General features: G+C 41.8%; 3 protein-coding genes and 1 pseudogene across 3 annotated transcripts in view; 2 read left to right on the top strand and 2 right to left on the bottom strand.

The window, feature by feature from the left end:
* The first annotated feature begins 53,012 nt into the window (after window positions 1-53,012).
* LOC137639025 (UDP-glycosyltransferase UGT5-like) lies at window positions 53,013-55,021 on the top strand. Its single transcript, XM_068371343.1, has 2 exons — window positions 53,013-53,701; window positions 53,871-55,021. The coding sequence occupies exons 1-2, from the start codon at window positions 53,097-53,099 to the stop codon at window positions 54,853-54,855; spliced, it is 1,590 nt and encodes a 529-aa protein (XP_068227444.1). The 5' UTR covers window positions 53,013-53,096; the 3' UTR covers window positions 54,856-55,021.
* A 9,084-nt stretch (window positions 55,022-64,105) lies between these two features.
* Window positions 64,106-64,224, bottom strand: LOC137640365 (5S ribosomal RNA; annotated as a pseudogene).
* A 5,055-nt stretch (window positions 64,225-69,279) lies between these two features.
* LOC137639361 (fap1 adhesin-like) lies at window positions 69,280-121,365 on the bottom strand. The gene is made up of 6 exons (XM_068371636.1): window positions 116,658-121,365; window positions 105,500-107,140; window positions 104,705-105,044; window positions 96,577-96,685; window positions 86,282-86,611; window positions 69,280-72,981 (listed from the first exon to the last, which is right to left on the bottom strand). The coding sequence occupies exons 1-6, from the start codon at window positions 121,363-121,365 to the stop codon at window positions 72,919-72,921; spliced, it is 7,191 nt and encodes a 2,396-aa protein (XP_068227737.1). The 3' UTR covers window positions 69,280-72,918.
* A 14,544-nt stretch (window positions 121,366-135,909) lies between these two features.
* The window catches only part of LOC137639362 (serine-rich adhesin for platelets-like), an 81,516-nt gene continuing 74,616 nt past the window's right edge, over window positions 135,910-142,809 (top strand). The window contains exon 1 of the mRNA XM_068371637.1: window positions 135,910-136,068. Within this exon, the coding sequence (XP_068227738.1) occupies window positions 135,910-136,068 (159 nt within the window). The remainder of the gene's footprint in view (window positions 136,069-142,809) is intronic.

The raw sequence follows: 142,809 nt of genomic DNA on the forward strand, positions 1-142,809 counted from the left end.
CCGTGAGGTAGTTTCTCCAGTATGGCTTGAGAAGGCTATAGGGATCGCATATTTTTATGCGTTCACTAGATGTGACATTGTGTCTGCCTTCCATGGAAAGGAAGGATATCTGGATGGCAGACTTAGAACGAATTTGATGATGTTTCTGAAACATTCACTAAGCTCCGCCAACATCCAACATTCATTTATGATCTTGACCCACAGAGACTGGAGAGATTTCTTATCCTCATGTATGATAGATCAAACGTAGCTACTAGCATCCATCAAATAAGACTAGATCTCTTTACCTTACCCCAATATAGGCAGGCCTCAAAGAACACAGAAAGCATGTGGCTTATAAGGTTGGGATTATCTGGGCGAGGCAACCATCTCAAATCTACTTCAGTAGGCTTAAGTACATGGGAATTCATATCTAGATCATGTAAATTGTACAGCTACAAATACTTCCAAGCAAAACATCAACTTCTGGCAACTAATTTGGTGGTCACCTTCTTTGATTCTCAATTAGCTAATCAGCCAGACTTGATTAGTATCACTTGTAGAACAAGAGAGTCAAATTTTATGCTTTTATCCTCATTTGCCTGATTCTTCTAAAAAACTGTTGTTGTTTCCTGTAGTATTATTACCACTGTTCTTCCTTCAGATGTGTTTGTTGAAGAACATCACAGCATGGTTAAGTTTTAAGATTCAAAGGTGTATGTCATATTGAGCTCTTAAAATATGTAGTTGAATATGTTAGTTATTCTAATAGATAATCCTATAAGAAGTCTCTATGTATCAAATTGATTATCAAGAGTCAGTTTATGACTTAAAGATGAAGAACATTTAGAGTAAAGATATTATTCTTTTATTTCAGGAGTGTGTACAGTATTTAGTTGCACATTTGAAATACAAAAGCCAGTCAGTTAACGAAAACCTTACGAGTGTGCAAACCAAATCGCTTAATAATTTTGGAAGGAGATGGAAGTTGAAGAATCTTTGATGATACAAGATCAAAATAATCATATCTCTTGGAAAACTGATAACAGGGATGGATGCATGCTGTAAGATTCAACTGATATCAGCTTAAAGATAAGTTTAAATTTCCATTATTTAAGTTTTTATTTAGAAATTTGCATTTCAGTTGGGTTACATAGTATGTATTGAATGTCTATGGGAGGTAATTTAACATATGTACAGTGTACAATATATTGTCGAACATTCTGGAAAAGTCCAATATCGCATATATTCTCTAGAAAGTGAGATTGTTCTCAAATTAATTTTTGGTGAGATGATCATGGATTTTGTCATTACTATACATCATTAGTTTTATGTCAATACCGGGTAATTCTAGATAGTGTATACAAATATTTCTCAAAATTCTCAAAAAGTTCTATCAGTGATGCAGTAGCTAATGTAAGATTAGATGATATATTTTCATGAGTCATTTAAACACTCGGCCTTAGAGCCATAGAACGTCATATTACTTGAACATGTAGTATAATACTGTCGAATAATTGATAGTTGTAATATTGCCTTGGAATTCATAACATATTATCCAAAAAGCATAAAATCAATCATTTGTAGGTATAGTATTTCACTTCCCATGCACCCAAAACTTGAATTATTCATAAACTAATTTGACCTGGGACCCCTTGTTTGATGTTTGAGCGAGTCCAGCGGCTTGATTACCTTGCTGTTGTTGGGGTATTAAAGCCAACACTTGTTGTTGGCACGGGCCTTTCCCTTGGTTGGCCCGTATATACTATATGATAACTTTTGACTGAGAAATTAGCGTTGCTTCTTTTTGTGGTGAAAGGGTATAACTAATTCTCAATCATCACAAGAAGTTTCTTTTGAAGTCATTTTCTTAAAGTCATGTGCAAGAATTTCAATATGGAACCAATCATCTTTATACTTGAGTTTTGTCCTTATAAGAGAAGAATATATCAAATAAAAATGGTAATTGAGTAATGTTGTTAGATTTTTCTAAAATAGTCTTAATAGCAGATGTTTAAGAAAAGTACTTAAGACTGCTACCTATACCTATAGTTTATATTGAGGGGAATATGTTTAGATTAAGTCTGATAACTTAAACTTTGTTGGTATTTGGTTTGAGTAGGTAGGTGTCATGTATGCTGTATGGAATTGTGCAAATTAAATGTATATAATGCATAGTAAATTAAATTTTCCACGGGCTCTTCCTGTTCAGATTTTTTTATATAAAAAGTAAAGGTCGGAATTGATCTTCCAAATTCGTCTACAATTAGTAATCATAATACCTATTCGTAAGTATGTGCTTGAGTTCAGCTTTACTGACAAGAATGTACTAAGCTTGTAATTCTCGAGATAGGTAAATCAAAACATCCTCTTGAAATAGAATAAGCACTAAAGGTATTTTAGAATAGAATCATCCTTAATGGAAGAAATTCAGTACTTTTTATTAAATCTGTATTTTGTAGGCTTTTTTTAGGTTTCCTTGCTGAATATTTTGAAGATTCATTCATAGGCGCGATTAGAATATCACCTATAGAATTACCTGGTAATCTCTCGAAATATCTCCTGGAGTGATGAATGACAAACTGTTTAGGAATTGTTGAAAATCTGTAATGTTAGTCGAAAGAGGAAATATTTAGAGAAACTATGAAACAGTTATATGTATACATTATATGTATGTAATAACTGAAAATATCATAATAAGATTATATAATAAATGTACTATATTTCGGGCTTTAGTAATTTAGCTACGCGTTGTACATACGAAATAAGACAAATATTTATACGTGTTGTAGACAAGTTTCTCTAAAATTTGATTGTAGAAGTAAACAACCGTTCTAGATAAGACGTATATTCATTCATGGACTATTTTCTAAGACTTTGAAATGGACATAAATGAGATTAACTTCAAAGAAAATCTTGCAAGTAATTATGAATTATGAAGTTTGAAAGTTTTAATTATGTATATAAAAGTTACATAAACAAAACAGTAGAATATTAAAATTTAACATTTGTACAACTTTGATAATTTATAAATGGAACATTTTACTAATTTATGTTGGTCAATTAAAAAAAATAATAGGAGATATAATAATTAATTGATATTGATAAATCAGTTACTTCCATATTGAGAAATCTTGAGTTTTCTAATATTCTAAATGTTACTCCTTCAATTACTTTAAACGTTCCACAAAACTTCTAGACAATTTAGTGCCCACAAGTTGATATCCTAATTTGCATTTGTTAAAGTTAGTTTCCATCTGGAAATAAAATTTTTTTAGAAAACTCCGGAATCAAAACTGTTTTGTTTATGTAAAATCTAAATTATTAAGATAATTTAAAACATTTTTCTAAACTTAATCTATTGAATGCATGTTTTTTTTTTTTTGGGGGGGGGGGAGTTTAAATCCAACCCTCCACTAAAGTCGAGTGAAACTACTTTTTGGGCGGGTCCATTTTTCAATATTTAACTTAGCCGGTGATTATATAAGCTGCAACTCTGTTGCTCGACAGAAAACTCTACGTTAAAAATCCGCCAGCGATCGCTATGCAGGTAGGGGGTGTACTTCAACAGCGCCATCTGTCGTGCAGGTACTCAGTACTCAATGTAAACAAAGAACTCAATTTTCTCTCTGTCGGGCTACCGGCAAGACCTACTAATCCGCTGTTGCTAACTGGATTTGTTTTCACAACTATTGGTGAAGTACACTATTCTAGTTTTGAGCTTTCGCTATGCAGGTGTTTTATCTTCTTCTCAAAACTTGAACTCGTTTTGGATAGATTTAATTATGGTGACAAAGAGAGTATGGAATTTCTTTCACTTTTAAATGGCCGACCCTTCCCTTAGACGGAAGTGTGTTTAGGCTTTTAGTAATTATCTTATCATGTTATAGATTTTCCTCTATATATTTTATATCTCTCCGCCTTTATTAGGCCTCTTCGATTAACTTTCCATTTTTTATAAACATATAAAATAAATTTCAATGCTTTGTTTATATAGACCTTTCCTGAGAGTAGGCGGTCCTAACTTGGAAATCGAAGTTAATCAACATTGAGCCCTTTATATCGTCTTTAGCTTTTAAAGGATTTAAAACTTTTTAAATGTAATATTTTATGAAAGAATTTCTTTGATAGTCTTCGTACTGTTTTCAAAGATGAACTAACGTTTAGTTTTTTATGCTACGCAGTTGTTGACGTTCAGGACGTTCAACATGCGCTCTATCGTTACGATAGAGAGAGAGTGTATCACGGTTTCACTTTGCAGTAAGAGTAAATCGATTCTGACGTTTTGTTCATTCTTTCTTAGCTTAAATGTTTTAAATTCTAATTTAAAGGAACTTTTTATTTGAAAAACCTTTCAGTTTTTTCCTTTAGTCAAATAACATGTTTTTTTTTTGACGATATATAATTGGGCTCTTCTCTTAGGTGCGAAATCAAGAGAGAAAGAGAGAGAGAGATAGAGACGGAGGGAGAGAGAGGAGAGAAAACGTTCCGTTCAAGCGGGTAACGTTGTTCTCGTGTTACTCTCGTCCCTAGTCTCTGTACGGGGAGGAAGGATAAAACGTTTTTAGGTTTTTATTCTCGTCCCCAGGCTATGTGCGGTGAGAGATTGAAAACGTAGTTATATGAACTAGTGTTTAGTCTCTTTCCCAGCCACTGATTTTTCTTTTTATCTTAAAATATGTTTTCTGTTTTTTGCTGGTATTATGAGCTTGCATTATACGACTAATTTCGCAATTACTACCTTTTAATGAAGGGTAGAATTGCGTGTTTCAGGTAGAAATAGTGCAAAACAGAAAATCGAAGTGATAAAGTGATATGCGCAAAGTGTTACAGTGTTGCGTCCGAGGCGCAAAGTGTTACAGTGTTGCGTCCGAGGGTTCGTCTGTTCGTGCCTGTCGTTCACCTAGTCCGGGACCTCTTGCAAGCTCCCAAGCCCAGGGGAAAAGTAATGTCAAAAGACTTATGGGTTCGAGAGGCCTTGACCAACGAACAGACGTTTTCCCTCTATGGTATCGGGTGTTTCTTACCAAGATCTCCCCTACCATAAGACGAGAGAGACGTTGTTTCTCCTCGCCATCCGTAGGCTTTTCGCATAAGAAACCTGTCACAAGGTTTTGAAGCCCTTAAGCGAAAGTCAGTCCTTTCAGGACAGGTCCAGCATCCTGGTTACAGCCATTAGGACAGCTCTGACCCTATGCAGTCATCGGATAACTGCTCGCCGCCTAACAAAAGCGTAACACAGACTCCGAAAGTCTTTTTTTGTAGGCAAAGTGTTGCGGTCACAGACGTTACCCTCGTCTATTACCACAACCATTTCCGTTGATCCTTAAGGGGTTGTATGGCAAAACATGCAGTATATGCTTGCCTCCCTTATGGAAGACTATTCTGTCGATTAGTCCGTTGAGTCTAGCCGTTTATCTCATCGATATCCTGGCTTTCAGCCAACCTAACGTTCCTTTGTGCTTACTGTTGACGTTGGCGTAGCTTAGTCATGTCAGTCAGGTTGTTTAGAACCACACTCGATGCGGTCTCGTGTGGTTTTTCAGCCGCATTTGGACGTTAGGCCACTGGCTGATGCTCCTGTTGACGTTCTAGACGTTCACTAACAATCGGAGTTGACTTGTTTTGACGCTGTGCGTCAACCTCCGCATTCTAGAGTTGTTTTGACTGCTCAGTCTAGGCAGTCAAAGCAGTCTCGAGTGGACGCTGTACGTCCTCACGCACCTGTTGTGGTTGACAGTTCAGTTGTTGACAGTTCACAGACTGTCAAGCAGTTACATGACGTTGCGTTCTGGTCCGCTACTAATGCACCAGTGAGAGACTCAGCTTTTATCGGACAAGGTTCCTGTAGATGAGGAAGTTGCTGTTCTCCCTCCTACTGATATTCCCTTGAGGACTCTGTCAGATGGAGAGGAGCCTTAAGCTGCTTAGCCTCCTATGGACTTTAATTAAATCATGATGATTTTTTTAAGGATCTTCGTCCGGATCTTGTTACTGCTGCTCCTCGTTCGCCTAAACGTCAGAACTTACACTAGGCCTAGCTACTTCGAAGCCGTTGTTTTTAAGCTAGTGCTCTCTCGCTCTCCTAGAGAGCGTTACGTTGGCTAGGCGACTGGTTTTTCACCAGGAGGAGTTTGGGGGATACAGCCTTTGCTTTCCCTTCTTTTAAACTGGTTTATAGAGCGAGAGTCTGATATGACACGAGAGAAGTTCTCGGCTTGGGAGTTCATGCCTCTGCCCAGATAGACTTCTCAATTCTGGTAGACTCTCCCTGGCGCCTAGCCAGGAGACGCTCCAAGTTGTTTACAGGTCAACTTCTCAGCTGTTGTCGAGCCTTTGAAGTTTTGCTGTACTATTATGTCACGCATAACAAGGCTTTCAGGGATGGTAAACGGTTCCGCCTCAGTCGCTAACCCCGTCTGTTGCCACACCTGCTCCCGTAGACCCTAAATGGGCTTTGCTGCAAGACATGCAGTCCAAGCTTGCGTCCTTGATAGAGGACTTAAATGCGGAGAAGAACCTTCTGGCCAACAACCTTCCAACCGGTCGGTTGTGCGCCCTGTTGACGCTGAGGTAACCTATTCGCGTCTGCCAGTTGAGGTGGTTCCTCCACCGATGCGACCCAGTGTGGGTTGCCAGCTGCACGTTGACGTTAAGCGACGCTCGGAGGTGGTTGTTGACGTTCAGGACGTTCAACAACCAGCAGAGGTGACTTGTTGTGACGCAGTGCGTCAACCTCAGCAACCCGGTAGGGTGTTGACTGCACAACCCAGACGGTCTAGACAGTTTCGGGTTGACGCTGTGCTTCCTCGCGCACCCATGGTTGTTGACAGTTCACAGACTGTGCAGCAGTTCCATGATATTGCGTCCGGCTCCGTCACGCATCCACCAGTGCGACCGGATTCAGCGAGTCAGACGTTGCCCACTCCGTTGCCGTTTCCTCATCAGTTTCGGATGAGGAACCCTCTGATGAGGACGTTGCTGAACAAGACGATCAGCCCCCAGCCCTGCTATCCATCCAGAAGATGCTGAAGAAGGACCGCTGCTCAGTCAGGCTGTGGATGAGTCTGGTAGGGACGCTGTCATCCGTGGATCAATTTGTGTCACTAGGAAGACTACACCTCCGTCCTCTTCTATACCATCTAGCTTTTCACTGGAAAAAGGACAAGACGCTAGAAGCGGTCTTGATCCCGGTTTCCGAAAAGATAAAGTCTTGTCTGACTTGGTGAAAGGACTATATCAACCTAAGAGAGGGTCTTCCCCTGACTGTTCAGACTCCCAACCACGTTCTCTTCTCGGACGCATCGGACGTAGGCTGGGGTGCGACATTAGACGGACGGGAATGCTCGGGATTATGGAACTCGAGTCAAAGGACAATGCATTTCAACTGCAAGGAGCTACTGGCAGTACATCTGGCCTGGAAAAGCTTCAGGTCTCTCCTTCAAGGCAAAGTGGTGGAGGTGAACTCGGACAACACCACGGCTTTGGCGTACATCTCCAAGCAAGGAGGGACCTACTCTCTGACGTTGTACGAGATCGCAAGGGACCTCCTCACCTGGTCAAAAGGTCTAGACATATCACTAGTAACGAGGTTCATCCAAGGCAACTTGAATGTCATGGCAGATTGTCTCAGTCGGAAGGGACAAATAATTCCAACAGAATGGACCCTCCACAAGGATGTATGCAAGAGACTTTGGGCCACCTGGGGCCAGCCAACCATAGATCTCTTCGCAACCTCGATGACCAAGAGGCTCCCAATATTTTGCTCACCAATCCCGGACCCAGCAGCAGTTCATATAGATGCCTTTCTCCTAGATTGGTCACATCTAGATATATATGCATTCCCTCCGTTCAAGATTGTCAACAAGGTACTGCAGAAGTTCGCCTCTCACGAAGGGACAAGGTTGACGCTAGTTGCTTCCCTCTGGCCCGCGAGAGAATGGTTCACCGAGGTACTTCGATGGCTAGTAGACGTTCCCAGAACACTTCCCCTAAGGGTGGACCTTCTACGTCAGCCACACGTAAAGAAGGTACACCAAGGCCTCCACGCTCTTCGTCTGACTGCCTTCAGACTATCGAAAGACTCTCGAGAGCTAGAGGCTTTTCGAAGGAGGCAGCCAGAGTGATTGCTAGAGCAAGGAGAACATCCACCCTTAGAGTCTACCAATCGAAGTGGGAAATCTTCCGAAACTGGTGCAAGTCAGTATCCGTATCCTCGACCAGTACCTCTGTAACTCAAATAGCTGACTTCCTCTTATATCTGAGGAAGAACGATCTCTTTCAGCTCCCACTATCAAGGGTTACAGAAGCATGTTGGCATCAGTCTTCCGTCACAGAGGCTTAGATCTTTCCAACAATAAAGATCTACAGGACCTCCTTAAGTCTTTTGAGACCACGAAGGAGCGTCGTTTGGTTACACCTGGTTGGAATTTAGACGTGGTACTAAGATTCCTTATGTCAGACAGGTTCGAACCGCTACAATCAGCCTCCCTGAAAGATCTCACCTTAGACTCTTTTCCTGGTATGCTTAGCCACAGCTAAAAGAGTCAGTGAGATTCATGCCTTCAGCAAGAACATCGGATTCTCATCCGAAACGGCTACATGTTCTACAACTTGGTTTTCTAGCCAAAAACGAGCTGCCTTCTCGGCCTTGGCCAATATCGTTCGATATTCCAAACTTATCGTATGGTTGGAAATGAACTAGAAAGAGTCTTATGCCATGTAAGAGCTCTTAAGTTCTATTTAAAACGAACTAAACCTTTACGAGGCCCGTCTGAAGCTTTATGGTGTTCAGTTAAAAAACCATCTTTGCCTATGTCAAAGAATGCTTTATCCTATTTTATCAGACTGTTAATACGAGAAGCTCATTCCCATCTGAATGAGGAAGACCAAGCTTTGCTGAAGGTAAGGACACACGAAGTTAGAGCTGTCGCAACTTCCGTGGCCTTTAAACAAAATAGATCTCTGCAAAGTATAATCGACGCAACCTATTGGAAAAGCAAGTCAGTGTTCGCGTCTTTTTATCTTAAGAATGTCCAGTCTCTTTACGAGAACTGCTACACTCTGGGACCATTCGTAGCAACGAGTGCAGTAGTGGGTAAGGGCTCAACCACTACAATTCCCTAATTCCATAACCTTTTTAATCTTTCTCTTGAAATGTTTTATTATTGTTTTTGGGTTGTCCGGAAGGCTAAGAAGCCTTTCGCATCCTACTTGATTTGGCGGGTGGTCAAAGTCATTTCTTGAGAAGCGCCTAGATTAGAGGTTTTGATGAGGTCCTGTTGTATGGGTTGCAACCCTTCATACTTCAGCTCCTAGGGGTCGCTCAGCATCCTAAGAGGATCGCGAGGCTCCGTAAGGAAGACGTACTTAAAAAGGCAGAGTAATTGTTCAAGTCGACTTCCTTACCAGGTACTTATTTATTTTAAGTTTGTTATTTTGATAACTGCTAAAATGAAATAAAAAAATCCTTAGCTCATAATAATGTAAACATTTATTGCTGGTCTCTACCCACCCCCCTGGGTGTGAATCAGCTTATATAATCACCGGCTAAGTTAAATATTGAAAAATGTTATTTTTATAATAAAATAAATTTTTGAATATACTTACCCGGTGATTATATATTAAAGGACCCTCCCTTCCTCCCCAATAGAGACGCAGTGGACCGAGGAGAAAATTGAGTTCTTTGTTTACATTGAGTACTGAGTACCTGCACGACAGATGGCGCTGTTGAAGTACACCCCCTACCTGCATAGCGATCGCTGGCGGATTTTTAACGTAGAGTTTTCTGTCGAGCAACAGAGTTGCAGCTTATATAATCACCGGGTAAGTATATTCAAAAATTTATTTTATTATAAAAATAACATATTAATCATCTAACGAAACATTTTCATTATAACTTATACAATTCTTTGATTGTAGCATCTTCCAAATGTGTGCTTGTTTCTATTGATTTCCATAAACAAATATGAAAAGTAAATTGATTTCTTGCTATAATATCATCTAATAGGAGTTTTTATGATATTTTTATTATGTGTTTTAGTGTGCCTACCAAGGTGTCTCATGAATTGTAAGAGAAGTAATTCATAAAATATTTTTTTTCAGAATGAATTTAGTCGCTTGAGGTTAACAAAGGACTGACGGTAGATATAATGGTTATGTCCATTAGCCCCAAGAAAACTTTTCTCCTCCTGTGCAAGTGGAATTTTGCATCTGTGACTTCAAGAAAATAAAATACACACCTTGGTTTTAGGAGTGGGGAGAAATGATAATAATTTTCAAAATTCTTGAGTAGATCTGTTTACAGTGAGGCTTTAGTTACTTTGATATTACTTAATTATCCGTTAAAGATAGCTCTTAAAATTTAACTGCAAAACTAATATTTTTCTAGAAATCCTGAAATCTGTTGTTGTCTGTACAGTTTTCTTTTTCACATAACATTATACTGATTAAGTTTTAACTGTCGTAAAGGCTAATGTCAGTTTATTATTTGAAAATTTCAACAAAGAACAAATCGTAAAATTAAGTTATACTTCATTCACAACTTGAAATATCATTTCTACAACTTATCATCACCTCAGTCTTTTGCTATCTTATGCCATACTAAATTTACTTTAAGCCTCAAAATTAAACCTCACTGTCACTAATTGTCAACAATTGAAAAATTTTACTTACAATTTTTTTTGTATTGATATGAAGTATAGGAAATTTAGTAATACCTTGTTTTATCAGGGCTGTAGAAAAGGTTATATAATTTTTAGTTGTGTGATAATTCTAATTTGATTTGACCACACCGCTTGTAAGTTTGCCATTCTTCTAAGCACTTGTGGGAATTTGTACTTCCGGATAATTATTAGCTATAATTTCTGTATAGAATTTGAAGTGACACAAACACTTGATCTTAGTACTATTATAAATCAGAGAATATATTCGCTAAATTGTTGGTATTAATATTAAATACAGTGGTTAGTTTTTCACATACAAGCATTGTGGTATCTTCAGGTAATTTTTCTCTTGAAAAAATTTCATAGAAAATCTAATTATATCATATATTGTATGCTTTAAAGGGATAATTACCACAAGTCAAGATATTTGGTCTTAACTTTACTTAATATATTCTTGTGACCTTAAGTTCAACTAATCACCAGTTTCTCAATCAGGTGAGGTCCTCCTGGAAGATGGTCTTTGTTATACAGTTATTTCTATTCTTCATCGTATTTCTATGATACCATGCTCTTGGAAAGCTACTTAATAATTCCGGGGTTTTTACCTGGTGTTGATTTTTTCTTTTCTTGATTTCCATAAGGCATTCTTATTCTGTTGGTCATTAAGCTTTGCCTTTAACTAGAGCACATCATATGAACTTTGATGACATGCTTTTTTCAGAGTTCTCTGCTTGCAATAGATGCTGACTTTTTGTGAATAACCACGTTTCAGCAGCTTTAATTTAGTTCCTTTTCTCTCGCTCTGATTTGAAGCCTGCTTATGGTGGTGAATAATCTGAAGAATTGCACATGGTATATATTATCTGGTTAGATCATAGTTCTTATGTTGATTGACTGTTTACACATATGATGGTAAACTTTGCCTAAGCTACCAAGTCTACGATTTTAGGTAACATTATGTATGAATGTTCTGTCCAGAAAGTTATTCTCTCTGAAAATTTATTTTCAGATATTTCAACCAAAACTTTGGTAGTCTCTGTATGGGTCTTGCTGAAGGCTGATATTTTATCATTGGTTAATTGTTGATGGATTGATAATATATTCCTAATCAAGTTCTGAACCATGATAAGTTTGACTTGTTAAAATCTATTCCTCTTTTCATGATAGATTCATTGTGTTATTTTTTCTTGGAAAATATGGATCTCACTCGGGAGGTGTGTTGATAATTTCTTAGCTCGGTTTTCTTTAGATCTCAGTTTTTCTGAAGGTTTCCTGTTGTCTCTTCTTTAAAGAATATTTAGAATAATTCTGCTCTAGTGGTTACTGGAGGAAAATATTGAAATTGAATGTAACTTCAAACTATTTCTAGATATCTGGAGAATAAATTGCTTTGATAAAATCAAATGCAACCAATAACTAGTTCTTAATGATGTTAATAATTTCTTATGTTGGTTTCCTGGGATATTCACGCCAAGGACACCAGTGCATCTATGCTTCTCTTCTTTGGGACTCTCATTATTAGTTGTAAACAGTTTTAAGAAAATTATGTAAACGGTTATAGTCGTCATATATCAATTCAAAATATTTGCTAAGTTTTACAGGGTTTTCTAAGTTTCAGGATTATTCCTGACAAGGACACTTTTAGGCCACTCTAGTTGACGCTTATGAAAGGACTAGATTGAATTCAAGATCATTTAAAAATTTTCTTGACTTGCTTTTATTGAGGGGTTGACATTGCCTGATTTAAAGTATCTCCTAGAGTAAATTCTGATACCTTGTGTGTTTGCTCTTGGGTCTGTTGACTTACTTTGTGTATTCCTTGCTCTATAAAGTAGTTTGTGATCAATCCTTGTTTACAGATTTTTTCAGATAATTCTGTTTTAAAGATAAAATGTTCAGTCATTTCGGGGTTTACAGGACACTTTTGTACGGAAGCATTTTGGACACTTTCTACTAAAAGCCACGCAGAGTTCCCTTTGATTTATGAATTTTCTGTGAGAAAAGATTTGTCGGTGGCTTGTGGTTGCCTATCGAAAACATCCCTGCCTGGTGATCTGCCAGACTGGTCCTACTCAAGCTCAATAGTTTTTTTTTTTTTTAGTGTCTGCAACCTCAGCATCCGTGTGAGCTAAGGATGGGGGTGTTGGGGAACATTTAGGTCTATGCTGAGTCCTCAGCAGCCAATGCCTGGCCCTCCTTGGTCCTGACTTGGGTAGTCAGACTTCAGGGCATTGTCCAGCTAGCTAGGGCATTGTCGCTTTTCTTTTGCCGCTGCCATTCATGAGTGGCCTTTGAACCTTTAATACCTTGATTTACCAAGCTTTCATGATTATACTCTTTAGTCCCGATTTCCTTAAAATTTATTTCATAGCAGTCCTTTGTTCTGTGGAGTTATTTGAAGAACCCTTTAGCCATGGATTGTGGAGAAATTCAGACTCTACATGGCTGTCTTAGGTTATTTGGAATGCTCATAAGTCTAGGCAATAATCTGGGAATCATTAATCTATGGAGTTATTTGAAGTGTTTCCTTATTCAATAAGCAATTTGGGACACTTATTTGATTTACATGTTTTTAGTATTCCTCTTTTTTAAGATTTTTGTAGAACATAATGGTTTATTCAGGGCACCACTTTTTCTATGGAGTTTTTTACCCTTATTTCTTGGCCCATTCAGTTATTCATGACTCTTCTTGGTCTTGGATGTTATGCTGGGCACTTTCGTTTTTAGTGTTATTTAGAACACTTCTATGGGTTGTCTTGGGTACTCAGTGGATAATGAAGTTACCTGGGACATTCCTTGATCCTAAGTTATTGCCTATGGTATTATTTAGAGCAATCCCTTATATATGGAGTTATCCGCTACACACCTTGGTCTAAGAAGCTATTTTCTGCACTAATTGGGTTGGTTATATCAAGTCTCTCGTTATTTTCTTGTTTCTTTTCAATTTCTGTCATTTTTTCCATCACTCTTGTTTTCAAGAGTTCCAGTTTTCTTGTCAATCTTTAGGCTCCAGAGGTATCTTTTTTTGTTCTGTGAATTAAGATTTTATTGGCAAAATCTTTTCAATTAATAGATTTAATATTTATACATATTGCTAATAATATTACTTTTATTTTTGGGGGATATTTAAAAGAGAACTTCTATAGCAATGGAATTCAAGGTATGTTGTTCACATGTAGCACCTTGATATTTTCTTCCTGTGTTAACTTCCAAACGATCATAAATAAGAAAACATTAAAAGCATAACATTCTGTAAATTCTTGTATAATGCTAAGATAGTGTGCGTACAATAATTAGCTTTTTCTTTCCTTTTATGAAAGAATAATTCATTCCCCTTTTACAATTCTGTTTTCTAAGGATAAAAACGAACTAGAGTACTGTACTTCTTTTGATTTATATGTTACAGATAAAGAGTAGTATGGCAATTTCTTATTTCCTATTTTTTAATGTGTAAATAATTCTTAAATGTTAGTCAAAGTTCATCCCAATACCCATCCTCCCTTAGACCTTTTGTACAGTATTGCTTTGCAATTGTTGGCTGGCTCTCTCTCTCTCTCTCTCTCTCTCTCTCTCTCTCTCTCTCTCTCTCTCTCTCTCTCTCTCTCTCTCTCTCTCTCTCTCCCATATATCTACGTTCCTTTTGCAAGAAATTAAGGAACTTAACGTAGGTGAGAATTAATGGAGAGGGTAGCTGATGTAGCTTAATAGATTAAATGTTGAAGAAATTAATGAAATATAGGTCATTGAATGTTTATTGAACGAAAGTATTATTGAGAGACAAAGGGTATTAGAAATTAAGTCATTGAAGGTTATACTGTATTATCTCCATAGGGGCGTAGTGCCATCAGTGTACTTCCAGATGTGCATTTTTCTTTTCAATCTCTTATCTCTTACAGTATAACTGCAGGGGTATCCCCCAGTTGCAGTTAGCCATGGAATGGTCCCTGAGAGCCTAACGCTGAGTTTTATAGTAGAAATTTATAAATGTAATCCAATCCTAAATATATTCGGAACTAAGAATGATTGGCAGGGTAAAAGGATGTTGGTAAATGAAAGAATAAGCTAGGGTATATCAGTTAATAGAAGTATAAAATACTAAATATGTAAGCATAAGAGAAATAAATGTAATGAAATGAAGTACAGTCCACCTCATGAGATAATTGTGAATGGAAGTTCAAAGTGAAGATTAATGATATTAAAGATAAGTTTAGACTGATATTATGGATTTAACAGAAACAAGTATTTTTTGATAAATTGTTCATAATGTTTTGGTAAATAGAAATAGGATATGGCAAGTATAGTATATGCATCACAAACGGGAGCTTTATTGCGTGGAATAAAAGAATATAAATGGTGTGACCTTTTGATTAATATTAGAAAGGATCTTTAATTGATAAGGGGTTTCAAAAGGTGACCTCAGCAAGCAGCTGATTACTAAAAACCTTGTTCTGTGAATTGCATAGTTAGATGAAAATTTTAATTTTGGGGGCAGTAAAATCTTAGTGTAAAGTGTTTTTTTTTTTCAGCTAAAGGGAGGGAGAAGTGTCTGAAATCAAATGGTTATGTAAATAAAAGAGTATTTGTGATTATGTATAAATGTAGATGGAATATAAACTAGATGCATTTTAATGCCCTCTCCAATTTAAGGAAGCTCCTTTAATTATAGGTTCTATAAGAAATCTAGTAATAGCTCGCTCTCTCTCTCTCTCTCTCTCTCTCTCTCTCTCTCTCTCTCTCTCTCTCTCTCTCTCTCTCTCTCTCTCTCTCTCTCTCTCTTCTGGGGCTACATGCTACATGAATATACCTTGAAGACTAACATGCTAATTGTTAAAGGTAATGGAAGATTTTATACACATTATCCAATAATGTTGAATTATGAAGAAGTTCTCTTTTATTTCAACCTGATGCTCACTGCCAATTTCAGATCTCCCACTCCCCCATCCTTGATCCTTCCCTATCCCAAAATTGGAAATGTTATGAAAATTAATACTCGCCTCGTATGGCTGAGTCTCCCACTGCCCCCCTCCTCTTTGAGCATCAGCATTTGCCATTTTATTCCTCACTATAAAAAGGGCTAAAGGGTCCATGAGGTAGATCCTGATCTTAACTAGAGTAATCACTTGTTCTTTTGGACTGTTATTTTATTCCCCATGTACAGAACTTGTTCATTCTTTTACTGGTGTCTTGAGAGCTGTAGCTCAATGTGTTTACTTGAATGTATTGTCCTTGTCAAAGGCCAACACTCTGTGTCTGTATTGGTAAACATGTTGGATTTAAGTCTGCTTATTTATCAAGCTGTCTTGTCAGCGCAGGTTTTCTCCTGACAGCTAAAGTCATGAAAAATTATGTCTGTGTTATGTCATTATTATTAACTTGCTCAAAAGCCTTAAATTCTTTATATTTGTAATGGTTTATTAGATTTCAGAATTTGGTTTAAATTATCTTTAAATCAATTGCATAAGAATGTTTAAGAATCTTGCATTGTAGGAGGTTATAATGTCAAATGTACAGGTTTTGGTACGATCATTTTCATTTCTTGCAAAGTCATATTCACTTGTATCAATGACAAAAACATCAAATTTGTTATGAACTGTGTAATGTAAGTGGTGGAAAGTCTATATAATGTAAAAGGATTGTGATTCAATGTGCCTCAGATACGTTTATAATCTTTTTGAAGTTAATGTGTAATCCATGGTAACTGTTATTTACAAATTTTTCATAAAAACTTCAAGTTCAAGTATAATTGAATGTTAAAGATTAATGATAAGTATAATTAACGTAAGTATTTCAAGGAATTTGGTAAGAGGGTCATTTTGAAGTCTTGCATTTCAGAGCTTTCTATTATGGCGAGATACCTGGGCTCTCTGAAAAGGTGCACAGCTCGGTTCAGAAATTCCATTTTGTTTCTTGGCTCGTGTCATTAGTGCCTATGACATAAAGGAGGGATAAATAACACTTTTAATCATCTTAGACGAATTGTGTAATAAGTTCTTGAATATCCCATCGTTGACGGGAACGCTGTCTAGATGTGTGTGTGTTTGTATGGTCTGAAAACTGATTTGGTATAAAGAATAGGTTTATAAATCGTTGACAAAGAATTTTACCAGGTTTTAGTATTTCAAGTGCCAGGTTTCCTGGATTTATGGTAAAGATAATTTTTTCCTTACATTGGTCAGGAAATGAAAGTTCCATTTCCATAAAAAAAAATTTTGTTTACGTATCCTTAGAACCCGTTTTTTGAAGATTCATTAATCTATAGATAGCTTTTTCCTTGGTTAATGCAATACTGATGTGCAGAAATATTCCTGTTTTTAAACATTACCCTTTCTTGAGGAAACTTCGTAATACTGTAAAAGACGTATAGGTGTTTACACCTGCAAAGTTCACAGTAATTGAAATATCATATTCAAAAGTTGATTAATACCAGATAATTCATAATCCGCTTTACTCTTTTTTTAATTCATTGATTATCTTTTATGTTTACATATTTGACAATATAGAAATTATAAGATTATTAGATTATACACTGGATCGTGGACAGATTCAAACCTGACATTTTTTTGTAGCTATTTTAGCTTTTGTTTGTTTGCTAGGTTGCCTGACCTTATTGCCCAGCTTTTCTTTTAATTCATTAGGTAACTGGCATCAATCTATCCTATATGAAATAAGTGCAAACTTTAAATCGAATTGAAATGATTAAAATACCTCTCTCACTCAGAACATGGATAGTTATCAAAGTAATAACTAACCGTACTTATTTTTTGTATTATCTTATAAAAAAAAAAAGAAATTAAATACTTATGGATATATCTAATGAAACTAATGAAATGATAAAGAAGTGTCACATTGAAATTGGGTATAATTTAAACTGTTCAGTACAATATCAAAGGTTATGTCTTTCGATGCATCTTAAGGTTTTATTCTCGCCAAACACGAAGTACCCACGACTGACCTTGTAAGTAGTAATTTCTGTGCCCACATCCTTCGAAGATAGCATTGATATATTATATTTATTTTTCCTTAAGGAATCATGAGAGCTCACAAAGGCTAGAGTAGTATGAGTAATAAAAGGAGAATTATAAGATTAGATTAAGAATGATTGATGGAAAGGCTAAAGTAATGTGAATGAAATTTGGGCAATTATTGGATACGTCGTAACCAAGCTAAGTCTCTCTCTCTCTCTCTCTCTCTCTCTCTCTCTCTCTCTCTCTCTCTCTCTCTCTCTCATATATATGTATGTATATATATATATATATATATATATATATATATATATATATATATATATATATATATATATATATATATATAGACACACACACACACACTTTCCTTCCTTCATTCTTCCATCTTGCAGTCCAAGTTCCTTTAACTTTTACTTTGAAATGTACCTTCAGGGTTTTCCCTTGGTTGCACTTAGTTGTTGAATGGCCTCACAGACCCAAACACTGCACATTATTCCTAAATTCAATCCAATCTCCCTCTAAAAAAAATCTAATTACAGGATTCCCCGTCGGATGGTTTATTTTTATTCATTATTGGTAACGAACTCAATTGTTGTTTAAGTTACTTTTACTCTTCATGATGGATGTTTATCGCACATCAGTATAGCAAAAAGGATTAAAATCCAATATATTTTCATCCTTAGTATCAGTATTGGATTTCATTGTGATGAGAATTTGCAAATATCAAATGTTGGGACTGTGCTATGGAAGTCTTATGAATTCCACTGCCTGGAATGAGGGGTTGCTGTGCTAGTACTGAATGATTGGTGTGAGATTCTTATGGAGAAATTAGGTGTTGTTTTGCCTATTTCCCTTCAATAGATCATGACCCAAGGGGGAAGAGGGAAATAGGTTTTTTTTTTAATGTTTCCTTAAAGAAGTCAGACAAAGGATTTTAGTTAAAACTTGTATTTAGATAGGTACGAATTAGAATTACAGGTTTTTGTGTAGAATTAGGGTGGGTTTAAATATTGTTAATTAGGTAGCATAGCTTCTGAATTTTCATTAATCTATGTGATAGTGAAAGTTTTCTTTATAAATTTGATATGAAAAACACCCAGTCAGTCAGCCCATTGGCAAGGTTCAAACTTGAGTTTCTTTAAAAAAATCTAAGAGTGTAGAATCCTCAGCTTCAGTAATCAGAGGAAATAAAAAAAATACATTTTAAGTTTTTTGAAGTAGCGCTTGTTATAATGTTGAAAGGATATTAGAGTAAAAACACTTGAATGATTAATACATGCCTAAATATTATATATTTTCTGAGATAATTATGTTTTTAACTTAAAATTTTAGATTTTTAAAGAGCAAATTCTTTATTCAATTGTAGAGTTTGAGGTATTAATTATGTGGTTTGCTGATCAATCTAAGAAGAAACGTTCAGTCTTCATAAAGTTTCTGTGATATAAATGGCAGAAGATTATAATTTGTATTTTTGTTCATAGAGATTTGAGTTCGATGCTTTGCTCTTTATTAGTAGATACTTTCCAAACAATAATTAACTTGAATAGAAGTTATAATTACTGGTCCTGTGTTTCGCTATTACGAAAACTTTTCAAGTTCTTTTTTTTATTCCGAATGAAAATGCGTAATGAATTCGTCCTTATTAAATGTCATTACAGTATCTTAATGAACTGCTGGATATTATAGATAATTAAGTATTAAATATGTATTTGCCTTCGTTAGTATTTGTTTTAACTATCTTACATTGAAAGGTATTTATGAGCCCAGAGCCATAAATGTTCTGAACAATACTAAGATTGTCAGTTTTTTTTTTTATATCATACTTGTGCTGTTTTTTTCGTAGAGAATGTCATACTCCGCTAACGTTATCTCCGTTTGCCTGTCCCTTGTTCTGAGCTCATTTTGGTAACTTTAAAAAGGCATTTTAAAGTTAGTTTTAAGTTTTCTTAATCTAAAGTATGTAAAGGACAAAAATCTAGAAATTATCAAATGATTTTAATTATTAAAGATAGCTTGATCATAACTATTTTGACCTCTAATTGTAGTTATATATTAAGCTACACAGGACCTGCTTAAGATATACAGTATAATGAAGTATCGTCTCCTTTGATTACTGGCCAAGGATACCTTAGTAAGAGAACATATACTCTTTATTGTATAATAAGAAATTATAAGCAGAAGATAGTGCAGTAAGAGATCATAAGATGAGGATAGTATTATGAATAGTTGTGAGATGATATAGTATATTAAAGGGCTTATATGCTAAAGGTAGCATAATGTAGAGGGTACTTTAAGCTGAAGATAGTATATCCAAGAATTATAAGCTGAGGATAGTATGAATTGGGTTTGACTTTATTTAATTCTCGAGGTGTATTTAACATAATCATATTTCTAGGAGTATTGTATATTTCTGGGGTATTGGTTGTAGGCCTATGTTTGTTATTAGTAATTACATTAGTTTAACCTACCTTAATCAAGTAGGTAGATATTCAATTAGAATCATATGTTTCATAACTTTATCTGCGTATAAGAATAAGCCATTTTATCATGGTATTTTTTGTCATGGTTATATAAAATCTATATTGTTTTCTTAGAATGTTGCTTTTAGCTTTATAAAGTATTAGGTTCAGCTTGCTTCCCTTAGTTGCTTTATCTAGGGTTTGCATTTGAGAACTTTATTACACAGCTAAAGTGATTTGTGTGTCCATGTGTAAGATGAATGCGTACTTCGGTCCGATCTGACTGTCTGCTGGGAGGAGTAGCAAGGATGGTCAGGGCAGTAGCCTTGCACGGCTCTTCTCTTTTACCTGACTCAATCATGTGCATGAGATGGGGCGAAACCAGGAGGCACCTTGGCATTTGTGAATCTTGTCTGCTTTTCATTGAGCTTCAGGTGTCTGTAGTAATGGATCCTTCTGAAATTGCACAAAAGCCTAAAAATAACTCTCTTGCTGTTTTATATTTTTAATTTTTCCATTCTAGGGTTATAAATTTTTAGTTATCTAAGTGTAGCCTATAATATTGTTTCATTAAAGAATTAACGTAGCTCTGTAATAACTTGAATCTACCCTAAAGGAATGTAAATAATGATATAAATGTTTTACCATTTAACTCTAAACTATTCCTGAAGTCTTTGAATTACAATCCTGATGTCATTGTTTGTAAGATCAATAAAATATTAAAAAAAAAAAAAAAAAAAAGGAAAAGGAAAGCATTCAAGGGCCTAGTAACATTGCTTCCTCAAAAGAAAATTTTGCATTAAGTTTCTGGTTACTAGGTGGGATAGGGGATGGCCTTGGTGGGCTTTCCATTTCCTCCTTTTTTTAATTAATTTTATCGGTCTATTAGATAAAGCACTACTTACTTACACAATCATGCAATATGTAACCTCACTTGCTGAGCTTTAAACGCACTTACAGACTGAGGTGTCCATAAAAGAAAATGGACACTGTCTGGAAACCAAGGAAAACGGGTATTTTGTCATTCAGTGAATCATATTGGATGAAGGATGACTCACCTAAGAGTCTTTCTTGGTCAAATTGTGAGTTTAGTGTTTGACAAATTTTAAGTTTTCTTTTGAGTCGAGGGTGTTTAAAGCTTTCAGAAAATAGGGTTTCATTTATTTGATATATGTCATTGACTAAAGTGTTTAAATGATTAGTTATGTAAAATGAATACACTGAAACCTGTCTCATGTTTGGCATTCAATCGTCTACAATAAAAGTCTTTAACAAATTTCCAAGTTTTCCTTCAACCATATTGTGAATTGGAAGTTTTAAGTAGGCCTACATATTTAGGTATACTTTTTTATATTAATAACTATCTTAAAGATGGAATAAGAGGCTTTTGTGGCATATAAATTAATGAAAATAATAAGGCCATTTAATATCATGACTTTAGTCAGGGGGAAAAAATGCGACAGACAGCTAGATAAGGTGTGTGAACTTAGGTCCAAAATGAAAATAATAGTAGGCACAGCTCAGCCATTTTGACTTGGTACTTTATATTCATTAAACACTGGTACTGCTGCTCTCATCCACCTCCATGAAAGGGGAGGTTTGAACAAACTCTGTATATGGGGAAACGATAACTGTCCAAATAGACAAGTGACTAGTTAAGAGAGAGGACTATTTCATGAGCCTTTTGGCCCTTTTGTGTGCGGAATAAGGCATTTGCTGGCGCTAGAAGAGGCAGGGGGGCGTTTAAGGAGAACACTCGGCCACACGAGGTTTAATATAGGGAGAATACTAGAGTTGCTTAATTTTATTTTATATTTTTTATTTTTATAATTTTCATTTCAGGTTTTCTTTATGTATACAAGGGAAACTAAATTAAAGAATAAATATCTTTTATATGTATTTTATTTCGGAATTTATAAGATGTTAAAAGTATCTTGAACAGTTTGATAAAGCTCAATGATGATGAGTTCACTACAATCATGTGACATGTCATATGGAACAGCAGAAATGCTAACTGAACATTTCAAGATAAAAGTTATTCACTTTTAAATAATAGATGCTACGTGATAAACTTCATAACATAAGAAAATTTGTTTTAGACGAAAATACTTTTAGATACCAGAGCTACGGTCCTGAATAATAATTTATGGCATATAAGTAACATACCTCTGCTATGCTAATAGTATAACTTACGTGTATCAATTAAGTAAATTCAGATGGTCTAGCATTTTAAAGTCAGTGGTTAGTAATATTGACATTACTGACAACTTAAGTCATTGCTTAGATTCATTATGTATAAGAGATCTGGGAAAGCTTTAAGCATGATCTTTGGGGCAAGATATCAGAATGTCTAATTAGAAACACCTTCATCCATAATGGAAATGATACTTCTAAAGTTGAGCAACCTTTGGGGGTATTATTTCTTAATATTCCCCCATAAGAAATTGTATAGCCTAAGATTTTGCTCATTTTCAAAAGTGAAATTGCCAGGCAAGACCCATCTTATATGGTAAAGCATTAACTTGGTAAAGTCTCTCTAGAAATGCTTCATTTAACCTTTACATACACTCAAAGTATGTCTTTTGTTGTTTTTAGTATCAGCATGTACAAAACAAATACGGCTTTTCAGGAAATCGTTTACAGAACAAAGGTTGTTCAGAAAGCCGGTCGCTTTCATGCAAGACTAGCCTTACCTTTCTATCTCAGTTTTGAGATCTGAACAAAATCTTAGTTTTACCAATCTTATGGGGATATTAGGAAGTAATCCTTGCTAAACCCGTGGATTGCTCAGCTTGAAAAGTCTTTTTCTTTTTGAATAAGATTTATTCTGATTAGGTAATCAGATATCTTGTACCCAACATCATGAATGAATCCTTCCAAGATCTCTCAACTATAAATGAACCTAGGCCATGACTAAAGTAGTCAGCAATGCCAATATTACTAACCACTAACTTTCAAATGCTGGTCCATCTACCTTTACTTAATACTGTACATGTACTTAAACTATTAGCACTAGTATTTAACTTATATGCCATAAACTATCATTCAGAACCGTAGCTCTTGTATCTTCAAGTATTTTCGTCTACACAAATTATTCTTATGCAATTGACATTATTGAGTAGCGTCTATTATTTACAGCAAAATACTTGAAATAATAATTTTTAAACAATGTACAGTTATGAGTTAAACAAGCATATCATCTCAATTTCTTATTAATGTTTGTATCTAATAGAATAAAACAAAAATGACAAAAAAGTATTTTATTGAATATAAAAAGCAGCTGGTTTTAAGCATTTGCTATCTGCCTTGCTACCTAATTCTGAAATAATTCACATCCTGCTGATATGAAATTATCTTTATTAGATATACAAATTTATTATAAAAATCACTTTTGATAGGTTTAAGATACGATCTATATTTCAATTATAATTGAAAATTCCAACCACAGCACTACTGTACTCTCTTATGTAAATGTTATTCCTTTAAAAGTACTAACCTTTAAAGTACTTCTAAACGCTACATAGAAAGGAATCTCAAGCATTCACCAAATTGCTTCCAATACCATTTTTTAGCTTCCCTATAGTCGTAAATCATTAATCAAGACCTGATTATTATTTTTTCCTCCGAAGTAACGCCTTAAGTGCAATTCCTCCCTTTCTATATCCCTTAACATTTAGCATATACTGTATATCTAGAACCAATGTGTCTGAGCACTCTCTTTACAAAATATTAATCTCAACCTTTTCATTTGGTATAACTACTCGAGAATAATCTTGAAGTTTGACAATAAAACAACTCTTATAAGATCCACTTTAAGCAATATACAGTTAATACTGATTAAAAATTACGCTACTGTCAGTTTCCTTCTCTAAGGACTATCATGGAAAAACTTTCTTCCCTGGAACTAAAATTAAATAACTATTCCTTGCATAAGATCTATTGATATAATTTAATTTTTAACGTGCTCTCAACTAATTAACTACAAAGGCTATATTCTAGACTAGAGTGCTAGGTAGCTAAATACATTTTTTAAAAGAATCTGCAAAGCTTAAAACCAGTAGACGAGATTTTATCCTTATAAGAACAATTTTGTCATTTTGATGTTTTCACAAATGCCTGCTCACTAAGACAGAAAAAAATGAATAAAATTTGCTACTGAAAACAAGCATTAGAAATGTTACATGCGACTAGAAAATTAAAATATTGATATTTTGGGAAAATTATTAATTTAATGAAAATTACTAACACACATTTGATATAAAGTTTGGAGATTAAAGTTATAAACACTTTGGGAAAAAGTTTCCAAACAATGGAAACTTATTTTCAAACAGGTACGGTATATCTTTACTGAGGATATAATTAATTCCAATATATATATATATATATATATATATATATATATATATATATATATATATATATATATATATATATATATATATATATATATATATATATATATATATGAGAGAGAGAGAGAGAGAGAGAGAGAGAGAGAGAGAGAGAGAGAGAGAGAGAGAGAGAGAGAGAGAGAGATCTGCCTTCTAATAGAGGAAGTGAGGAGAGCACTAGATGAAACGAGAGTAGGAAAAGCATCGGGTATGGATGGTGTGAAAGCTGAGATGTTGAAGGAAGGGGGTGTGACTGTACTTGAATGGTTGGTGAGATTGTTTAATGTGTGTTTTGTGTTGTCAATGGTACCAGTAGATTGGGTCTGTGCATGTATTGTACCACTATATAAGGGTAAGGGAGATGTGCATGAGTGTTGTAATTCAAGAGGTATTAGTTTGTTGAGTGTAGTTGGAAAAGTGTATGGTAGAATACTGATTAATAGGATTAAGGATAAAACAGAGAATGCAATCTTGGAAGTACAGGGTGGTTTTAGAAGAGGTAGGGGTTGTATGAATCAGATTTTTACAGTTAGGCAGATATGCGAGAAATATTTAGCAAAAGGTAAGGAGGTGTATGTTGCGTTTATGGATCTGGAGAAAGCATATGATAGAGTTGATAGGGAAGCAATGTGGAATGTGATGAGGTTATATGGAGTTGGTGGAAGGTTGTTGCAAGCAGTGAAAAGTTTCTACACAGGTAGTAAAGCATGTGTTAGAATAGGAAATGAGGTGAGCGATTGGTTTCCGGTGAGAGTGGGGCTGAGACAGGGATGTGTGATGTCGCCGTGGTTGTTTAACTTGTATGTTGATGGAGTGGTGAGAGAGGTGAATGCTAGAGTGCTTGGACGAGGATTAAAACTGGTAGGCGAGAATGATCATGAATGGGAGGTAAATCAGTTGTTGTTTGCGGATGATACTGTACTGGTAGCAGACACAGAAGAGAAGCTTGACCGACTAGTGACAGAATTTGGAAGGGTGTGTGAGAGAAGGAAGTTGAGAGTTAATGTGGGTAAGAGTAAGGTTATGAGATGTACGAGAAGGGAAGGTGGTGCAAGGTTGAATGTCATGTTGAATGGAGAGTTACTTGAGGAGGTGGATCAGTTTAAGTACTTGGGGTCTGTTGTTGCAGCAAATGGTGGAGTGGAAGCAGATGTACGTCAGAGAGTGAATGAAGGTTGCAAAATGTTGGGGGCAGTTAAGGGAGTAGTAAAAAATAGAGGATTGGGCATGAATGTAAAGAGAGTTCTATATGAGAAAGTGATTGTACCAACTGTGATGTATGGATCGGAGTTGTGGGGGATGAAAGTGATGGAGAGACAGAAATTGAATGTGTTTGAGATGAAGTGTCTGAGGAGTATGGCTGGTGTATCTCGAGTAGATAGGGTTAGGAACGAAGTGGTGAGGGTGAGAACGGGTGTAAGAAATGAGTTAGCGGCTAGAGTGGATATGAATGTGTTGAGGTGGTTTGGCCATGTTGAGAGAATGGAAAATGGCTGTCTGCTAAAGAAGGTGATGAATGCAAGAGTTGATGGGAGAATTACAAGAGGAAGGCCAAGGTTTGGGTGGATGGATGGTGTGAAGAAAGCTCTGGGTGATAGGAGGATAGATGTGAGAGAGGCAAGAGAGCGTGCTAGAAATAGGAATGAATGGCGAGCGATTGTGACGCAGTTCCGGTAGGCCCTGCTGCTTCCTCCGGTGCCTTAGATGACCGCGGAGGTAGCAGCAGTAGGGGACTCAGCAGTATGAAGCTTCATCTGTGGTGGAAATGTGGGAGGTTGGGCTGTGGCACCCTAGCAGTACCAGCTGAACTCGGCTGAGTCCCTGGTTAGGCTGGAGGAACGTAGAGAGTAGAGGTCCCCTTTTTGTTTTGTTTCTTGTTGTTGTCGGCTACCCCCCAAACTTGGGGGAAGTGCCTTTGGTATATGTATGTATGTATGTATTTAAGACCTGAAATGCAGTTTAATTCCCTTGATAAATATTCAAAATTATCATATTAATGGTTTTCTTTGTCTCCCATTAGGCCTACACAAAATAAATGAATTAGTTGCTCGCACAATATTTAAACCTATTCAGTCAATAAAAATAAAAATCTTTATAGAGCATACTTGGTTTCTCATTGGTTGACTAAAATACATTGTTTAAAATAATTCTAGTACTGAGGCTTTATCTAAAATGTTAATTTAAGCAGAATGTAAGTCAATTTCAGCCAAAATCATCAATTTGCATTTTTTTTAATTCTCAAGTATACTTATAATATTGATACTTATATACGTGTTGATTGGTAGAATGTAAGTTATTTGTCTCCTCCCCTCCCCCAAACTAAATAAGATAAGCTATTTGTCTCCGCCTCCCAACTGAAAAGGTAAGCTATTCGTCTCCTCCCCCAAACTCAAAAAGGGAAGCTATTTGCCTCCTCCCCTACCCCAAACTTAGCTATTTGTCTCCACCTCTTCCCCCAAACTTAAAGAGGTGAGCTATTTGTCTCCTCCCGTACCTCAACCTAAAAAAAACTATGCTATTTGTCCCCTTCCCCCCAACTTAAAAAGATAACCTATTTGACTCCTCCCCTCCTCCAAACTAATTAAGGTAAGCTATTTGTCTCCGCCTCCCAACTGAAAAGGTAAGCTATTTGTCTCCTCCCCTTCCCCTAGAATAAAATACTTAAGCCGGTTGTCTCCTCCTCCCAACTGAAAAAGATAAGCTCTTTGCCTCCTCCCCCCCTCTCAGACTAAAAAGGGAAAGCTATTTGCCTCCTCCCCCTCCACCAAACTAAAAAAGTAAGCTATTTGTCTCCTCCCCTTCCCACAGGCTAAAAAAATTTAAGCTGTTTGTCTCCTCCCAACTGAAAAAGATGAGCTATTTGTCTCCTCCCCTTCCCAAACTAAAAGAGGTAAGCTATTTGTCTCCTGCCCCTCCGCCAAACTAAAAAAAGTTAGCTATTTGTCTCCTCCCCTCCCCAAAACTAATAAAGGTAAGCTATTTGTCTCCTCCCCCTCCACCAAACTAAAAAAAGGTAAGCTATTTGTCTCCTCCTCCCAACTGAAAAAGATAAGCTCTTGTCTCCTCCCCCTCCCCCAGACTAAAAAAGGTAAGCTACTTGTCTCCTCCCCTTCCCCCAGACTAAAAAATTTAAGCTGTTTTTTTTTTCCTCATCCCAACTGAAAAAGATAAGCTATTTGTCTCCTCCTCCCTACTGAAAAAGATAAGTTTCTCTCATCCTCCCCACTGAAAAAGATAAGCTATTTGTCTCATTCTCCAAACTGAAAAAGATAAGCTATTAGTCTCCTCCCCCTCCCTCAAACTGAAAAGGTAAGCTATTTTTCTCATCCCAACTGAAAAACATAAGCTATTTGTCTCCTCTCCTCCCCCAAACTAAAAAAGGTAAGCTATTTGTCTCCTCTCCTCCCCCAAACTAAAAAAGGTAAGCTATTTGTCTCCTCCCCTTCCCCCGGGGTAAAAAAAATTTAAGCTGTTTGTCTCCTCCCAACTGAAAAATATAAGCTATTTGTCTCCTCCCCTCCCCAAACAAAAAAAGGTAAGCTATTTGTCTCCTCCACCCAACTGAAAAAAACATAAGCTATTTGTCTCCTCCCCTCCCCCAAAAACTAAAAAAGGTAAGCTGTTTGTCTCCTCCCAACTGAAAAATATAAGCTGTTTGTCTCCTCCCAACTGAAAAATATAAGCTGTTTGTCTCCTTCCAACTGAAAAATATAAGCTGTTTGGCTCCTCCCAACTCAAAAATATAAGCTATTTGTCTCCTCCCCTCCCCAAACTAAAAAAGGTAAGCTATTTGTCTCCTCCACCCAACTGAAAAAAAGATGAGCTATTTGTCTCCTCCCCTCCCCAAAAAAACTAAAAAAGGTAAGCTGTTTGTCTCCTCCCAACTGAAAAATATAAGCTATTTGTTTCCTGCCAACTGAAAAAGATAAGCTATTTGTCTCCTCCCCTCCCCAAACTAAAAAAGGTAAGCTATTTGTCTCCTCCACCAAATGAAAAAAGATAAGCTATTTGTCTCCTCCCCTCCCCAAAAACTAAAAAAGATAAGCTATTTGTTTCCTGCCAACTGAAAAAGATAAGCTATTTGTTTCCTGCCAACTGAAAAAGATAAGCTATTTGTCTCCTCCCCTCCCCAAACTAAAAAAGGTAAGCTATTTGTCTCCTCCACCAAATGAAAAAAGATAAGCTATTTGTCTCCTCCCCTCCCCAAAAACTAAAAAAGGTAAGCTATTTGTTTCCTGCCAACTGAAAAAGATAAGCTATTTGCCTCCTCCTCCCAACCAAAAAAGGTAAGCTATTTATCTCCTCCTATCCCCCCAACCTCAAAATAAAAAAAAATAAAAAATAAGCCATTTGTCTCCTCCCCTTCCTCAGACTAAAAAAGGTAAGCTATTTGTCTCCACCTAACTGAAGATGATTTGTCTCCTCCTCCCAACTGGGAAAGATAAGCTATTTGTCTCCCCCCCCCCCCATCACTCAAACTAAAAAATGTAAGTTATTTGTTTCCTCCCCCCAACTGAAAAAGATAAGCTATTAGTCTCCTCTCCCTCCCTCAAATTAAAAACTATGAGCTATTCGTGTCGTCCCCTGAAACTGAAAAGATAAGCTATTGGTTCCTACTGTAAACTAAAATAGATAAGCTATTCGATTCCTCCCCAAAACGGAGAAAGATAAGATGTTCTACTCCTCCCCAAACTAAAAAAGATAAGCTATTTGTCTCCCCCAATAACACCCCCCCCCCCCTCCCAAAGTAACTAAACAGCACTGGCAAGATGTGGCTAACTGGAGAGCAAGACTTTTTTTTTTTTTCTTGTCCAATAGCTACTATCTCAAGTAAATCTGCTTATACCTATTTAGAGAACATAGGCCTACATTCAACATTTTGTGAAACAAATTAAATGACGGATGCTAATAATTAGATGGCAGTCCTAAAAGACAGAGAGGAAATGGCATACAAAGACAAAGATGAAATGTTATTCAGATAGAATAATTATTTGAAGACTATATTCACATGCAATCAATGCACTTCAATATACAGATAGTAGAATGAACTTGAATTAATTGCTAAAAAAATGTTGAATATCAGTTACCCTTCATTAATACATTTAGATAACTTGTTTACAGTACTTTACAAAGTTCTAAAAACAATACGACCTAGAAGTACGTTAAGAGGCCCAAAAAATAACATTAAATTTCACAAATACTTAATAAAAATTGAAAACATGAGGAGCAAATTTCTAGGGAAGAAGTCCTTCCTCATTTATATTTGTTAATCTTAATTGGTTGTTAATGTTCAATTTCCTTATTTTTCTACATTGACAATAATACGTATGATACCAATCCCTAACATATTTCCAATAATAATTCCTGCTCATTATTTTATGGCTAATAGGAATCCATAGCAATCTGTATATTCATATTCGGAAACTAAACGAATGATTGTGCTTCTTTAATATCAAATATTAATTAAGAAATAGAAATTGGAATTTTAATTAGAAAGTTAACCACATAGGTTGATCTAGGACTAATTTTCAAATTAAATTTTGGGTGTTCAGAATTTACTATAGAAAACATCATGTGTAAATTTTATCGTTGAATTGCAGAGATTTAAAAATAACTAAAATGGCTTAATAAACTAAATTAGCTTAATAAACTGACTTTATAAAGATTAAGAGTGAATAAAATACTTGCTACTAGACTGAGTAAAACATAATAGCTTTAATAATTAAATTCTAGGATTCCAGAAATAGAAACTTAAAAACTTGGAATAATCTGGCAATGAAGTTGTTGTAAATATTTCTATTAGTTATTTACTGTAAATTTACTAGCTTTTTTTATCAATAGTTTTTGATTGCTATTGAACCTATGGGTATATACATAGAATGACCATCGTAACATACAACCCCCAACCCCCCAAAAAACTGACCAATTTAGCATTTCAAAATAATTTTAGTACTTTAATATTCCTCATAAGGGTAATTTAGTCCTCCAGAATGTTTGATGAAAGATTGGCCGCTTCAGTAGAGTGGATTTGGTGCTCCTCTTGAAATCCATTCTTTTGTTTTTGGAAACTTTATGGAATTTTTTCAGTAGTCAATCCCAGATTATTCGCTGAAGAACTTCCATCTTGATGTCATTAGAATTATTCCATAATACTTCTGAACAGGAGGCTGTGAATAATTTCCTTCTCTTTCAATTATTCTAGTCTGAAAAATAAACAAACAATTTTGAATTGTAGATATATTGGTCTTATTCAAATATTTCATTGAACACTTCAAAAGTAAAATGTTCTGCATCAAACTATAAGGAACATATAATATTCTAATGTATCAAATATAACAAATGAGTGATTGATTGATTTGAGTTCTCTGGCATCCTTGCATTGAAGGTCATGGACGCTGATATTAGTTACTAAAAAAGAATGAAAGGAAATCAAATTTAAAACCATAAGAGCAAAAATGTTCTTGTATATGTTGAATAGCTTTGAGATCTGTTTTCAGACATAAATCTAAAAATACCACTAGCATAGCACAACATATCCTAAGCATCTTAGCAAGGATAAACCTACCTTCCTCACCTCGAGCCTCAAACAGTTCTCTATTTTTCGAGGTGCTAAAACTGGGGCATTCGGTCAACAAATGCCTCAGTCAGGAGTACCAAACAGTCAAGTAATATGGCTGGTGTTGGCCAGCCATCAGAAACTCGTGTGTCAACCGAGTGTGACCAATGCAAGGACGACAAAGAGTAGGTTTCCACTTTTGGGGTATCATGGTATACCTCCCAAGATCATCAATCATTTGTTATTTCTCTCATCTTACTTCCATCTAAATGATCTAAATGCTGTTGCCAATTATCATAGAACAAACACTAAAAAAATAAAAACATTACAGAGGATAGGATACCTTTTTGGTAACTACTCAGCTGCAGCCTTCAATTGCAGTTAGTATGCCATATAGTTCAGCAGTAAATATTAAAGATAGTGAAGGAAGTGCACCTCTACAATCAAAAGCACTACTATATACTCCAAATCCCACACTAGCATCAGATCTGGAGCCATCAGTATAATATGAAAGTTGATTCTTCAACATGTTCCATAAAAAGAGACCGGTCTTCTAAAGTGGTCATGTTCCTTTTTATACTTAGAAAGATATCTCGGGTAATTTTCATAGAGGGGTTGACAATATCCTAAATGGAAGTGCTTCATTTCTAGCTATATCAAGACTGTTTATTAATTGTTACACCTGAAAACCATTAGGTTTATGAGATTCTGAGTGCAACTCAAAATATCTCCAATGCCTTACAAGGTTTGCTGTCTGAAAGGCTAAAGAATCAGGAAGTCTTTGCAAATTAAACAATCTCAAACAATAGAAGACTTTCAGTAAAGGATTAAGGGGACTGTCCACTATGGTGTGTGACAGAACAACTTCAATTGTTTCTATGTATGCAGAAACATATCGTACATGCTCTCCAGAAATTTCAGCCAATTAATTTTACAAATAATGAAGATGAAGCGGTCTTTGAATGATGATGTCATCTTTACTGCATCATCTGCTTGACTAAGTGTGACAGAATTGTCTTTGCCTGTTTATTTTTGCAGGTATATAGCGATTTTTTTCATTTATATTTCGAAATCTCGTACGTCTAGCTGAGATGGAAGACATAATAGAGGGTAGGCGAACTCAACTACGATCTACGAGAAGAACAGCCAGAGTGTGTTTGTTTTTTTGTAGTTTGTATGTACATTGTGTTTTCACAACGTCCTCGTGAACTTTATAGCAATGCAAATTTTGCCTAAGGGCAAAGAAAGAACAAAAAGTAAGCAGAGAGCTACAAAAAAAGAACCAAAAGGAGAGGGAAACATGAAAAAGAGAAAAACCTGCAACATTCTAACTGAAACTCTGGCAACAATGAGAGGCTGCTGGGAACTCGTGACACTCTTACAATAAGTGTATTAGTAAACATAGGGTTTAAATACCTTATTTAGGGAGCCTTCGTGTAGGAATAAACAATATAAGTACAAAGTAAGGTTATCATAGTAATGTTACCTTGATTTTTTAAGAAAAGAGCAAAAATTTATACCAAATCTTTGGGAGCTCATAACTCAAAAGCATACTTATTCTCATTTAGGTACATTTTTCTCACTTATTTATTGTTTGATTTTAGAGAGAAAGATATCATTGAAAAGAGGAATAAAAATTCCACAATTTTGTGTAACGAAATTTTTATTTTCCCTTTTCTCTTTTTTCATGATTATTTTACGTCTAGAGAGAAATATTAAGAAAATAATTCATTACAAAAAAGAGAAAAAGGAAAATCGAAAATCTGTCACACAGAATCATTCGATTTATAAAAGAAGTTTTGATGGTATGATTTTCAATACAATTGGTGTCATATTAGTGGAGAAAAATGTACCATACCTTTTATAAAAATCATGATTTTTGCTAATAAATAAAAACGATTTTGATCAAATTACTTGAAATTTGTATATGAGGAAGGTATTATATATCTCTAAAACTTATATAGAAATTGTATATTTTGGATCATTTGAAAGAAAAATGGCGGACATAGCAGACGGTCCCCTTAAATGTAATTCTCCAGTATCAGCATGGAAGCTTGGAATAGGTAAAGTTGTAAAGGCTCTTATGGCCAATATGATACCAGTATGGTGTATAGAATTTAAAAATCTTTAATCAGCTTTGGGTGGCTGAGGATTATATTTCACAACTATAACAAATTTGAAAAAATAAGACTTTCAACAACTTTAAAACAGTTTTGCGGTCTGGCCCCCATAATGTATGGGACAGAACTTTTGAAAGATTCATAGCTATATATTTTACTATTAAGGCTTTTAAATGAGGAACCCATATCAGCCTGCTATCAAATAACACTAAAATGATATTTTGATTATAAAATAAATTTTTGAATATACTTACCCGGTGAATATATAATAGCTGACGTCTCCGACGGCTCGACAGAATTCAAAAACTCGCGAGCGATCGCCATGAAGGTAGCGGGTGTGCCCACCAGCGCCGACTATCGGCCAGATACCGCATATACATGTAAACAGCTCCAGTTCTTCTCATCCCGCTGGGTCTCTATCAGGGAGGAAGGGGGGGCCTTTAATTTATATATTCACCGGGTAAGTATATTCAAAAATTTATTTTATAATCAAAATATTTTTAAATATTAAACTTAGCCGGTGAATATATAATAGCTGATTCACACCCATGGTGGTGGGTAGAGACCAGTATTAATACAGTTTACGGCGTATATGCTTAGAGTTTTTGACAGTTATATCATAACAAAACCCAAATAAATATAGGTACCTGGTAAGGAAGCTGACTCTAACGATTACTCTGCCTTGTTAGTCCGCTTTCCTCACGAAGCCCAGCCATCCTCTTAGGATGCTGAAAGACTCCCAGGAGCTGAAGTATCCAGGGCGACAACCCATACAACAGGACCTCATCAAAACCCTTAATCTGAGCGCTCTCAAGAAATGACATTTGACCACCCGCCAAATCAAAAAGGATGCGAAAGGCTTCTTAGCCTTCCGTACAACCCAATTAAAAACATTTCAAGAGAAGATTAAAAGGATATTGGAATTAAGGGAATGTAGTGGTAGAACCCTTACCCACTACTGCACTCGCTGCAACGAATGGACCCAGTGTGTAGCAGTCCTCATAAAGAGTCTGGACATCTTTTAAGTAAAATGACGCGAATACCGACTTGCTTCTCCAAACGGTCGCGTCCATAATACTTTGCAGAGATCTGTTTTGCTTAAAGGCCACGGAAGTTGCTATAGCTCTTACTTCGTGCGTCTTAACCTTAAGCAAGCAACGATCTTTTTCACTCGAGAGAATGAGCCTCTAGGATTAAAAATCTAATAAAATATGACAAAGCATTCTTTGACATAGGCAATGAAGGCTTCTTAACTGAGCACCACAAGGCCTCAGATCCACCTCGTAAGGATTTAGTCCGAGCTAAATAAAACTTCAGAGCTCTAACTGGACACAGCACTCTTTCAAGCTCGTTGCCTACGATCTCTGACAGGCAAGGTATATCAAATGACTTAGGCCAAGGATGAGAAGGCAGTTCATTTTTGGCCAAGAAAACCAAGCTGAAGTGAACATGTGGCTTTATCTGTAGAAAAGCCGATGTTCCTACTGAAGGCATGGATCTCACTGACCCTTTTAGCCAAAGCCAAGCACACTAAGAAAAGCGTCTTGAGGGTGAGATCCTTCAGGGAGGCTGAATGTAATGGCTCAAACCTGTCGGACATTAGGAACCTTAGGGCCACGTCTAAGTTCCATCCAGGAGTTGCCATACGACGCTCCTTAGAGGTCTCGAAGGACTTAAGGAGATCTTGGAGATCTTTATTATTGGACAGATCTAAGCCTCTATGTCTGAACACAGACGCCAACATGCTCCTGTAGCCCTTAATAGTGGGCGCTGAGAGGGAGCGAACATTTCTCAGATGTAGGAGAAAGTCTGCAATTTGGGTTACAGAGGTACTGGAACAGGAAATGGATGATGACTTGCACCAGTCTCTAAAGACTTCCCACTTCGACTGATAGACCTTGATGGTAGATGCTCTCCTAGCTCTCGCAATCGCTCTGGCTGCCTCCTTCGAAAATCCTCGAGCTCTTGAGAGTCTTTCGATAGTCTGAAGGCAGTCAGACGAAGCGCGGGGAGGCTTTGATGAAGACTCCTTACGTGGGGCTGCCGTAAGAGATCCATCCTTAAAGGTAGACTCCTTGGAGCATCTACCAGCCATTGAAGTACCTCTGTGAACCACTCTCTCGCGGGCCAGAGTGGAGCAACCAATGTCAACCTGGTCCCTTCGTGAGAGGTGAACTTCTGCAGCACCTTGTCTAGGATCTTGAAAGGTGGAAAGGCATAGACGTCCAGGTGAGACCAGTCCAGCAGGAAAGCGTCTATGTGGGCTGCCTCTGGATCTGGAACTGGAAAGCAGTAAGTCGAGAGCCTCTTTGTCAGAGAGAGTAGCAAAAAGATCTATGGTGGGTTGACCCCATGTCATCCATAGCTTCTCGCACACAGTCTTATGCAACGTCCACTCCATTGAGATGACTTGTCCTCTTCTGCTGAGGCCGTCTGCCAAGACATTCATTTCTGCACAAATCTCGCCAAAGGAGAGATGTTACTGCCTTAAATGGAGTTCCTTCTGATCCGTGGATCAAAGACCCGAGCCTTCCAGACTGTCCAGTGGAGCTCCCTAACCCAAATCCGCTGCATCTGAAAACAACACATGGTTTGGGTTCTTGATCGCAAGAGAAAGACCTTCCCGAAGTCTGATGTTGCTGTCCCACCAAGTCAGACATGTCTAGACTGAGTTGGAGACTGGGAAAGAGATACTTACTAAGCCCTTCTCCTTGTTCCAATGTTTTAGGTGAAATCGGAAAGGGCATAGGTTGAGTCTCCCCAGAGAGATAAACTATTCCAGCGATGAAAGAGTTCCCACGAGGCTAGTTCAAACTCTTACAGAGCAACTGTTTTCCTCTTGCAAGTGAAGGACTTTTAACAGAGCTTGTTCCATTCTTGCGGGAGACGAAAAGGGCCGAAAAATCCGACACTGTATTTCCATTCCCAAAAAAAGAATAGTCTGGGATGGGGTACTGTAAGTGACGACTTCTCTACGTTCACTATGAGACCTAGCTCCTTGGTTAGGTCTAATGTCCATTAGAGGCTCTCCAGACAGCGATATAATGACGACGCCCTGATTAGCCAGTCGTCAAAATAAAGGGAGGCTCTGAATCTTCAAAAAATGTAGAAAGCTTGCTACATTTTGCAAGGGCCTTGTAAAAACAAGAGGAGCAGGAATGAGGTCGGAGTACAGTGCTCGACAGTGGTACATTACTTTCCCGTCCACAAACCTCAGATGTAGTTGAAAGTTTGGATGAATCGGGATGTGGAAGTATGCATCCTGAAGGTCGAGAGAGACCATCCAGTCGCCTTCCCTTAATGCTGTCAAGACAGCTTGGTAGTCTTCATCGTGAAGTTTGTCTTGACAATGAACACATTGAGCGCACTTACATCTTAAGTACTCCTGCAGTGAAAGTGGCTGCCAGATCATTGGAGCCATCCCTGATAGTCTTGTTCCTGCAGAGAACGTGGCTGTCAGATCATTGGAGCCATCCCTGATAGCCTTGTTCATGCATGACATAATTGTACAGCAAAACTTCAAACGCTCGAAAAACTCCTAACAGGAGATGGTCTAGCTCTGAAGCCGACCATAAAATCTTGGAGCGTCTCATGGCCAGGCGCCGGGGAGAGTCTATGAGGCTTGAGAAGTCTCTCTGGGCAGAGGCAGGAACTCCCAAGCCGAGAACTTCTCCCGTGTCATACCAGACGCTCGCTCTATAAGCCAGTTTAAAAGGAGGGAAAGCAAAGGCTGTCTCCCCCAAACTCCTCCTGGTGATCAACCAGTTGCCTAGCAAACGTAAAGCTCTCTTAGAAGAGCGAGAGAGCACTAGCTTAGAAAACAACGGCTTCGAAGTAGCTAGGCCTAGTGTAAACTCTGACGTTTAGGCGAACGAGGAGCAGCAGTTACAAAATGGTCCGGACAAAGATCCTTAAAAATCAGCATGATTTATTTAAAGTCCATAGAGGGCTGAGCAGCTTTAGGCTCCTCTCCGTCTGACAAAGTCCCCAAGGGAATATCAGTAGGAGGGGGATCAGCAACTTCCTCATCTGAAGGAACCTCGTCCGACAATTGCCGAGTCTCAAGCAAGGGAGAGACCTGCCGTGGTGGCAATGCTTGACAAGCAGAGTCCACACGCAAAGGAGCATCAGTAGCAGTCAAGGACGCTACGTCATGTAACTGCATAAAGGACTGACCAGCAACAACAACAGGTGCGGGAGGACGCTCGACGTCAAGTCGAGACTGCCTTGACTGCCTAGATTGAGCAGTTAAAACAACTCTTGACTGCGGTGCTTGACGTTCAATGTCAAAACAAGGCAACTGAGCTGGTTGGCGAACGTCCTGAACGTCAACACGAGACTGCGGCAGCGGCTGAACGTCAACACGAGGCTGCGGCCGCGGCTGAAAGTCAACACGGGACTGCAGCGAGTGAGGATCCAAGTCACGTGACTGACGTGACAAACTACCGACATCACGTTTCATAACGTCAAAAGGACGAGGAAATGCTCATTTGGGCGGCTGACGGCCAGAGTCTCGTTTAGTGTAACGGCGACTCGAAAGCGAAGGTTCATCGTGAACCTGCTCAACGTCATACTTCTCCATAAGGGAGGCAAGCTTAGTCTGCATGTCCTGCAGGACAACCCATTTAGGATCAACGGGAGTCGGAACGGGCCGAGACGACGGTAACGTCTGTGTTGGCAAAACATTGCCTTTACCGCGACCCTCGGACCCCGTGTTACGCTTGCGTTTAATAGGCGAACCGTCTTCCGACGACTGCAAAGGGTCAGAGCTGTCCCCATGGCTACAGTCAGGATGCTGGACCTGTCCTGAAGGGACTGACTTCCGCTTTAAGGGTCTAGAAACTTTGCTCCAAGGTTTCTTTTGCGAGAAGCCTTCGGATGACGAGGAGAAAAACAGCCTCGCTCGTCTTATGGTAGGGGCGATCTTGCTAGACACGCCCGATACCATAGAGGGAACGTTTGTTCGTTGGTTAAAGCCTCTCGTCCCCATAAGTCCTACGACATTACTTCTCCCTGGTAGCATGGGAGCCTGAAAGAGGTCTCGGACTAGGTGAACGACAAGCACGAACAGACGAACCCTCGGTCGCAACACTAAAAAACACTTTGCGCAATTATCACTTTATCACTACGATTTTCTATTTTTGCACTTACTTCACTGATATCGTATTTTTCAATAATTTCACATTAGGCATGAATAAAACTGATTTCTACCTGAAGCACGCAATTCTCCCTTACATCAAAAGGTTATAATTGCGAAATGAGTCGTATAATGTAAGCACATTAGTACAAGCAAAAATCAGTAAACATATATATCGAATAAAACGGAAATATATAAAGTTAAAAGGATCAGTGACTGGGGAGGAGACTAAACACTAGTTCATTAAAGACTATGTTTTGAATCTCTCACCGTACAGTGCCTTGGGACGAGAATAAAAACTAAAAACGTTTTATCCTTTCTCCCCGTACAGAGACTTGGGACGAGAGTAAAAAACTGAATCGAGAACAACGTTACTCGCTTGGGACGAGAATAAAGATCGGAACGTTTTCTCTTCCTCTCTCTCTCTCCGTCTCTCTCTCTCTCTCTCTCTTGATTTCACACAGAAGAGAAATGCCCACTCACCCTTCGTCAATAAACAGGTTATTTGACCAAAGGAAAAAACTGAAAGGACTAAGAAAATGAAAATTAACAAGTTCCTTTAAATTAGTATTTAAAACACTTCAGTTTGAAAGAAGAATGAACAAAACGTCAAAATCGATTTACTCTTTCTACAAAGTGAAACCGTGATTCTCACTTTCTCTATCGTAACGATAGAGCGCAAACTGCGTAGCATAAATAAACCAAACGTTAGTTCATCTTTGAAACAGCACGAAGACTATTCAAAGAAAATCTTTCATAAAATATCTACTAAAAAATATTCATTTCATAACTCTTACAGAGCAAATGATTTAAACTTAACGAAAATAAAAGTTGAATGGGCTCAACGTTGTTTAACTTCGGTTTCCAAGTTAGGACCGCCTACTCTCGGACTAGGGGAGGAATAGGTAAGGCCGCATATAAACAAAACATAAAATTTATCTTGATGTTTAGTATAAATGGAAAGCTAATCGAAGAGGCCTAATAAAGGCGGGTGAGATATAAAATATATAGAGGAAAATCTATAATTAACAACAACAATTTATAACGTGATAAGATAATTGCTAAAAGCCTAAAACACACTTCCGTACACTAAGGGAAGGGTCGGCCATCTTTACTCTATGGAAAAAACCAGAGATAAAAGAGCAAGGGCAAAACACTTTTACTCTCCTTTCAAAAGCATTTCTTTTGAGGATAGTATTGAATAATCCAACACGGCGAAAGCAATAAAACCAAAACCAAGTACTTCACCAATTCGGTAGAAAACTCGAGGTCATAATAGCGAGTGGAATCGACTTGTCGATGAAACCGACAGAGAAGAACTGGAGCTGTTTACATGTATATGCGGTATCTGGCCGATAGTCGGCGCTGGTGGGCACACCCGCTACCTTCATGGCGATCGCTCGCGAGTTTTTGAATTCTGTCGAGCCGTCGGAGACGTCAGCTATTATATATTCACCGGCTAAGTTTAATATTTAAAAAATCTAGCTTCATTTACACATCAGATCCATTGGCCTTTGATGTACGTATCCAGGTCTGGGTGTACTCTAGAAATACAACTGAAATGGACAACCCTTTTGCTTGTCAGAAACTTAAATCCATTCATATCAGCTTAGTGAAGAATTTTGTCAGTTGAGAATTTTAGTTTCTCTCAATCATTGACATTCTAGCTCCAGCAAATGATATGGAGAGATCATCTACAATGAGTGTTTGAGAGAATATCTTGGGGAATGACGGAGGATATCTTATTTAAGGCCAATGCAATTAGGAATACACTTGACGCACTACCCTGAGAAACTCCTCCTTCCTGACATTTCCTCTCAGAGTTTCACCTACTCTATCTTGAAAAAATCTGATACAAAATCTTGAATGAACAATGGCAGCTCTCCTCTCAATGTCAAATTATGAATGGTTTTCAGTATGTCTTTCACGGTAAAAAAAAGACTGTTACATGGTTATATTTGGAAGCAAAGGCTTCACAAATAAAGAACTTAAGTTGTACCAACACAACAGTCATTGAGTGCATTTTTTCTGACACCACATTGGATAGGTGATAAAATACCTTTCTTTTTCAGGTACCACACCAGTCTTGCACTGACCATCTTCTCCATGATCTTATACAAGATGTCAATGCAATTATAGAATAGAGGAAATAAACTATACATGTTCAAGATATTTATAATAGCAACTAAAAGTATATCTTGTAAAGTGGAACACCATTACATTCTTAATCCTAACAAGGTAATACTGTAGCCTACACTTCACTACAGTAATCTAATGACTGGCCTCTGGGAATCCACTGACTATCAGGAGCTCCGCTAATCCTTAAATTAACCCCGGCAATTTTCTCCAAGAGATACTCAATAAACCATGATTTCCTGAATAAAACATTCTAACTTACACCACAGCATATCTGGTCAAATACATACAATACTCATAAAATGATTATATAAAAAGGGTATGTATAAATTCTGAGCAAAAATATGACTTCTTGACATTAACAACTTTAGGTGCGGAATATTGCTTAATATACTGTACACTAGTGCTGGAAAAATGAATAAATAGTGTAGTTTTCACTGATAGGAAACAAAAAATACCTGCATCTTCCTAAATTTATCAATTAAATGTATCATTCTTGTAAATGAAACGACAAATAAATTATTTTCTGGTTAACCTTCAAGTTAACCTTCAATCAATTAACAACCTTATTCTACCAAGATTCATCAATTTACTTATCTTTCCTTGCACTATAGAAAAATTTGTGCCACAATCTGTCTCACTGCACCACTTTGATTTTGCAAAAAGTAGCAACTATATTTCATTAGTCTGGTGATTGCCATTCTGTATTTCCCTTTTAATCTTGCTCCTTACCATAGATTGGATTTATGAATTATGGCTATGTAGCCCAATGCTGGGCCATGTGAGGTTATCAGATGCCAAAGTCCCTGGAGAGGAGGATTAGGCCCGTCCGAGGATCAGAACTTAGGGTCTTTTATCACCCCTTACTTCTGTGGCATCCTCCCCCACAGTAAAATGGGTGAAAGAGTTGCCTGCCATTGACTTCCTTCCTTGAAGCACGATCTGGCATGCTCTAGCTCGTATCTTGACTCGAGGAAAAAGGATGGCAGGTTGTACAAGCAACCCTTCCAGGTGAAAAAAAAGTCTTCCATTCTGATTCCATTGGAATACCTGGGCAACTAAGTACCTATGACAGCCAGCCCCACCCAGGGATTGTGTCTGTTGACAAACACCAAAGGGTCGGATGGTTCATTAAAGGGAACCAGGATCATTTATGGCCGCGGGGGCATAAAACAATTAGAATAGCGCCAACGTTATCCCTGCGTGTCGTAAGAGGCGACTAAAAGGGACGGGACGAGGGGGCTGGGAACCCCCTCTCCTGTAAAAGTATCCTGTGAGACAGCAACAAAGAGATGGAGCTGGGGGGAGAGTGACTGCTCCCCGCACTCTAGTTTTGGGGTGTTTGAATGTGCGTGGATGTAGTACGATAGAGAGTAAAAGATGTGAGATTGGAAGTATGTTTAGAAGTAGAAGGATGGATGTATTGGCCTTGTGTGAGACAAAGATGAAAGGAAAGGGTGAAGTGATGTTTGGTGAAATGTCTGGTAGAGTGTCTGGGATTGAAAGGGGAAGAGCGAGAGAGGGTGTGGCTTTATTGTTGAGTGAATGGATGACAGGTAAAGTAGTGGAATGGAAGGAGATATCATCTAGGTTAATGTGGGTAAGGGTTAGGTTGGGTAGGGAATGTTAGGCGTTTGTCAGTGCGTATGGGCCAGGTAGTGAGAAAAGTGAAGAAGAGCGGAATGAGTTCTGGAATGAATTAACTAGGTGTGTAGAAGGACTGGGTAGAAGGAATTATGTAGTTGTTATGGGTGACTTAAATGCTAGAGTGGGTGCTGGAGAGGTAGAAGGTGTCATTGGGAAATATGGCGTACCAGGTGAAAATGAGAGTGGTGAGAGACTGGTAGATATGTGTGTTGAACAAGAGATGGTAATAAGTGCTAGCTTTTTTTAAAAAGAAAGATAAAAATAAGTATACATGGGTAAGAGTGGCAAATGGAAGAGTAGTAGAAAGGGCATTAATGGATTATGTGTTGATAACTAAAAGAATGTTTGGAAGATTGAAAGACGTGCACGTGTTTAGGGGTATGGCTAACGGTATGTCTGATCATATTTTGGTGGAAGGAAAATTAGTTGTAGCAAAAGAGTGGGGGAATAGAGTAGGTGGATGTAAAAGGGAGCTAGTGAGGGTTGAAGAGCTAATAAAACCGGGGGTAAAAAGTAAATATCAGGAAAGGTTGAAAATGGCATATGACGAGGTGAGAGTAAGAGAAACTGGTAATTTAGAGGAGGAGTGGAAGTTAGCAAAAGAAAATTTTGTTGGGATTGCAAGTGATGTATGTGGCAAGAAGGTTGTTGGAGGCAGCATGAGGAAGGGCAGTGAATGGTGGAATGAAGGAATGAAGGTAAAAGTGGAAGAGAAAAAGAGGGCTTTTGAAGAATGGCTGCAGAGTAATAGTATAGAGAAGTATGAAAAATATAGAGAGCAAAAGGTGGAAGTAAAGCGCAAGGTACGTGAGGCAAAGAGGGCAGCTGACCTGAGGTGGGGTCAGGGACTGGGACAGTCATATGAAGAGAATAAGAAGAAGTTTTGGAAAGAAGTGAAGAGAGTAAGGAAGGCCGGCGCAAGAATTGAAGAGACAGTGAAAGATGGAAATGGAAGGTTGTTAAAAGGAGAGGAGGCAAGGAAAAGGTGGGTGGAATATTTTGAAAGTTTGCTGAATGTTGAGGATGATAGGGAGGCAGATATAATTGCGGTTCCAGGTGTTGAGGTGCCAGTGATGGGAGATGAGAATGAGAGAGAGATTACAATAGAGGAAGTGAGGAGAGCACTAGATGAAACGAGAGTAGGAAAAGCATCGGGTATGGATGGTGTGAAAGCTGAGATGTTGAAGGAAGGGGGTGTGACTGTACTTGAATGGTTGGTGAGATTGTTTAATGTGTGTTTTGTGTTGTCAATGGTACCAGTAGATTGGGTCTGTGCATGTATTGTACCACTATATAAGGGTAAGGGAGATGTGCATGAGTGTTGTAATTCAAGAGGTATTAGTTTGTTGAGTGTAGTTGGAAAAGTGTATGGTAGAATACTGATTAATAGGATTAAGGATAAAACAGAGAATGCAATCTTGGAAGTACAGGGTGGTTTTAGAAGAGGTAGGGGTTGTATGAATCAGATTTTTACAGTTAGGCAGATATGCGAGAAATATTTAGCAAAAGGTAAGGAGGTGTATGTTGCGTTTATGGATCTGGAGAAAGCATATGATAGAGTTGATAGGGAAGCAATGTGGAATGTGATGAGGTTATATGGAGTTGGTGGAAGGTTGTTGCAAGCAGTGAAAAGTTTCTACACAGGTAGTAAAGCATGTGTTAGAATAGGAAATGAGGTGAGCGATTGGTTTCCGGTGAGAGTGGGGCTGAAACAGGGATGTGTGATGTCGCCGTGGTTGTTCAACTTGTATGTTGATGGAGTGGTGAGAGAGGTGAATGCTAGAGTGCTTGGACGAGGATTAAAACTGGTAGGCGAGAATGATCATGAATGGGAGGTAAATCAGTTGTTGTTTGCGGATGATACTGTACTGGTAGCAGACACAGAAGAGAAGCTTGACCGACTAGTGACAGAATTTGGAAGGGTGTGTGAGAGAAGGAAGTTGAGAGTTAATGTGGGTAAGAGTAAGGTTATGAGATGTACGAGAAGGGAAGGTGGTGCAAGGTTGAATGTCATGTTGAATGGAGAGTTACTTGAGGAGGTGGATCAGTTTAAGTACTTGGGGTCTGTTATTGCAGCAAATGGTGGAGTGGAAGCAGATGTACGTCAGAGTGTGAATGAAGGTTGCAAAGTGTTGGGGGCAGTTAAGGGAGTAGTAAAAAATAGAGGATTGGGCATGAATGTAAAGAGAGTTCTATATGAGAAAGTGATTGTACCAACTGTGATGTATGGATCGGAGTTGTGGGGAATGAAAGTGATGGAGAGACAGAAATTGAATGTGTTTGAGATGAAGTGTCTGAGGAGTATGGCTGGTGTATCTCGAGTAGATAGGGTTAGGAACGAAGTGGTGAGGGTGAGAACGGGTGTAAGAAATGAGTTAGCGGCTAGAGTGGATATGAATGTGTTGAGGTGGTTTGGCCATGTTGAGAGAATGGAAAATGGCTGTCTGCTAAAGAAGGTGATGAATGCAAGAGTTGATGGGAGAAGTACAAGAGGAAGGCCAAGGTTTGGGTGGATGGATGGTGTGAAGAAAGCTCTGGGTGATAGGAGGATAGATGTGAGAGAGGCAAGAGAGCGTGCTAGAAATAGGAATGAATGGCGAGCGATTGTGACGCAGTTCCGGTAGGCCCTGCTGCTTCCTCCGGTGCCTTAGATGACCGCGGAGGTAGCAGCAGTAGGGGACTCAGCAGTATGAAGCTTCATCTGTGGTGGAAATGTGGGAGGTTGGGCTGTGGCACCCTAGCAGTACCAGCTGAACTCGGCTGAGTCCCTGGTTAGGCTGGAGGAACGTAGAGAGTAGAGGTCCCCTTTTTGTTTTGTTTCTTCTTGTTGTCGGCTACCCCCCAAAATTGGGGGAAGTGCCTTTGGTATATGGATGGATATGGAGGATCATTTACGATCAAGCAAAAGATCAACTCTCATCTGAGTGCCGAGGACGCTTAACAAACGAACATTTCAAGTCGATCACTATCGAGTCATGGGATTGGTTACAAGCAACTGTTTATGGAGAGGATGAAACATTGTCCTACAACTGCCTTCGCTAGAAGGGAAGATATTTGCATACATCCACCAACCGACTGGTATACACCAGAGGAACCAGCTTTCTCTATCAGATAATGATATTACAAAGAACCTCCCAAGCTGATTGCTGTCAAGCAGACTATTGTTCGCAAGCAACTACTTCCAAAAGACATTAAAATATTTTCAATAACATTTGTCAGGAAGGTAGTTGTGCTCATAACTGTGGCCAAGAACCAATAAACAGAAAAAAACTACCTCTTACATGGTACAGTATATGTCCCCCCAATCTCATGGCAAGGATCCTCTGTGATGGATCCCCAAGGGCAGACCAAAGATCCAGGAGAGGTACGAATGGTTTGTTGCACCCAACCTCGATGGTGAACATCGATAAATGTTCATAAATGAGACCACCACCTCCCCAGTAACAGGTATGCCTTAATAAAATATGGCAAATCCCGTCTCAGATATCTCCGTTCCCGACCAGAATAACTGGAATAAGGTTTGATTGTTCCTCCCAAAGGGAACAGACTTGCTATGCGATGTTTCAGAATCCAAGTACCTATTATACTTATACCTACGATTCTGAGATTTTAGGGAGGACCTGACGGGGATGGAGGAGCAGCCCACTTGAGGGCAGGGTTCCTATTTCTAGAGTCTATGGGAAGGTACAGGCTCTTTAGAGAACCTGATTTCCCACAAGGGATACAACAATCAGCTTAGAAAGAGAAAAAGCTATTAATGCATTTGAACAAAGGTTCCAACTGGTCTGATTTCCGGCTTCAATTGGCTGAACCCTTAAGTGTCTTTCTTGAATGAAGGGACGTCAGTAGGTTCAGCAAGATTATAACTAGCCCTTACTACTTCTCATGACTGCGCATGTGCCCGCAAGATAGCATAGGCAACTGGCAAAGTAAACAGCCTTCATCAGCAGTAGGAGTTCTCAACTTCCCTGCCCCAGGGGGAATGATCGTTCACGAGCTATAGCATTATGCACCTGTTTGTGAGTGTAAGCACTCCTGAGGTAGCTCATGTAGTTGTTTGCAGGATAATGCATGTGCGTCAATGTGGAAAATCATTAATCAAAAGGAATGGATCATTCATGAGCCGTAGCATTACGAACATGTTAGCAATCGTGCGTGCATCCGCAAAAAGTGCACACCTGTAAATGAGCACTTGTTTGCTATCACTCGTGAGGGTTAAAACAAGCTGGTTCTATTCCATCAGTAGAAGAGGCTTGATGTAAGAACCTCGAAGGGTTATGTCTCAAGACTCGTCGTGCCAGGGCACAATGGGGTGAAATGGAGACTGCAAACGGTCAGAGGGAAACACCATGCAAGTCCTCCAAAGAGCTCTCTATCCCGTAGGGTGTAGAGGTCTGAGGTAATATCCCAGAAGGGTTATTTCACACAAGACTCATTGTGCCAGGGCACAATGGGGTAAGGCAGAGACTACAAACGGTTGTAGGGAAACACCATGCAAGTCCTCCTTAGAGCTCTCTATCCCAGAGGAAGTAGAGGATTACTTCTCATGAGACTTGTTTGGTCTTGGGAGCATAATGGAGAGACGTGACGGCTGCAAGCGGTTGGCAGGCATCACCATCAGCGGCATTAACCCCAAAGGTTTATATCTCATAATACTTGTACCTGTATGGCAAGATCTGGTGGTCGTAAAGGGGAGCAAGCGTGCGCAATTGAAGTAAAAAGTACCATAACCTCACAGTTGGGGGTGTGAGCTTCAGTCGTTCACAGAGCTTTATTAACATGAGGGGCTCACCCGCCTACTTAGCTAACGCTTAGTGGCTGGGTGCGGAGCACTGCATAAGATACACTTACGAGACTAGGGTCAGTGCGTTCATGTGCAGAGACTGTGTGAAACGAAGCATGAACACTCGTTAGCGATCCCACAGAAGGTTGGCAAGTAACCTTGCATATAATGAAGAGAAAGGCTGTAAAGACTTTCCTGCTCGCTGACACAAAGCAGGCTCTTCCCAGTAATGGGAGGAATCCTGAGGTGGAGGTCCAAAAGGACCTGGCCTCACAAAACTTTGTTGTGGCACGATGGTGAGAGGCAGCAGCAGCAAGCAGTCAGCAGGTATCCCTATCTGGGGCAATAGCTCACTAGACTTTGTGCCCTAGGAGCATGATGACATAGTGACTGCAAGCAGTCAGCAGACATCATCTGTATGCTCTGAAGTACAAGACTTCAAAGAGCTGGATCAAGCTCTGGAGGGTCAACCACCCTAGAGTCTTGGAGGGGGGATGACCGTGGTTAATCGCTGGGGAGGCAGCTGTTTGCTTCTGCTGGGAGGGAATGAGATGCCAGAGTAAGAAGTCGGGACTTCAACTTCAAAGAAGATATCAAAGAAGAATAATCCCTTTACAGTTCCTCCATTGTCTACCAAACCGCACATTCTGGGCGGATGAACACTTCCTTAAAAAAAAAAAAACTAAAATAAATAGCCCATTCTTTGTAAAGTGTTAACTCGAGAATGAAACATCTGCACTCTACAGAGCCAAAAGCAAATGTGATGTAATACAACCGGTGTTTGTGAGAGAGGGATGGCCGATATACCCCACACCCCTCGCTAACCTGCAGCGAGTTAGACTGCGTGAAAAAGTTTACAGCTACTTTTAGCTTCACTGAATTTAACATATCCACAGTAAAGAGCAAAAGGGTTTCTATTGCACCTTGGAACAAACTAGTATTACACCATATACATATTACATAAGCATGAAATGCAACAAAATCAGATGGAAAAATACACAACTCAAGCGTCATGAAAAAGCTGCGCTTAGGGGGGAAAATGGAGTGAAATACTGGGATGCATCACATCTAAACCACACCCATCTAACCTTGCTTAGGGTGCTCATCCTCATTAACTGTAATTTTTACCCTTTGTAACTTTCCCATTTCTTAATGATGCTATATCATTTAGCTGACCTTAGAGCTTCTTCTGTACATCACACTTGCATTAATCAAATGTCATTATTATAGGCATTATATTTCCCTTGAAGCACTTATTACACACCTGGCAGCAAGTAAATGAAGAGGATCTTCTAATCATATGTTATCCCTATGAGCAGCAGCTTCTTTGTCTGCATCTTTTCCCGCTTTTATGTGGGGTCGATGTTTCCGGTCAGCGTTCTCCATCTACCTGTCCCACACTTCATCACCGGTTAATCCCTTTGATCAAAGGTCATCACTGATACAGTCCATCCACCTTTGCTTTGGTCTCCTTCACACACACAGCACTCCAATCTTCCTTCTCTCCATGAAGTCAACTAACTCTCACCCTTTTCCAGTCATTGTCCCCACATTCAGACTTGCTACTCTCATCCTCTCCTCAAATATTTTCCTCTGAGCTTGCCTCTTTAACCCAGCCCGCCCATGACTGGGTAGCCCTTGCCAATTTTTGAGGGATCAGGTGAGGTCCCAACGCATCGCCTATGGGGAACACCCAAGCATTAATTCTAATCTCACAATCTTCACTGGCCATATTGGTTTTGGCTAATTTTTCATGACCGGATGCCTTTCCTGCCGCCAACCCTCCCCATTTACCCGGGCTTGGGACCGGCACCAAGTTAAGGCTGGCTTCCCCCCCCCCAACCCTCAGTGGCTGGGTTATGGTGTCTCCACGAGCACTTTCTACAAATACATGAGAAATTAAGTGACTCCTTATGTTCTAAAAATGGCTTATACCTAAAATTTCTGAAACCTACAGCATAAAACTTTCAGACTTTCATTTAGTGCAAAATGTCAGTAAATACAATAGCATGGGCACAGCTGCTCACCATTGGTTTCTAAAGCAGCAAAATGGTTGAAAACTGTTCAATTCTTACTTGAGTTGCTTCATAATTAATCATTCTTCTGCCTCTCTACATCTAAAACAAAATATGTCCAAAGGACAGTCAGCAATCTACCATTCCTTATAGGAAAATCCAGTTTTGACAAGTTATTTAACAAATATAGTTACCAAGTGTTATGTTGTGAATCTTTGTTAGATGTGCCTTAAGTTTTGATATACAAAGCTGAATAATTTCTTATATGTTACAAAACTTGGGACCTTTTTCGGTAATAGTATAGAACACCACGCTCTCCATTTACTCCAATATAATGTAATCCTGCAGTTCTCACCTTCTTGCACAGTAATTAGGTGGTTATTTAAATTCTGGGAAAGCAATAATAAGCAAGATATGTTTAAGAGGGGAGAAGGGGTTATAAAATGTAAATAGCTCAGTTCCCTCACTAAACGACATGGAACTGACGTCAACATAGTCAACCAAACAGATCGTGATGCCAGCGTACATAAACAGAAGTTCGTGATGCCAGCGTACATTTGATATACTGTATATTCAAAATATACTTAATCAAGAATTGTGATTACTCAAAAGTGTCACTATTTGTAAATTGCATATTTTAAGGACACTTTTGAGTAATTAATCCATTTTTAATTAAGTATATTTTGAATGTACAGTAAATCAAATGTACGCTGGCATCACAAATTTCTGTTTACGTACGATGGCATCACGAATTCTGTTTGGTTGATGATGTTGACATGTCAGTTCCAAGTCGTTTAGTGAGGAAACCGAGCTATTTTCTTTTTATAACCCCTTCCACCCTCTTCAACATATCTTGCTAATTATTGCTTTCCCAGAATTTAAATAACCCCCTAATTACTGTGCAAGAAGGTGAGAACTGCAGGATTACATTATATTGGAGTAAATGGAGAGCGTGGGTGTTCTATACTATTACCCCTTTTTCTATAGGAAAAAGTAGTTTGTTACATTACCCTGTAATACAGTACAATATTACCCAAAACTTAGCAATGTACAGTAAAGCTTTGGTCATTGTGAAATTTAAGTTTTGAACAGGAATTTGTGTCGTACAGTAGGTTAAGTTAGGATATAACCATTAGATTTTATCCATAACACTGTATTTCATCTTGGGATACACAGTATCCTCATAAATTATTTCATCTAGAGCATTGCAATTCACATCAGGGTTGGTCTCAGTTTGGCTAGGTTAGGAGCCAACATCAAAGGCTAGGTTAAATAAATAAAAACTAATGTAGTGATGACATTTTTTTTCTTTTAGGTACCTTACAATTAACTGAGACTTGGTCACAATACCCAATATCTTAAATCACACAAGTACAGGGAAACATTGAAAAATCCCCTACATTGTTTCAAATCTAGCCTATTAAACCTAATATCCACTATAAATCAGACTTTGACTTGAACAGTACGTAAATTTTGCAACCCCGAAGTTCTGCCATTGGTAAAATGTCTTGGCCTAGGACCGCCGACTCAAACCATTGCAGGCCTACCAACATTGCAAACTACAAATCATCTATCCATTTATTTATTTGAAAATAACACTGACGACACTTTATTATACCTGGCCCTGATATCTAAAGTAAAGTTACTAACCTTTAAAAAGATGTATAACGTTTAACTGTCGAAAATGGCGGGGAAAATAAGTGGCACTCCTATTCTTTGTCTTCTTCCAAGGACAACCCGCAGAGCAATGACGAAGAAGACACCCGATTCCGGACAGCGGAACAATACATTTACCAGGAATATTGGAACTTGGAATGTGAAAACCATATTTTCCTTATTAAATCTTTATTTAATCGTGTCTTTCTTTTGAATAGCATGATATAAAGATAAAACAAAAGATATATACATTAGATACATTCTTAATTCCGTTAGTTTTATGATCAGAGAATAGAAACACCACGAACTACTTTTCCGACTTTTTCAAAATTTCTAAGGAAGCAAACAATTGTTTGAACACCACCACAAATAATGCTCATATTTATATGCCCTCGTAAATGCGCAGATCACACACTCATATATATATATATATATATATATATATATATATATATATATATATATATATATATATATATATATATATATATATATATATATATATTACACACACACACACACACACACATATATATATATATATATATATATATATATATATATATATATATATATATATATATATATATATATAAAGAGAGAGAGAGAGGGAGAGAGAGAGAGAGAGAGAGAGAGAGAGAGAGAGAGAGAGAGAGAGAGAGAGAGAGAGAGATGTATTTTACCGGGGCATTGAAGGTAAAAAAAACCTGCCAATATCCGTCAATATCTATGCAAAACGTAAAAATCCATTTCGTATCTTTTCCTGTAATATTTCCTGGTAAATATCATATTGGTGACAATCCACTTTGTTCCAGTAATATATATATATATATATATATATATATATATATATATATATATATATATATATATATATATATATACATATACACGAAGGATTACAAAATAGTGGAGGTGCATGTATGTATATACCAAGTGGTCGTTCTATATGACGAAGGTCTCAATTGTTACCTTATTCGATTCACAAATTTTGTATAATGTATACTTGCCGTATAACCCGAACACTCTTTTTCATGATTTTCAGCTTTTAAAATCGATTTCCCTTTTATTCATTGACAACCATAACAAAGTTATTTAATACTATGAATATCTATATAGTGTAAAAAGTTTCGCTGAGATTTTAGCAGTAAAAAAAATCATAGAAAGTTTTTCCCAACATGGATCTGTCAAAATAAATTCCTTTGTGACATGAAATGTTACCAGATGTAATGTAAAGTCAACACAAAATTATTAAACTTATTTCAATAACCCATGGAAAGAGGATGTCATTATATTTGCCTGGGTAATCATACGCAGCAGTGATATGACTTGTACAACAGCCGGAATGAAAAAAAAAAAAAATATTAGTTCTTAATCTTTGGTAAAATACTTTTTAAAGTTTAATATTGGTTCATCTCATATAATATCCATACATGCACGAACAATATTAGATTTGCAAGAGTTAGTTTTTAATTCAAGGGTAAATCCTATGAAATGTGCGACTGAAAACAGTGTAAATTGAACAAAAAAATGGTATCTCAGATGAAGAAGCAGCTACGAAAATAATATGGTGGAAGTATCATCCGATATACGCCATTACTCCATATGGACTATGGTTATCATATCAGTCTTTGTCAGATGATTATCTCCTTAAACATAATAACAGACTTTCTGTCGTATAACTATTAAGAATAGTTACCTCTAGTAAGGAATAAATTCATTTAGAGATTAGTCATTTTACTAGATCTCGAATTATGATGATGTGTCTCGGCTTTATCATAATTAACACGAAAAGTCCTCTATGAACAGAAACATTTTCTATTTGAATGGGCTTATGTAACCAGTCCCTCTATAGAACATTTTTCAAATGAAGTATAGATTTAAATAGTCAGCCCCAATATTGGGGAAATCATTCTTTATAGGTCAACAAGCAAAAGGTTAATAACACTGGAGATTAGGTATAGGACTATACATTAAATGTTCCTATTTTGAAGGAATAATTAAAGCAAAGGTCTACAAATCAGTTTCTGAAATCAGTTGATATTTTATTCAAGATTTGAGTATTGATGCTTATGAAGGTTTTTTTTTTCTTACAAATTTGAGTCATATGAGCTGACATAGGGACTTGGGAGACCATTCAGTGCCAAGTTGCATCTGGACAAGAACCCTTCATTTGTACTACGAATCAATAGGCAAATTTATCTATTGAAATTATATCTATTTTATGTAATCTGAATATCTCTCATATTAACAAGGAAATAAATTTAGATTTTCTGTCATTAGGAAACCCCCAAAGAGTATCTTCTTACATTGTTTTTTAAGAGCAATAAGTTTTTAATGCGCTGATATTTTTATGACCAACTGATAACGCATGTGGTGTAGCCTATCATAACAGGAAAATCTGTCGAAAAATACCTCCATTTGTAATGATGCTGATTAGGTATCACTGACTGACAAGATCTTCGGTAGGGGTATAAAAGGGACCACGGGCATCTGGTCAGGCATAACCAAACCTGAAGCGGAGCAAGATTCATCTAAAGAAGCGGAAAAAAAAATTGAGAAAAACTATTGGAGAAGAAAACACCAAGATGAAGGTCCTGCTTCTTTTAGCAACTGCTCTTTCCTTTAGCGAATGTTCGCAAGTTTTGATGATATTACCCTTAGGATCTGCTTCCCACAAGAACATCATCACGCCCTTAGCAGAGTCCCTTGGGCGGCGAGGTCACCAGGTGACCGTTGCCTCCCTACACGCCGGCTCTGCCAACGCCTCTCATTCCTTCACTGATCTTGTGGCCGCTGATGCCTGGAACTCTATCAAGAAAGTGACGGGGGAATTTGATGTCTTCAAGATGAGAGAAGCGAGTGGAGGAAAGAACGTCAACTCCCAAGTCATGAAAAAGGTTCTCCATCATCTACCCGAGTACTGTGACGCCTTTTTGAGAGACCCTGGCATACAGGATGCATGGCGCACTAAGCCTGACTTGATTCTTTTGCCAGCTTTCATGAATGAGTGTGGATTAGCCCTTGTACACAAATTCAAGGTTCCCTTTATGTATGTGACCACTTCTGGCCTTACGCCTTGGACAGCTGACCTCCTCGGAAACCCTGAACATCCGGCATATGTCCCCAACCAATATCTTCCATATGGAGACCACATGAACCTCTGGGAAAGAACACTGAACACAATTGTCAGGTAAGATTATATATCAGTGTCACTTTATATGTATTTTTCAAGTTATTTGCAAAATGTTAAAGAATAAGAACAATTTATCAGTTAATGGCAAAATTTTTTAGTATTCTTATTGAATAAATCACATTTCAGCAACAAACAAAGCTTATACCAATATTTCTTTTGCCAACAGGTTCATCACACCATACTTACGAAATCGTCTTGTGCTATCTCGGTTGGATGGTGTCGTCCAGAGGTTTCTGAAGGATCCATTTGTTTCACTTTCTGAAGTAGAGAAGAATGTTTCACTAGTTCTGGTCAACTCCCACTACTCCTTAGGCTACCCACGCCCACTGCTGCCTAATGTTGTTGAAGTGGGTGGCATGCACTGTCGCAATCCACGCCCAATACAAGATGTAGAGCTGAAAAATTTCTTGGACTCTTCTCCTGTTCCTGTAGTTTTCTTCAGTCTTGGATCATCGATTCGTAGTGAGCAGTTACCTGCTGACCTGTGCAATGCTTTGGTGTCAGCCTTTGCTCGCCTTCCATATCGCATCCTGTGGAAATGGGAAGGAGCCCCTATTGCAGGTCTGTCGTCAAACGTCTTGACCCGTGCTTGGCTTCCCCAGCAGGACGTCCTTGGACACGAGAAGGTGAGGGCCTTCTTAACTCATGGCGGACTGCTGTCTATGCAAGAGGCTATTTACCATAATGTGCCCATGGTTGGCATTCCCTTAATGAGTGACCAACACCTGAATGTACGTCAGGTCGTTAATCTGGGTATTGGCCGAGAGCTCACTCTGGAGACCATGAACTCCCATTCCATCATGGAGGCAATAACAGCAGTCATCGAAAACCAGTCCTACAGAGATCAGGTCAAGATAAGGTCAGCCTTATTAAAGGACCAAGAAACGTCATCACTGGACCGAGCTGTCTACTGGACCGAACACGTCCTCCGTCACGGAGGGGCCCAACACCTCAGATCAGCTGCTGCCAACATGTCCATCCATCAGTACATGATGATCGATGTAATAGTTGTGCTAACTCTTGCAGCTGTTGTTCTGCTGTTCTGTCTGAAATGGCTACTGAAATTCATGTACTGTGCACTTCTATTTGCTCTCAAGAAAGCATCTATAAAGTTGCAAAAGTCAATCAAAGGTCATCTCCATATAGAGTAAATGAGTGTACGCTGAAATAGCTGTACTGAGATGGATCTGAAAGCTGATCTCATTCCTTGCAATGTGTACCTGATAAAATAACATTTTCATCCTCAAGTTTCTCCCATTTATGGATACAATCATTCATTCATAAATCTTTGAAAATATTTATCTGAAATTATTCTTCATCTCTATATTTTCTAGTATCATCAAAACACAGTATACTGTTTAATAGATTTTATTTTTATATCTGCCAAAACCTATTATATAAATAAACAAATCTGTAAATTTCGTATTTCATTTCTAAATGAATATTATCCTTTTAAAAACATCTGTAAACAAAATGATAAAATGTAATGTGAACGAGGAGCAATCTCCAGTGATATACTGTTAGGAAATTCTTATGCCTTCAGGAAAGTTTTTTTTTTTCTTCTTTTTTGGCATAAAATTCATTATTATAAACAATTGTGCAATCCATTAACATCTGATTATGGCCTAAGTCTAAACTACATTTGAGGAAATACAAGAAGAAAACTAACTTCAATATATATATATATATATATATATATATATATATATATATATATATATATATATATATATACACACACATCATCATCAGTCGTAGCTAGTCCGCTGTAGGACCAAGGCCTCAGTGGTAGGTAGTAGTAGGTTGGCCAGGGCACCAGCCACCCGTTGAGATACTACCGCTAGAGAGTTGTGGGGTCCTTTGACTGACCAGAGTATACTGCATTGAATCCTTCTCTCTGGTTACAGATTATTTTCCCTTTGCCTACACACACCAACACACTGAATAGTCTGGCCTATTCTTTACATATTCTCCTCTGTTCTCATACACCTGACAACACTAAAATTACCACACAATTATTCTTCATGCAAGAGTTAACTACTGCACTGTAATTTTTTAGAGGCTACTTTCCTCTTGGTAAGGGTACAAGAGACTCTTTAGCTATGGTAAGCAACCCTTCTAGAACGCTCCAAAATCAAACCATTGTTCTCCAGTCTTGGGTAGTGCCATAGCCTCTGTACTATGGTCTTCCACTGTCTTGGGTTGGAGTTCTCTTGCTTGAGGGTTCACTCAGGCTTATTATTTTATCTTATTTCTCTTCCTCTTGTTTTGTTAAAGTTTTTATAGTTTATATAAGAGATTTATTTTATTGCTGTTACTGTTCTTAAAATATTTTATTTTTTCCTTGTTTCCTTTTCTCACTGAGCTATTTTCCCTGTTTGAGCCTCTAGGCTTATAGCACCCCACTTTTCCAACTAGTGTTGTAGCTTAGCAATTAACAATAATAATGATGACATTCCACTTACATTTGTTTATGGTCTTTCTATGCCAGTCTATACCCACAAATTTTCTAAGCTCGTCAATCCATCGTCATCTCTTCCTTCCTCTACTTCCTTTGTAATCTCTAGGGACCCATTCTGTTATTCTAAATGTCCATCTATTATCTGTCACTCTCATTATACGTTCTGCCCAAGTCCATTTCTTTTTTTTGCATGTTAGAATATCCTCTACTTTAGTTTGCTCTCGTATCCATGTTGCTCTTTTTCTGTCCTAACTGTTATTACCATCCTTATTCTTTCCATAGCTCTCTGAGTTGTAACTAGCGTATGTTATAAGGCTTTAAGACTCCGAGTTTCTGATGCTTAAATTAATAGTGGTAGAACCATCTGATTAAATACTTTTCTTTTTAGTGTGACATTTTACATTTCACAATCTCATTTTATTTACCAAAAGCTCTCCATCCAATTCATACCTTCTTTTAATTTTGGTCTCATGTCCTGGGGAAACATTTTCTGTCTGTACTACGTATGTATATTCATTGACAATCTCTAGAGGTTTGTCCATACTCTTATCTGATGAATTTAGTTTAGCAATACAAAATGGGCACTCCCAGCTACATGATCAAATAGAAGCAAGGAAATAAGAAATGAACAGACTTAAAAATTGTATTGGAATCAGCACAAGATATAGGTGGAAAAGATCCTAAACAAGATCATGGAAAACTATCAGAAAATACCATAAACCTAATGAAGAAAAATTGGAAATTAGGGTAAAATCCAAGAGAGATTTAATAGAATTAGCAGAACGATCCAGATCAGTAAACAAACTAAAATCCCAAGACATTCTTAAACACAATCAGACCAAAATTGAGGAGACTGTTGATGAATGGAGGTTACTGGCATGAACGGTATGCAATGTAGAAACGACACACAAAATTATATGTTAATTATCAGGTGGTTTATTATATCTTGGTAGACAAAGTCTTCTATATCAGTAAATATAGAAAGTACTATGCAGATACAACTAACTGGGTGTTTGGATGACTAAACAGAACAGAACTGATGGCATTCACAGTTATAAGACATATATATAGACAAAAGGAACATACTAGAATCATACCAAAACATGTGGACCCTTCTACATGTAAACAAACAATTGACTGGAAGGGTTACCACAGTTTTAGAAACATCCAGCACAATCTGGGGCAGTAAGTACGTAGATCATCAACATTACTCTTTTTCTAGATTAAAATAAATTCTTTATCTAATAATTAATATCAAACTGTTAGTTACTTATCCTCAAGATCAAAATTTGTGTCTACAAAAATTCTTATCATTCACATAAGGCAGCTTACTGTACATCAGACTTGATCATTTATACAAGTTAATTTAGATCAGCCCCTTTCTAGACATGGTCTTTCAGATTTACTGGGGGTTTTCATTCCCTTTAAGGTAGTTTTACAATCATACGTTTTTCTGTTTGTCTTGCAGGTTTCAGGTACCTTTGACTTCTCTACTTTGGACTTCCAGACCAATTAGTTTCACTGAGGTGATGAGCATTATTTTCATTGGGATGAGGATCAGGTTCACTTTATGTTGTCTTACTAGATATAGCAATTCAGTTTCTAGTATTCTGATATTTGTCAGTATCTTAGTCTTGAATCAACTTGATTTCTGACATAAATTTCTCCTTTCTGGCATTGGACGAGATATTTTCTTTCATCTAGTTATTTTATGATTGTGCCTGTTTTCCAAGATCTCTCAGTATTGCCATTCTTCCAGGACATAATGTACTCATTGTATGACTTGCTGTATGACTTCTTCTGTTAACTTTCGCTGCATCTTAGAGTCGCTTAATCTCCTCTTTCATCTGTTTCATAGACAGTTGAGTCTCAGTTTTTCTGGCAAACATAGCTTCAGGAGGACTAACAGATTCTTATCTTGGTATACTTCTCTGTTCAAGTAGTGCAAGATACATGTTCGAACCTTCTTTTAAACATTTCTTCATTAGGTTCTTAACTATTTCTCCTGCAACCTTGGCCTCTTCATTGCCTTGCTGGTGATTAAGTGATGACATCTGTTAGTTAATGTTCCATTCTTTGATGAAGTTCTGGAATTTGCAACTAGTAAACTGAGAACCAATATCACTCACCAAAGTCTTAGGTCTTACAAATGTAGAACACATCTTCTCAATTCCGTGAGTAACATTTCTCGCAATTGGAAGTTTCAGGTACAGTACTCATATTCTATGAAATCGGTGCAATAGTCGACAACTACCAGATAACCACGTCTTTCAAGCTCAAATAAATTGCATCCAGTTTTCTGCCAGGGTTCACTTACTAAATCAAGTGTGATGAGGTGCTCTTTCCTGTTGGCTTGCTTCAACCCTTGACAATTTTGATAACCATTTGCCATCATTTCAACTTCTTTGAATATTTCTGGCCAATAAAAAGTTTCTCTCGCTCACCTCGTTGTTTCTGGAGCATTGTGAGAAGCGTGGACCAGCTTTTCAATCACTGGAGGGTAAATTTTTGATATACAGTAAGGACCCTTTATATATCATACCATTTTCATATGATAATGGGTCTTGAAAATCAAGAAAGTTTTGGCTTCATACGCTACTTTCTGTCTGAACTCAGGCCAACCATTAATTGTTGAGAGGGTGGATCGTTTGCACTTAACTCCTGGATTTCTTCCATGCTCCTGTCAGGTACATTTTCAGGTACAAATGAGCAGATTCTTGGAACTTCCATATCACCCAGCAATTCCAAGTAAGCTCAACTCAGCGATTTCCCAGTTATAAATTTTTCCTTTTATCTACACAACACTCACAATCATAGCAAAAATCCTCATCTTCGGTGATTGAACTCGCTTGGTTGCTGAACTCAGGTTGTATGGCTCTCTTGATTACCTGTCTGATCCAAGATGAGATGGAGTTCTTAATGACCTTCTTTTTAACTCTTCCTGAGCTCACGAAGAGCTTGCTGATCTGAGGGCAGGCTCTGGCAGTTTCTTTTAGGTATTTCCTCAGCACCTATAAAGGGCAGAGTAACAGTTGATCTAGGTCGTCTGTTACAGAAAGGAGATTCTCAGTCCGGAAGGGCCAGAATCTAGGATCAGCTACAGCCGGATTTTGAGTCTTAGTCACGAACTCAGGGACGAAGCTGAGCATCACCTTCCCCCATCCCCTTGAATTGGCAATATAGGAAAGACCATGTAGCTTGCTGACTCACTTTGCAGAGGCCAAGGCCAAAAAGAAAACCGTCTTTAACATCAAGTCACGGTCTGATGCTTCACGAAGAGGTTTATAAGGTTCTCCTTTCAAAAGACGTAGTACAGTACTTGCGCTAAATTCCAAGGAGGAGGTCTAACTTGTGACAGAGGGCAGGTTCACTCAAAGTTCTGTACGAGGAGGGGCAATTCCATCGAGAAGAAAATGTTCACTACATTCAGTCTAAAAGCGAGGCTCAAGGCTGAGTGATAGCCTTTGACCGATGCTAACGAGCAGAGTTTTTCCTACCTGAAGTACAATAAAAACCACGCTATTGTTGGAATAATGGCACTAAGGGGAGCAATACCCCTTCCACAAAAGACAGTCCAGACAACTCCCGGAGGTATCCTGCCCTTTTCTTTGCAACAGGTCTTGAATAGCTTCTCTTTCCAAGAAGTTGCTGGATAACCTCCACACGTGAAGATGAAGCCTGTGTGCATGTGCACAGCAGGAAAGGTGGGTTTATTCCCCGCCGGGAGAAAAACCATAAGTGCAAGGCCTAAAAGTCCTGGCTTAAAAAACTTGGAATGTTCTGTTGGCAACAGTAGGGGGCCAGGAAAGAACACATTCTCCACACCACCACGTCATCTTCCTCCGAAGGACTGGAAAGAGGCATTGATGAATCTAGCACTCGTTTCAGAAATCCCCGTGGAGGCGACCACTAAGGAGAAGCAAGAGTTGCTCACCTCTGAGAGGTAAAGCTCGGTGCATCATACTCCATAGACCCTCAACTCACTGAGCGTACTCAGGCTGAGGGAATGCGTTGTAATCTACGAGCTGATGAGACTGACTAACATCAGACTCTGGGTTAGTAGCATTTGGCTCACCCAATTGGAAACTCCGAGCAGTACTAGTCTGCACGTGCTCTTGTTTATATGCTGAAGAGATATGAACAATGGATGGTGCGTTACCTTCAGAATCTTAGAGAGGAAGACCGAGGTTAACTTCGGAGGACGCAGATGTAAGCTTCCTCTGTACCCCCAACTGGATCATCTCCAAATGCTGATCCTTTGAAGGGGACCCGAAATCCCTAAGGAAGGCCAGAAGGCATGGCCGCTTCGCTAAGGGAAGTGGCGGCATCCTCTATGACCAAGGGTTGACCAGGGGTCAAAAGGCCATCACTCTTACCCGACCGTCCTCCGGAGGAGAACGAGCGGGCAGAGTCAACGGAGAAAGAAATCAGGGTTTCTTCACCTTTGAGGAGGACCCCTTAGAAGAATCCCTTTTGGATTTATTATGCCACCTTCCAAACCTCACCCACTGGGATGACGGCCACTGCCGACACTAATTATAAGGCATGTCCTGCTTACATGAGTGACCTCTGCAAGCCAAAGGGAATGACGATCGGTGTCAAGGGGGGACATGAAGGTGCTGCATTGGTGCATTTCACAACCAGAAGAAACCTGCATAACCGGATCTTGAAAAAAACCAAGCACACCTGAAATAGAAAAAGCAAGAAAGTCAAAAGCCAGTTTGTATATGTTAATGGTAGAGACACACTACGTTTGCACTCTACAGAGCCAAAAGCAAAAGTGACAGTATATAACAAGTGTGTGTGAGCGGGATGATCGTACTACCACCACTAACTAGCAGTAAGGGGTTATACCTCGCTAAAAATCTTATGGCTAGTTTGTAGCTTTGCCGAAAGTACATTCCCTATAAAGAGAGAAAGAGTTAGTATGAAGCGTCGGAACAAATACCAGGTCAGAACTGTATATTATCATTGCTCAATACTTTTCTGTTGTCTTTCATGCATATAGAAATAAAATGAAAATTAAATATGACAAATTCGAAGATAATTTGTATTTTTCCTAACCATACAAACCTTAACTATTTACATTGGGTTTACCTTTTAGCGTAGCTGAAATGGCGAGCCATTAGAATTTAACGAGGGTGTATTACCCCCGCGCTAGTTAGCGGGGGATAGGGGAGTGGTAGCTAGCTACCCCTCCCCCCCTCACACACCGATGAATTGCTTCACTTTCACTTAGAGGTAGGACTTGTCTTGGGGGACAGGGCTGGCGGGCAAATATATGTAAATAGCTAAGGTTTGTATGGTTAGGAAAAATACAAATTACAGTATCTTCGAATTTGTCATTTGTTCCGTAACCGAAATACAAACCACGCTATTTACATTGGGTGACTTACCCCTTAGGAAGGGTGGAAAGTCCCCAGCCATACTGGCTTTGGCTTTACCCGGGGACTCAGAATCCGAGTGAGTCACACTCGAGATAAGGAGTCCCTGCACCTCACAAGTTCCTTGCTCCGCAAGGAACCGTGTGGCCTACATAAGCTTGTGTGTGAAGGAAGAAGTGTGACCCTTCCTAGGCAGTTGACCTGGAGTTCCAGAAGGAACTCTGGGTTAGGACGTTCCCAATACTACCTCGTCAGGGTATGGGGGACGCGACAGTATTGACTCAATACTTGGAACACAAGGAAGCATGGTTTACCTGCAGAGGTTTGAGGTCAGCTATGCAGAGACCAGGATGCTGCTTCCCAGTAGAGGGGATGATGAAGAAAGAAGTAAGGGCCAGACATACTTCTTTCGTTCATGCAGACTAAAACCTGATAACAATGCCCTCAACCTTCTGCTACCTGTCCAAAAAGGAGCCTGAGGTTAGACCAGCTGTTGTGTAGCCACCACGGAGCGATAGAAACGTATCGAAACTCCTGTGGGTCACGCCTTGCAGGAAGCGGGCTGCGAAGGTCATTAGACGCTTCCAGACTCCAGCTTGTAGCACCTGCGTCACAGAGTAGTATTACTCGAAGGCGAGGGACGTTGCGATGTATCCGACATCGTGCTGTAGGGCGACGTGACGGGGGAGGGTCTGGATTCAGGTCGAGATGAATGTCCTTGAGTCCGAGCTGAAGAGGTATACTGGTGACTCTCCCCCGTGTCCTTCTTGTGCTCCCAACCCGGCTGCATGTGAGGACAAACTGCAGCTGTTCCCAAAGCTAACCTCTCGATTCCTTTACTGGCAAGAAGGAGAAGGTTTTGGGATATCAGATACAGAATGGTGACTCGAAATCTTGAAGGAATTGGACCGAAGGGCCGGGACCCCAAGATTCTGAGTCTAGCTAACAACTCAGGAGTGAATCTGAATGTTGCCTTCCCCCATTCCTTAGAAAGGGCGGAGTTGTACAAGACCAAGAAGATTGCTTACACACTGGCCGCGGCCAGAGTGAGCAGGAGCCCCAAGACGGAATACGATCAGAGGCCTGACGTAAAGGGTCTTGAGAAGATCTCTTAAGGGACTAAAAAGTCCGAGCCATGCTCCATGTTGGAGGTCTCACTCTGACTAGGGCAGGGACGTTCGCAGCTTCGCATGAGCGAAGAAAGGTTCAGCGGGAAGGAAAAAGTTATTCCTTTAAGCCTGAAGGTCAGGGAAAGGCTGAGCGACAGGCTTCATTGCCGAGAGCGGAAAGGAGTTTCCTCCCGCCGAAAGGCAATAAGTTTGTTATTGCTGGAGAAGAGGCATCAAGGGAAGAGGTATATCTCCCACGACACCAACCACCGAAGACTCTCCACTTCGCCTGGAAGATCCCTGCGGATGACTATCGCAGATGACGCGACCTCCGTCCCGCGACTGTAGCGGGTTGTCTCTTCTTGAGGAAGAGGCATAGTGTCTCCAGGCATGAAGCCGAAGGGATGCCCCGGCTCGTGAAAGATGTTGCAGTGTGGTTGTTTGAGTAGCCTGTGCCGTGGGAGAAGCTCTCCCGGGAGTTCCGTCAGGGGAAGCAGAGGGTCCGGAAACCGTTCTGCGTATAGTCACAGTGGAGCTCTCAGGGCCATTGAAAGGTTGACAGACAACCTGGTCTTGTTGAGACCCATTCTCAACAGACAACAATGGAGGGAAGACGCAGGCGTCGATGTTGTCCCACCATCACCGGAATGCATCTTGCCAAAGAGTCACGGGGTCTGAGACTGGGGGGAAGAAAAGCGGAAGCTTGAGGTTCCAAGCTGTCGCGATCAGGTCCCCCAGGCCAGGATTTGCTGGATACTCAAGGCCAAAGACCCCCAGGTACACTCTCTCTACGAGGCTCTGCTCGGATAGTCGGAGAGAACATTCCTCTGCCCGGAATGAGCGAGCCGATGGTGGTATTGAGAGGATCTCAAATCATCTCAGTATCTCTACTGCAAGATGCGAAGGTATAAAAATGCGTCCCTTGCTGGTTAGAACCTGCCAGTACCATGAAGTCGTCGCGCACGGAGCGACTCGGCAGGAGCTGTAGGATCTGTAGAGGGGCCAGACTATGGCCCCTAAGCCTGCCTGAATGATGGAGAGGTATCCTTCAGGTCCTGACCATAGGCCTGGACCGGAACATGCCCCCCCCCCCCCCCCCTTTTCTTTGACGAGTCCGAGAACATCATCAAAAATGTGGGGAAAGGACGAGAATATCCACTCCCATCAAGAGGTTCCATAGGTCAACCCCCATTGCAGGTCTAATCGTCCAGCTGGTCCCATAGGGGCCAGAAAGTCCGGTTAATCGTTGCTTTGAAACCACCGGAACTTGGGCCGCCCCACAGGGAACTTATCCTGAGGCGACCATTCGGAACTATAGACGGGTCAATGAGGAAAGAGACCTAGGAAACGTTCCAAGGTAGGGCTGAAAGCTCTGCCCGACTGAAAACAGGTACTGCGACTCTCCTCAGCCTTGCCACAGTCAACTGAAGGGAAGGCTTGGAGGAGGCGGCAACAGAATCTGGCGTCCCCAGGCGGTCACCCATCCAAGTACCAAGCAGACCCGACGTTGCTTAACCTCGCTGGACGGACAAGAAGCGGGGTTTCCAACGTGGTAAGGCCGTTGACTCATTATCATGGCTAGATACTCCAGATGTTGAGGCCGAAGAAGAGAAGGCTCCTAGCAAATTACCATGAACCCCCACTCATGGTAAGGATCCGGAAGCTTGTCCCGGCGTTGAAGAAGGTCGAACCCAAGCCTACCGGAGTTGACCAGACCTCCAAAAGGCGAAGGAGGCGGTAGCCTGCTCCCGAGCGGCCATGAAAAAAGCAGGGAGAGTTCTCTGGGGAAAAACCTGCGATGCCACGGCGGGATCGCCACACTGCATCTTAAAGCAGGAATACCTGTAGTCTAGGCTGAATTGCACGAGCTTCCTGGAATATGGATGGAATGGAAACTGAAAGTACCCGTCCTTCTGATCCAGGGCCTAAGGAGTCCTGTCGCCTCGTTACCAGTCTGATCGATTCTGCTGTTCCACGCTGGACGAAGTTTGTTCGACAAACTTGATCAGAGCTGTGAGGTCGACTACGGAATTCCCGTCTCAGATACTTTCTTACGAGAAAGGATCGACTGAAGAAGCCAGGGGGTGAAGCCGTCGACGATCCTATGGAGGACCTTCTCCTAAGGCATGGATCATTCTGCCCAAACGGGCAAACTCTTGCCGACCCTATGGCATAGAGAAACCTGCAAGGGGGGGTTGCCAATCCTAGAGTTCGTGAACTCTGCCGCTCCCTCTAGGACTATGCCCCCCCGGGAGAGCCTCCCGTGCTACCTGTTCCTGACAGGAGGGGACTGCTATTGGATACCTTGTCTCAGTTGTCGTAGCCGGTCCGATAACTTAGACCGACGAGGCTGAAAGAAAGAGGCGCTGGAGCCCTGCAGGGTCTGGAAGAAAGCGCCTTGGAGGAGTGAAAACGGAAATCGACTTCCTCCGCACAACCGCTGTCTATGTCTCTGTCCTTGGGCACAAACAAACTCTTCCCAAGGATGGAAGGGTGTCTGAGCTTGTCGACATCCACGGATGAGACACCCGAAAGGAAGCCCTTGGTCATTGCGTCCAGATAGTCCAACATCGAGCTTGCCCGCAAGTTCGAAATTTGGCGACGAAACGCCAAGGTGCTTGAGCCCGAGAGGAGGAAAGTACCCATGACCTTCCTGTAGCTTCCTTGAACAAATACTTGGGTCGCAATCGAGGAGGGAAAGGACCTGGTAAGCCCCTTTCACGAGATGGAGAAGAGGAAGGGGTAAACCAGTCACCCCTTGGCCGATGGAGAAAACTCGAACGGAAAGCTCCCTGGCAAAACCCTTCCAGGGAATGACGGGGAAGGGCTAACCCAGGCTCTGGAAAGAAGAATGTTGCTCAGACCTCCCTGAAGATTCTTCCTGCTCTTGCATGTGCCATGCTCTGCGTTTACAGGGTGAGGCCGTGTTCTGGAAATACGCTCCAGAAGACTTGCCAGGCTGGCTATGCTGCGAAACCCCAACGGGAATCGCGGTCGCAATCGCCCTGGCGCTCGCGCGATGGTAAATCAATGGTTTGCGCATGGGCGAACGTGGAAGCGCCCATGCGCGGGCACGCAGGAAAGCAAACGAAGGTGCGCGAAGGAGCGCAGAAGGAGGGCGAAAGTGGAAGGAAGGGCGAGAGCTGGTGGTCGGTGAGCGATAACCCATAGCCGAGCAATGGATACTGCAAGAATTAAGCCGACGTTCGCGCGATGAAACACCGTCGGTTCGCGCAACGGAACACCGTCGGTTCGCGCGACGGAACACCGTCGGTTCGCGCGACGGAACACCGTCGGTTCGCGCGACGGAACACCGTCGGTCCGCGCGACCGAACACCGTCGGTCCGCGCGACGGAACACTGTCGGACCGCGCGAAGGAACACCGTCCGTCCGCGCGATGGAAGACCGTTGGTTCGCGCGCGGGCGAACATTGGAGAGCATGTGCGCGGTCGCGCATGCGCGTAGGCGTGCAGGCACGTGGGCGTGCGGTCGCGCAGGCACGTGGGCGTGTGGACGCGCAGGCACGTGGGCGCGCAGGCGGTCGGGAGACCGATGACACGTAGGCGGGCGATGGCGCGTTGACGAGCGATGGCGCATTCTGGCGAGCGATAGCCCGTAGGCGAGTGAAGGCGCGTTGGCAAGCGACGGCGCGTTGGCGAGCGGTGGTGCGTTAACAAAACGCTAGCGCGCAGGTGAAGAATTGCGCGGGCGCGTAGGCGATTGCCAACGCGAGAGACTAGTGATGGTTAGCGCGCAGGTGCATCAGGAAGGTGAGCGCTGAAGCAAGCTGTTAATCAGGCGATCCTAGACGGTCAGAAAACCGTTGGCGCCCATTGGTGCGTGGCAAAAAAGGGCGCGCAGATGTGCGCTGGCGATTGAAGAAAGCTGGCGCACAGAAGGACAAAAGTAAAGGTGAGCGCTGGCGAGTAGGAGGAAGATCTACGGCAAGACTCAGCTACCGGAGATCGTGGTCCACAGCAGGCGAGCGCTAGATCGCTACTGATGGTGTCCAGGGGAACTGACACGCGTGGCAGATCGATGGCGATCGTTGACGCGTAGGAGATCGCTGACGAGCAGGTGAACGTTGATGCGTCTATGGTCGCTGGCGAGCTGGTGATCGCTGGCGAGCAGAAGGCAACGAGTGGAAGCCTGTGCGTAAAAGAAGAGTCCTTGTCCGAGACCTGAACTGAAGTTCTAGATCGCGAGGGCCAACGTGGGCGCACAGGGCGCGTAACAGGAACGGCAGAGATGATCATCATGAGAGCGCTGACGAACAGGAGAGCGCTGGCGAACAGGAGAGCGCTAGCGATCAGGAAAGCGCTGATGAGCAGGAGAGCGCCTGTGCGCTAACACTGAGCAGGAGAGCACGAGAGCGCCTGTGCGCTAACACTGAGCAGGAGAGAACACAGCAGAAGGGTGCGCAGGGGAACCCTGACACGCAAGGGAAGAACCCCCGTGGGAGGCAACCCTTTGCCCCGAAGGGATCGTTGTCCGTCGGGAGACTGATGTCCGTCGGAAGACCGTTGTCTGTCCGTCGGGAGACTGATGTCCGTCGGAAGACCGTTGTCCGTCGGGAAGACCGTTGCCCGTCGGAAGACGAGGTCAGACTGCTGTCCATCTGCACCAGGGGCGGAAGATCAAGAAGAAGGAGTTGTAGGCTGCATACGGAGATTCAAAAAGGCGCCTCTTAGCACCCTTATAGGGAGATGGGAGGCCCTTACGACGAGGCGGACGGTGAGCCTTACGGCGAAGGAGGCCAACAGCAACAACAGCAGAAGAATCCTCCGAAGAGGAGTCTCTATGAGTGTACTCTCTAGCGAACGAAAGAGAAACACTTCGTAGATGAGACTGGTCAGCCAGTGACCTAAAAGGAGCAATCCTCCGAAGAGGGGCTCCTGCAGTTGCCCAGCCCCTTGAGCGAGACTGCAGGTGCGACCGCTCAGCATCAAGAGCATAGTCGCACGAAAAAAAAGGCAAGAGAAGAACCCCCCAAAAGGAGAAAAACTCAAGCCTGGACAGGAAAAACTTCCCTCGGAAGGAAAGTTACCCACCCAAGGAGGCGAGCCTCCTGAGAGTTCTAAAATGAACTGGAGAGCTGTCAATCGTCAAGGGAGTACTTCCAGAAGAAGGAGACACGCCCCTGACGAAGGTCCATAGGGGAAGCAGCAACAGCCGAATCACCAGGCCTCAACAAGACAGCTCACACCGTTGTCACATTACAGAAACGAACTAGATCGGTAACTGTAAAAAAATAAAACAAAAATCATTAGTACACATTCATTCCCCCCGGGAAGGCTCCGAAGAGGAATCCCGAGGGAAAGGAACACAAGAATTACACAACAGGCACGTGCCCTCACAACCACTTACACTCACGGAAGGAGAGCTGTAACCAACACAGAATTATAACAATTATAATTATGTAACTATGTAATTATGTAATTTAAAAATGAATGAACACTAAAGAAAGAACGAAAACCCCGAAAGGAATCGTTCTACAAAGCTGAAAAATCAACAAATACAATTAGATTCATAAACTGATTGAGACAAAACGTACGGCGTAGCAAACCCCCCCCACCCCAACGGGAAGGAAGCTACAAAAGGCGTAGTAACGTAGTAAAAGGGTGAACGACCTCAAGAGAGAGAGAGAGAGAGAAAGACCGAAGTCAAACTCGATCGCGACCCATGAAATTACACCATGGTGGCCTAACTGCCGAGGGCTCCACGGAGATATCGTACACTACACACACAAGCACAAACTCTGAAAAGGAAACTTACTGATTTCTATGCTCAAATATATACATAAACATGAGAAAATGTTTACATATATATTGAGTAAAAGAAAAGTAAGTGATTAAGTAAAGACAAAACAAACAATGGCTGCCAAGCGAGGACAAAGATAGAGACGTCTATCCATGTCCGAGCCAAAAGTGAAAGTGAAGCAATTCATCGGTGTGTGAGGGGGGAGGGGTAGCTAGCTACCACTCCTCTACCCCCCCGCTAACTAGCGCGGGGGTAATACAACCTCGTTAAATTCTAATGGCTCGCCATTTTAGCTACGCTAAAAGGTAAACCCAATGTAAATAGCGTGGTTTGTATTTCGGTTACGGAACAAACATGAAACAACTTCAGAGTTAAAGGCTTGAAAGTTTATCAAATCCAACTTAAGTTAAAACCCTTGTAATAACTATGGATAGTACTAATATGAGTTCTCACTAAAATCATGTCGCCTCCCTACATATCAGGTTCTTAAATTTAAGGGTTCAATTCTTATAACACAGATTTTATAACTTTTGTCTTATGAATAATGGTAGTATGTATTTTCTTGAATAGATTGGATTAAAAAATCTAAACAGATTGCCAGACACTGCAACCAGTGAGGTAATTCAGTATGAAAAAAAAAACAAAGAAAAGTGTGTATATAGAGCATAAACGTCTTAATCACCTATGGTGAGAGGTGTTCTTAATTTTTTTTGTTCTACTGTCAAATTAAGCTTATAACTTTGACCTCCTCATATTACATACCATCAGGACTAAGAGAACTTATAATTTAATATGGTATTTTTTATAATAGCAAACAGAATGGGTACAGAATAACTAATAAAACAAAAACAAAAGAGTACATCAATTTATTACCACTTTAAATTACTGCACTGTACATATATATACACTATAATACACTGTTCAACAGGAAACTTTTAACTGGTAAATATGGGTAGCACACATAAAAAGAAAAAGATAGAAAGAAGTGCACAATAAGTAAATAAGTTACAGTATATACATAAGAATTTATTGTGATTACCAAGAGATAATGGTTTTCCTTCTTTTTTTCATGCTTTGGGAAAAGTATGTTTTTGGCGAGTACAAGGTGTTTTTATCAAAATTAATACAAATAATAGTCATTAATATATTAATGGGTACATAGATGCATTATATTGTACATTGCTTCGTCCCACATGTACATTGTCTGAAGTAGATTAAATTTACTATTATCAATAGAATGTAAAATAGAGCAAATAAATAAGTTAGTAACATAAGTGTATATGATGACTATCAAGACTGATTGGTTATATCTACCTGCTGTCTGACTATTAAAGACATCTGTATTATAGAACCTCTTTAATCCGTTCTACCAAATCTATGAAATGGAAACAAAGAAACAAACCAAAACTAAACTATCAAAAACCTAGCCATAACGTTCCAAACTCTACATCTACTCCTTCCTCCTCCATCTTTTCAATCCCAGCCCACAGCTTAAACACTTTCTCACTATTAGCTCCTTCATTCTTCTTCCATTTAGAATACTGCATTTGTCATTAAGATGTTTCAACCAAATACAGTACTGATCAAATATACCTCTTAAAACACTTTTCTAATTATATACATCAGCTTGCTAGTCCATTAACTTTGTGATTAGACGTAATCTAGAAAACTAACCCCCCACGTTTCTCGTTCTCAATTACACTTTCATTCTTTGGAAAATATGCATTTCTAAATGGGGTCTTACCAAGCACATTTCCACAACGCATAAATCTTATTTATTCCAGTAACTCCATTCCTACATTTGCAGTTAAATTTCCCATCACAGCTACTCTTCCGTGTTCTATAAGACTAGCTCGCACAGATTCTGATCTCCCAAAAAGATTCTTTTTCGCTCTCCTTCTCGGACTGAGTCACAAATATACAATCTGTACAATTGTATTTACTATTTAAACAGTCCAAAGACACTGCCCCTAAAAACAATACTCCTGAACTTTTCAGCTACTCCAGAAACTATCATTATTTGTCCTTCATACACTCTTTCATATTAGTTTTACTAAGTGAAACCTGGCTCTTTCCTTGAACAATTTAGCTATATATTTTGTAGGTGTGCCCTAGGATACAGCTTTTGTTTAACCGAGTGTACAGTATTGAAGCTATCTTTGCTTACAACACATTATACAACTGTCAACATGTCCCGACTCATAAATTACCATCAGTTGCAATATTTGTTCAACCCCCAAAAGTTCCTCCAATGACCAAGACAATATATTTTCCAAATTTTCTTCAAAGACTGGTATGCTAGAGATGAAAGGAATTTAATCTTTGAGGTTCCACTACTTTCTTACACATAGATATATAGAAAAATTAGTTTTGAAGGAAATCAGACCTAAAAAATAATCAAGAATTCGGTAGCTATAAATTTTCAACAAAAAATAGGAAATTGCATATTCAGATAAATTTTCAAAAAATGAAACAATAAAGTAACTACTCAACTTAATAGTGTTCTTTAGTCATCAGTAACATTGTTGCGGTTCTTTTTTCCTATGACTCCCCTTTTAAATAGGATACAGTTTGCCGAGTCCCACAAATGTAATAAGTTTAAGCCAACTCTAGTTTAAGCTAAACAAATATGGAATTAATGTTAGTTGTGGGATATCCAAAGGTTGAATACAGTACAGTATACAGAAGGGTCTTTGGTACTATCAAAGGCCAAGACCACATATGTCTTTGATAAATTCAATGGCTACTGATAGATTAAAGAACAAAATGTTCAAGACATGCAGTATACAGAATTTAATCTTTCAAGGGAAAAACATTGTATCCTTAATTATGCAAACATTAAAAAAAACTCTTCTTTCAGAAAAAAATAACAAAATTAAACAAACGCACCTCTTTTAAAATGGATTTGGATGGTGCAAAGTGTAAAAAATTTCCTTTATCCCAATCAAGTTGCTTATTTTTTCAAGAAACGTGTCTTAGAAGAAACTTATCAGGATATACACACATATAAGATGGGCTTAATTTTTTTTTTTGTGTGTGTGTGTGTGTGTAATTGTCTACCCCATCTGGATGGGTATAGTACAATGTATTTGCCAGAAAATTGCTGGGTGCAAATAGTCTTCTCTCTATAAAAAAAAAAAAATAATTAAATAGTTTGTTCTCATTAAAGTTGCCCATATGAATTATGGTGAATTAACACTTGATTCATCAAGCGCTACAAACCCAATTAATAATATACCAGAAAAAAATATAACTGAATTCTTATATCTGTTAAATTACAGTATATAATCTGTCCATTTCCTAAATATTCATCAACACAGCGCTGGACTGCGCTATTTTAGTCAAGAGGCAATTACACCTTTCTCTCAGTGCACCCAAATTTTGAAATTTTCCATGCATCAATTAATAGATTAACTTTCAACAGTGAAATATGTAAAAGACAAAATGAACACATATCTTGAGGAAAATAGTAATATATAATATACATCCATTTGGGTTTTAAAAGGCAATATAAAAGTAGCATTTGCCAAAGTTAAAAAGAAAAGTAATCTATACATATTTGACCACTATAAAGGAGTTAGGGTTCACAAAGTGTTTAAACTTAGATAATCTTTGACATTATAAGCACAAATAAAAGAATACATTTATCATGTTAAAAATGTCTTAGGAGCACTTCTATGACTTTCTCTAATTTTGAAGTCCATCTTTAAAATTTTCATTAATGTAAGTATAATTCTCAATTCTTATTCCTTCCTTTCGTCATACTAAACATCTACCATATTCAGTATTTCAGCAAAATTCTCACAAATAATTCATTTAGATTGTCTGAATTTTACTACGGTGACCACACTCTAGTCAATATCAATGTCGAATGTTACAAAAGTTCTAATAATCTCTTTTGATAACTTTCCTAACCTATAAGGCACTTCAACATAAGAAGATCTGTGTAATTCTTCTTAGTTTTCAACATAAGATCTGTAATTCTTCTTAGCAATCTAACTCCCAGAATTTTGAATTCAGTAAAGAAATTCCACCTTAATTCTTAATTCAACTTTAACTATAAAACAAAAGTTCTACTCTGATAAAATATTTGTTCCTAGATTCTAAAACTGTTCAAGGTATTTTCTTATTAGCATTGCATCAGTTTTGAAAGAATATGTAAAGAATTCAAAATTGACCCAGCTATTCTTAAAAACACGGCAGCTTTCCAAAACGTTTTTCAACTCTTACTTTGTTACTCCTGCACTCACAATTCAGTTAATCCTTTGGTATTCAGCTGGTATACTTAAATCACATATAAGTTTTCTTTCCCAAGAAATTTTTTATGTTCCTATAATTGCCAGTCATGAAGTATGCAGAGTAAAAGTTTCAAATTATCATGAGATTTGATATAGTATCAGAAAAAGAAAACACAAATCTGCTGGTTTACAAAAAAAAAATGAGAAAATATATTATCCAACCTCTAGATCTGCTCTAGTTGCAACGTTTCAATAAAAAAAGTCACTTCTGAAAGTTTTCTGGATCAGTCTTCCCAGCCAACTTTTCTAACTGTTTACGTCTTACCTGAAACAAATAAAAATAAGAATCATTAGAGACCTTTCTTATACCAAAGAATCCATAAACATTAACCTAATTCCCACTGCAGAAAAAAAGATATGGTCCTGTACCACAAAACATAAAAAAGAAAAAAAAACTCACAAAGGCCCTTAACTAACACACCATGCCTGATGAGTAATTGTTTTCTGATGTGATATGCAATATAAAAAATGATAGCCCAGAATGTTTCTAATTCCTTTTTAAAAAGTTACTAAAAAAATAATGCATTTCCATTTCTTTTAATATGATTAAATTATCTTATCCATTTTAGTCAAGTAAGAAATACTCTACGACATGAATTTTTACTCCTTTCAGTATCAGTTTCGAATATTTCATGTCCAGTAATTTCACATAATTTTCTATTATTTCTATAACATCCCCTGGTGTTCGTATAGCTTCTTCTCCACAAGCTCATAGACTATTACGGGTAAAATTTTAGAAATTTTCCCATGTTATTCCCTTCAATTAGTGACACAAATATCTTGGAAAACCATTCTAGTTGAGATCATTCATAAAAAAAATAAAAAAACCACACAAAAAAGAATAAAAATGAAAATACAGTACTGTACTATCATTGAAAAAATTAAATTTGGAAATAATATGTATTACTCCTAACTATACAAACCTTGAGCTCTTTGAAATGGATATATATTTTGGCAAAAGCTGAAAGTGGCCAAGAATTTCTAGTGAGGTATAACCACCCAATGCTAGTTAGCATGACGGGTAGGCCGGCTACCCCACGCACGCGGGCGCGCGCGCACACACACACACACACACACACCAGTGGTACGACATCCCTTTTTATTGCAGGCAGGACCTGCCGGGGAATTAAGTGATAGCGGGACTGGTATGGAAAAAGCTTTCTACTGTATACTTAGTAAAATTATAAATTACTGTATTTCCATATTTGTCATTTGTTCCAACACCTAATACAAACCATTTTGCGCTTTACAGTGGCCACTCACCCTTTAGGTGGGTCTAAATCCCAACTAGCCGGCATTCTGACCTAGAGTGTGATTTTGTGCTTCGCACAAGCTGAATACACACACGCTGACACCTCGCTTATGTTCAAATGTATGCGAGAGCTAACGGCAATTGGTGTGACTGTGTGTGAACTAAGCATTGTGACTTGAACAGGTAAGGATAGTTGGAGTCCTACTCCATACTTAACTTAGACATTACCCGACTCCACCTAGCTGGAAGGATGGGGACATAACAAATATGTTACATATATCAGGCTACACAATGAAATATGGTACAACCTACAGAAAGAGGAAGTCAGCTTGCAGAGTTCCATGGGTGCTGCAACCCCAAAAGAAGGGAGAATGAAGGCCGAAGAGGCCAGTCACTTGAATAATGTTATTTTGATAATAAAATAAATTTTTGAATATACTTACACGGTGATTATATAGCTGCAACTCTGTTGCACGACAGACAACTCTACGGTAAAAACTCGCCAGCGATCGCTACACAGGTTGCGGGTGTGCCCAACAGCGCCATCTGTCGTCCAGATACCCAGTACTCAATGTAAACAAAGACTCAATTTTCTCCTCGTCCCACTGCGTCTCTATTGGGGAGGAAGGGAGGGTCCTTTAATTTATAATCACCGGGTAAGTATATTCAAAAATTTATTTTATTATCAAAATAACATTTTTCAATATTTAACTTAGCCGGTGATTATATAGCTGATTCACACCCAGGGGGTGGGTAGAGACCAGCAATATATGTTTACACTTTTATGAGCTAAGAGTTTTTATTTCATTTTAGAAGTTATCAAAATAACAAAAACAAAATAAATAGGTACCTGGTAAGGAAGTCGACTTGAACAATTACTCTGCCTTTTAAGTACGTCTTCCTTACGGAGCCTCGCGATCCTCTTAGGATGCTGATCGACCCCTAGGATCTGAAGTATCAAGGGTTGCAACCCATACAACAGGACCTCATCAAAACCCCTAATCTAGGCGCTCTCAAGAAATGACTTTGACCACCCGCCAAATCAACCAGGATGCGAAAGGCTTCTTAGCCTTCCGGGCAACCCAAAAAACAACAATAAAAACATTTCAAGAGAAAGATTAAAAGGGTATGGAATTAGGGAATTGTAGTGGTTGAGCCCTCACCCACTACTGCACTCACTGCTACGAATGGTCCCAGTGTGTAGCAGTTCTTGTAAAGAGACTGGACATCTTTCAAGTAAAACGACGCGAACACTGACTTGCTTCTCCAATAGGTTGCGTCCATTATACTTTGCAGATATATTTTGCTTAAAGGCCACGGAAGTTGTTACAGTTCTAACTTCGTGCGTCTTCACCTTAAGCAAAGTTCGGTCTTCCTCACTCAGATGTGAATGAGCTTCTCGTATTAACAATCTGATAAAGTCTGACCAACCATTCTTTGACAAAGGCAAGGATGGTTTCTTAACTGAACACCATAAAGCTTCAGATTGGCCTTGTAAAGGTTTAGTACGCTTTAAATAGAACTTAAGAGCTCTAACAGGGCATAAGACTCTTTCTAGTTCATTGCCTACGATCTCCGATAAGCTGGGGATATCGAAAGATTTAGGCCAAGGCCGAGAAGGCAGCTCATTTTTGGCTAGAAAACCAAGTTGTAGCGAACAAGTGGCTTTTTCTGACGAAAATCCTATGTTCTTGCTGAAGGCATGAATCTCACTGACTCTTTTAGCCGAGGCTAAGCATACCAGGAAAAGAGTCTTAAGAGTGAGATCTTTCAGGGAGGCTGATTGTAACGGCTCCAACCTGTCTGACATGAAGAATCTTAGTACCACGTCTAAATTCCATCCAGGGGTAGCCAAACGACACTCCTTGGTGGTCTCAAAAGACTTAAGGAGGTCTTGCAGATCTTTATGTTTGGAAAGATCTAAGCCTCTATGCCGGAAGACCGATGCCAACATGCTTCTGTAGCCCTTGATAGTGGAAGCTGAAAGGGATCGTCCTTTTCTCAGGTATGAGAAAAACAGCTATTTGAGCTACAGAGGTACTGGTCGAGGATACAGAAACTGATTTGCACCAGTCTCGGAAGACTTCCCACTTCGATTGGTAGACTCTAATGGAAGAAGCTCTCCTTGCTCTAGCAATCGCACTGGCTGCTTCCTTCGAAAAGCCTCTAGCTCTCGAGAGTCTTTCGATAGTCTGAAGGCAGTCAGACGAAGAGCGTGGAGGCTTTGGAGTACCTTCTTTACGTGTGGCTGACGTAGAAGGTCTACCCTTAGAGGAAGACTACTGGGAACGTCTACTAACCATCGAAGTATCTCGGTGAACCATTCTCTCGCGGGCCAGAGGGAAGCAACTAACGTCAACCTTGTCCCTTCGTGAGAGGCGAACTTCTGCAGTACCTTGTTGACAATCTTGAACGGTGGGAATGCGTAGAGATCCAGATGTGACCAATCTAGGAGGAAAGCATCTATATGTATTGCTGCTGGGTCCGGGACTGGAGAGCAATAGATTGGAAGCCTCTTGGTCAGCGAGGTTGCAAAGAGATCTATGGATGGTTTTACCCCAAGTGGCCCAAAGTCTCTTGCACACATCCTTGTGGAGGGTCCATTCGGTTGGAATTACTTGCCCTTTCCGACTGAGACAATCTGCTATGACGTTCAAGTCGCCTTGGATGAACCTCGTTACTAGGGAGATGTCTTGACCTTTTGACCAGATGAGCAGGTCCCTTGCGATCTCGTACAACGTCAGTGAGTGGGTACCTCCTTGTTTGGAGATGTACGCCAAGGCCGTGGTGATGTCCGAGTTAACTTCCACCACTTTGCCTCGAAGGAGAGACTTGAAGCTTTTCAAGGCCAGATGTACTGCCAACAGCTCCTTGCAGTTGATATGCATGCTCCTCTGACTCGAGTTCCACAGTCCTGAGCATTCCCGACCGTCTAGTGTCGCGCCCCAGCCCACGTCCGATGCGTCCGAGAAGAGAACGTGGTTGGGAGTCTGAACAGCCAGGGGAAGACCCTCTCTTAGGTTGATATTGTCCTTCCACCAAGTCAGACAAGACTTTATCTTTTCGGAAACCAGGATCGAGACCGCTTCTAGCGTCTTGTCCTTTTTCCAGTGAAAAGCTAGATGGTATTGAAGAGGACGGAGGTGTAGTCTTCCTAGTGACACAAATTGTTCCACGGATGACAGCGTCCCTACCAGACTCATCCACAGCCTGACTGAGCAGCGTTCCTTCTTCAGCATCTTCTGGATGGATAGCAGGGCTTGATCTATTCTGGGGGCTGATCGTCTTGTTGTTCAGCAACGTCCTCATCAGAGGGTTCCTCATCCGAAAACTGATGAGGAAACGGCAACGGAGTGGGCAACGTCTGGCTCGCTGAGTCCGGTCGCACTGGTGGATGCGTGACGGAGCCGGACGCAACATCATGGAACTGCTGCACAGTCTGTGAACTGTCAACAACCATGGGTGCGCGAGGAAGCATAGCGTCAACCCGAGACTGTCTAGACCGTCTGGGTTGTGCAGTCAACACCCTACCGGGTTGCTGAGGTTGACGCACTGCGTCAAAACAAGTCACCTCCGCTGGTTGTTGAACGTCCTGAACGTCAACAACCACCTCCGAGCGTCGCTTAACGTCAACGTGCGGCTGGCAACCCACACTGGGTCGCCTCGGTGGAGGAACCACCTCAACTGGCAGACGCGAGTAGGTTACCTCAGCGTCAACAGGGCGCACAACCGACCGGTTGGAAGGTTGTTGGCCAGAAGGTTCGGTAGCAACCTTCTCCGCATTAAAGTCCTCTATCAAGGACGCAAGCTTGGACTGCATGTCTTGCAGCAAAGCCCATTTAGGGTCTACGGGAGCAGGTGTGGCAACAGACGGGGTTAGCGACTGAGGCGGTACCGCTTACCATCCCTGAAAGCCTTGTTATGCATGACATAATTGTACAGCAAAACCTCAAAGGCTCGAAAACAGCTGTGAAGTTGACCTGTAAACAACTTGGAGCATCTCCTGGCCAGGCGCCAGGGAGAGTCTACGAGAATTGAGAAGTCTATCTGGGCAGAGGCATGAACTCCCAAGCCGAGAACTTCTCTCGTGTCATATCAGACTCTCGCTCTATAAACCAGTTTAAAAGAAGGGAAAGCAAAGGCTGTATCCCCCAAACTCCTCCTGGTGAAAAACCAGTCGCCTAGCCAACGTAAAGCTCTCTAGGAGAGCGAGAGAGCACTAGCTTAAAAACAACGGCTTCGAAGTAGCTAGGCCTAGTGTAAGCTCTGACGTTTAGGCGAACGAGGAGCAGCAGTTACAAAAAGATCCGGACAAAGATCCTTAAAAAAATCATCATGATTTAATTAAAGTCCATAGGAGGCTAAGCAGCTTTAGGCTCCTCTCCATCTGACAGAGTCCTCAAGGGAATATCAGTAGGAGGGGGAACAGCAACTTCCTCATCTACAGGAACCTTGTCCGATAAAAGCTGAGTCTCAAGCAAGGGAGAGACCTACCGTGGTGGCAATGCTTTACAAGCAGAGTCCACACTCACTGGTGCACTAGTAGCGGACCAGAACGCAACGTCATGTAACTGCTCGAGTCTGTGAACTGTCAACAACTGAACTGTCAACCACAACAGGTGCGTGAGGACGCACAGCGTCCACTCGAGACTGCTTTGACTGCCTAGACTGAGCAGTCAAAACAACTCTAGAATGCGGAGGTTGACGCACAGCGTCAAAACAAGTCAACTCCGATTGTTAGTGAACGTCTTGAACGTCAACAGGAGCATCAGCAAGTGGCCTAACGTCCAAATGCGGCTGAAAAACCACACGAGACCGCATCGAGTGTGGTTCTAAACAACCTGACTGTCGTGACTAAGCTACGCCAACGTCAACAGTAAGCACAAAGGAACGTTAGGTTGGCTGAAAGCCAGGATATCGATGAGATAAACGGCTAGACTCAACGGACTAATCGGCAGAATAGTCTTCCATAAGGGAGGCAAGCAGATACTGCATGTCTTGCCATACAACCCATTAAGGATCAACGGAAATGGTTGTGGTAAGAGACGAGGGTAACGTCTGTGACCGCAACACTTTGCCAACAAAAAAACTCTCGGAGTCTGTGTTACGCTTTTGTTAGGCGGCGAGCAGTTATCCGATGACTGCATAGGGTCAGAGCTGTCCTAATGGTTGTAACCAGGACGCTGGACCTGTCCTGAAAAGACTGACTTTCGCTTAAGGGCTTCGAAACCTTGTGACAGGTTTCTTATGCGAAAAGCCTTCGGATGACGAGGAGAAACAACGTCTCTCTCGTCTTATGGTAGGGGAGATCTTGGTAAGATACACCCGATACCATAGAGGGAAAACGTCTGTTCGTTGATCAAGGCCTCTCGAACCCATAAGTCGTTTGACATTACTTCTCCCCTGGGCTTGGGAGCATGCAAGAGGTCCCGGACTAGGTGAACGACAGGCACGAACAGACGAACCCTCGGACGCAACACTGTAACACTTTGCGCATATCACTTTATCACTTCGATTTTCTGTTTTGCACTTATTTCACTGAAATCGAAACTTTTACTGATTTCTACCTGAAACACGCAATTCTACCCTTCATTAAAAGGTAGTAATTGCGAAATCAGTCGTATAATGCAAGCTCATTAATACCAGCAAAAAACAGAAAACATATTTTAAGATAAAAAAATCAGTGGCTGGGAAAGAGACTAAACACTAGTTCATATAACTACGTTTTCAATCTCTCACCGCACATAGCCTGGGGACGAGAATAAAAAACTAAAAACGTTTTATCCTTCCTCCCCGTACAGCGACTAGGAACGAGAGTAACTCGAGAACAACGTTACCCGCTTGAACGGAACGTTTTCTCTCCTCTCTCTCCCTCCGTCTCTATCTCTCTCTCTCTTTCTCTCTTGATTTCGCACCTAAGAGAAGAGCCCAATTATATTTCGTCAAAAAAACATGTTATTTGACTAAAGGAAAAAACTGAAAGGTTTTTCAAATAAAAAGTTCCTTTAAAATAGAATTTAAAACATTTAAGTTAAGAAAGAATGAACAAAACGTCAGAATCGATTTACTCTTACTGCAAAGTGAAACCGTGATACACTCTCTCTCTATCGTAACGATAGAGCGCATGTTGAACGTCCTGAACGTCAACAACTGCGTAGCATAAAAAAACAAAACGTTAGTTCATCTTTGAAAACAGTACGAAGACTATCAAAGAAATTCTTTCATAAAATATTACATTTAAAAAGTTTTAAATCCTTTAAAATCTAATTACGATATAAAGGGCTCAACGTTGATTAACTTCGGTTTCCAAGTTAGGACCGCCTACTCTCAGGAAAGGTCTATATAAACAAAACATTAAAATTTATTTTTATATGTTTATAATAAATGGAAAGTTAATCGAAGAGGCCTAATAAAGGCGGAGAGATATAAAATATCTAGAGGAAAATCTATAACGTGATAAGATAATTACTAAAAGCCTAAACACACTTCCGTCTAAGGGAAGGGTCGGCCATTTAAAAGTGAAAGAAAGTCCATACTCTCTTTGTCACCATAATTAAATCTATCCAAAACGAGTTCAAGATTTAAGATGAAGATAAAACACCTGCATAGCGAAAGCTCAAAACTAGAATAAAGTACTTCACCAATTAGTTGTGAAAAAACTCCAGTTTAGCAACAGCGAGTAAGTACGTCTTGTCGATAGCTCGACAGAGAGAAAATTGAGTCTTTGTTTACATTGAGTACTGGGTATCTGGACGACAGATGGTGCTGTTGGGCACACCTGCAACCTGTGTAGCGATCGCTGGCGAGTTTTTACCGTAGAGTTGTCTGTCGGGCAACAGAGTTGCAGCTATATAATCACCGGCTAAGTTAAATATTGAAAATCAACTTTACACTTAATCCCGGGTAACGTCTGCCCTCGACTGACTGCTACTTGTCATACAAGGGAGATGAGGTGTTTAGACCAGGCCACCACACAACTCAAGGAGAAAGTGCCCAGCTTCCTGTGGGTTACGTCTTGCAGGTTGTGAAGGTAGTTTGATGGTTCCAAACACCCGACTAATACCTACGCCACAGATTAGTTCTTCTTGACTGCTAAGGACGTACTAATACCCTCAACATCATGAACTTTGGGTCTACGACATTGTGGAGAGTCAGGATTCAATGCACGATCAATAACTTGTTGAATCAAGGAAGAGATAGTGTTCCTGGTAACTCTCCTCTTCACCCTGCCTGTACTGACAGTCTGTTGACATGTAGGTGAGCTCCTGTGGTTTGTTTAAGGTTACTCCTCAGTGTCCTCACAGGCCCTTGTAACAGTTAATCTGGATCATCCATTACAGAACGGAATCTTTCAATCCAGAAAGGTCCAAATCTAGGCTCCGCCATAGCTGGATTTTGAGTATTAGCAACAAAATCAGGAACAAAGTTGTGTTACCTGTCTCCATCCCCTTGAATTGGCAATGATAAAGGACACACCATGCAGCTCACTGACTCTCTTTACAGATACCCGAGCAACAAAGAAGACAATCTTAAGCAACAAGTCACGGTCTGATGACTGACGAAATGGGTCGTAAGGTGCTCCTATCAGGGTCTGCAGTACCCGTACTATGTTCCAAAGAAGTGGTTTGACTTCCGGCTGAGGGCAGGTACACTCAAAACTCCATATGAGAGACAATTCCGTCAAAGAGGAAGTGTTAACTCTGCTCAATCTAAAGGTGAGGCTCGAGCTGAGCGGTAACCTTTCACCGCTCAGACCAAGCAGTTTTTCCTCCCTGAGGTATATCACGAACTCCCCTATCATTGGGATTGTGGCGTCGAGGGGAGCGATACTCCTTCTACAACACCAACCACAAATGAGTGCCCACTTCACCTGATAGACTGCCTTTGAAAAGCTTCTCACAGAGAGCAGATGGTGGATAACCTCCAGGCATGAAGACGTAGCAAAGCTACCGCCTTGTAGAAAATCTAAGTAACGAAGCTACCGCCTTGTGGAAAATCTTTGTGTGTGGTTGTCTGAGTAGATAGGGAAGTGGAGAGAGCTCCCTCGCCATATATGTGACCAGAGGTAGAAGATACATAAACCTTCTGCATGTTGCCACATTAGAGCTATGAGGGTCATCGATAGATCTTGAAATGCCCATATTTTGTTCAGAAGTCTCCTTACTAGGCAAAAGGAGGGGAACGTATAAACGTCCAGATTGTCCCACTAATGTTGAAAGGCATCTTGCCAGATTGCCTGGGGATCTGGTACTGGCAAGCAGTACACAAAGTTTCCGGTTGAGGGACATCACGAACAGGTCTATCATCACTGAACCCCATAAAGTAAAAACTTTGTTTACTATCTGATGTTTCAAAGACCACTCAGAGACAACTATCCGAGTCTTCCTGCTCTGATTATCCCCCAGTGCATTTTTCTTGCCTGGAATGAAAAGGGCTGATAGCGCTACCGAGTTGTCTTCCGTCCCTCTTATCTCTAAAGCTAGATGGCACAAGGAACTTTGAAAAGGTACCTCCTTGTTTGTTTATGTATGCCACTACCGTGGTGTTGTCACTCATCAGAACCACTTAGTGTCATGAAAGGAGGTGTTGGAATTGCTTGAGGCCCCGAAAGGCTACCATTATTTCTAGGAGGTTTACGTGGCACTGTCATTTGGACTTGGACCAAAGTCCGAAGGCCATATGGTGCAACAGGTGAGCACCCGACTCTTCTTTTCCCCATCTGTGAAGAGCATCAATTCTGCAGGTGAGAGTAGATCTACTCCTATGAGTAGGTTGGTGTCTGACACCCACCAACTCAGGTCTCTCTTTTGCTTGGGCCCCACAGGAACACGAAAATTCAGAGGGTCTTTGTTCTGAGACCAGAAGGCCTTGGCTGCCACTGGAGAGATCGGATGCAAAGACGGTCACTGGGCACCAGACGCTCCAGGGAGGACAGGTGACCCAACAGCTGCATCCACCGATGTGCTGGTAGTGAGTTTTGCTACAGAATGGGGCAAGCTGCCTGCTTTAATCTCTCTATTCTGCCTTTGAACAGGATGACTTTGCCGGGTTGCGTGTCATTTGCATCCTAAAATATATCAGATCTCATGATTTACTACAATTCCCAAGATTGCAGCAAAACTTAAGAAGCTTGTCTCAATGAAGGAGAAGGGTCTCCATCGAGTCTGCTAGAATCAAACCATCAGCTAGGTAACGCAGTAGATGAATGCCATTCTTGTGCGCCAAGGTTGACACTATGAGTAAGACCCTTATGAATACCTGAGGAGCTTTTCTCGTGAATACCTGATAAGCTGTGAACAGGCCAAAGAACAGCACCTTGAATTGGTATATCTTCTTGTTCAGGATGAATCTTAAGTAATTTCTTGACAACAGATGGATAGGGATCTGGAAGCATGCGTCTTCCAAATCTAGGTTAATCATGAAGTCTTTTGGTCTGACAGCCTGTCTGACCATTTCTGCCATCACCATTTTTAAGTTTGTTGGACAAACTCGTTCAAGGCTGAGATATATCTCTGAAATATCTTTTTTTCTTTAATACTGTACTGGACACAAAAAAATTACTATCATACAATATAGAACAATGTAAATAATAAAAAGTACAAAAAATACAGTAATATTACATGAAAGGAGAAGAGGTCTATGAAACTTTGAAGATTCCGTAGAAAGGGGAAGCGACAGTAAACAGCCTCTGTACCCCCTTTGGCGTCTTGTTCTGAAAACCAATGCTCCGAAGAGCTAGAACGAGGCATGGATGAACCCAGCACTTGTTTCCTGAAACCCCAAGGGGCAACCACTCAGGCGAGGAAAGCCTCGCTCGCGAATGAAATAGCCACTCACCACCAAGCGGTAAAGCTTGGTGCTTAATACTTTGCAAGCCCTCAGTGCACTAAGCAAAGCTCAATCTGGAGGCGCACATCATAATCTGCGAGCTGAGAAACATGATCAATGTCAGTTAGTAGGGTCTCCTCATGAGGATCACCCTACTGGTAACCACAAGGGTTACTAGTATGCAACTGCTCTCGTTCGTCTGGTGAAGCAGGGCAAACGAACGGAGTAAGAGCAGAATGAAGGTTATTACAGCCAAGGGGTCGAAAAGCTCTTTCGGTGCATTACCTCTGGGGTCTCAAGGGAGAAGACCATAGTCAATCCCTACCCCCAAGGAAGGCCAAATGTAACCCACAGCGTCACCGGAGGAAGACTCCTACAGGCAAGGGAGGCGCTGCTTCGCTAGGGGAAGCGGCGGTGTCCTCAGAACCTAAAGGTTGTTCAGGAGTCAAACGGCCATCACTCTTTTTCAACCATTCCCCAGAAGAGACCAATCAACCAGAGCCAACGAGGAGAGAATGAGGAGTCGGAGAATGACATCAGGACTTCTTTACCTTTGAGGAAGACCACGAAAGAGAAGTCTCTATTGAACGTGGAGTCTTCTTCTGACACCTACCAAACCACACTCACTGGGAGGATGGCCATTCCCGACATACACCACAGGGAGATTCTTGCTAGTAAGAGTGACCTCTACACCCATGACAAAGGGCGTGAGAATCAGACACCAGGGCTAACAGGAAGGTGTCACAAGGGCGACCTTCCACACCAGGACAAACCCCCATCGTGAGGCCTCATGATACACACACTCCTGAAAAAAAATTAAATAAAGGTTTTGGGTCAGTTTTATTTTTATAAATAAAGGCTAACCGGAGAGAAAGACAGTCTTCTTTATCGAGCCAAAATAAAAATTGACGTCATACCACTGGTGTGTGTATGAATGGGGTTGCCAGTCGACCCCACACTAGCCCTCCTACTAACTAGCGGTGGGTGGTTATACCTCGGTAATAAGTCATTTAGCTAGTTTCAGCTTTTGCCAAACTATATATCCACTATAAAGAGCGAAAGGGTTTGTACTAGGTGTTGGAACAAAGAAGCATCTTATTAAAAACCCTTGAATTTGTATGGGAAATATAGTATTTCCCGTGTTATAAGACGCAGTTTTTTTTTACTGAAAATTACCCCAAAAGTCACCCTGCATTTTAACACTAGGATAAAGTTGTATAGGGGAATTCGATATCCCTCAAACACCCGAGTAACAACATACAAATACTCACACTCACCAAACATAACATATAAGCTGACAATAATCATTAATATTTAATGAATGAATTTATTTTGAATGAACTTTCTTTAATAAATAAAGGTAATAAGATATATTTTTTGTTTTGGTGGTCAGCAGATGAACTCGCCAAAACCATATACATACAAACATGCCAACTAATGGTATCCAAGCTGTTGTTTATGCAGCATTTACCCATTTTCTCATATTTTGTTAATATTTTGTAATAAAGCAATAATTTGATAATGACTTGGTTGCATGGATTCCAAAATAATACAGATAGTTGTTATTGAACAGAAACTTGAACAAAGATCTCTCTGCAACTTGAGTGCAGTGTTACCAATTTAGCTGTAAACTAACTAGACCTAGAGTCACACAAACATCAGAGAAAAAATATTCCACCATATGAAGATTCTAGAGAATTCTGTATTTAATCAATAATTAATTTCGTAAGAAAACTTATACATGAGGAATTTGGGAAATATTACTTGAATTTTACTTCTCTACCAAAATTTCATCAAGAATAATTGGCAATACTGCTTTCATGTCAACAAACACTTGAAGACATAGGTACAATGGTGGTAGTAACTACAACTGGTTTTGTAGTTTTTCAAATGAATATGTAATAAGAGCTAATTAATACTTACCTATCACATTTCATAATGCACCCAAAATATGAAAATTTACTGTGACACGAAAAATCACACAACAATCACAGACTAGGAATTGCTGCTATGATAGGTTGAAAAATTCTCAATTTCATTTTTTCACAAATTGGTTTGCTATATAGCCTAAGGGGTTGCATCTTACCACTTGTAGCATCTTATGATACGGGAAATAAAGTACATAATGAGCCAATTACTTCATAAAAAGACTCTAACCTAAGTGCATTAGGTTCAATAAATGACACACTTACCTAATATGTAAATAAATGATGCACTTACCTAATATATTAATGTTATACCACAGAACTCATTATTACTTATTTTTGCATAATTTAAAATACCTTTTATAAAAGATTTAACTGAGGTTGCAATCTAGTAACTCTAAGTAGCGAGATGCAATATTTCAAACTTACCCTACAGTCAGGGGATTCATCATGTAACAACAACTAGCATAATAGGTTGATGGTTTCACTTTTATAAAAAACATCTTTATACATATATGCAGGTTCAAACAAAATGTTAAAAGTGGGAACAAAATCCTTACCGGTTCAGGTAATATGTCTTTTCTACGCTTCTTGTAAGGAAGAAAATCGGCAACCTGTAAGAAATTTCTTACAGGCTTCTTGACAACAGGTGGTGACACCTCTGCTCCTTTAGGAGTAGAGTCATCCCTTGAAGTTGATGGTTGGGACATTACACTAGAAACTTGTGGAACTGGAGTTATGGAACTTGTGTGAACGGCCATGGTAGAAAGTGTATGTGATGGGGCTGGAGCAACAACAAGGTGTTTTCCTGGAGTGGGAGGAACAGACACCATGGATGTCATACTATTACTTGTAGTTTCTTCATTTAAAAGACCAGTGCTACGTACAATCTGAAAATAAGTTTAAAATAAGAAATGCATTGCAGCTTCATAATATCTTTTTTCTCTAATACTGTACTAGACACAATAAAACTATCATACAAAATGGAACAATGCAAATAATAAAAAGAACAAACAATACAGTACACTTACATGAGAGAAGATGTCTATAAAAATTCTAATATTTTCAATAAAAGAAAATCATGAAATATTCAAATATGACAAATTGGGGGATAATTTGTATTTTATCCTAATATAAACCTGTAGTTTTCTATGTGGATTATCTTTCGGCAAAGCTGGAAGGTAACCATTAGACTAAAAGTGCGAGGTGGCAATCCTGCCTAACTTTTTTATTGCAGGCAGGACTTCAGGGGGACAGGTGATGGCGGGCCAATTTATATAAACAACTATAGGTTTGTATTAGCAAGGGAAAAATGCAATTTATCTCTGAATTTGTTATTTATTCCCATACTAACAAACCCTACGTTATTCATACGGATGACTCACTCTTATGAGGGTGGAAGTCCTAATTCTGGTATGGACACTGACCTGGGTTTATCTAGTACAGTATATGACTGTGATCTAGGGAAAACCTTGACACCTAACTAAACATACAAATTGTGAATGATAGCAGCCTGAGCAATTCATTTGTCATGAGGGGTATGCACGTCTTGTATGAACACGTTCCGAGTTATATGTAGGAAGTAGACAAAGACGCTTCCCAATGCTTACCACGCGGGAAGCGACGGGGACAGTGACAGTATATTAATCTATGACTATACCAGGCTACACAAGGGAAATGATAATTACCTGCAGAGGTTGAAGCCAGCTTGCAGAGGGACCCATGGCACTGTAATCCAAGGGAGGGGAAGATGAAGAAAGGAAAATGCAAGACATACTCTCATTTATCCCAGTTTTAACCCAGGTAACCAATGCCCTCAACCATCTGCTACTTGTCCAACAAGGAGCTCGAGGTGTTCTTAAACCCCTTGTTGAGCAGCCACCGCAGGACCGATAGTGAATGTATCGAGTCTCCTTTGGGTCACGTCTTTTGAATAGTGGAATGTAAATGTATTCTGACGTTTCCACGCGCCCGCCTGTAATACCTGCAACATGGAAAAGTTGCGTTTGAATGCAAAGGATGTATTGATGCCCCTGACATTATAGGCTCTAGGTTGTCGAGCCGTAAGAGGATCAGGGACTATAGCTCTTTCAATCACTTGGCATATCCAGGATAAAAATAGTGTTCTTAGTGATGATCCTCTTAACCCTACACGAGCTAACGAATATTGATGTTAGCTGGGGCCGTGTTGCTGCAGTATATTTAAGATAATATCTCAACCTCCTCACTGGGCACAGTAACAATTGATTTGTGTCATTCAGAATGTAGACTCATAATCTGAAAGGGCCCAAATTTAGGGTCCAGTACCTGGGGTTTTTGAGTCTTTGCAATGAACTTGGGGGACGAAGCCGTGTCACTTCTCCTCATCCCCTTGAACGAGTGATGTCATATGAGAAGCCATGTAGTTCACCGACTCTCTTTGCCAAGGCTAAAGTGAGCAGGAGCGCAATCTTTAAACTGAGGTTTCGGTCAGTTGCATGGCATAACAGTTCGTAGAGGGGACTTTTTAGGACCTCAAACGCAAACCATGTTCCAGGGAGGAGGCTGATCTCTGACCGAGGGCAAGTGATCTAATAACTCTGGATGAATAAAGAAAGCTCCAACGAAGTGGAAATATCTACTCCCTTCAGCTTAAAGGTGAGGCTCAAGGCTGAGCGATAGCCTTCCACCGCCACGACTGAAAAGAGCTTTTCCTCCTGAAGGTATACAAGGAACTCCGCTATAACGGGAATAGAGGCATCAAAAAGAGAGATATTCCTTCCATGACATCAAACACAAAAGATTGTCCATTTTGCCTGTTACACTGAGGCTGAGGACACACAAGTATCTGGAAATTCTCTCAGCGACTTGCGAAAAGCCCTTCCAAGAGAGCCGACGCTGGATAGTCTTGAGTCTCCAGGCGTGAAGTCGAAGTGACAGCACGGTTTTGTGGAAGATGTTTGCCTGTGGTTGTTTGAGTAGATCTGGTCAAGGGGGGAGTTCTCTCGGTAGATCTATTAGTAGTTGCAGGAGCTCTGGGAACCACTCTGCGTGATACTAGCTCACAAAGGATGGTGAGGCTGCCCACATTACTAGAAACTATCAAGCTTCAGTGGATTAGAACTCTCATCCAATAGATTGTCATAGAAATAAGCGCTAAATCATATAATGAAACGCATTTTAAAATTTTCTATACAATGAAACCAAAATGACATATTCGTAGATAATTTGTATTTTTCCTAACTATACAAACCTTAGCTATTTAATAGGGGTATTACTTTCTGCGTAGCTGAAATGATGAGCCATTAAAATTTAACAAGGGTTTACTACCCACACCGATAGTTAGCGGGGGTAGGGGAGGGTAGCTTGCTACCTCACTTTGCTTGGAGGTAGGACTTCAAGGGGGATAGGACTGGCAGGCAAGTTTGGTTAAATAGCTAAGGTTTGTATAGTTAGGAAAAATACAAATTATCGACGAATTTGCCATTTGTTCCGTAACTGGAATACAAACCACGCTATTTAATAGGGGTGACTCACGCATTAGGAAGGGTGGACGTCCCAGACAGTACTGGCTTTTGGCTTTACCCGGGGGCTCGTTATTTGAGTGTGTAAGCACCCAAGAAATAAGGAGTCCCTGCACCTCGCTAGAACCTTGCTACGCAAGGACTGCGGCCTACGCAAGCTGTGTGTGAAGGTATGAAGAAGTGTGACTCGTCCTAGGAAGTTGTTCTGAAGTTCTTTAGATGGAAACTTGTAGACTAGGACTTTCCCAATACCACCTCGTCAGGGTATGGGGATGTAACAGTATTAACTTAATACTAGGAACACAAGGGAGCATGGTTTACCTGCAGTGGTTTGAGGTCAGCTATGCAGAGAACCCAGGATGCTGCTTTCCCCAAGAGAGGGGATGATGAAGAAAAGAATAAGGGCCAGTCAAACCTTTTCATTCATAGAGACTAAAACCGGGTAACAATGTCCTCAACCTTCTGCTACTTGTCCAATAAGGAGCTTGAGGTTTTAAACCAGCTGTTGTGCAGCCACCACAGGGCCGATAGAGAATGTATCGAGCCTCCTGTGGGTCACGTCTTGCAGGTAGTGGGCTGTGAATGTTGTTTGACGCTTCCACACCCCCGCTTGAAGAACCTGCTTCAGAGAGAAATTTCTTTTGAAGGCCAGGGACGTAGCCATGCCCCTGACATCATGTGCTCTAGGGCGACGTGACGGAGGAGGGTCTGGATTCAAGGCCAGATCAATGACCCTACGAATCCATGCCAAGATGATGTTATTGGTGACCCTCCTCTTAGTCCTCCCTGTGCTGACGAATAATGCTGGCACATGAGGACGAACTGCAGCTGTTCTTTTGACATATAGCCTCAAACTCCTTACTGGGCATAGTAAGAGAGCAGAAACTAGAAATCCGGAAGGAGTCAAATCGAGGATCCTCTACTCCAGGATTCTGAGTCTTAGCAATAAACTCAGGGACGAAGCTGAATGTTACCTCCCCCCATCCCCTTGAATGGGCGATGTCATACCAGAGACCATGAAGTTCGCTAACACGCTTGGCCGAAGCCAAAGCTAGCAAGAACACCGTCTTCCAGGTTAGGTGGAGATCTGATGCCTGGCGTAATGGTTCATAGGGAGGTCTCTTAAGAGACCTGAGAACTCGAACCACGTTCCATGGAGGAGGTCTCACTTCCGACTGAGGGCAGGTAAGTTCATAACAACACATGATTAGAGAAAGTTCTAGCGATGAAGATATGTCCATTCCTTTCAGCCTGAAAGCTAGACTTAAGGCTGAGCGATGGCCTTTCACTGCCGAGACTGAAAGACGCATTTCTTCCCGCAAATACACGAGGAACTCCGCTGTCGTTGGAATAGTGGCATCGAGTGGAGAGATACCCCTTCCACGACACCAACCACAGAAGACTCCACTTTTCCTGGTAGACTGCTGCGGATGATTTTCGCAGATGTCCAGACATCCCGACAGCAACTTGCTATGAAAATCCTCTCTCAGAGAGGAGATGCTGGATAGTCTCAAGGCGTGAAGTCGTAGCGAAGCTACGGCTTTGTGGAAGATGTTGGCATGAGGTTGCTTGAGTAGATTGTGCCGTCGAGGGAGTTCTCTTAGTAGCTCCGTTAGGAGTTGCAGAAGGTCCGGGAACCTTTCTGTGTGATGCCATAGCGGAGCTATGAGGGTCATTGAAAGATTGACCAATGTTCTGGTCTTGTTGAGTACCCTCCTCATCAGACAGAACGGGGGAAAGGCGTAAACGTCGATGTTGTCCCACCGATGTTGGAAAGCATCTTGCCAGAGAGCCTTGGGGTCTGGGACTAGGGAGCAGTACAGCGGGAGCCTGAAGTTCAGGGCTGTTGCGAACAGATACCGAGTCGAAGAACCCCACAAAGTCAGGACTTTGTTGGCTACTAGATGATCCAAAGACCACTCGGTACTCACTATCTGAGACGCTCTGCTCAGATTGTCGGCGAGCACATTCCTTTTGCCTGGAATGAAGCGTGTCGATAGCGGTATCGAGTGGTTTTCGGCCCAGTCTTTGAGTGGGAAGCAGTGAGGACTTCTCGAGATTTACCAGGATCCCCAGATCCTGGCAAAGTCTCAGAAGTTTGTCCCAGTGTTGAAGAAGGGATGACACCGAGTCTGCTAGGATTAACCAGTCGTCCAGATAACGAAGGAGACGGATGCCAATCCTGTGTGCCCACGAAGATATTAGGGTGAACACTCTGGTGAAAACCTGTGGTGCTGTAGAGAGACCAAAGCACAGCACCTTGAACTGGTACTCTTTGTTGTCTAGGCTGAATCTTAAGTACTTCCTTGAAGATGGATGGACAGGGATCTGGAAGTACGCGTCCTTTAGATCCAGTGCACACATGAAGTCTTGCGGTCTCACTGCTAGTCTGACCGTGTCTGCCGTCTCCATGCTGAACGGAGTTTGTTTGACAAACTTGTTCAGAGCTGAGAGGTCGATGACTGGTCTCCAGCCTCCAGACGCCTTCTTTACAAGAAAGAGTCGACTGAAGAAGCCTGGAGACCCGTCGAGGACCTCTTGGAGAGCGCCCTTCTTCAACAGGGTCTTCACTTCTGCCCTAAGGGCTTGTCCCCTTGCCGATCCCATGGCAAGGGAGCTCAATGACACTGGATTCGTCGTCAGGGAAGGTAGAGACGTTGTGAACGGGACGCGATATCCCTGACTGATTACGGAAATCGTCCAGGAATCGGCCCCGAGTTGCTGCCACCTGTCTGAGCAACTTTGTAGGCATCCCCCCACTGGTGGACATGCAGGGGGATTGCCAATCCTAGCGTTTGCGGTCTCGGCTGCTCCCTCTAGGATTCTTACCTCCCCTGGAGGACTTTTTGCCTTTCCTATCCTTGACAGGAAAGGGCTTAGACACCACTGTCTTCGCTGCTGTCGTTGATTTTGCGGTCTTGGTCGGACGGGACTGCTGGGGTACTGGAGGCTTATAGGGCTTAGATGTCAAAACCCTATGAAGGATGGAGTCTTGGTGAGACTTCCTCCACCTCTCAGCGGCCTGTTCCACATCCTTAGGCTCAAACAGAATTGTTCCTTCTAAAGAAGAATGCCTGAGCCTATTGATCTCGGTGCTAGGGACCTTCTGATGGAATCTCTCAGCCACCGCATCCCGATGTTTCAGGGTGGTGTTTGCCCACAAGTTCGAGACTTGGTGGGCCAGAAACTCGATTGTGCGAGTGCCTGAGATACCTAAGGTCCCTAACCAGATGTCCGTGGCTTGCATAGCACACTTCGCAACCTTCTCCTGGTTAAGGATCTCGGATGTCGAGAACGAGACCTGCCGGTTGGAGAGTCTCTCAAGAGGGACTCCCCTGGTAAGCTCTTCCAATGAATGGTGGAGAGGAAGAGCTAAACAAGGCTCCTCCAAGATCTCAAAGTACCTCCTCTGCTGTACGCGAGGAGGTGGGAGAAGTTTGTTGCCGGCACTGGAACGGTTGGAGGAGGACAACTCGGAGAGCTGTACAGCAATCTTGTCCCTGGTATTCTTAACCACCTGAGACCAGGGCAGAGCCACACTGGCCTTAGATGGTTTTTGAGTACCGAATACGCGGTCCAAGACTGTGTTCTTGCCCTCTTGAGGAGGGATCTCTCGGTTGGAAAACCCACTGAGAGCCCTCATTAGTCATAACTTGCCAAAACGCATGCTCTGACTCTTGCTGTTCTCCTCCTGACGTTGGACTTGCAGTGAAGTCTCCAGTCCCCAAAGGCTCTTCTTGGGGAGAGTCGCGGACGTCCTCCGAGTGGCTAGTTGGCTCCGTCCTTGGTCTTGTAGAGGACTTTGGTAAAGTCTTAGGGTCCTTCGACTCCTTCCTGGGAAGGATGTAGGACTCCAACATAGAAGATGGTAAGTTCTTTCCAGTCCCCACTTGGGAAGACTTCTCAGCGCGAGGAGGAGTTTCCCTCATTGGTGCGATGGGGGAAAGTCTCATCTCACGTGATTCACCTGAGGACGGGAAGTACTCGTCCGAAAGGGAAGGAGAGAAAGTCTGGGGGAGTGAAGGAACTTGCCTCGAAGGCTTGCGTGGAGTCAACTTAGCCCTTGGAGAAGTTACCGCATCCGGAACTCCTCTTTTTCTCTTCAGAGGGGTAGAGACAGCCAAGGATCTGTGACCTAATTCAGAGAAAACAGGCTTGAACGCCTGTGTAACTGCTCTGATTAGTGCACCAAACCAAGGTTGTTGACTGACAGACGCGCTGTCAGACACCCCCTTTGAAGGGACAGGGATAGAAGGATCCCTGGGAGGAGTTCCCATAGGTGGATTCCCCTGAAAAAGAATAGAGATCCTGGACCCCTCTGAATGTTTCCGTTTGCGGGGAGGGGAATACGGCGATGGCGACCTTGCCATGCGTTGTCCAGCAGCCTCGCACGCAGGAGGAGGATATTGACGCTCGCGCGGGGGCGCGTAATGGTGCTCGCGCGATGGAGAATACCAGGGGTCGCGCGCGGGAGACAGCTGGTGCGCGTGCGGGAGACTGATGGCGCACAGGAGAGCACGCGGGAGACTGATGGCGCACAGGAGCGCGCGCGGGAGACTGTGGGCGCACAGGAGCGCGCGCGGGAGACTATGGGCGCACAGGAGCGCGCGCGGGAGACTATGGGCGCACAGGAGCGCGCGCGGGAGACTATGGGCGCACAGGCGAGCGCGCGGGAGACTGATGGCGCGTGCGGGAGAATATTCGCACGCGCGTGGGCACGCAGGATCAGAGCGTTGAACGCACGGGCGAGAGTTCGCGCCCCTGAAGAAGCCGTAGGGCGAGCGCGCGCAGGAGAGATACCCTTGGCGTGCGGGCGCGCAATTGAAGCCTGTGCTGCTCATGGGCACGCATCTTGTGGGCGACCATCAGAATGGTGGCGCGCAACTGCAGGAGAGGATGGGCGAGGACGCGCGTATCCTCGTGGACGCGTGCAGGAGACTGCGCGTGTCGGCACGATGGCGAGCGCTGGTGCGTGGAGGAAGTCAGTATAGACTTCCCAACAGCGCCCAGATCTGAAGATCGTGGGCGCGCAGGAGAGATGACTGCTGTGCGGGAGAGCGCTGGCGTGCGGGAGAGCGCTGGCGCGCAGGAGAGATGACTGCTGTGCGGGAGAGCGCTGGCGTGCGGGAGAGCGCTGGCGCGCAGGAGATCGCTGGCATGCAGGAGAGCGCTGGCGCGCAGGAGAGCACTGGCGAGCATGAGAGTGCTGGAGCGCATGAGAGCACTGGCGCGTGAGAGGTTGCTGGCGTGCAGGAGCGCGCTGACACGCAGGTGAGGGATGGCGCGTAGCTGGGCATGGGCGCGCTTGCTCAGGCAAAGCCTGGCGTGCAGGAGAACGTGGGCGCGTATGCTCTACTTTGCTGGCATAGCGCGTGAGGGAAGTATGCGCGCATTGGCGCATACGCCCTTGATGCCCTGTATTAGGGTTAGAAGATAATGCCTGACGAGGGTGGAGGTCAGGTTTCGTCGGCACGTAGCCCGCATCAGCACTCAGGAACGGTAACGGCAGGTCGGCAAGTCTGACGGGTGGAAGGTCGACGTGTCCTTTGAAAGGACGACCTTCCACCGAAGGGGATCGCGAACGATCCGCTGAGAGGTCCAGGACCAAAGCAGGAACAGTCGGTGATCGCTGATGAGGCTCCTCTGTGGGGGACTGCAACGAAGATGTAGAACCAAAGAGGCGCCTCCTCACCGCAGGTGAAGGAAGGCCTCTCTGGCGAAGAGGAAGGCGAGCCTTGCGACGAATACGCCCTCTGGGGGCCGTGGGATCAGCAAGCTGACCTTCTGCAGTCCTCCGAAGAGGAGTCTCTGTAAGTGAACTCCCCCGAGGGGGAGAAACACTAGCAGGAGACTGTTGGACTTAGTTTCTCCCTCGTTGGTTGAACAGGAACGGGAGAAACTAAGCCTTCAGCTACTGTGGGGTTTGAAGAGGCAGAGGTAGTAGGAGATACCGCATTGGATACCTCTGACACCACAACGTCGACAATCGACAGAGGATCAACCTCTGCCGGAGGGCGAACCCTCAAGCCCCAAGGAAGACCAAAGCTGGAAAAGATGGATTAGTGACAAATCTTCCCAAGGGGGAGAGATGGAGCTGCCTCGCTAGGGGAGGCAACGCCATCTCTCGAACCCCGAGCTTGGAAAATAGTACAACGGTCTATGCTACAACTCGATGGTCTCTCGAAAGAGACCGACCGAGTGGGAGCTTCGGAGGAGGTTTGAGCAACGGAAGAAGAGGCCTTGGGTATTTCTCCTTTCAAAGAAACCTTCGAAGGAGAAATATCCCGTTTGGACGTCTTCCGTCGCCGTGAAAACCTCTCCCACTGGGAGGTAGACCACTCCCTGCACTCACTACACTTATTATCACTATCACACCGTTGACCTCTACAGGAAGGGCAAAGGGCGTGAGGGTCTGTCTCGACCGCTGACATGAAGGTTCCACAGGGGCGGTCGGGTAATCCAGGGCAGATGTGCATAATAGCAGAGGCCAACTTCACACACAAAACTGTCAAAAAGAGAAAGCAAAAAAAAGCATTAATGGCTGCCAATGAGCAGCGAGGATGACAGCAGACACGTCCGACTACCATCCGAGCCGAGAGCAAAGTGAGTTCAAGCACAGGTGTGTGTGAGGGGGGGGGGGGGTAGCAAGCTACCCACCCCTACCCCCGCTAACTAGCAGTGTGGGTAGTAAACCCTCGTTAAATTTTAATGGCTTGTCATTTCAGCTACGCCGAAAGTAATACCCCTATTAAATAGCGTGGTTTGTATTCCAGTTACGGAACAAATGCAATTTACCTCCAACATTATCGACTTTCTTAATTATAAACAAGATTACAATGAGTTTGAAGTTTTAAAACACCAGTATATTCTATAACATTCATGTCAGCTTATGAATTTCATTAAAGTTTGCATGCTCATGGAGTTAAGGGGCCAGGAAGTTATTGAATATAAGATCTTAAATCCCTATGTATAGAGTAATCATTATATCCAATTATTCGGTGGTAGGCTAGCAATGCCAGTCTAGTTAGGTGATTTACAGAATGAGGTTTAACAATGCTATTCCAAGATGGCTGACATCCAAGAAAGCCTAAAATGTTGGGTCAATAAGCAGAAGTAGTTAAGTTGAATACTGTCACTTGAACTGGTAGTTTTGTTAATTGTTAAGTACATGATTATATCTATAGATCTGTAACTTAATTCTTAAGAAACAGTTTTATCTAGTTGAAAACTATGAAAACAAAAATAAAACAGAAAACTACTGACTGTGAAGAGAATATAAATTGTTGAATGGTACTCTACTTAAATAGATAACAGAAAGCTGTATTGGAAATTTACCAAGAATCTGAACTCACCTCTTTTTGATAATTAGTATAAATTGTAACCTGCTTGTTTGGACTGTGTGTAACTTCGATGCTAACACCAGAGACCAACTCTCTGGACATCAGCCTTGCTTTTCGCTGTCTGTGAGGAAAATTAAGATACATTATTACAAATACTTTAATGAAATCTTTATTTTTATTTAGATGATGAATTTATAAACTTAATTCGGAGTAAAATTAACATTGTAATATTCAAAATGCAGTACTAATTTCTAAAAATCTGTTTCAGTACTACTGTATTTTCCTGAAGTTTTTGAGTCAAAAAAAATAAATTGAAACTTTGGAACCTTCTGGCTTGTATCATACCTTGCAAATATCTGGATATGATGAAAAATTCTTAAAATTTTACCAATTTACTTTTTAAATAAAATTAAATTATTAAAAACTGCTAAACAATCAATGCAACATAATGCTGAATCATAAAATGAGTAAAAATCGAGTGCATTAAAAACGAAATTTTGCATAATACTACCTAACCTCAATTATCTGAGTCAGAAGTTGGTATATTCAGTCAAACCTTACTATTTGAGTGAAGTTGAGTAACAAGACTCCAGAAAATAATGAATACAACCTAAATGACACTATATTGAAATGTTATTTTCCTTAGTAAAATCAATTTTTGAATATACTTACCCGATGATCATATAGCTGTCAGCTCTGCTGCCCGACAGAAAAAACCTACGGGCGGAATACGCCAGCGATCGCTATACAGGTGGGGGTGTACATCAACAGCGCCATCTGTCAAGTAGGTACTCAAGTACTCGATGTCAACAAAGAACCAATTTTCTCCTCTGTCCACTGGGTCTCTATTGGGGAGGAAGGGAGGGTCCTTTAATTTATGATCATTGGGTAAGTATATTCAAAAATTTATTTTACTAAGGAAAATAACATTTTTCAATATTAAACTTACCCGATGATCATATAGCTGATTCACACCCAGGGGGGTGGGTAGAGACCAGCATTACATGTTGACATTATTATGAGCTAAGTATTCCGTATTTCATTTTAGCAGTTATTCAAAATAACAAGCATAAAATAAATAAGTACCTGGTAAGGAAGACGACTTGAACAATTACTCTGCCTTTTTAAGTACGTCTTCCTTACTGAGCCTCGCGATCCTCATAGGATGCTGAGCGACTCCTAGGAGCTGAAGTATGAAGGGTTGCAACCCATACTAAAGGTCCTCATCACAACCTCTAATCTAGGCGCTTCTCAAGAAATGATTTTGACCACCCGCCAAATCAAGTAGGATGCGAAAGGCTTCTTAGCCTTCCGGACAACCCAAAAATATTTCAAGAGAAAGATTAAAAAGGTTCTGGAATTAGGGAATTGTAGTGGTGGAGCCCCCACCACTACTGCACTCGTTGCTACGAATGGTCCCAGAGTGTAGCAGTTCTCGTAAAGAGACTGGACATTCTTAAGATAAAAGACGCGAACACTGATTTGCTTTTCCAATAGGTTGCGTCGAATATACTTTGCAGAGATCTATTTTGTTTAAAGGCCACGGAAGTTGTGACAGCTCTAACTTCGTGTGTCCTTACCTTCAGCCAAGCTTGGTCTTCCTCATTCAGAAGGGAATGAGCTTCTCGTATTAACAGTCTGATAAAATAGGATAAAGAATTCTCTGACATAGGCAAAGATGGATTCTTAACTGAACACCATAAAGCTTCAGACGGGCCTCGTAAAGGTTTTTAAAATAGAACTTAAGAGCTCTTACAGGACATAATACTCTTTCTAGTTCATTACCAACCATACGATAAGTTTGGAATATCGAACGATATTGGTCAAGGCCGAGAAGGCAGCTCGTGTTTGGCTAGAAAACCAAGTTGTAGAACATGTAGCCGTTTCGGATGAGAATCCGATGTTCTTGCTGAAGGCATGAATCTCACTGACTCTTTTAGCTGTGGTTAAGCATATCAGGAAAAGAGTCTTAAAGGTGAGATCTTTCAGGGAGGCTGATTGAAGTGGTTCGAACCTGTCTGACATAAGGAATCTTAGAACCACGTCTAAATTCCAACCAGGTGTAACCAAACGACGCTCCTTCGTGGTCTCAAAAGACTTAAGGAGGTCCTGTAGATCTTTATTGTTGGAAAGATCTAAGCCTCTGTGACGGAAGACTGATGCCAACATGCTTCTGTAACCCTTGATAGTGGGAGCTGAAAGAGATCGTTCTTTCCTCAGATATAAGAGGAAGTCAGCTATTTGAGTTACAGAGGTACTGGTCGAGGATACGGATACTGACTTGCACCAGTTTCGGAAGATTTCCCACTTCGATTGGTAGACTCTAAGGGTGGATGTTCTCCTTGCTCTAGCAATCGCTCTGGTTGCCTCCTTCGAAAAACCTCTAGTTCTCGAGAGTCTTTCGATATTCTGAAGGCAGTCAGACGAAGAGCGTGGAGGCCTTGGAGTACCTTCTTTACGCGTGGCAGACGTAGCAGGTCCACCCTTAGGGGAAGTGTTCTGGGAACGTCTACTAGCCATCGAAGTACCTCGGTGAGTTATTCTCTCGCGGGCCAGAGGGAAGCAACTAGCGTCAACTTTGTCCCTTCGTGAGAGGCGAACTTCTGCAGTACCTTGTTGACAATCTAGAACGGAGGGAATGCATATAGATCTAGATGTGACCAATCTAGTAGAAAGGCATCTAAATGAACTACTGCTGGGTCCGGGATAGGTGAGCAAAGTATTGGGAGCCTCTTGGTCATCGAGGTTGCGAAGAGATCTATGGTTGGCTGGCCCCAGGTGGCCCAAAGTCTCTTGCATACATCCTTGTGGAGGGTCCAATATGTTGGAATTATTTGTCCCTTCCTACTGAGATAATCTGCTATGACATTCAAGTTGCCTTGGATGAACCTCGTTACTAGTGAAAAGTCTAGACCTGTTGAACAGGAGAGGAGGTCTCTTGCGAACTCGTACCATGTCAGAGAGTAGGTCCCTCCTTGCTTGGAGATGTACGTCAAAGCAGGGTGTTGACCGTGTTCACCTCCACCACTTTGCCTTGAAGGAGAGACCTGAAGCTTTTCCAGGTCAGACGTACTGCCAGAAGCTTCTTGCAGTAGAAATGCATTGTCCTTTGACTCGAGTTCCATAATCCCGAGCATTCCCTACCGCCTAATGTCGCACCCCAGCCTACGTCCGATGCGTCCGAGAAGAGAACGTGGTTGGGAGTCTGAACAGTCAGGGGAAGACCCTTTCAAAGGTTGATAAAGTCCTTTCACCAAGTCAGACCAGACTTTATCTTTCCGGAAACCGGGATCGAGACCGCTTCTAGCGTCTTGTCCTTTTCCAGTGAAAAGCTAGATGATACAGAAGAGGACGGAGGTGTAGTCTTCCAAGTGACACAAATTGAACCACGGATGACAGTGTCCTAACCAGACTCATCCACAGCCTGACAGGGCAGTGTTCCTTCTTCAGCATCTTCTGGATGGATAGCAGGGCTGGGGGTTGATCGTCTTGTTCAGCAATGTCCTCATCAGAGGGTTCCTCATCCGAAACTGATGAGGAAACGGCAACGGAGTGGGCAACGTCTGACTCGCTGAATCCGGTCGCACTGGTGGATGCGTGACGGAGCCGGACACAAGATCATGGTACTGCTGCACAGTCTGTGAACTGTCAACCATGGGGACGCGAGGAAGTACAGCGTCAACCCGAAACTGTCTAGACTGTCTGGGTTGTGCAGTCAACCCCCTACAGGGTTGCTGAGGTTGCCGCACTGCGTCACAACAAGTCACCTCTGCTGGTTGTTGAACGTCTTCCTAGTGACACACTGAACGTCCACAACCACCTCCGAGAGTCGCTTAACGTCAACGTGCGACTGGCAACCCACACTGGGTCGCACCGGTTGAGGAACCATCTCAACTGGCGGACGGGAGTAGGATACCTCAGCGTCAACAGGGCGTACAACCAACCGGTAGGAAGGTTGTTGGCTAGAAGGTTCTTCTCCGTAAAAAATCCTCTAACAAGGACACAAGCTTGGACTGCATGTCTTGCAACAAAGCCCATTAGGGTCTATGGGAGCAGGTGTGGCAACAGACGGGGTTAGCGACTGAAGCGGAACCATTTACCATCCCTGGAAGCCTTGTTATGCTTTAATTAAAGTCCATAGGAGGCTAAGCAGCTTAAGGCTCCTCTCCAAATGACAGAGTCCTCAAAGGAATATCAGAAGGAGGGAGAACAGCACTTTCTCATCTACAGGAACCATGTCCGAGAAAAGCTAGGTTATCTCAGTGAGGGTCTCACTGGTGCAAAAGCAGCAGACCAGAAGGCAACGTTATGTAACTGCTTGACAGTCTGTGAACTGTCAAAAACTGAACTGTCAACCACAACAGGAGCGTGAGGACATACAGCACTGGTGCATTAGTAGCAGACCAGAAGGCAACGTCATGTAACTGCTTGACAGTCTGTGAGCTGGCAACAACCAAAGCTGTGTGGGGAAGCCTCAACTCCTGACCGACTAGTCTGCTGCGGGCGAGTGGCGGTAACCACAGTGGGTTGCGGAGGCTGACACACCGTGTCAAAACACGGCAGCTTATGGTAGCTCACGCACGGCAACGGAGTGCTCCGTGTGTCTGTGGGAGTCAGCATGCGTCTGGCAGGGTCGACTGCGCATGGGTGGAGGAGCTCTCACAACAACAGTGTGGGAGCAGGCAGCCATGCTGGGCGCACAACCGTGGCAGGTTGTAGGCAAACGGGTGCATCGTCAACCTTCTCCGCAGTCGGAGTGTGGGAGCAGGCAACAACCAAAGCGGAGTGGTGGTGCGTAGTGGGGACTGCCGTGGGTTGCGGAAACTAACGCATCGCGTCAAAACTCGGCAGCTTGACTCCACCTTCCCACTGCTGATGCGGTAGCTCACGCATGTTAACGGAGGGAGCCGCACGTCGGCTAACGTTAACATGCGTCTGGCAGGGTCGATTGCGCATCGGAGGTGGAGCTCTCCGCAGCCGGAGTGTGGGAGCAGGCAGCCTCAGCGTGAGCTGGGCGCACAACAGTGGCAGGTTGAAGGCTAACGAGAGCAGTGTCAACCTTCTCCGCACGAAACTCCTGCATAACCGCAGCTAACTGAGTCTGCATAGACTGCAGTAAAGACCACTTAGGGTCTACAAAAAACGGCAACAGACGGAGCTACTGTCCGTCGTGACTGAGGGTCTAAAACAGCTGGTGCGGCAACAGACGGAGTTACTGCCTGTTGCGGTACCACCTTGCCTCTCTTGGGAGGTGTGCAGTCGTCGGATGACTGCAGCGAGTCCGAACTGACCCAGTGGCTACACCTAGGCCGTTGGACTTGCGCGGAAGGGACCGACTTGCACTTAAAAGCTGCAAGATTTGGTCCATGGTTTCTTACGAGAAACCTCTTCCGCAGACGAGGAATAAATGGGCTCTCTCGTCTTTGTGTGGGTGGGGCGATCTCACGTCGGCAAACGTGTGTAGATACGCCCGAAACCACGGAGGGAAAAACGTCTGTTCGTCGATCAAGGCCTGTGGAACCCACAAGTCGTTCGACATTACTTCTCCCCTGGGCTTGGGAGCTTGTAAGAGGTCCCGGACTAGGTGAACAACTGGCACGAACAGACGAACCCTCGGACGCAACACTGTAACACTTTGCGCATATCACTTTATCACTTTTGATTTTCTGTTTGCACTTATTTCACTGAAATCGAAACTTTAACTGATTTCTACCTGAAACACGCAATCCTATCCTTCATTAAAAGGTAGTAATTGTGAAAACAGTTTTACAATGCAACAGAAAAATATAAATACTGTAAAGATAAAGAATTCAGTGGCTGGAAAAGAGACTAAACACTAGATCAAATAAACTACGTTTACAATCTCTCACCGCATAAAGCCTGGGAACAAGAATAAAACCCTAGAAACGTTTTACCTTCTTCCCCTACAGCGACTAGTGAGAAGAGTAAAAAACGAGAACAACGTTACCCGCTTGAACGAAACGTTTATTCTCTTCTCTCTCCCTCCGTCTCTATCTCTCTCTCTCTTCTCTCTTGATTTAGCACCTGAGAGAAGAGCCCAATTATATATCGTTAAAACATGTTATTTGCTAAAGGAAAAAACTGAAAGGTTTCCCAAATAAAGAGTTCCTTTATTTAGAATTTAAACCATTTAAGCTAAGAAAGAATGAACGAAACGCTAGAATCGGTTTACTCTTACTGCAAAGTGAAACCGTGATACACTCTCTCTCTATCGTAACGATAGAGCGCAAGTTGAACGTTCTGAACGTCAACAACTGCGGAGACTAAAAACTAAACGTTAGTTCATCTTTGAAAACAGTACGAGACTATCAAAGAAATTCTTCCATAAAACATTAAAATTAAAAAAGTATTAAATTCTTTAAAGGTTAAATACGATATAACGGGCTCAATGTTAATTAACTTCGGTTCCAAGTTAGGACCGCCTACTATTAGGAAAGGTCGCATATAAACAAACATAAAAATTTATTTTTTATAAGTTTATAATAATTGGAAAGTTAACCGAAGAGGCCTAAAAAGGCGGAGAGATATAAAATAAATGGATCTATAACGTGTTAAGCAAAATTACCAAAAACCTAAACACACTTCCGTCTAAGGGAAGGGTCGGCCATTTAAAAGTGAAAGAGAGTCCATACTCTCTTCGTCACCATAATTAAATCTATCGAAAACGAGTTCAAGTTTTGAAATGAAGATAAAACCCCTGCATAGCGAAAGCTCAAAACTGGAATAGTGTACTTCACCAAATCGTTGTGAAAACAAATCCAGTTAGGGACGGCGTATTTAGTAGGTCCTGCCATTGGCACGACAGAGGGAAAATTGGTTCTTTGTTGACATCGAGTACTTGAGTACCTACTTGACAGATGGCGCTGTTGATGTACACCCCCACCTGTATAGCGATCGCTGGCGTATTCCGCCCGTAGGTTTTTTCTGTCGGGCAGCAGAGCTGACAGCTATATGATCATCGGGTAAGTTTAATATTGAAATTTTTTTTTTTAATGAGGCGCATTTGCACTGACTTGCAGCGGTGCCCTTTTAGCTCGGAAAAGTTTCCTGCTATTTGATTGGTTGGAATTATCTTGTCTACCCAATCAGCGATCAGGAAACTTTTCCGAGCTAAAAGGGCACCCTAGCGAGTCGGTGCAAATATGCCTCACTAAAGAGAATTGACTATAGTTATATGATGAAACAGGGTTATATTTCATCATATAAATAGAAAAATTACTTGTATTTCAGCCTTGTGAGAAAAGACAAAAGTAACAGTATTCATAGTTATAAAACACCAAATGCAGGACACTTTCAAACTTTTGAGTATGAAACACTAAATAGATAAGATAAAAAGCCATTATTACACAAGTGCTACAAACACTCACTTATGTAACTGTCTAGCCTATAAGGTAACCAAGTATGCTGTACTTTATTTGGTCCCGTACAACTAAACAGTTTTTGTCTTTTCAGTTAAGGGGCATTCACAATTATTGTAGTACTGTAAGGTATAGTGTGAAAGCACATATCCTCAAATGTATCAAGTATAAATTTCCCAGAATTAATTTAGAAGGTAGGGGGATTGGAAGTCAGTGTAACTACCATGAGCAAACATGGGGTTAAGGTCAGGGTTAAATCGTTCAACCTTTTGCTCGACCTTGATTGACCTTGAACCTAGTACTTTCAAAATTGAATTACTTCCTCATCACAACATAACAATTAATCCCTGAAAGTTTAACCAGTCTATGAAAAAAATTATGGCCAGGGTAAAAAACATAACCTCCTCCAAACTTTACTGGGAGAAGTACTGTAATAAGAAGATTCCCTATAATAGATGTAAAACTGTATGAATGAAACCAAACAACGGATCCCTGACTACATTCAATGGTAAGGAACAAAATAATAATTCATAATGGTTAGGATTTCCTTTTCAGTGAAGGAAGCCAATTTTTATAAAGAAATAGAATGCTTTTAAACACAAAAATCTATATAAATATGACAAATGACGGAAGGATGATAAACAAAAAAAGAGCAGTGCAATAGGAGATAGAAAGTTACTGAAAATCAAATTTCTTAAAGAATCCTGTATACATTATCATGTACTTTTGTATTGACCTCTTCAAATAGAAAGACATCTTACCTTCCAGTTCCAAGGTCTTCATTTGTGTCTTGTGATGTCTCCGATTCGACAATGCCTGAAATCATTTCCATCTCTTTTGTGGGATCACTCACCAAGTCCTGGCAAGAGTTGATATTAGCAGAGTCAGAGCTAGCTCTTACTTCTGAATTCACAACACTTGTATCATTTTCATGAAGTTGTGGAACTATACATGGAAGAGCTGAACAAGGTGAAGGCACAAAAACATTATCAAGGTTTGCAGCAGGAGAATCTACTCCTCGAGGCGAATCTGATATCCGAAGAGGACCTGGACTTGAGCTTGACCATGAACAAATGCTTCTCTCACTCTGGTTTCCCTTGCCTGTGGGAAAAAGAAGAATGATAGGGTCCACAAAACTTATAACACTGAAATCTTTTGAGGGAGATCACTGAAATGATTTTGATTATAAAAGATCTCAAGTTTCATTTAAAATAACTTCCACCACACAATCAAGTATTGTAATTTTAACAAGATCATTAAGAAAATATTAAGGGCAATTGCTGTATATGTAATATTTGACGTATATACTGTAAATAATGATAAATGCTTATGAGCTACCTAGAACTTTCCTTTAACATTAACAATCACCAACATTTATATACAATTCTCATGTCATCCTTTCAAACATTTTTATAGTCAAATTATTCAAATTTCATGATCAGACAAGATAAATTGTAATTTATTATAAATTCACTACTGTATAATCTTTAATGTTTCACTATCATTATCTTTACTAATCAGCAAATAAGAATTACTGTAAGGTAGTTACCCTTTACCTTTGGAGTTGCCTACTATATCTTTCTCCCCTCTTTCCTCCATCGAAGATACAGAAGAGGAAGTTCTTCTACGATTCTGACTGACTTCTCCAACTCTGATTGGTTGAATCCTACGTGGTTTCTTTTTAGGAGGACTTGCTTGAAGGGGAGAGGTCTTCAAATATTTCTCAGGTTTAGACCCATTTTCTATTTCTTCACCTTCCATTTTCTTAACCAATTCCAACTCACAGATTCCTACTTTTGCATCATGACTTCCCAAACCACTCACAGAACAGTCTTTTTTCACAGGATTAACAACTCCAAGTGCCATTTTCAAGTTTGAATTAGAGTTCTTTCTTGGGCTGCTGTCTTCACTATAGGTACTCGCATTAACATTAATCATTTCATACTTTTTTCTCGGAGACTTCTTAACCATTTGTTCATCCTTTTTTTGAGTTAAATTTTGTGAGAAGATATCAATTATATCTGAATAACGAAGTGTGCATGTTTCCCCATCTTCACTACCTTCAAGGGATTCACAACTTGAGGCCACCCGATTTTCATTTTTCGTAACAGGCTCCTCCTCCTCTGCTTGTCTATCTCTATCCTGACTGATAAAATTGCAGAGAGATCCAAGAGGTTCCTCACCTCTTGGAATAGTTTCTATAGTTGGGCTAGTTATGGAATGACTGACAAGCTGATCACCAGTAAGCATTGCTTCTAACTGAGGTTTTTCACTCAGCTGATGAGCCATTGAACTATCATATTCCTCCAAAGTTGCTGAAGTAATGTTTGAATCACTTAGTTTTTTATACTTTTCAGAATGTTTTTCTGATGCAGAAGATACATCAGCACCCTCCTCACTAGTATTCAACGAATGCTCAGATGGCAATAAATCACTTTTCCCCAAAGTACTCTGGACAACATTTTCCCTTGGAGAACATAGAACATCACTTCTCTCATTAGTAGAACTTAGGATTACATTATGAGAGTCTTCTAAACCTAAAACTCGCTGACCTTCATTTCTTAATTTATCAGACGAGTTTCTTCTGGACTCAGTTTCAAAGGACAACTGCTTTTTTATATTAGGAGAAAGACAATCTTTTGATACACTAGGAAATGCTACTAATGCCTTCTTATCTTTAACAAGAGAATGACATATTTCTTTCCTTTCTTTTTCTGGCGTAGATGGAAGACACTTAAAGGATATAAGACAATCATTTTTCAATTCCAGAGATGATTCTATTTGCCCTACCGAACTTTGTTTACTTGTAATTCTACCCGAGCTACTGGAATTCTCCCCAGTATCAGACAAAATAGCCGAGGTGGCTGCCTCCATGTAATCACCATCCAACATTCTTAACTGGTCTTCAATTTCATGCACATGACTACTATTTAAGAATGATAATGATTCTTCAGAAACTCTTGAATTTTTTTTATCGGAGCCATGAATTGTTATTTTTTCACTACTTGAATTTGTTAAAACTGTATCATTGGTGGGTTCTCCACTACTTGAATTTATCATCTCGGTATTTGGCGATACCTCATGTCTGACCTCACTAGATTCAACTTCTGTACACATGTCTGAAAATGTACCAGATTCAGCAGCAGCTTCATCCTGTCGGTAAGCTAGGCACCTCCTTTTGAAAACTGATGGAGAATCTGGAACAACAACATTACCTTGGATAATACTTGATAAAAGTCTATTTAGCATATATAAAAAAGTCATACTTTTGCATTATAACCATGAAGAAACAAGTGGTTACATTTGCTAATATATTAATCCATTCAATTCTTTTAAACTGGTTCTATAAACAATAACTAAATTAAAATTAACTTTCTTTTCAAAGATATAGCCCCTAATTTATGGATATTGTTATCAGACAAACATAGATACCAAGTCAGAAAATGTTATTAAAAATCTAGTTGTAGATAGGTTAGGGGGTAATTTATAACTCCCAGGATTAGTGAACGTAAAATAGCAGATTAAAGAAGAATTTTTGTACCAAAAAGCACTGTAGAGAAGATACCCTTTCTTGTGACATTTTAAATGTGCTCATACAATTACAAATCTTTACTTTACGACAACTAAATATGCATTTGTCCAATGCAAATAGTAATGTAACTATATTATATGATAAATCTAGTATTTCCAGTATGTAAACACAATTTAGGATTATTCATACAACTATCATGCTGGCATTTCATACTGAGATAAACTATTAACTTGCAAAAAAATTAAAAGCAGATGATATAAAATCAAACAGACCTAAGGCATCATCTGTATAAGAACCGCAACATAAAAGAAATAAGGTAATAAGCTTATGGGTGACTTCTCCAGAGGTAAAAAGCAAATTTCTGAATTAAAATTAATCATCCTAATACTTACTTGGCGTTCAAGTGATATTAATTATAAAAATAAAAAGCCTTGGCCTAACAGGAAAATAAAAGAATATCTTATGCCAAGACAAAACTAAAACTTGGATTCCACCGAAAAGAGATGCTCATAAAATGAATACAAAATAAAAAAGTAAATACATTCCTCTTCATCCCACCATCATTTTGATTTTTTATCCTTCTTAAGTATAATGAATTATGCAGAAAAATCATGGCCACTGTAAGTATTGGGAATGGAAGTGAGAGCTTCCTTAACTTTCAGGCAGGCATTGAAATAATTAATATTACTTGAGGAATTAAATTTTTTTTTATGAAATTGCCTGGAATTTATGTTCTGAATATCACATTTCCCTGGAAGGAGGGACAATAGCATTTAAGCAAAATAATCAAGGTTTAACATCGTTACCTTTGTGTAATTTTACCTCTGACTCAAAATTTGTAACCAAATAATGGTATTAAGAAACCCACCAACCAAAATCTAGTTTAAACGAGAAAAGCAACTAATAGGAGTTAACTTAAACCAGGCCCTATAGCTCCAATTATAAATCTGTAACTAACTTGAAATAATATCTTGATATGAAATAATATCTTGAGAAATATGACCTAAATTGCTCACTTCCCCATACTGACCCAATAAAATTGAATATTTCAACATAAAATTAACTACCAGTACAGGTACTTTAAAATCTCCCCGGCTGCTTCAAATGAGCCAAGGGGTAAAAAACATCGCAATCAAAGTAATTCCCTACCCTCTTGATGTTATCAGTCAGTGGGGAGGAGGGAGAGCATGCATATAATCAACAGCCAAGTATAGAAATAACATCTAATTATGAAACTTCCCTTTATTTCTAGGAACCCCTCCTTATGCTCATATTGCTGACCCCAACACTCTAGTGGGGGTGGATAGTCAGTGAAAAACTGGGCAATTAGTTTCCAGTAAACAATTAAAAATGGCCTATACTTGTACAGTAGTCTAGGTTTTTAGGTAATCTAAACTCCAGATTGACATTTCTAAATATTTCTGTATCACATAATTACTCATTTATATAACTAAAACTCTAATTACTGTGGAACTAAGCTTATAATTTTACAATAACCAACAAATTAAATTCAAAAGATTACTAGATCACAACCTCAAAGTATAATTCTATCAAACTAGAAAATTAAATTCACAATGTTATCAGACCGCATTCCCAGCATTCAATACAGGGCCCAAAGGCCAACAATCACAACATACATATGAACCCTTCAAGATACCGTTAATCAAAATGGTATGCAATTGAACTGTCTCCAACAATCTTTCCAAAGAAAGATTTTAGCAATAACTTGAGATATAGTGAACCCTAATTTTTACAGCGTTCAAAGGTATGAAAAGAGGCAAAGGTGCGGGAGGTGATGGCCTAACAATTGATTTAATAATACCCGTAGATGGAGGAGATTTCATAGTAAAACTGGATGAACTCTACACAAAATGTCTGCAAGAATGCTCTATACCTACAGCTTGGAAAAGCTTTATCATTATACTAATTCACAAAAAGGGAGACACAAAAGACCTGAAAAATTACTGCCCAACACTCCGTAATATGTTATTTTTATTAATAAAATAAATTTTTGAATATACTTACCCGGTGATCATATAAGCTGTCAGCTCTGCTGCCCGACAAAAACCTAAGGACAAAATACGCCAGCGATCGCTATACAGGTGGGGGTGTACATCAACTGCGCCATCTGTCGAGCAGGTACTCAAGTACTCCATGTCAACACAGAACCAATTTTCTCCTCGGCCCACTGGGTCTCTATTGGGGAGGAAGGGAGGGTCCTTTAATATATGACCACCGGGTAAGTATATTCAAAAATTTATTTTATTAATAAAAATAACATTTTTCAATATTAAACTTAGCCGGTGATCATATAAGCTGATTCACACCCAGGGGGGTGGGTAGAGACCAGCATTACATGTTGACATTATTATGAGCTAAGTATTTTGTATTTCATTTTAGCAGTTATTCAAAATAACAAGCATAAAATAAATAAGTACCTGGTAAGGAAGTCGACTTGAACAATTACTCTGCCTTTTTAAGTACGTCTTCCTTACTGAGCCTCGCGATCCTCATAGGATGCTGAGCGACTCCTAGGAGCTGAAGTATGAAGGGTTGCAACCCATACAACAGGACCTCATCAAAACCTCTAATCTAGGCGCTTCTCAAGAAATGACTTTGACCACCCGCCAATTCAAGTAGGATGCGAAAGGCTTCTTAGCCTTCCGGACAACCCAAAAACAATAATAAAACATTTCAAGAGAAAGATTAAAAAGGTTATGGAATTAGGGAATTGTAGTGGTTGAGCTCTCACCCACTACTGCACTCGTTGCTACGAATGGTCCCAGAGTGTAGCAGTTCTCGTAAAGAGACTGGACCTTCTTAAGATAAAAAGACGCGAACACTGATTTGCTTTTCCAATAGTTTGCGTCGATTATACTTTGCAGAGATCTATTTTGTTTAAAGGCCACGGAAGTTGCGACAGCTCTAACTTCGTGTGTCCTTACCTTCAGCAAAGCTTGGTCTTCCTCATTCAGATGGGAATGAGCTTCTCGTATTAACAGTCGATAAAATAGGATAAAGCATTCTTTGACATAGGCAAAGATGGATTCTTAACTGAACACCATAAAGCTTCAGACGGGCCTCGTAAAGGTTTTAAATAGAACTTAAGAGCTCTTACAGGACATAAGACTCTTTCTAGTTCATTTCCAACCATACGATAAGTTTGGAATATCGAACGATATTGGTCAAGGCCGAGAAGGCAGCTCGTGTTTGGCTAGAAAACCAAGTTGTAGAACATGTAGCCGTTTCGGATGAGAATCCGATATTTTTGCTGAAGGCATGAATCTCACTGACTCTTTTAGCTGTGGCTAAGCATATCATGAAAAGAGTCTTAAAGGTGAGATCTTTCAGGGAGGCTGATTGTAGCGGTTCGAACCTGTCTGACATAAGGAATCTTAGTACCACGTCTAAATTCCAACCAGGTGTAACCAAACGACGCTCCTTCGTGGTCTCAAAAGACTTAAGGAGGTCCTGTAGATCTTTATTGTTGGAAAGATCTAAGCCTCTGTGACGAAAGACTGATGCCAACATGCTTCTGTAACCCTTGATAGTGGGAGCTGAAAGAGATCGTTCTTTCCTCAGATATAAGAGAAAGTCAGCTATTTGAGTTACAGAGGTACTGGTCGAGGATACGGATACTGACTTGCACCAGTTTCGGAAGATTTCCCACTTCGATTGGTAGACTCTAAGGGTGGATGTTCTCCTTGCTCTAGCAATCGCTCTGGCTGCCTCCTTCGAAAAGCCTCTAGCTCTCGAGAGTCTTTCGATAGTCTGAAGGCAGTCAGACGAAGAGCGTGGAGGCCTTGGTGTACTTTCTTTACGCGTGGCTGACGTAGAAGGTCCACCCTTAGGGGAAGTGTTCTGGGAACGTCTACTAGCCATCGAAGTACCTCGGTGAGCCATTCTCTCGCGGGCCAGAGGGAAGCAACTAGCGTCAACCTTGTCCCTTCGTGAGAGGCGAACTTCTGCAGTACCTTGTTGACAATCTTGAACGGAGGGAATGCATATAGATCTAGATGTGACCAATCTAGTAGAAAGGCATCTATATGAACTGCTGCTGGGTCCGGGATTGGTGAGCAAAATATTGGGAGCCTCTTGGTCATCGAGGTTGCGAAGAGATCTATGGTTGGCTGGCCCCAGGTGGCCCAAAGTCTCTTGCATACATCCTTGTGGAGGGTCCATTCTCTTGGAATTATTTGTCCCTTCCGACTGAGACAATCTGCCATGACATTCAAGTTGCCTTGGATGAACCTCGTTACTAGTGAAATGTCTAGACCTTTTGACCAGGTGAGGAGGTCCCTTGCGATCTCGTACAATGTCAGAGAGTAGGTCCCTCCTTGCTTGGAGATGTACGCCAAAGCCGTGGTGTTGTCCGAGTTCACCTCCACCACTTTGCCTTGAAGGAGAGACCTGAAGCTTTCCAGGTCAGACGTACTGCCAGTAGCTCCTTGCAGTTGAAATGCATTGTCCTTTGACTCGAGTTCCATAATCCCGAGCATTCCCTACCGTCTAATGTCGCACCCCAGCCTACGTCCGATGCGTCCGAGAAGAGAACGTGGTTAGGAGTCTGAACAGTCAGGGGAAGACCCTCTCTAAGGTTGATATAGTCCTTTCACCAAGTCAGACAAGACTTTATCTTTCCGGAAACCGGGATCGAGACCGCTTCTAGCGTCTTGTCCTTTTTCCAGTGAAAAGCTAGATGGTATAGAAGAGGACGGAGGTGTAGTCTTCCTAGTGACACAAATTGATCCACGGATGACAGTGTCCCTACCAGACTCATCCACAGCCTGACTGGGCAGCGTTCCTTCTTCAGCATCTTCTGGATGGATAGCAGGGCTGGGGGTTGATCGTCTTGTTCAGCAACGTCCTCATCCGAAACTGATGAGGAAACGGCTACGGAGTGGGCAACGTCTGACTCGCTGAATCCGGTCGCACTGGTGGATGCGTGACGGAGCCGGACGCAATATCATGGCACTGCTGCACAGTCTGTGAACTGTCAACAACCATGGGTGCGCGAGGAAGTACAGCGTCAACCCGAAACTGTCTAGACTGTCTGGGTTGTGCAGTCAACACCCTACCGGGTTGCTGAGGTTGACGCACTGCGTCACAACAAGTCACCTCTGCTGGTTGTTGAACGTCTTCCTAGTGACACACTGAACGTCAACAACCACCTCCGAGCGTCGCTGAACGTCAACGTGCGACTGGCAACCCACACTGGGTCGCATCGGTGGAGGAACCACCTCAACTGGCAGACGTGAGTAGGATACCTCAGCGTCAACAGGGCGCACAACCAACCGGTTGGAAGGTTGTTGGCCAGAAGGTTCTTCTCCGCATTTAAGTCCTCTATCAAGGACACAAGCTTGGACTGCATGTCTTGCAGCAAAGCCCATTTAGGGTCTACGGGAGCAGGTGTGGCAACAGACGGGGTTAGCGACTGAGGCGGAACCATTTACCATCCCTGGAAGCCTTGTTATGTGTGACATAATAGTACAGCAAAACTTCAAAGGCTCGACAAAAGTTGAGAAGTTGACCTGGCTAGGCGCCAGGGCGAGTCTACCAGAATTGAGAAGTCTATCTGGGCAGAGGCATGAACTCCCAAGCCGAGAACTTCTCTCGTGTCCTATCAGACTCTCGCTCTATAAGCCAGTTTAAAAGAAGGGAAATCAAAGGCTGTATCCCTAAAACTCCTCCTGGTGCAAAAACCAGTCGCCTAGCCAACGTAACGCTCTCTAGGAGAGCGAGAGAGCACTAGCTTAACAACAACGGCTTCGAAGTAGCTAGGCCTAGTGTAAGTTCTGACGTTTAGGCGAACGAGGAGCAGCAGTTACAAGATCCGGACGAAGATCCTTAAAAAATCATCATGATTTAATTAAAGTCCATAGGAGGCTAAGCAGCTTAAGGCTCCTCTCCAAATGACATTGTCCTCAAAGGAATATCAGTAGGAGGGAGAACAGCACTTTCTCATCTACAGGAACCTTGTCCGATAAAAGCTAGGTTATCTCAGTGAGTCTCTCACTGGTGCATTAGTAGCAGACCAGAAGGCAACGTCATGTAACTGCTTGACAGTCTGTGAACTGTCAACAACTGAACTGTCAACCACAACAGGTGCGTGAGGACATACAGCACTGGTGCATTAGTAGCAGACCAGGAGGCAACGTCATGTAACTGCTTGACAGTCTGTGAACTGTCAACAACTGAACTGTCAACCACAACAGGTGCGTGAGGACATACAGCACTGGTGCATTAGTAGCAGACCAGGAGGCAACGTCATGTAACTGCTTGACAGTCTGTGAACTGTCAACAACTGAACTGTCAACCACAACAGGTGCGTGAGGACATACAGTGTTCACTCGAGACTGCTTTGACTGTCTATACTGAGCAGTCAAAACAACTCTAGAATGCGGAGGTTGACGCACCGCGTCAAAACAAAGCAACTTAACTCCACCCTCCTGTTGTTGTGGTAACTCGCGAACGTCAACGGAGGGTAGCGTGCGTCTGTGAACGTCAACGTGCGGCTGGCAGGGTACACTGCGCATGGGTGGTGGAACTCTCACAGGCGGAGTGCAGGAGCAGGTAGCCTCAGCGTCTACTGTACGCACAACCGTGGTTGGTTGTAGGCTAATGGGTGCAGCGTCAACCTTCTCCGCACGATACTCCTGCATAAAAGATGCTAACTGTGTCTGCATAGACTGTAGCAAAGACCACTTAGGGTCTACAGCAGCAGGTGCGGCAACAGACAGTGTTACTGCCTGTTGCGGTACCGCTTTGCCTCTCTTAGGAGGTGAGCAGTCGTCGGAAGACTGCAGCGAGTCCGAACTGACCCAGTGGCTACAACTGGGCCGTTGGACTTGCGCGGAAGGGACCGACTTGCGCTTAATAAGCTGCGAGACCTTGGTCCATGGTTTCTTACGAGAAACCTCTTCCGCAGACGAGAAGTAAATGGGCTCTCTCGTCTTTGTGTGGGTGGGGCGATCTTGGGTAGATACGTCCGAAACCACGGAGGGAAACGTCTGTTCGTTGATCAAGGCCTGACGAACCCATAAGTCGTTCGACATTACTTCTCCCCTGGGCTTGGGAGCTTGTAAGAGGTCCCGGACTAGGTGAACGACAGGCACGAACAGACGAACCCTCGGACGCAACACTGTAACACTTTGCGCATATCACTTTATCACTTCAATTTTCTGTTTTGCACTTATTTCACTGAAATCGAAACTTTTACTGATTTCTACCTGAAACACGCAATTCTATCCTTCATTAAAAGGTAGTAATTGCGAAAACAGTCGTATAATGCAGCTCATTAATACTAGCAAAAACAGAAAACATATACAAAGATAAAGAATTCAGTGGCTGGGAAAGAGACTAAACACTAGTTCAAATAAACTACGTTTACAATCTCTCACCGCACATAGCCTGGGGACAAGAATAAAACCCTAGAAACGTTTTACCTTCTTCCCCGTACAGCGACTAGGGAGGAGAGTAACACGAGAACAACGTTACCCGCTTGAACGGAACGTTTTTTCTCCTCTCTCTCCCTCCGTCTCTATCTCTCTCTCTCTTTCTCTCTTGATTTCGCACCTGAGAGAAGAGCCCAATTATATATCGTCAATATTTGGCTAAAGGAAAAAACTGAAAGGTTTTCCAAATAAAAAGTTCCTTTAATTTAGAATTTAAACCATTTAAGCTATGAAAGAATGAACGAAACGTCAGAATCGATTTACTCTTACTGCAAAGTGAAACCGTGATACACTCTCTCTCTATCGTAACGATAGAGCGCATGTTGAACGTCCTGAACGTCAACAACTGCGTAGTCTAAAAAACTAAACGTTAGTTCATCTTTGAAAACAGTACGAAGACTATCAAAGAAATTCTTTCATAAAACATTAAATTTAAAAAGTTTTAAATTCTTTAAAGGCTAAATACGATATAACGGGCTCAACGTTGATTAACTTCGGTTCCAAGTTAGGACCGCCTACTATCAGGAAAGGTCGCATATAAACAAAACATAAAAATTTATTTTTATATGTTTATAATAAATGGAAAGTTAATCGAAGAGGCCTAATAAAGGCGGAGAGATATAAAATATATAGATCTACAACGTGTTAAGCAAAATTACTAAAAACCTAAACACACTTCCGCTAAGGGAAGGGTCGGCCATTTAAAAGTGAAAGAGAGTCCATACTCTCTTTGTCACCATAATTAAATCTATCCAAAACGAGTTCAAGTTTTGAGATGAAGAAAAAACCCCTGCATAGCGAAAGCTCAAAACTAGAATAGTGTACTTCACCAAATAGTTGTGAAAACAAATCCAGTTAGTAACAGCGTATTTAGTAGGTCTTGCCAGTGGCACGACAGAGATAAAATTGGTTCTGTGTTGACATGGAGTACTTGAGTACCTGCTCGACAGATGGCGCAGTTGCTGTACACCCCCACCTGTATAGCGATCGCTGGCGTATTTTGTCCTTAGGTTTTTCTGTCGGGCAGCAGAGCTGACAGCTTATATGATCACCGGCTAAGTTTAATATTGAAAAATATAAAATATTTACAAAGATCATATTAGGCCAAATAGAATGATAGCTAGACTTCAATAAACCAAGAGGGCAACTGACCACATCCATGTAATTAAACAACTAATGAAAAAATCAACACTGAAAAACATCATTGAATGGCATTAATACACTATGCGAAAGATTTTGATTGTCAAAGCATCATAAGTAATAAAAAGCCTTTCAAAAACAAGGATTAGAGGAATCTTAGAACGCTTGAAGTACAGTAATCCTAAAAGTACATAAAGATAGTGAGAAAATTTGTATTGAGAAAGGAGCTAGATAGGGAGACCCCATCCCTCTTAAATTATTCACAGCATGCCTAGAAGTTTTTAAGAATTTAGATTGGGAATATGTAAAAATTAAGATACTCTTCTTCATTTCTCTCTACTTTTCTACTATAAACAGAATATCTACACGACTAGTGTACATGACTATTATTGAAAACAAACACTAGAGTATGTAATATTTATATGTACTTAATTCTACTTAGTTGCTTTTTTTTGCTCAAATTTATTTTATTCTAAGAAAGCTTGCTATGAAACTCCACAACCTTTTGGGGTCTTCTCCTACAATGTACGCTCATAATTAATAGTAATAACATTATTTATTACTGAGAAAAATTTCTAAAAAACATACCTGAGCCAAAAGAAGTGTCGCTGTCCGTCCTACATCGTTTACGATGCCTTGGTGTAATGTTATGAACCTCCCCAGCATAATCAATAACAGATTTCTTTGAGGACCCTTGTCTCTTTAAGGTGAAGATATACGGAGTTGATCTGGCACAACCCTGAGAGAGTAAAGGAGGATTTTTTCTATCCATAGTTTCTGATACAGATGAAGGCTTTGCTGTACTTTCTTGAAAAGACAAAAGAAGCTGTTTTCTTGGGCTTTCCTCATCAGTGTCTATGACATTCACATCTGGAGACATCCCATATGCTTGGAAGCACTTTGACCAACTGGATAACAAATCTATACTAGATTTACATTTTACCGTATCAGCATGAACTTCAGGGCTAAATCTAACAGGATCAGATTTTGCAACCTTTCCCCACACAGAAAATGGTGAACCTTTCTTAGATGAACCTGGAACTGTAGCAATATTTTCATCTTCAAACTTTGCCTCTACATTGGTATTTTGAGGTTTGCTGGCATCTCCCGATATGATCCTCTTCTTACTAGTCTCTTGTTTTTTTGCAACTTTCCCACTATTTTCAGATTTGTGAATATCCATTTCATTCTTTTTCCTTCCCTTTCTTACTTCCTTTTTCTTTAAAATAGTATCCTTTCCCTTCCCTTCCCTTTCCTTTAAAACCTCATCAATGGGAGACACATTCCCTTCTACAGTTATTTTCTCCTTTTCATTCCTCCCCTTGTCCTTAGCCCCATTTTCATATTCACTTGTATGACTAAAATTTTGGCTTAGGACTGAATATAACCGACTGTCTGGATGAATTGAAGAGATCGCTTTACCACCTTTATTCGATATACTTTCCAGCTGTTCATCAATGCCTTCAGTGACACACGCACTTTTTTTATGTCTATGTTTTCTGGTGGAAACATTTTTAGTTAACTGATCGTTCTTGAACTTGTTCCCTTTGTTACACTTTTCAGATTCTTTTACAGAATGTTTTTCTATTTTGCCCGCACTCTTTGGACTGGATTGTTTGCTTATATCTTTTCCTTCAGTTTCAGGAGAAGCAAGTGTGCATTCATTACTCTGAGATTTCTTTAACTGTTTAGTCTGGACTGATTCAATCTCATCTGAGCTTTGATCAATACACGTTTCACCATCAGAATGTAAATCAATATCTGGTAAATAATCATCATCTGAGCCTAAATTACAGGTCCTCTCCATTTCAGGATTAAGATTAAGAGGAGTTTGTTGAGCCTTTGCTTCAATTATTACTTCCAGAACATCTATGGTTGGTGAACTTTTCTTGGATCCCTTAGCTGGAAGTTTTTTATCCTTTTTCTTAGGTATAACTGATTCATCTAAATTATCTTTCTTTGCTTTCCTAGACTGATTCTTATGTGACTTTTGAAGTTCACTCATTTGTTGCTCAGAATAAGCCATGCTTCGCTTCCCCCTTGTAGTACGCTGGCTTCGTCTCACATTTCTTTGCTTAGGTGGAGATACAACTTTTTGGCTTACTGGATGACTATCGCCCATGTTTCTTGCAGAAGTAGATTCTTTATCTTTAACATACCCTTCAGTCTCTGATTCACAATTACCCAATGGATTCATTCCACTTCTTGCTTTACTTCGGCCTTTCAAATCTTGCTTACCGTTTCTGGTATTTGAACTATTTGTTGCAGAATCATCTCCCACAAGGCTTTGAGCTCCTTTTCCTTTAGTAACAGACACCGTAGATTTATTAACATTTTCAGTCTCAGATAGGGAATCATCCAATATCATTTTATCCTTACCTTTTTTATCTCTGGCAATCTGTTTTTTTTTCTTCAGATTCAAACAGTCAGATGATGTCCCCTTTGCTAAACCTTTCCCATTTGATGAAAAACTTGAGTTAGTAGCCAGAGGATCTCCTGTAGCATTGTTGATGCTTTTGTGATCTGAAGAACTTGATGAAACTAATTTTTCTCTACCTTTTTTTTCAAGATTCTGCTTGACATTCTTTCCAGTATCTGGCAACTGTTGTTTAACACAATCTGTCACAAACTCAAAGTCTTCTGATGACCCATTATCATAATCTTTCCTACATCCTAAAATGGTAGAAGACTCACTTTTTGTCTTTTTGTCTACCTTGAGACTTTTCCCTGTACCTCTAGTGACATTTAAAGCAAATCCTTTAGCACCCAACGACTCTGACTCAGATTCATCCGATGAACTAACACCTGAACCAAAAGTCTCCAAATACTTGGACGGTTTCTCCTTTTCTCCTTCAAAATCAGAACTAGATTCTGATACGTACATTTTCTGAACAGAACCTACAACTTTGCCTTGCCCTCGAACATTTGCATCACCAAAAGGTTTCAGACACAAACTACCGTTCTTACTCCGTGTCTTAGAACTCTTCTTGTTTTCATTTTCAGTAACATCAATTTCAGAAATAGCTGAAATTACATTTTTAGATGCATTCTTACGCCTACTCCTAGAAACAACATTTTTTCCCATTTCTAATCTTTCCTCAAGTTTCCTAAGTAGATCATCTTCATTGGCTTCAAAAGAATCATTATTACTATTTTGATTTTTATCTACTAACTGATCCTTATGAAGTTTTTTCTGTACTTGGCAAGCATCTGTTTCCTCTCCAGATGATTTTGATGAAATGTCACAAGCACTATTGCTCTTCAAATTTCTAATAGGTGTGTCACTATTTTCATCATCAGATGTACTTGCACTACTATCACTGATATATTTTTTGCGAGGAACTTTCTTATGTAATGAGAGCCTTTCCTTTGAAAACATGCTGTGATCTTGCTTGGGCAATTCTTTTTCATCATTACAGTACAAGTCATTTTCATCTGAATCAGATTTCTGTGATGCAGTGCCAAGAGAAAACTGCTTTTCAATTTCTTGTTCAATTACCTCTCCCATCTCCTTTCTAGTTAGTTTTGGAGATGTGGTATTTGTTTTGTTTGAACACACCGAAGGTATTATACTCTCCTTTTCCTTATGGATGTCACTGTGATCATCAAAATCTTCTGAGGGATTTCCTAACTCTTCCATGACAGAGCTTTCATATACAGTAGATAATCTATTTGGGGAATGTTCTTCAGAATCAGTTACAGAATGTTCTGAGGGTTGATAATAAGAAGTACCTGCTGAACTACTAGAATAAGGTCCTTGTGGATAGTCTTTGATGAGTGGCGTCTTCAGCACTGAGCCTGGAAACTGCAATAGAGGGGTATTCAAGTCACCATCTGGCAAGTCAGCCTTTTGTATGGTTGGAAAAAAGGGTGTTGGAGTTTCCAATACAATTGGAGTTTGGTTACTATTATGAGTTTTGAATGGGGTTGCAAGACTGCCAGAGCAAATCAAACTTTGTGAACTTAACGAACTGCGAGCAATGTCAGTTTCACGTAAACCGGGAACGGCTAGTACAGCATCAGCTTCTTTCCGTTTATTTTGCATTTTACAGATATTTTTGAGAATCTGAGTAGTGGTCAAAGAGCTGTCTCTTGTTCCTTCATGAAGGGTTTCCAATGGAAGGTCACTATCTTCAACAGGATTTCCAATAAGAGAATTACATGTATCTTCATCTTCTATACGTAAAATAAAGTTTTCTTCATCATCACCATCTTGGGTCATCTGTTCATCTAATTTTCCTAGATACCGATTTTCTGTCTCACTCATCTTTTGGGAGACAAGCTCATCCTCCTGAACTATTTTGTCTGTATCTTCCATCAAAGAAGTATCTACACTTTTAGATGGCTCCTTTTCTGCAATGCTGTCCAATTTCCTCTTGGCAGCAGCCATGATAGTATGGCCTTTCACAGATGTAGAAGACACTTTCTTCTTTTCCTTTACAGGTGGTGAAAACTTTAAACCTTTGGTAATTCTTAGTGATTTATTTGGACTAGTTTTCTTCCGTGGTGTGCCAAAATCAAGGACTCTAACATGACTTATTTTGCGTCTTGGCGTACTCTGGCTGCCTCTCTTTGAAAAAATATGGGTAGGACTCTTGTATACTGAAACTGCATTTCTTGGAAGCAGACTGCTAGCAGGAGAAATACAACTTGAAAGAGACAATAAGGCTTGCAATTGCGGAGAATGATTTTTATTACTAATATAAGATACTGAAGTAGTTAGGGGCTTTAAATCTGATTCTACTGGAAGTATTTTCTCATCTGATAAAGCAATAATTTCATTATGACAGTTGGAGATACTTTCTGTGTTGCCCAAGATATTTCCCAAATCTCCACTACTGGCCTTTGGTCCTACTCTTTGTCTTTTGGGAGAAGTACTTTTTCTTTTATTTATAACCTGAAGATTGCTTTTCCCAAGATCACTATTTTCCAGAACTGTCTCATCGCTAAGAACAGTACTGCTTGAATTCTGCACTGATGAGATAGCATCTTGTAATGAAAAGTTAACATCAAAATCACCTGTTATTTTGATAGGTGATAAAGAACTTAGAGCATATGCAAGTGCTGTTTCAATTATATTATCTTCACTAGCAGTAGCTTTAGGATTTCCCAAACATACAGATGGCCTTTGGACAACACAGGCAGTTTTCCTAGGTCTACCTCTCTTTCTGGCAACTTGGTTTGTTGGTTTGGGCTTCCTTTTACTAGTTTTCTTATCCTTGGGTTTTTTCTTATCCTTGGGTTTAGATGCCCCTGGATAAGATATTTCGACATCATTCTCGAGTTGTAAAACCATTGTGTCTGGAAATAAAAAAAGTAATAAAAAAATTACTTTTTCATGTCTTTCATGTAAGAATACTATACGCCAAATAAAATGCATGTTATTTCAGCCAATTCTCAAAGGAGTGACTGACAAAAATATTATGTTTTTATTAGGCTTTCTTACATACACAGCGAAGTAGAATGCAGTAACCAATGCTGTGTTGATTGATCACCTCTTTACTTAATAATACATAATATAATAAACTTACAAGCTTTACAATAATCTATAGGGTAAATAACAGTTCAAAGTACTAAAACGTATAATGTACATTAAAGGAAATGGAAAATATCTAAAAATTTTAACCAGAGTATTAATTCTTAATTTGAGTCAGGTATTGGTCTTTATTTAAATATGTTATTTTCATTAGTAAAATAAATTTTTGAATATACTTACCCGATAATCATGTAGCTGTCAACTCCGTTGCCCGACAGAATTCTACGGAAGGGATACGCCAGCGATCGCTATACAAGAGGGGGGTGTACTCACCAGCGCCACCTGTGGCCAGGTACTGCAGTACTTCTTGTTGACACCACCTCAATTTTTCCTCGGTCCACTGGTTCTCCATGGGGAGGAAGGGTGGGTCAATTAAATCATGATTATCGGGTAAGTATATTCAAAAATTTATTTTACTAATGAAAATAACATTTTTCAATATTAATCTTACCCGATAATCATGTAGCTGATTCACACCCAGGGAGGTGGGTGAAAACCAGTGTACATGTATATCAAGAAGCTAAGTATCCCGTATTTTATATTATCAGTTATTCAAAATAACAATGAAATTATAAGTACCTGGTAAGGAAGTCGACTTGAACCATTACTCTGCCTTTAATAAGTTCGTCTTCCTTACTGAGCGCAGCGTTCCTCTTAGGAGGCTGAACAACTCTAAGGTGCTGAAGTATCAAGGGCTGCAACCCATACTAAAGGACCTCATCACAACCTTTAACCTCGGCGCTTCTCAAGAAAGAATTGACCACCCGCCAAATCAACAAGGATGTGGAAGGCTTCTTAGCCGACCGTACAACCCATAAAAAGTATTCAAGAGAAAGGTTAAAAGGTTATAGGATTATGGGAATGTAGTGGCTGAGCCCCCGCCTACTACTGCATTCGTTGCTACGAATGGTCCCAGGGTGTAGCAGTACTCGTAAAGAGACAGGACATCTTTGAGATAGAATGATGCGAACACTGACTTGCTTCTCCAATAGGCTGCATCCATAACACTCTGCAGAGAACGGTTCTGTTTGAAGGCCACTGAAGTAGCCACAGCTCTCACTTCATGTGTCCTTACCTTCAGCAAAGCAAGGTCTTCTTCCTTCAGATGAGAATGTGCTTCCCTAATCAGAAGCCTGAATAGTAAGAAACTGAGTTCTTAGACCTTGGAAAAGAAGGCTTCTTGATAGCACACCATAAGGCTTCTGATTGTCCTCGTAAAGGTTAAGACCTTTTTAGATAGTACCTAAGAGCTCTAACTGGGCAAAGTACTCTCTCCAGTTCATTCCCCACCAAGTTGGACAGGCTTGGGATCTCGAACGACTTAGGCCAAGGACGTGAAGGAAGCTCGTTTAGCAAAAACCGAGCTGCAAGGAACATGTAGCGGTTTCAGATGTGAAAACTATGATCCTGCTGAAGGCGTGGATCTCACTTACTCTTTTAGCTGTTGTCAAGCACACGAGGAAAAGGGTTTTTAATGTGAGGTCCTAAAAAGAGGCTGATTGGAGAGGTTCAAATCTTGATGACATAAGGAACCTTAGGACCATGTCTAGATTCCAGCCTGGAGTGGACAACCGACGTTCCTTTGAGGTCTCAAAAGACCTAGGGAGGTCCTGTAGATCTTTGTTGGTGGAAAGATCCAAGCCTCTGTGGCGGAAAACCGCTGCCAACATAATTCTGTAACCCTTGATCGTAGGAGCTGAAAGGGATCTTACGTTCCTTAGATGTAACAGGAAGTCAGCAAACTGGGTTACAGTGGTACTGGTTGAGGAAACTGCATTGGCCTTGTACCAGCTTCGGAAGACTTCCCCTTGAGACTGAAAGACTCTGAGAGTGGATGTTCTCCTTGCTCTGGCAATCGCTCTGGCTGCCTCCTTCGAAAAGCCCCTAGCTCTTGAGAGTCTTTCGAAAGTCTGAAGGCAGTCAGACGAAGAGCGTGGAGGTTTGGGTGTACCTTCTTTACGTGAGGTTGACGTAGAAGGTTCACTCCTAGAGGAAGAGTCCTGGGAATGTCGACCAGCCATTGCAGTACCTCTATGAACCATTCTCTCGCGGGCCAGAGCGGAACCAACCAACGTCAGCCGTGTACCTTTGCGAGAGGAGAACTTCTGAAGTACCCTGTTGACAATCTTGAACGGCGGGAATGCATACAGGTCGAGATGGGACCAATCCAGCAGAAAAGCATCCACGGGAACTGCTGCTGGGTCTGGAATCGGAGAACAATACAACGGGAGTTTCTAGGTTATCGAGGTAGCGAACAGATCTATGGTTGGCTGACCCCACAGGGCCCAAAGTCTGCTGCAAACATTCTTGTGAAGGGTCCACTCTGTGGGGATGGCCTGACCCTTCCGGCTGAGGCGATCTGCCATGACATTCATATCGCCCTGAATGAACCTCGTTACCAGCGTGAGCTTTCGATCTTTTGATCAGATGAGGAGGTCCCTTGCGATCTAGAACAACTTCCATGAACGAGTCCCTCCCTGCTTGGAGATGTAAGCCAAGGCTGTGGTGTTGTCAGAGTCCACCTCCACCACCTTGTTAAGCTGGAGGGACTTGAAGTTTATCAAGGCCAGATGAACCGCCAACAACTCCTTGCAATTGATGTGAAGTGTCCTTTGCTCCTGATTCCATGTTCCCGAGCATTCCTGTCCGTCCAAAGTCGCACCACAGCCCGTGTCTGATGCGTCCGAGAGGAGACGGCGGTCGGGTTTCTGAACAGCCAAAGGTAGACTTCCTTGAGAAGAAAGCTGTTCTTACTCCACGCGAGAGTAGACCTCCTCTCTTCGGAAACAGGAACTGAGACCGTCTCTAGCGTCATGTCCTTTATCCAGTGAGCAGCTAGATGATACTGAAGGGGGCGGAGGTGGAGTCTCCCTAACACGATGAACAGGGCCAGCGATGAAAGTGTCCCTGTTAGACTCATCCACTACCTGACTGAGCATCGGTTCCTTCTCAGCATGCTCTGGATGCATTCTAGGGCTTGGAAGATCCTTGGGGCCGACGGAAAAGCCCGAAAAGCTCGACTCTGAAGATCCATACCCAGGTAGACAATGGTCTGGGATGGGACGAGCTGGGACTCCTCAAAATTGACCAGGAGGCCCAGTTCCTTGGTCAGATCCAAAGTCCATCTGAGAATCTCCAGACAGCGACGACTTGTGGGAGCTCTTAAAAGCCAGTCGTCTGACGGAGCCGGACACAAGATCATGGTACTGCAGCACAGTCTGTGAACTGTCAACCATGGGGAAGCGAGGAAGTACAGTGACAACCCGAAGCTGTCTAGATTGTCTGGGTCGTACAGACAACTCCTTATCGGGTTGCTGAGGTTGCCGCACTGCGTCACAACAAGTCACTTCTGCTGGTTGTTGAACGTCTTCCCAGTGACACACTGACTCCGTAAACAAAAAATCCTCTAACAAGGACTAAGCTTGGACTGCATGTCTTGCAACACAGCTCAAGGTCTATGGGAGCAGGTGTGGTAACAGACGGGGTTAGCGACTGAAGTGGAACCATTACCTTCCCTGGAAGCATGTTATGCTTAAATAAAAGTCCATAGGAGGCTACGCAGCTAAAGGCTCCTCTCCAAATGACAGAGTCCTCAAGGGAATATCAGAAGGAGGGAGAATAGCACTTTCTCATCTACAGGGACCATATCCGAGAAAAGCTAAGTTCTCTCAGTGAGGGTTTCACTGGTGCAAAAGCAGCAGACTAGAAGGCAACGTTATGAAACTGCTTGACAGTCTAGTGAGTTGGCAACAACCAAAGATGTGTGACTGAGAAGCATGCGGTAAGGTATGCAGAGCATGCTGTATGCAGAGCATGCTGTATGTAGAGCATGCTGTATGGCGTGTGGCTGATGCTGCATGGGATGAGGCTCATGCTGCATGGGATGAGGCTCATGCTGCTTAAAAGAAATCTGAACCTGACACTAATCTAGCTGTCCGAGGATTTACCTGGTGAGACATCAGTCTCTTTACCAGAGAGTTTTACCAGATTTCCCCGGGCCACCACGTGACACAATTGGTAGTAATTCATTCAAATTACCTCTAATGAGTCAATATGGATAAATATCAACACAACATCGTTTTCAAACAGAAATAAATTTCTACCTCATACTTGAGATCGAACACTAGCCCCTTCTAATGAAAGGCCAGGTCGAAACCAACCATGCCACGAGAGCCCATATGATGTCGCATAGCATGAGGCTCCTGCCTCATGGGTTGAGGAGGATGCCGCATAGCATGAGGCTCCTGCCTCATGGTTTGATCCTGTGAGGTTCCTGCCTCAAGAGTTGCGTCTGCCTCAAGGGTTGAGGGGGTAGCTGCGCAGAGAGAGGCTCAAGCTGCATAGACTGCGGTTCAAGTTGAATGGGAAGAGGCTCAAGCTGAGGAGAAAGTGGCAGATGCATGCGTTGAGGTGGCTGACTCATAGCATGAGATTCCTGCCTCAAGAGTTGCGCTTGCCTCAAGGGTTGAGGTGGCTGCGCAGAGAGAGGCTCTTGACTCACGAGTTGAGGTTCTTGAGGTGTGAGCTGCGAGAGTTGAGGTGGCGGCTGCGCAGAACGCGACTCCTGTCTCACGAGTTGAGGTTCTTGAGGAGCTTGCCTCGAGAGTTGAGGTTGTAGCTGCGAGAGCTGAGGTGGCTGCCTCAAGGATGGTAGAGGTTGTCGTACCTCAAGAGGTTGCTGCCTCGAGGATGGTCTTACTGCAAGAAACTCTTGCCTCAAAGGAAGAGGAGGTTGTAAGGCATAAGACTCCTGTCCCCATTGTTGAGGAGGTTGTAGCGTGGTAAGAGATTCCTGCCTCAAGGAAGGTGGAGGTTGCTGCACAACGCTGGTAACTGGCAACTCCCAACGCGGCAGCTCACGCATGGAGGTAGCCTGAGGAACCTCAACCTCATACGTCTGGCAGATTGTACTGCGCAGAGGAGGAGGAGCGTTCGCAGGAGGAGGTGTATTAACCTCCTCTGCCTGAAACTCCTGCATCAACACCGCAAGCTGAGACTGCATTGACTGCAGCAAAGACCACTAGAGTTTAAGAAAGACAACAACAAACGGAGCTACTGTCCGTTGAGACTGAGGGCCTAAAACAGCTGGTGCGGCAACAGACGGAGCTACTGCCTGTTGCGATACCACCTTGCCTCTCTGGGAGGTGTGCAGTTGTCGTACTGCAGCAAGTCCGAACTGACCCAGGGCTAATGGCTACACCTAGGAGTTGGACTTGTGCGGAAGGGACCGACTTGCACTTAAAAGCTGCAAGATTGGTCCATGGTTTCTGCGAGAAACCTCTACCGCAGACGAGGAAAGAAAGGGCTCTCTCGTCTTTGTGTGGGTGGGGTGATCACGTCGGCAACGTGTGTAGATACACCCGAAACCACGGAGGGAAAACGTCTGTTCGTCGATCAAGGCCTGCTGAACCCATAAGTCCTTCGACATTACTTCTCCCCTGGGCTTGGGAGCTTGTAAGAGGTCCCAGACTAGGCGAACAACTGGCACGAACAGACGAACCCTCGAACGCAACACTGTAACACTTTGCGCTTATCACTTATCACTTTTGATTTTCTGTTTGCACTTATTTCACTGAACTCGACACTTTAAGTGGTTTGTACCTGAAACACGCAATTCTATCCTTCCTTAAAAGTTAATAATTGCGAAAACAGAATTACAATGTAACAGAAAAATCTAATGAAAGATAAATAATTCAGTGGCTGGAAAGAGACTAAACACTAGATCAAATAAACTACGTTTAAAATCTCTCACCGCATAAAGCTTGAGAACAAGAATAAAACTCTAGAAACGTTTACCTTCTTCCCCTAAAGAGACTAGGGAGAAGAGCAAAAACGATAACAACGTTACTCGCTTGAACGAAACGTTTATCCTCCTCTCTCTCCCTCCGTCTCTATCTCTCTCTCTCTCTCTCTCTCTTGACTTAGAACCTGAGAGAAGAGCCCAATCATATATATCGTTAAAACATATTATTGTTAAAGGAAAAAAACTGAAAGATTTCCCAAATAAAAAGTTCCTTTATTAGAATTAAAACCATTAAGCTAAGAAAGAATGAACAAAACGCTAGAAACGGTTTACTCTTACTGCAACGTGACACCGTGAAGATTCTCTCTCTATCGTAACGATAGAGCGCAAGTTGAACGTTCTGAACGTCAACAACTGCAGAGACAAAACAAAACGTTAGTTCAACTTTGAAAACAGTACGAGACTATCAAAGAAATTCTTTCAAAAACATTAAAATAGCATAATATGTTAACAGGTAAAACCGAAATGACGGGCTCAATGTTAATTAACTTCGGTACAAGAAAAGACCGCCTACTATTAGGAAAGGTCGAATATAAACAAATATAAAAATTAAATTTAATAAGTTTATAAAAAAGGAAGTTAATCGAAGAGGCCTATAAAAGGCGGAGAGATATAAAATAAATCTATAACTTTTGTTAAGCAAAATTAAGAAAGAGAGTCTATACTCTCTTAGACACCAACACTTCCATCTAAGGGAAGGGTCGGCCATTTAAAAGTGAAAGAGAGTTCATACTCTCTTCGTCACCATAATTAATCAAATTAATTCCAAAAGCTAGCTAAGCTAATAATAAAACTTCCTGAATAGCGAAAGCTAAAATCTAGAGCAAATACATCACCAAATCGTGAGCAAAAACTCCAGAATCAGAGCGTATCCATGTAGGTCTAGCCGGAGGCACGACAGAGGAAAAATTGAGGTGGTGTCAACAAGAAGTACTGCAGTACCTGGCCACAGATGGCGCTGGTGAGTACACCCCCCTCTTGTATAGCGATCGCTGGCGTATCCCTTCCGTAGAATTCTGTCGGGCAACGGAGTTGACAGCTACATGATTATCGGGTAAGATTAATATTGAAAATGAGAAGATACTAGAATGGTTTGAAAGAATTTTGGATCTGGAAAGATTCCAGAGAAATATTACAGGATTATGTTTAAGGAAGGTAAATCAAATATTTCTTGCACATTATTATAAGTTTAGGAATTTTAATAATCTTAATAATAATTTTTGTAATTTCAATAATAATACAGTAACTTTAATAATTTTAAAGATAAAAGGGAAAGGTGAAGTGGTTTGGTTAAATGTCTGGTAGAGTGTCTGGGATTGAAAGGGGAAGAGCAAGAGAAGGTTTGGCTGTATTGCAGAGTGAATGGATGACAGGTAAAGTAGTGGAATGGAAGGAGATATCATCTAGGTTAATATAGGTAAGGGTTAGGTAGGGTAGGGAATGTTGGGCTTTTGTCAGTGCGTATGGGACAGGTTGTGAGAAAAGTGAAGAACGGAATGAGTTCTGGAATGAATTAACTATGTGTGTAGAAGGACTGGGTAGAAGGAATTATGTAATTGTCACGGATGACTTAAATGCTAGAGTGGGCACTGGAGAGGTAGAAGGTGTCATTGGGAAGTATGGTGTACCAGGTGAAAATGAGTGGTGAGAGACTGGTAGATATGTGTGTTGAGCAAGAGATAGTGATAAGTTCTAGCTTTTTCAAAATGTTATTTTTATAATAAAATAAATTTTTGAATATACTTACCCGGTGATTATATAAGCTGCAGCTCTGCTGCTCGACAGAAAACTCTACGTTCAAAATCCGCCAGCGATCGCTATGCAGGTAGGGGGTGTACATCAACAGCGCCATCTGTCGTGCAGGTACTCAGTACTCAATGTAAACACAGAACTCAATTTTCTCCTCGGTCCACTGGGTCTCTATTGGGGAGGAAGGGAGGGTCCTTTAATATATAATCACCGGGTAAGTATATTCAAAAATTTATTTTATTATAAAAATAACATTTTTCAATATTAAACTTAGCCGGTGATTATATAAGCTGATTCACACCCAGGGGGGTGGGTAGAGACCAGCAATAAATGTTTACATTATTATGAGCTAAGGATTTTTTATTTCATTTTAGCAGTTATTCAAAATAACAAACATAAAATAAATAAGTACCTGGTAAGGAAGTCGACTTGAACAATTACTCTGCCTTTTTAAGTACGTCTTCCTTACGGAGCCTCGCGATCCTCTTAGGATGCTGAGCGACCCCTAGGAGCTGAAGTATCAAGGGTTGCAACCCATACTACAGGACCTCATCAAAACCTCTAATCTAGGCGCTTCTCAAGAAAAGAATTTGACCACCCGCCAAATCAACCAGGATGCGAAAGGCTTCTTAGCCTTCCGGACAACCCAAAAACAACAATAAAAAACATTTCAAGAGAAAGATTAAAAAGGTTATGGAATTAGGGGAATGTAGTGGTTGAGCCCTCACCCACTACTGCACTCGCTGCTACGAATGGTCCCAGGGTGTAGCAGTTCTCGTAAAGAGACTGGACATCTTTAAGATAAAAAGACGCGAACACTGACTTGCTTCTCCAATAGGTTGCGTCCATTATACTCTGCAGAGATCTATTTTGTTTAAAGGCCACTGAAGTTGCGACAGCTCTAACTTCATGTGTCCTTACCTTCAGCAAAGCTTGGTCTTCCTCACTCAGATGGGAATGAGCTTCTCGTATCAACAGTCTGATATAATAGGATAAGGCATTCTTTGACATAGGCAAAGAAGGTTTCTTAATAGAACACCATAAAGCTTCTGACTGTCCTCGTAAAGGTTTAGTTCGTCTTAAATAGAACTTAAGAGCTCTAACAGGGCATAAGACTCTTTCTAGTTCATTTCCAACCATATTTGAAAGGCTTGGAATATCGAACGATTTCGGCCAAGGACGAGAAGGTAGCTCGTTTTTGGCTAGAAAACCAAGCTGTAAAGAACATGTAGCCGTTTCAGATGAAAATCCGATGTTCCTGCTGAAGGCGTGAATCTCACTGACTCTTTTAGCTGTGGCCAAGCAAACCAGGAAAAGAGTCTTTAAAGTGAGATCTTTAAAGGAGGCTGATTGTAGTGGCTCGAACCTTTCTGACATAAGGAATCTTAGTACCACGTCTAAATTCCAACCAGGTGTAGCCAAACGACGCTCCTTCGTGGTCTCAAAAGACTTAAGGAGGTCCTGTAGATCTTTGTTGTTGGAAAGATCTAAGCCTCTGTGACGGAAGACTGATGCCAACATGCTTCTGTAACCTTTGATAGTGGGAGCTGAAAGAGATCTTTCTTTCCTCAGGTATAATAGGAAGTCAGCTATTTGGGTTACAGAGGTACTGGTCAAGGATACTGATACTGACTTGCACCAGTTTCGGAAGACTTCCCACTTCGACTGGTAGACTCTAAGAGTGGATGTCCTCCTTGTTCTAGCAATCGCCCTGGCTGCCTCCTTCGAAAAGCCTCTAGCTCTAGAGAGTCTTTCGATAGTCTGAAGGCAGTCAGACGAAGAGCGTGGAGGCCTTGGTGTACCTTCTTTACGTGTGGCTGACGTAGAAGGTCCACCCTTAGAGGAAGAGTTCTGGGAACGTCCACTAGCCATTGAAGTACCTCGGTGAACCATTCTCTCGCGGGCCAGAGGGGAGCAACTAACGTCAACCTTGTCCCTTCGTGAGAGGCGAACTTCTGCAGTACCTTGTTGACAATCTTGAACGGGGGGAATGCATATAGGTCTAGATGTGACCAATCCAGTAGAAAGGCATCTATATGAACTGCTGCTGGGTCCGGGATTGGTGAGCAATATATTGGGAGCCTCTTGGTCATCGAGGTTGCGAAGAGATCTATGGTAGGCTGGCCCCATGTGGCCCACAGTCTCTTGCACACATCCTTGTGTAGGGTCCATTCTGTTGGAATGATTTGTCCCTTCCGACTGAGGCAATCTGCCATGACATTCAAGTTGCCTTGGATGAACCTCGTTACTAGAGAAAGGTTTAGATCTTTTGACCAGGTGAGGAGGTCCCTTGCGATCTCGTACGTCATAGAATGGGTCCCTCCTTGCTTGGAGATGTACGCCAAAGCCGTGGTGTTGTCCGAGTTCACCTCCACCACTTTGCCTTGAAGGAGGGACTTGAAGCTTTTCAAGGCCAGATGAACTGCCAGTAGCTCCTTGCAGTTGATATGTAACGTTCTTTGATGCGAGTTCCAAGTTCCCGAGCATTCCCGACCGTCTAATGTCGCACCCCAGCCCGTGTCCGATGCGTCCGAGAAGAGAACGTGGTTGGGGGTCTGAACAGCCAGGGGCAGACCCTCTCTGAGGCTGATACTGTCCTTCCACCAAGTCAGGGACGACTTCATCTTCTCGGAAATGGGGATCGAGACCGCTTCTAGCGTCTTGTCCTTTTTCCAGTAAACAGCTAGGTGAAATTGAAGGGGACGGAGGTGTAGTCTCCCTAACGAAACGAACTGTTCCAGGGATGATAGCGTCCCTATCAGACTCATCTACTGTCTGACTGAACATCGTTCCTTCTTCAGCATGTTCTGGATGCATACCTGGGCTTGACTTGTTCTGGGGGCCGACGGAAAAGCCCGAAAAGCTTGACTGTGAATCTCCATCCCTAAATACACAATAGTTTGGGATGGGACCAGTTGAGACTTTTCCATATTGACCAGGAGACCCAATTCCTTGATCAGATCTAGAGTCCACTTTAGATTCTCCAGACAGCGACGACTGGAAGAGGCTCTTAGAAGCCAGTCGTCCAAATAGAGGGAGGCTCTGATGTCCGCTAAATGAAGGAATTTGGCTATATTCCTCATCAGCCTCATAAACACAAGAGGAGCTGTGCTTAGGCCAAAGCACAGGGCTTGAAATTGGTAGACAACCTTTTCGTAAACGAATCTCAGAAAAGGTTGGGAGTCTGGGTGGATGGGGACGTGAAAGTATGCGTCCCTTAGGTCTAAAGAGACCATCCAGTCTTCCTTTCTGACCGCTGCTAGAACGGACTTTGTGGTCTCCATGGCGAACGTCTGCTTTGTGACAAAGACATTCAGCGCACTGACGTCTAGCACCGGCCTCCACCCTCCTGTCTTCTTTACCACTAAGAAGAGACGGTTGTAGAAGCCCGGGGATTGATGGTCCCGGACTTTGACTACCGCTCCCTTTTCTAGTAAGAGAGACACCTCCTGCTTCAAAGCTCGTCTCTTGTCTTCCTCTCTGTACCTGGGAGAGAGATCGATGGGACACGTTGCTAGAGGGGGTTTGCGTACAAACGGGATCTTGTACCCTTCTCTGAGCAACTTCACAGATTGAGCATCTGCGCCTCTTTTCTCCCAGGTCTGCCAGAAGTTCTTGAGTCTGGCTCCCACTGCTGTCTGAAGAAGGAGGCAGTCAGACTCTGCCTTTAAAGGACTTGGTACCTTTCTTCTTCCCACGTCTCCCTTCGGCACGAGCACCTCCTCTGCTGGAGGCTCTGCCACGAAAGGGCGGAAAGAATCTGGACGCTGGAGTGTCCATCCTTGGTCTTGACAAGGTAGGCAAAGGGGTGGCTTTGCGGGCAGAGGACGCAACCAGGTCATGGGTGTCCTTCTGAATCAAAGAGGCAGCAATCTCCTTAATCAAGTCCTCTGGAAAAAGGCACTTTGAGAGAGGAGCAAAAAGAAGTTCTGATCTCTGACACGGTGTTACTCCAGCTGACAGGAAAGAGCAAAGGTTCTCCCGTTTCTTGAGGACCCCGGATACGAACGAAGCCGCAAGCTCACTAGATCCGTCACGTATGGCCTTGTCCATGCAGGACATTATGAGCAAGGAAGATTCCTTGTCAGACGGGGAGATCTTCCTGCTCAAAGCTCCCAGACACCAGTCCAAAAAGTTAAAGACCTCGAAGGCTCTAAACACTCCTTTCAACAGATGGTCTAGGTCCGTAGGAGACCAGCATATCTTAGAGCGTCTCATGGCTAGCCTGCGGGGAGAGTCTACCAGGCTTGAGAAGTCGCCCTGGGCAGAGGCAGGAACTCCCAAGCCGAGAACTTCTCCCGTGGCATACCAGACGCTCGATCTGGAAGAGAGTTTCGCAGGGGGAAACGTAAACGCTGTCTTCCCTAGGTTCTTTTTGGACTGCATCCAATCTCCTAAAACTCGTAAAGCTCTCTTGGACGAGCGGGCGAGGACGAGTTTCGTAAAGGCAGGCGCGGATGACTGCGTACCTAAAGCAAACTCTGACGGAGGAGAGCGTGGAGCCGCAGACACAAACTGGTCCGGATACATCTCTTTGAACAGAGCAAGAACTTTTCTAAAGTCCAAAGAGGGTTGCGTGGTCTTGGGTTCGTCAAGGTCCGTATGTGGGTCATCAATGTGTGCCGCGTCGTCATCATCAGAGAGTCCATCATCTGAGAATTGAGGAGGAAGCGGCAAAGGAGTAGGAATCGGCTGGTCAGCTGAGTCCGGCAGCACGGGTGCACGCGTGACTGAACCGGACGCAACGTCATGGAACTGTTGCCCAGTCTGTGAACTGGCAACAACCATAGCAGCGCGGGGACGCATAGCGTCTACTCCAGACTGTCTAGTCTGATGTGGGCGTGCAGAGGTAACCACACTGGGTTGCGGAGGTTGACGCACCGCGTCAAAACAAAACAACTTAGACTGTTGTTGTACCTCGCGAACGTCAACGGAAGGTTCCGTGCGTCGCTGAACGTCAACATGCGGCTGGCAGGGTACACTGGAACGCATGGGTGGCGGGACTCTCTCAGCTGGAGTGCTGCAGAAGGTCGCCTCAGCGTCCACAGGACGCACAACCGTGGGTGGTTGTAGGCTAGAGGTTGGTGCAGCGTCAACCTTCTCCGCACGAAAGTCCTGCATCAATGACGTTAACTGAGACTGCATGGTCTGCAGCAAAGACCACTTAGGGTCTACAGGAGCAGGTGCGGCAACAGACGGTGTGACTGCCTGATGCGGTACCGCTTTGCCTCTCTTAGGAGGTGAGCAGTCGTCGGAAGACTGCAGCGAGTCCGAACTGACCCAGTGGCTACAACTGGGCCGTTGGACTTGCGGGGAAGGGACCGACTTGCGCTTAAGAGGCCGCGAGACCTTGGTCCATGGATTCTTACGAGAAACCTCTTCCGCAGACGAGGAATAAATGGGCTCTCTCGTCTTTGTGTGGGTGGGGCGATCTTGGGTAGATACGCCCGAAACCACGGAGGGAACGTCTGTTCGCTGATTAAAGCCTCTCGAACCCTTTGGTCGTACGACATTGCTTCTCCCCTGGACTTGGGAGCTTGCAAGAGGTCCCGGACTGGGAGGACGACAGGCACGAACAGACGAACCCTCAAGCGCAACACTATCCACAACACTATCACTCACTTTATCACTACCCACTGCACTCTTACACTTCAGCTCCTTGACGTCTGCCATGAGCTGGTTACGGTCACTAGCCAAGGACTCCACTCTCTCACCCAGAGCTTGGATGGCACGCATCATATCTGCCATCGAAGGTTCTTGAGTGCTAGAAGGGGGATCAGGAGCAACCACTACAGGGGAAGGAATAGGTTGTGGGGCATGAGGAGAGGAAAATTCAACGGAGCGAGACGAACTTCTCCTGACTCTATCTCTCTCTAGCCTACGTGTATATTTCTGGAATTCGATAAAATCGAATTCCGAAAGCCCAACGCATTCCTCACATCGATCTTCCAATTGACAGGTTTTATCCCGACAATTGGAACAAACGGTGTGAGGATCGATAGAGGCCTTCGGAAGACGCCTTGAACAGTCCCTAGCATTACACTTCCTGAATTTAGGGACTTGAGAAGGGTCAGCCATTTTGAATTAGTCAAAGGGGAATTCAAAAACTATCCAAAGTCATCAACAAATAATCCGATATCAACAAAGGAATGCAAGGATGTATTGAAGATAAAGCCTGCAAAGCGAAAGCTCAAAACTAGAAACGTGTACTTCACCAAAAAGATGTGAAAACCAATCCAGTTAGCAACAGCGAATTAGTAGGTCTTGCCGGTGGCACGACAGAGAGAAAATTGAGTTCTGTGTTTACATTGAGTACTGAGTACCTGCACGACAGATGGCGCTGTTGATGTACACCCCCTACCTGCATAGCAATCGCTGGCGGATTTTGAATGTAGAGTTTTCTGTCGAGCAGCAGAGCTGCAGCTTATATATAATCACCGGCTAAGTTTAATATTGAAAAAAGAAAGATAAAAACAAGTATACATGGGTAAGAGTGGCAAATGGAAGAGTCGTAGAAAGGGCGTTAATGGATTATGTGTTGATAACTAAAAGAAATGTTTAGAAGATTGAATGAAAGACATGCACATGTTTAGGGGTACGGCTAATGGTATGTCTGATCATTTTTTGGTGGAAGGAAAATTAGTTGTAGCAAAAGAGTGGGGGAATAAAGTAGGTGGATGTAAAAGGGAGCTAGTGAGGGTTGAAGAGCTAATAAAACTAGGGGTAGTAAGTAAATATCAAGAAAGGTTGAAATGGCATATGGCGAAGTGAAAGTAAGAAAAACTGGTAATTTAGAGGAGGAGCGGAAGTTAGTAAAAGAACATTTTGTTGGGATTGCAAGTGATGTGTGTGGCAAGAAGTTTGTTGGAGGCAGCATGAGGACGGGCAGTGAATGGAGGAATGGAGTGAAGGTAAAAGTGGAAGAAAAATTTTATTTTTATAATAAAATAAATTTTTGAATATACTTACCCGGTGATTATATAAGCTGCAGCTCTGCTGCTCGACAGAAAACTCTACGTTCAAAATCCGCCAGCGATCGCTATGCAGGTAGGGGGTGTACATCAACAGCGCCATCTGTCGTGCAGGTACTCAGTACTCAATGTAAACACAGAACTCAATTTTCTCCTCGGTCCACTGGGTCTCTATTGGGGAGGAAGGGAGGGTCCTTTAATATATAATCACCGGGTAAGTATATTCAAAAATTTATTTTATTATAAAAATAACATTTTTCAATATTAAACTTAGCCGGTGATTATATAAGCTGATTCACACCCAGGGGGGTGGGTAGAGACCAGCAATAAATGTTTACATTATTATGAGCTAAGGATTTTTTATTTCATTTTAGCAGTTATTCAAAATAACAAACATAAAATAAATAAGTACCTGGTAAGGAAGTCGACTTGAACAATTACTCTGCCTTTTTAAGTACGTCTTCCTTACGGAGCCTCGCGATCCTCTTAGGATGCTGAGCGACCCCTAGGAGCTGAAGTATCAAGGGTTGCAACCCATACTACAGGACCTCATCAAAACCTCTAATCTAGGCGCTTCTCAAGAAAAGAATTTGACCACCCGCCAAATCAACCAGGATGCGAAAGGCTTCTTAGCCTTCCGGACAACCCAAAAACAACAATAAAAAACATTTCAAGAGAAAGATTAAAAAGGTTATGGAATTAGGGGAATGTAGTGGTTGAGCCCTCACCCACTACTGCACTCGCTGCTACGAATGGTCCCAGGGTGTAGCAGTTCTCGTAAAGAGACTGGACATCTTTAAGATAAAAAGACGCGAACACTGACTTGCTTCTCCAATAGGTTGCGTCCATTATACTCTGCAGAGATCTATTTTGTTTAAAGGCCACTGAAGTTGCGACAGCTCTAACTTCATGTGTCCTTACCTTCAGCAAAGCTTGGTCTTCCTCACTCAGATGGGAATGAGCTTCTCGTATCAACAGTCTGATATAATAGGATAAGGCATTCTTTGACATAGGCAAAGAAGGTTTCTTAATAGAACACCATAAAGCTTCTGACTGTCCTCGTAAAGGTTTAGTTCGTCTTAAATAGAACTTAAGAGCTCTAACAGGGCATAAGACTCTTTCTAGTTCATTTCCAACCATATTTGAAAGGCTTGGAATATCGAACGATTTCGGCCAAGGACGAGAAGGTAGCTCGTTTTTGGCTAGAAAACCAAGCTGTAAAGAACATGTAGCCGTTTCAGATGAAAATCCGATGTTCCTGCTGAAGGCGTGAATCTCACTGACTCTTTTAGCTGTGGCCAAGCAAACCAGGAAAAGAGTCTTTAAAGTGAGATCTTTAAAGGAGGCTGATTGTAGTGGCTCGAACCTTTCTGACATAAGGAATCTTAGTACCACGTCTAAATTCCAACCAGGTGTAGCCAAACGACGCTCCTTCGTGGTCTCAAAAGACTTAAGGAGGTCCTGTAGATCTTTGTTGTTGGAAAGATCTAAGCCTCTGTGACGGAAGACTGATGCCAACATGCTTCTGTAACCTTTGATAGTGGGAGCTGAAAGAGATCTTTCTTTCCTCAGGTATAATAGGAAGTCAGCTATTTGGGTTACAGAGGTACTGGTCGAGGATACTGATACTGACTTGCACCAGTTTCGGAAGACTTCCCACTTCGACTGGTAGACTCTAAGAGTGGATGTCCTCCTTGTTCTAGCAATCGCCCTGGCTGCCTCCTTCGAAAAGCCTCTAGCTCTAGAGAGTCTTTCGATAGTCTGAAGGCAGTCAGACGAAGAGCGTGGAGGCCTTGGTGTACCTTCTTTACGTGTGGCTGACGTAGAAGGTCCACCCTTAGAGGAAGAGTTCTGGGAACGTCCACTAGCCATTGAAGTACCTCGGTGAACCATTCTCTCGCGGGCCAGAGGGGAGCAACTAACGTCAACCTTGTCCCTTCGTGAGAGGCGAACTTCTGCAGTACCTTGTTGACAATCTTGAACGGGGGGAATGCATATAGGTCTAGATGTGACCAATCCAGTAGAAAGGCATCTATATGAACTGCTGCTGGGTCCGGGATTGGTGAGCAATATATTGGGAGCCTCTTGGTCATCGAGGTTGCGAAGAGATCTATGGTAGGCTGGCCTCATGTGGCCCACAGTCTCTTGCACACATCCTTGTGTAGGGTCCATTCTGTTGGAATGATTTGTCCCTTCCGACTGAGGCAATCTGCCATGACATTCAAGTTGCCTTGGATGAACCTCGTTACTAGAGAAAGGTTTAGATCTTTTGACCAGGTGAGGAGGTCCCTTGCGATCTCGTACAACGTCATAGAATGGGTCCCTCCTTGCTTGGAGATGTACGCCAAAGCCGTGGTGTTGTCCGAGTTCACCTCCACCACTTTGCCTTGAAGGAGGGACTTGAAGCTTTTCAAGGCCAGATGAACTGCCAGTAGCTCCTTGCAGTTGATATGTAACGTTCTTTGATGCGAGTTCCAAGTTCCCGAGCATTCCCGACCGTCTAATGTCGCACCCCAGCCCGTGTCCGATGCGTCCGAGAAGAGAACGTGGTTGGGGGTCTGAACAGCCAGGGGCAGACCCTCTCTGAGGCTGATACTGTCCTTCCACCAAGTCAGGGACGACTTCATCTTCTCGGAAATGGGGATCGAGACCGCTTCTAGCGTCTTGTCCTTTTTCCAGTAAACAGCTAGGTGAAATTGAAGGGGACGGAGGTGTAGTCTCCCTAACGAAACGAACTGTTCCAGGGATGATAGCGTCCCTATCAGACTCATCCACTGTCTGACTGAACATCGTTCCTTCTTCAGCATGTCTGGATGCATACCTGGGCTTGACTTGTTCTGGGGGCCGACGGAAAAGCCCGAAAAGCTTGACTGTGAATCTCCATCCCTAAATACACAATAGTTTGGGATGGGACCAGTTGAGACTTTTCCATATTGACCAGGAGACCCAATTCCTTGATCAGATCTAGAGTCCACTTTAGATTCTCCAGACAGCGACGACTGGAGAGGCTCTTAGAAAGCCAGTCGTCCAAATAGAGGGAGGCTCTGAAGTCCGCTAAATGAAGGAATTTCGCTATATTCCTCATCAGCCTCGTAAAACACAAGAGGAGCTGTGCTTAGGCCAAAGCACAGGGCTTGAAATTGGTAGACAACCTTTTCGTAAACGAATCTCAGAAAAGGTTGGGAGTCTGGGTGGATGGGGACGTGAAAGTATGCGTCCCTTAGGTCTAAAGAGACCATCCAGTCTTCCTTTCTGACCGCTGCTAGAACGGACTTTGTGGTCTCCATGGCGAACGTCTGCTTTGTGACAAAGACATTCAGCGCACTGACGTCTAGCACCCGGCCTCCACCCTCCTGTCTTCTTTACCACTAAGAAGAGACGGTTGTAGAAGCCCGGGGATTGATGGTCCCGGACTTTGACTACCGCTCCCTTTTCTAGTAAGAGAGACCACCTCCTGCTTCAAAGCTTGTCTCTTGTCTTCCTCTCTGTACCTAGGAGAGAGATCGATGGGACACGTTGCTAGAGGGGGTTTGCGTACAAACGGGATCTTGTACCCTTCTCTGAGCAACTTCACAGATTGAGCATCTGCGCCTCTTTTCTCTCCAGGTCTGCCAGAAGTTCTTGAGTCTGGCTCCCACTGCTGTCTGAAGAAGGAGGCAGTCAGACTCTGCCTTTAAAGGCTTGGTACCTTTCTTCTTCCCACGTCTCCCTTCGGCACGAGCACCTCCTCTGCTGGAAGGCTCTGCCACGAAAGGGCGGAAAGAATCTGGACGCTGGAGTGTCCATCCTGGGTCTTGACAAGGTAGGCAAAGGGGTGGCTTTGCGGGCAGAGGACGCAACCAGGTCATGGGTGTCCTTCTGAATCAAAGAGGCAGCAATCTCCTTAATCAAGTCCTCTGGAAAAAGGCACTTTGAGAGAGGAGCAAAAAGAAGTTCTGATCTCTGACACGGTGTTACTCCAGCTGACAGGAAAGAGCAAAGGTTCTCCCCGTTTCTTGAGGACCCCGGATACGAACGAAGCCGCAAGCTCACTAGAATCCGTCACGTATGGCCTTGTCCATGCAGGACATTATGAGCAAGGAAGATTCCTTGTCAGACGGGGAGATCTTCTTGCTCAAAAGCTCCCAGACACCAGTCCAAAAAGTTAAAGACCTCGAAGGCTCTAAACACTCCTTTCAACAGATGGTCTAGGTCCGTAGGAGACCAGCATATCTTAGAGCGTCTCATGGCTAGCCTGCGGGGAGAGTCTACCAGGCTTGAGAAGTCGCCCTGGGCAGAGGCAGGAACTCCCAAGCCGAAAACTTCTCCCGTGGCATACCAGACGCTCGATCTGGAAGAGAGTTTCGCGGGGGAAACGTAAACGCTGTCTTCCCTAGGTTCTTTTTGGACTGCATCCAATCTCCTAAAACTCGTAAGCTCTCCTTGGACGAGCGGGCGAGGACGAGTTTCGTAAAGGCAGGCGCGGAGACTGCGTACCTAAAGCAAACTCTGACGGAGGAGAGCGTGGAGCCGCAGACACAAACTGGTCCGGATACATCTCTTTGAACAGAGCAAGAACTTTTCTAAAGTCCAAAGAGGGTTGCGTGGTCTTGGGTTCGTCAAGGTCCGTATGTGGGTCATCAATGTGTGCCGCATCGTCATCATCAGAGAGTCCATCATCTGAGAATTGAGGAGGAAGCGGCAAAGGAGTAGGAATCGGCTGGTCAGCTGAGTCCGGCAGCACGGGTGCACGCGTGACTGAACCGGACGCAACGTCATGGAACTGTTGCCCAGTCTGTGAACTGGCAACAACCATAGCAGCGCGGGGACGCATAGCGTCTACTCCAGACTGTCTAGTCTGATGTGGGCGTGCAGAGGTAACCACACTGGGTTGCGGAGGTTGACGCACGCGTCAAAACAAAACAACTTAGACTGTTGTTGTACCTCGCGAACGTCAACGGAAGGTTCCGTGCGTCGCTGAACGTCAACATGCGGCTGGCAGGGTACACTGGAACGCATGGGTGGCGGGACTCTCAGCTGGAGTGCGGCAGAAGGTCGCCTCAGCGTCCACTGGACGCACAACCGTGGGTGGTTGTAGGCTAGAGGTTGGTGCAGCGTCAACCTTCTCCGCACGAAAGTCCTGCATCAATGACGTTAACTGAGACTGCATGGTCTGCAGCAAAGACCACTTAGGGTCTACAGGAACAGGTGCGGCAACAGACGGTGTGACTGCCTGATGCGGTACCCGCTTTGCCTCTCTTAGGAGGTGAGCAGTCGTCGGAAGACTGCAGCGAGTCCGAACTGACCCAGTGGCTACAACTGGGCCGTTGGACTTGCGCGGAAGGGACCGACTTGCGCTTAAGAGGCCGCGAGACCTTGGTCCATGGTTTCTTACGAGAAACCTCTTCCGCAGACGAGGAATAAATGGGCTCTCTCGTCTTTGTGTGGGTGGGGCGATCTTGGGTAGATACGCCCGAACCACGGAGGGAACGTCTGTTCGCTGATTAAAGCCTCTCGAACCCTTTGGTCGTACGACATTGCTTCTCCCCTGGACTTGGGAGCTTGCAAGAGGTCCCGGACTGGGAGGACGACAGGCACGAACAGACGAACCCTGAAGCGCAACACTATCCACAACACTATCACTCACTTTATCACTACCCACTGCACTCTTACACTTCAGCTCCTTGACGTCTGCCATGAGCTGGTTACGGTCACTAGCCAAGGACTCCACTCTCTCACCCAGAGCTTGGATGGCACGCAATCATATCTGCCATCGAAGGTTCTTGAGTGCTAGAAGGGGGATCAGGAGCAACCACTACAGGGGAAGGAATAGGTTGTGGGGCATGAGGAGAGGAAAATTCAACGGAGCGAGACGAACTTCTCCTGACTCTATCTCTCTCTAGCCTACGTGTATATTTCTGGAATTCGATAAAATCGAATTCCGAAAGCCCAACGCATTCCTCACATCGATCTTCCAATTGACAGGTTTTATCCCGACAATTGGAACAAACGGTGTGAGGATCGATAGAGGCCTTCGGAAGACGCCTTGAACAGTCCCTAGCATTACACTTCCTGAATTTAGGGACTTGAGAAGGGTCAGCCATTTTGAATTAGTCAAAGGGGAATTCAAAAACTATCCAAAGTCATCAACAAATAATCCGATATCAACAAAAGAATGCAAGGATGTATTGAAGATAAAGCCTGCAAAGCGAAAGCTCAAAACTAGAAACGTGTACTTCACCAAAAAGATGTGAAAACCAATCCAGTTAGCAACAGCGAATTAGTAGGTCTTGCCGGTGGCACGACAGAGAGAAAATTGAGTTCTGTGTTTACATTGAGTACTGAGTACCTGCACGACAGATGGCGCTGTTGATGTACACCCCCTACCTGCATAGCGATCCGCTGGCGGATTTTGAACGTAGAGTTTTCTGTCGAGCAGCAGAGCTGCAGCTTACATAATCACCGGCTAAGTTTAATATTGAAAAATAGATGGCTTTTGAAGAATGGCTTGCAGAGTAATAGTGTAGATAAGTATGAAAGAATATAGAGAAAAAATATGGAAGTAAAGCGCAAGGTAAGTGAGGCAAAGAGGGCAGCTGACCTGAGGTGGGGTCTGGGATTGGGTCATTCATATGAAGAGAATAAGAAGTATTGGAAAGAAGTGAAAAGAGTAAGGAAGGCTGGTTCAAGATTGAAGAGACA

This window comes from Palaemon carinicauda, chromosome 4 (genome assembly GCF_036898095.1).
Source record: "Palaemon carinicauda isolate YSFRI2023 chromosome 4, ASM3689809v2, whole genome shotgun sequence".
NCBI lineage: Eukaryota > Metazoa > Arthropoda > Malacostraca > Decapoda > Palaemonidae > Palaemon > Palaemon carinicauda.

Bases quoted from the DNA above. Each gene is read 5' to 3' on its own strand.
- LOC137639025 (XM_068371343.1), top strand. From the start codon at position 53,097: ATGAAGGTCCTGCTTCTTTTAGCAACTGCTCTTTCCTTTAGCGAATGT. The intron at 53,702-53,870 runs GTAAGATTATAT...TTTTGCCAACAG, and splicing joins ACACTGAACACAATTGTCAG to GTTCATCACACCATACTTAC.
- LOC137639361 (XM_068371636.1), bottom strand. From the start codon at position 121,365: ATGGTTTTACAACTCGAGAATGATGTCGAAATATCTTATCCAGGGGCA. The intron at 86,612-96,576 runs GTGAGTTCAGAT...ACTTATTTTCAG, and splicing joins ATACTAATTATCAAAAAGAG to ATTGTACGTAGCACTGGTCT. The intron at 72,982-86,281 runs GTAAGGATTTTG...TATTTGTTTCAG, and splicing joins AAGACATATTACCTGAACCG to GTAAGACGTAAACAGTTAGA.